This window comes from Dinoponera quadriceps, unplaced genomic scaffold (assembly GCF_001313825.1).
Source record: "Dinoponera quadriceps isolate SergipeBrazil2010 unplaced genomic scaffold, ASM131382v1 scaffold1270, whole genome shotgun sequence".
NCBI lineage: Eukaryota > Metazoa > Arthropoda > Insecta > Hymenoptera > Formicidae > Dinoponera > Dinoponera quadriceps.
Genome location: NW_014555716.1, coordinates 719,294 through 834,139, shown reverse-complemented (window position 1 = coordinate 834,139; position 114,846 = coordinate 719,294). Strand labels below are relative to the sequence as shown.

The 114,846-nt window shown below is 45.4% G+C and overlaps 9 protein-coding genes across 15 annotated transcripts; 5 read left to right on the top strand and 4 right to left on the bottom strand.

Annotated features, from left to right (window-relative positions):
* Positions 1–4,598: 4,598 nt before the first annotated feature.
* On the top strand, positions 4,599–8,431 carry LOC106745195. The gene is made up of 3 exons (XM_014620555.1): positions 4,599–4,738; positions 4,844–5,129; positions 8,357–8,431. Exons 1-3 carry the CDS (start codon positions 4,599–4,601, stop codon positions 8,429–8,431), a joined length of 501 nt encoding a protein of 166 aa, XP_014476041.1.
* Positions 8,432–28,604: 20,173 nt separating this feature from the next.
* On the bottom strand, positions 28,605–34,886 carry LOC106745193. The gene is made up of 5 exons (XM_014620554.1): positions 34,836–34,886; positions 30,872–31,114; positions 29,754–29,777; positions 29,515–29,679; positions 28,605–28,691 (listed from the first exon to the last, which is right to left on the bottom strand). Exons 2-5 carry the CDS (start codon positions 31,049–31,051, stop codon positions 28,605–28,607), a joined length of 456 nt encoding a protein of 151 aa, XP_014476040.1. The 5' UTR covers positions 31,052–31,114; positions 34,836–34,886.
* A 4,890-nt stretch (positions 34,887–39,776) lies between these two features.
* On the bottom strand, positions 39,777–42,632 carry LOC106745202 (soluble calcium-activated nucleotidase 1). Its single transcript, XM_014620566.1, has 4 exons — positions 41,865–42,632; positions 41,562–41,765; positions 41,340–41,497; positions 39,777–41,244 (listed from the first exon to the last, which is right to left on the bottom strand). The coding sequence occupies exons 1-4, from the start codon at positions 42,472–42,474 to the stop codon at positions 41,032–41,034; spliced, it is 1,185 nt and encodes a 394-aa protein (XP_014476052.1). The 5' UTR covers positions 42,475–42,632; the 3' UTR covers positions 39,777–41,031.
* A 1,897-nt stretch (positions 42,633–44,529) lies between these two features.
* On the top strand, positions 44,530–52,648 carry LOC106745256 (tetratricopeptide repeat protein 39C-like). Its single transcript, XM_014620706.1, has 10 exons — positions 44,530–45,686; positions 46,034–46,171; positions 47,328–47,529; positions 48,152–48,353; positions 49,861–50,061; positions 50,518–50,686; positions 50,804–51,002; positions 51,074–51,328; positions 51,813–52,021; positions 52,369–52,648. The coding sequence occupies exons 1-10, from the start codon at positions 45,399–45,401 to the stop codon at positions 52,480–52,482; spliced, it is 1,977 nt and encodes a 658-aa protein (XP_014476192.1). The 5' UTR covers positions 44,530–45,398; the 3' UTR covers positions 52,483–52,648.
* Positions 52,649–54,549: 1,901 nt separating this feature from the next.
* On the top strand, positions 54,550–56,355 carry LOC106745232 (solute carrier family 35 member E3-like). Its single transcript, XM_014620646.1, has 5 exons — positions 54,550–55,442; positions 55,514–55,666; positions 55,785–55,867; positions 55,938–56,076; positions 56,157–56,355. The coding sequence occupies exons 1-5, from the start codon at positions 54,951–54,953 to the stop codon at positions 56,223–56,225; spliced, it is 936 nt and encodes a 311-aa protein (XP_014476132.1). The 5' UTR covers positions 54,550–54,950; the 3' UTR covers positions 56,226–56,355.
* Positions 56,356–57,358: 1,003 nt separating this feature from the next.
* Positions 57,359–59,567, top strand: LOC106745230 (ruvB-like 1). Its single transcript, XM_014620637.1, has 3 exons — positions 57,359–57,642; positions 57,890–58,565; positions 58,688–59,567. Exons 1-3 carry the CDS (start codon positions 57,502–57,504, stop codon positions 59,239–59,241), a joined length of 1,371 nt encoding a protein of 456 aa, XP_014476123.1. The 5' UTR covers positions 57,359–57,501; the 3' UTR covers positions 59,242–59,567.
* Positions 59,568–59,802: 235 nt separating this feature from the next.
* Positions 59,803–64,942, top strand: LOC106745228 (glycine dehydrogenase (decarboxylating), mitochondrial). Its single transcript, XM_014620636.1, has 10 exons — positions 59,803–60,269; positions 60,359–60,437; positions 61,307–61,442; positions 61,518–61,908; positions 62,343–62,863; positions 62,971–63,256; positions 63,331–63,980; positions 64,066–64,532; positions 64,630–64,775; positions 64,835–64,942. Exons 1-10 carry the CDS (start codon positions 60,063–60,065, stop codon positions 64,940–64,942), a joined length of 2,991 nt encoding a protein of 996 aa, XP_014476122.1. The 5' UTR covers positions 59,803–60,062.
* A 49-nt stretch (positions 64,943–64,991) lies between these two features.
* Positions 64,992–67,849, bottom strand: LOC106745231 (HMG box-containing protein 4). Of its 7 annotated transcripts, none has more exons than XM_014620640.1 (6): positions 67,721–67,800; positions 66,516–66,950; positions 66,397–66,428; positions 66,262–66,337; positions 65,993–66,178; positions 64,992–65,721 (listed from the first exon to the last, which is right to left on the bottom strand). In XM_014620640.1, exons 1-6 carry the CDS (start codon positions 67,758–67,760, stop codon positions 65,309–65,311), a joined length of 1,182 nt encoding a protein of 393 aa, XP_014476126.1. In that variant the 5' UTR covers positions 67,761–67,800; the 3' UTR covers positions 64,992–65,308. The 7 variants fall into 7 exon arrangements, with proteins under 7 accessions (XP_014476126.1, XP_014476130.1, XP_014476129.1 ...); XM_014620644.1 differs by adding an exon at positions 67,023–67,221 and having other exon boundaries at positions 66,397–66,944; positions 67,721–67,781; XM_014620643.1 differs by lacking the exon at positions 67,721–67,800 and adding exons at positions 67,023–67,221; positions 67,403–67,714 and having other exon boundaries at positions 66,397–66,944.
* Positions 67,850–68,665: 816 nt separating this feature from the next.
* LOC106745204 (U3 small nucleolar ribonucleoprotein protein IMP4) lies at positions 68,666–69,784 on the bottom strand. Its single transcript, XM_014620569.1, has one exon. It carries the CDS (start codon positions 69,713–69,715, stop codon positions 68,780–68,782), a length of 936 nt encoding a protein of 311 aa, XP_014476055.1. The 5' UTR covers positions 69,716–69,784; the 3' UTR covers positions 68,666–68,779.
* Between the last annotated feature and the right edge of the window lie 45,062 nt (positions 69,785–114,846).

Here is a 114,846-nt window from a genome sequence, read left to right as displayed (position 1 = left end):
GGGGGGGGGGGGGGGGGGGGGGGGGGGATTTCGTTCCAATGAAGAAGTCATCGAAACTGTTCAAGAGTGGGTGCGTCTGTGGCCAGAAGAATTGTTTTCTCAAGGGATACGGAAGCTACCGGAAAGATGACGTCAGTGGCTTGAAAAAGATGGAGATTATATTGGAAAATGGCAGTATGTAAATTACTTCTTCTACGTTGCTTTTTGCATAAATAATAAATTATAATACTGCATACCGAGCCGTCTCCTTCGCACCGACGAGGGAAACGATGAAAATCAACTTTCCGCCGGCAAGCTGAACCGGCATATTGCAGCTATCGAGGAAATCGTGTCTAAAATCGTATCTAATATCGAACGAGTACTCGTCGATCTTCGCGATTCTTTTTCTCCGCTGAACTTTCTCTGTCTCTCTCGCCGGTTGCTCTCTTCGCTTCGTCTTCTTCTTCTTCGTCCCGTCGCCTTCCCCTCGTCCCCGCCCTTTCGAATTTATATCGGCGCTGTAGAATGCCTGCGGCCACAGGTCAGATTATACATTATGGAGCACGTGCCTGCACGCGACATGTTGCACACGATGAGACCCGATCTCCGAAGATGGACGAAATGCGCGAGGGGAGAGCTGACGGCTCGCAGACGTTTCTTGGCTCTGGAAAGCGAAAAGAAAGAGAGAGAGAGAGAGAGAGAGAGAGGAAAAGGGGGAGAGACGGGGAAAAGGGAGAGAATTGACCTTCCTTGAGAGGCGTGCGTCTCGCACGGTTTTCTGAGAAAGAGGTATCGATCGAATTCGACCCAAAAGAACCCCGGGTGCTAAATTTGATGAAAAATTTGATGAAAAGGCGGGAGGAAAAGTATGCGCTTCAAATGGTTAAATTAATCTCTCTGTTCTTTACCACTCACGTTAGAATAATTGACTAATCGTATCATTCAAAATTTTTGAAAATTTAACTCAGTTTGTCACATTCATTTATCCATTTCTATTGAAATCTTTCAATTAAGAACCGCTTCAACGTTCTTATACGTTCGATATGTCGAACTCGATGTCGCTTCTCCGTTCGTATCTACGATGGATAAGAGCAAGATAATGCCTCTCTTTCTTTTGCCGGATTTCGAACAAATCGGATTCGATACAATTATAAGAAACCGTCACGCTGACACGCGTATGTATGAAAACGGCGAAATACGGTCGTATGTAAATCAGACAGATGTGCGCATTATGTTAACGCGATATATCCGCGCATAAATAAAACGGCGCACGCGGAAACGCCCGTGAATCGAATAATCGGGAGTTGCAAATCTGCATGTCGTGTCGGAACAGTTCGCGGCCGATCGGTTCGCGTCGTCATTACCGAATCGGGACGCGATTCCGCGGAATTCATCCGGCGAATACGAGGGACGCTCGTGAATCTGCGATCTCGCGAACGCGAAGTGCGGTGCCGCCGCCGCCGTACGTTCGGAGAAAAATAGCCCCGAAAATAGGAAATTCAGGGCGAAAGGGTGGAGCGGTCGGGCATTTCTCGATCGAGTTGCGGTCGAGGGCAATTCTGATTCTGATCGATCGTGCCAGACGCAGTTGGAACGTGAAGCGAAACGCCCCTGCAAAAAACGGGCCGGGGGAAAAGAAACGAGAGGAGACTGCCGTGTGTGAGAGATAGAAAGGAAAGGGAAGCAGAGAAGGAAGGACGACGCACCCTCCGAATCGCCGAAAGTCTAAGAGGTAATAACGAATGAATGAGCGAGCGAGCGAGCGGGCTTCTCTCGACCGCAGCGTTTCGCGCGATCAGATCAACCTGGACCAAATTAAAAACTAATCGTTTTTCCGCGCCCTGCTGGCACACGCCTCACCTCCGCCTCGGCCTCTTCGAGCCACGTGGGCGGGTGAGTATACTAAAAAAAAAAAAAGGGGGAAACAAAAAAGAGGAAAGAGTGCTGGCCGCGAACGTTCACGTGACGTGATCAGTTTACACGAGTGAACGCACAGGAATCGAGCGACTGTTGGCCCGATTCTAAGAGAGTGGTTTCCCAACACGTGGCAAGCAAATTGTTTTCCCTCCTGGTCGGAGCCCGCGCTCTCGTCTGATCGAAATCCGATAAGAAACGGGAGAACGGCGAGAACGGGCGAAGGCGCTGAGGATGCCGATAACGCCATCGAAAAATTCCATCTTCGAATTGTCTGCGCGAAAATTAATCGAGCTGCTGAACCGCCGGGAGACTCGTGTCTTTCGTGTGCGTACACACGAAAGAAGGATTCGGTGATGTATAACAAAATTTAGTGACAGTTACTAAATAATTCAGTGAAATATTGCGGACCAAACGTTCAGCGATAATTACGAAATAATTTGATTGGATGAAGTAAATATATAGTTTTAAGAATCAAGATTTAGTTGCTCGAACTAGACATTTAGATCATTAAACTAAACTTTGGCGATCGATAGCAAATCTTGATAACAAAAAATGAGATATATTTCATAACTATTACTAAATATATAGTCCGTAAGAAAAATCATTTCAGGTAATTATCGTCATTTTATTAAAAACATTTTTTCGTTCTACGTAAATTATCTTAAAATAACTTGACATTCCCACTTCATTCTGATGTACATTTTCACTTCGTATGTGAAGAAATTCCCCGTAACTTCAACCTCGTTGTGGTCAACCCAATCCAACTACTGACGGCGAGCCGTGCTGTTTTATTTCAGTGATCAGACATACCAACTGGTAAACTGACAAATTCTACAAGTTCTCGTCATGTCTTTATATCTTGTGTTTATGTGTCCTGTGTATGGAGAAAGAGAAAGAGAATAAAGAGTGAATGAGTGAAAGAAAGAGAGAGAGAGGAGTCATAAATATTTACTAATAAAATAGTTACTATAGACTAAATGAACTAGTCCACTTTTCTCAATCAGCTTTAACAAAACACCGAATGGAGACTGGACACTCCGAACAATACGACAAGGCTACTGTATTGGCTCCGTCACAAGGCTATTTCGCCGGAAAACCATCATGAAGGCCTGGAAATTTTGAAACATCTCAATCGAAACAAGGGTGTGCATGTGAACCCTATTTGGCATATTGCCCTTCCGGTTTTTTAATTGATCAGCTGATCAATAAAAAACACGCTGAATGGCTGGAACCAACCCGTCCTTTCCCCCCTACCCTCCATTCAAGGACAAAAGAATATATCAGGACAACCAATATCCAAGAAGGCTCAATATCAGAACCCGAAGCTCTGATGATACAAATTATAATGTTTGCGAAACGTTGGCAGAACGCTGATTTAAGACGCGGCATACCTTCGAAAGCAACGCAATTGGATTGTACCGATGGCCGTGAAAGCCTCAAAACTGGTAATATAATTTCAAGTTAAAGAAATTGTAATTCTTGATTCGAAGATATCGTTCTTACATTCTTTACTTTCCACTCGAGAAAATTACTCTTGAATAACGAGAATATTATATTTTTAGTGTAACTATATATGGAGTGTCTTCGTGTAAGCAAGTTTTATCTATCCAACACTAACATAATCTTATTTGAGCATGTACACGTTGCGAATCGCTCCGACACGGGTCACTTCAAAATAAGAATATTCATCTTATCCGTGTAGAAATTCCACGAAGTCGTAGAATCGTGCGACTTTTAAGTAAGAATCTATCGTACGTCGTATCTAAGCCTTCGATTCGTCGACTTTTACCGAGAAAGCGCGATCACCGCTCGCGCGCGCGGCTGCCGAATGGTGTTTGAAGTTACGGTAACCCCGTGACTGACGGTCCACCCTGTGAACGCAAACCGTATCCGCATCGTTCGGAAGTATCACGTGTGTGCAATAACGTTAAAAGCGTCCCGTCGTGAATGCGAGCGCGAGACGCGATTCCGCTGAATTGGACCGTGTCGGTAAGCGCGCACAATGAAAACGAGCAGACAGATACGCACGCAAGCATGCACGCGTGCATCCAGTCGCGTAACTTCATGCGCTTGTTGCGACCGGTTAATTATGGCAATCGATATTGTTTGTATCGTGGGAGGCGCGCCTGCGCCTCCGACGCTGCGTCGCGAAATGAGAGGAAGACAAGCGGACAGGAAGGACGACGACGAAACGTATTTGCAATATTGTTTACGTGTGTGTATGTGTGTGTGTGTATGTGTGTAGCTAATATACGCAACGTAACGCGGTTCCACGTCGCTCGGGAAATCCGATCGGATCGCAAAGTCAATTAAACCGCATTCGTTTAATTAATTTCATTCGAACGAGCAAACACGGCGCTGCTTAAACAGCTATCGTCGCTCGCGTGTGGTTAACGATATAAATGAAATAATTATTGCAATTTCTCGTACCGGCAGAGCGTGTATCCCTCGTGACGGTTCGCGTCGGAGCCGGTTTTAAATCCGGCAAATTTCGATTCTTCTCGTCTGGCCAAACTTCAAAGAGCACAGCCGATAATTTCCATTTAACAAGCCTGTCGATTTACAGGGTGACCATTAGGAAGTTGCTGAACGTAAATATTTGTAACTTTCTTCTATCCGTCCGACGAAGATTAATACAGATGTAATCGTGTACTCGTCAGTTCTGTTTCAGCCGTTATAGAAAGCAGATTAGGAAGAGAAACATGAGCGACCTCACCATCGAAGAAAAGGTATATCTCATCGAGTGCTTTTATGGAAGAGGAAAGATTTACGCAAATGCATATCGCGGATTCTGTATCAAGTGTGGATCGAAAGGAGTTGCAAGTGAGAACACACTGAAAAGGTTAGATTTTTACTGTTTTATGTGGCGCGTGAATATTACGCCTCTGTCGTAATGCGTTGCGTTGATCGTCCAAAGTGTTCTCGATTTCTTGATACCTTTGCGCAGGATTATTGATAATTTTGTCACATGTGGTACATTACATGACCGAAAGCACGATTTACCTGGACCCCCGTGTGCCGTAACGACAGAAGAAACTATTGAAGACATCGCGAAATATTTCGAAACGAATCCCAATTCTTTCATTCGGAAAGCTGCTCACGTTCTCGGGTTAAAAAGGGAAAATTTATGGAAAATCGTAGAAAATATGATAAAGCTACACCTATACAAATTAACAATGTATCAATTGTTAAATCCAACAGCTATGGGAAAGCGAATACAATTTTGCAACACAGTGACCGAAATATTTGAAAACGGGGGGATCTTAAAAACAAATAATTTTTACAGACGATACCAATGGAGATCTCGAACGACCACCCTACCTCGCCAGATTTAAATTCTTGCCATTTTTTTCTTCGGGGATATGTGGAAAGAAAATTATTATGCCCGAACACCGCAAACTCGAATTCCACTTTCTATTTTCATGTTATGGAAAACATCCTGCAATAAGATTGAAAATTCTTCTATATTCCTCACGCGGAAATATTTCCGAAAACCAATCGAATAACCAGCCGCAGTGAAGGCGTGCAAATGATACACGTGTCGCCATCTGCCGGCAGCCAACCGCTGTTACCTCACCCCTAGCAGTATCATCAACAGCAACAATCCAAAGTACCGAGAAGATCGTCCACGCTGTCGCTCGCCGATACTCGCACACTTTTCGCCTTCATATAACGTCGCATTTATAGTTTCGAAGGGACAAGTGTTCTCCTCCTCTCCTTTTCTCTCTCGGTATCCGAAGTACTTCTGCGCCAACTGTCTTCTCTCCATCTCCGTTTGTCCCAAACAACTTCCACTTTTCCCCTACTTCATCCCGCCATTTGAACGTGAAACATCGTCAAGTTCTCGCGCATTCTCGAGTATTCTCGCTAATTCCACGTTTAAATATAGTACTTCTCGTGTTTCTCCCATGCGAATTAAAACAACGTGCTTATCGCGAAGACGTCCCGACGTCGCCCGCTACGCCGTATTTCCACACATGTTGATGGAACAACTTCGAGGAGCGCCGACACGCTGGTTATCATCGCGTCACAGACTACTTCAGTCGTGTAAACACACTTTGGACACGGTTTCGTGAAGACTAACCGCTGCTTCCCGTCCCGATACACGTAGTAATTAAACGACCTTACCGAAATTAAGACCCTCCAGGCGTATTAGCTTAATTAACTTTCATAAGTAGCAAACGTCTTGAGACTCGCATTGATTTCAATGAAACCTGCGAATTTGACGCGACGATCAACGAGGGCTCTCGACGAGAAACAAAACGCAGCCTCCTCGGCATACTCGTTCTCCTTTTGTTTCACTTTCGCATAGTTCACCCCTCTCTCCCTCTCTCTCTCTCTGTCGACTATGCAAATTCAAAATATCACGAAGGCATGAAAGACGATCTCCTTCGAGCACAATGGGTCGGCAGGACGCTCGAAGGAACCACGTGGACGAACGGGATCACGGGGGACAGTCAGTCGACGATGTAGAATAATGCGTGGGTCGGCGGAACGGAAAAAGGAGGTGGGAGGAGAAGAAGAAGAAGTGGCAGACAGGAAGCAGCTGGACTTCGGAGTCGCGTGCCGCGCAGGAAATGCAAGCCGCTCTTGCGTGAGTCAGGGAAGGGGGAGAGGGAGGGGAATGGAGCGAAAGGGCACAAAGGGGAAAGAGCAAGAAGGAGAGAGACGCACGCATACTTCCTCTCCCTCCTTCATCCTCCTCCTCTCTCGTCGCGACTCGCAGGCTGCACCGCTTGCCTTGCCGACGGCTGTGTCGGAGGAGAGAAACGCAGGATCGAGTGGCTCGACAAGCGAGAGAGGGAAAGAGAAGCCGAAATCTAAGAGGGCTTTTATTGCCGGGAGGATGTTCTGACACGTGCTCCGGGCATATCGTCGTTAAACGTTTGCCAACGGGACCCTTAATGGCACGCGACGACATCCTCCAGGTGGGACCACGTCGGGTCGTGGTGTGTGCATAGGCGTTCGCCTATCTGACGTACGTACCGATAGAGAGAGAGAGAGAGAGAGATGTATGCGCATAAACACGGATGCAGCTCGATCGACGCCGAGTCACTCACAGAGGAGGGCAAGGAGGAGCGAGCACGAGTCGTGACTTTTTGATAAAATGTCACGTACGGAAATTTGAACGTCCTGACGGCATTTGACTTTGATCGTACTTGCAAGAATATACGCCCTGTACACTATATATCTCTCAAACACTACCATATTCTATTCTAATAATTGAGCTATTGTTTGATTGAGTCAGTCGTCAAAATAAGTCTCTATTCTAGAGGTCTTCTATAAGAATAAGCGTAAACTACCCTTAAGATCGTTAAGGTAGCATCCAAATTTTGATTCGGGGAGTAACGCGAGCCGAGCTGGGAACGCGGGCTCTCACTTTCGAAAAACGCGCGTATCGATCACTGGCGTGAAATAACCGATCGGCGTGTCGGAAAGCTCACGATATTGGATATAACAGGTGTCTAATCAGCCGGACGGAAATCTTCTGGCGAGCACACCGCGATCCGAAGCGACCTCTCGATCTCATAGTTGATTTGCGATCGAATTATTGAATGCAATGAAATAATAACAGCGAGCGGAATGCCGAACTCTCACCTATTACTCTTGCGGAAGGAAACGAGAAAGGAAAAGAGAGAGGGAAAGAGAGAGAGAGAGAGAGAGGGGAGGAGGAAGCGCGGCACGTGTTCGGATGGCTATCCGATGAAATAAGAGACCGGAAGCATCTGGAGAGAAGCCGCATTGTTTGTTCGGGCGCTTTATTCGACGGAGCCGCTCGCAGTTCCGCTCGTCTACGAGGTGACTCGGGCGAAATAAATGAGCGGCACGATCCAGCATCTCGACGAGAGACGTGATACCCAACAATCTCGTTTGACTCCCTTATCTTCTTTCTCTTTATTTACCTGTCGTTTTGTTTCTGATAAAACAAAGGTCCCGTCGCGCGTTCCTTCGCCTCCTCCTTCACTCGTATATTCGCTCTTCTAATTGCCTCTACGCGAGAACCGGAAGGTTATTCGATAAATCTTTCGTCCGTTTATCGCATCTTTACGCGACACTTCGACGCAGGCATTCAGTAATATTGCCGTTATATTATAGAAACGATAAATATATTTTATAGGCAGTGTTTGCCTCAGATGATTTCAGATTCATCTAGATGAAGATGAGATGAAAATCCGAAAATTTCATCTTAGGTGAGATGATGATTCTGCTTTTAGTTTATCTAGATGAAAGATAAGTAACGTTATTTATCCAGATATTTTTTAGATGATGTTTTCATGAAAGACTTTATAAAAATTTGTAATAAAAATTACGTAGATTATAAAATTGCACAACGGTTAAGTAATTCGTCAATATAATCGTTCTAAATTTAAGGATTTAACGAAAGAGACCAATAATCATCGACTGCTCACTAAACGTTGTGTTTTCTGAACGCAATCATTATTTCAATCTTTTTTTATAGAGCCCATATCAAACTACTGTGAAGACCGATCTGACTGGCGATTATGACTGTCGACTCTTATTAAAGGGCCTATAATAGTGAAACGTCATGTAACTATTGTAATTGGTCCATTAAGAGTCGGCAAACAGACTATATCACGTTCCATACAGTCATAGACAATAAGATTGCTGGTCGTTTCACTGTAATTTTCAGCAAAAAGCATCACATTTCGAAAGAGGGGAAGCGTTAATGCGCTGAGGGAAGCACAGTGACTTGTCATGAAAAGAGGCAAATGACGTGAATAAAACCTGACGTGTCAAATAAGTGAAATGTCATAACGAACCGCAACCCGCATGATGAATGAAATTTGATGCGTTCCGAAACTCACTAAAACCAAAATGACCAGACAACTTTATTGTCCATGACTGTAGAATACAGGCCTGCAAGGAATGTCTTTAAGACGTCCTGAAGACGGCCAGAGAAGTCTCACATTTAAAAACGTCCTTTGGAAGATTGTGCTATTTAGAAAGAAATACAAAATAACAGATGAAAAAATAATAAATAGATACTTGCTTTTTTTCATGATAAGAGCAATATAATAATGTTATGCAATAATAATATAGTATTAAATTCCTTAATTTTTTCTTAAATCTTGTTTTTAATTTGTTAGTAATTTAATTACGATGTTTCGGTTAAAACCTAAATTGCTAACAAATTAATTCAAATTTCAATTAAAAGATAACACTAGTATATCTATCTACTTAAAAAAATTAAATAAATGTAAGTAGGTAATACAGGTACCCTGTTTACCAGGCAACTGAATGTAACTAATTGGATCCAAAGAATCCTAAGGTTTGTTTTTTTATTCCTGGACTAAACGGACTAAAAATGTACATGTTTAGAACATTATATATTATATACAACGCGATTACCAAGCTATTAGGTATTCCGGTTAGTTTTGAAGGCTCACTATAGATGGCGGTAGCAACAAATCTACTAGAAATATTTTGAAAGTTGATACGTCATTTCAACACTTGGACATTTCCACGAATAATTGGACACGTCATGCGTGTAATATAATGCCCCCACTTCGCGGGGGTGTAGGACTCATTGAATTAAAGAAAAAAGTTCTATACTATTTTACAAATAACACACAAAATTTCGAGCTATCAATGATTGAAAATGGTCCTATACAGAAGCTTCTTTAATTAATAACTTCCAAATGTGCGTGTTATTTGCAAAATGGTGAAGAAATTTTTTGTCCAACTCAATGAGTTCTACACACCCACGAACCCGGGGTATTCAGCTCTGTATATCTCATGCGAGCGTCAAGTGCTCACACAAAATGTAAATGTAAATGTTAACACAAGTGGTGAGTTGTTTTAATTTAATACCGTTGGCAATATTTTTTTGGTAGACTGTAACAACAAGATAGAATTACGCAGTCCGTTCGACAAAGTCACGCACCAACACGTGTGCGTGTTGCCCTTCCGCATCGTAACGAATGATGGAGAGGTATGTATTTCGGGCAGGATGTCCTCGCGAAAGGCTCTCCTGGCTTTCCGTTTGTAAATGCTAAATGCAGACTTCACTATCCTTCGTTCGGAACTAAAACGAGAGGAACAGCTGGCGTCAGTGTCAAACTGAGAGCAGGTTGCTTATAGCCAGCCTGTGGTATCTACTCTTTCCTCCCACCTCCCCGTCGCGTTTTTCTCTCTGAGTATCCTCTCGTGCCTCCCCCGTTTTCTCTTCCGACCACCCCTCATATCTTGTTACCGACAACCATGAACCCACCTGGATTCGTAAGGGTTACGCGCGGCAGCGGCAGCAGCAGCCACCACTTCATACGTGGGCAAAAACTTGTATAAAAACCGTCGTTGCCCGCAACACATTCACAATGACTGAGCGTGCGAGACGCTGAACTTATACAAAGAAAAAAAGAAGGACAATGCTTCTTTTGAAATTCGATGCCGAGTCCGCTTATATCAGAACGTTGTTGATATAATGATATAAAGAAAATATATAATACATTAGGAGGATACATTATAATAAATTTTTCTCAATCTCATATTTTCTAATAGTGTACAAGTAAACTAAACGATAAAAAAAATATTGCGCATCAGGATACGCCGACAACAGTTTGGAATATGAGATCACAGTAATGCGTTAAAATATTGTCTGCTACGAACACACAACACGAAACCATACACTGTCAACGATTTATAGTTTCAAAGTTGAACAAAACAATGGTATAATTCATGTGTAATTAAATAGCCATGTACGTGCATTCGTAGATGAACCGACACAGAGAATTGGAAACTGTTGTCAACAAATGTTTACGAAACACGGATATCACATTACTCGTCGATACTAGAAGGTTGTTTGGAACGAGTGTACGAGCGAATGTCGTACGCAAATACGTTATGTGATGCATACTCAAAACGAACGGAAGACGGAACCTTTGTTGTAATTAGATTTACGTTTTATTTTTACAGCAAAAAATACTTTATAAAAACTCGGAAACAAATAGTTTTTAGTACTTTTGCGGTACCGCTCATTAAGACTTGAGTTTGTTTCGACGAGTGCTGCATATTGCTCTAACATTTGTATATGTGCAAAATATATTTATGTGAATATTTCTTATGTTCTTATATCCTATGAATATTGCATTTTTTGACGAGTCGATATCATCTGTCCCTTATTCGCAGCGATAACATTTCGGTTTATTAATCCCCCGTTTCGCCAATTGACACACGCTCTACTGTCGAAGTACACGAAATGATACTCGTTCTCGTTAGAGGAATCCCTTGTCGTTAAACCTTGGCATTTTCCGAGAGGGGGAGGGGGGCAAATACGACGAAAAGGACGGCTCGCCTGCCCGATACGGGGTATGATCCTCGCCGACATCGAAGCGCGCGCGCGGTGGAACCACGAAAAACAAAGGAGTAAATTCGCGTCGATATTCCGATACGCTCCGGCTATCGTGCGTCAGTTGGGAATTTATGACAACAGTGTCGTGACTGACCGTCGCGTGGAAACGAGCGAGACTCGCGGTGTGAGTGCGCAGAGAGGAGAGAGCCACGACGGCGCACAGTGGTGCTATAACAACACATGTCTGCGGGAAACATTGAATGACTTTTTATATACAGGGTGCCTCAAACTAATCTCGGTTTCCCGCGGCGTGCAAGCAGAACGGGTGAAGACTGAAGGGAAAAGTCCTATGCCGTTTCGCAAATAACACGCAAAATTTCGAGTTGTCGATGATTGAAAATGGTCATATATAGAGGGTTCTTTAATTAATAATTAAAAAATTTGCCTGTTATTTGCAAAATGGTAAAAAGAATTTTTTGTTCAGAGTGGCCCGGTCTACGACGGACATATGATAATTGTTATAACTAACTACAGACATCATATATTGAACCTTGAATCTTGTCGTTAGGTACAATAGCTGTCATATACTTGTAGATAAGACTATTCGGAACAAGAAAGTCTCTCACCCATTTCGCAAATAACACGCAAATTGTTAAGTTATTAATTAAAGGATGTGAGTTTAATCTTAACTATCTATATGCTATCCACATTAGAAACTTCTTAATATTTATACATTAATCTATCATGCGGTACACAGACAAAACGAAAAATGATTATGAGCATCTTGTACCATCAAACAACACTTTTCTAATGAAATTGTTTGAAAAAGTCGTACTTCAGGAACTGAATTTTTTCCGACTCGGCACCATTGTGCGCTGTGTATCCAATGTATCCGTGGAGAGTCGTACAGCCGTTTTCGTGGCGTGCGGCGAAGGTAAAAAAAAAAAGATCGAAAAACTACGCCGGCAGATCCGCGGCAATATACCAATATGGCAATAAAGCGAATCCTCCTTCCCCCCTACCCCCCCTCCTTCCCCCCTCTCTCACGCTTTCCCTTTCTTTCTCCGTCACTTTCTTCCGCCGCCTATCCTTCCTTCTCTCTCTCACTCTATCTTGCACGGTCTGTCGATATAAACAGACGCACAATGTTGGCGCAAAAATGCCGACAGATGGGATTCTCGTCCCCCTCGCCACGTCGCCCCCGCATCGTCTCTTACCCATCCCAGGCCCCTCACGAAACCACCCACAATGCTCGCTTTCATAGGCTTTCATCGTTTTCCCGTCGGTTTCCCGATCCGTGCGTGATCCACGTGCGAGCACAGGACCGCACGTTTAGGCGCGCATGAAAGCGGCCAATAAAGCCGCCGCCGCCGCCGCCGTCTGCAATAAACGACGGCCGCATGAGAAAGGAACGTTCTGTCGTGTGTTCATTCTATATTCATTAAAGTGCTCGCATTAATGCTTCGTATTCGGCGCTTTTTTGCGCGCGACATAACGCGAATTACCCCGTTGTACGCTGTGCGTCGATTTATCGTCGCCCCGTGCTCGCCATTTTTGGGGATTCGTTCGTACGCTGAAAAAAAACGGTAACAATGACCAAACATTTGGTGGAATCGTTTCAACCAAATGAATCGGTTACAGTAACCAAATCATTTAGTTGGGTGATACGCGTAACTAAATGATTTCGTTGACGTACGACTATCGATCGTTCCGCGCGCGAAGCGGAGCAGCGGCTGGTGAAAAGAAAGTAGACGAGTGGGAAGGAACCGTCGCGGAATTTATCCGGACCACGTTCTCGAGGACCACATGAATGCGGGCCATGACCAAAATCCTATCTCGATGCTTGGCCGTTATTGAAGTGGCATTCGCAGCTGTTTATTCCGGCGTGCATGCAGCGCGTCGTCGACAAAAGGGTTCCGACTGCGAATTTTCGGGAGAGAACGGGGGCGTCGGGAAAGGTGAGGGACAGAGGACGGGGAGAGAGGGAAGGGAGCTTACAAACCCGCACTATTTTCCGGACACACGCGTGCACACGCGACTTTATTCGTGAGACACAAATGGCTTTGTGGCTGCCGAAGGCTGCGGCTAAACAAGAAAAGGCTTCATTCGCTCGACGGCATGCGCCGATGTTCCCGACAATTCTTAATATCACGCGCGCATCAGACACCCAGATCTTCATACTTGACATCTTGACGTATGGCAAATAAATTAAGAGGAGAACAACGAATAGAATTGTTTAAATTCTGTTCGGACTGGTCAGTTGGCTTAACGTGGAATTTTGGAACTTTCCGCCGCGAACTATAAGGAGTACGGCGGAGAGGACGGTGTCTCTCGAAATGCAATATAAACGAGCGAAAGGCACACAAGCTCTGACGAACATCGACAAGTAATCGACGCGTCCCCGTGCTTCTGGAGCAGCTGAAAACGAGGCCGGTTCTTGCGGATTCTCCGCAAGGCGCTGCTCGTATCCCCAAGTAATCCTTGGAAGCATGCGCCGGGCACGCACGACATTCTGGCAATTCTCACGATTTCCTCGTCCACGGTCGACGTCCCATGGACACCCCTCCCCCTCCCCTTCTTCCCCCGTCCCCTTATAAACAACCATCTATCCATCCCGAACTCACAGAGCCAGCGGTCAGCGTCTATGTTCGCGCGGATAGACCTTCCCGCGTCATTCCTCTGACTTATCGTTCAGGTGCACCGCACGAAAACTCTTTCCTTGCTTTCTCGTACACGTCTGCTGACATTTTAGCTTTAGCGGGGTGAGGAAGAGTAGGAGGGGAGAAAAGATACATACGGGACTGCAAACGACCAATGGACGATCGGCGGTAAGCTTCTAAGGGTATCTCCGAGACTAGTGCTGCAATTTCGAGCCCGCGCACGCTAGCGTTTTTCTCTTCCACTACACGCACAAAGACGCTCTGTCTATCCATGTGACAATACGGAAAATAATTTAGTATCAATTCAAGACTTGTATATTCTAATAGACGCAATTATTGTTTCATATATAAGCAAGAATATATTCTTACACAAATTTAATATTCTTGAATTTCAACAATATCATAATGTTAATGCAAGATTACGATAGTCCACTATAAATCACAATATAATTATTCAGAAAATAATAAATCTTGTCGTAACATTTAAAATAATTATATCAAAAAGATAAATATGTTGTTTTGAATAACTATATATTTGAATCAAATGTACGGTAATCTTCTTGCAACAATATGAACCTTTTCACTTCAAAATATACATCTGGTCTTATATTTAAGACCGTCTTAGGTTAGGTCATCTTCAGATACTTTGTAGCCAATGAAGCCGTATAGTATCTGAAGATACTCTTAAAGTGATCTTAAATATGAAACCTGGCTCTTACAAAAATCGGAGAAAATCCGGAAGCCGGAGTTGCTGGAAGAATTCGAACTCGGGACTTTTTACTTACGAATGTCTGCTCTTACCACTGAGTTGTCCAGGCATCTACTTCAATTGACTCTTTTTCGTCCTGTTATTGCCTCCATTTTGAAATAAAATAAAGAAATTGTTACTATAAAAACTTCCAATAATTCAATTTAATATTATAAACTGCTTTCTCTAAGAATAAGATATATTCAAATAAGGATAATGTAATTTCAAGTTGAAAAAATTGTAATTCTTGGTTTAAAGATATCTTTCTTTTCTGTGCAATATTCTTCACTTTCAATTCAAGAAAATTACTCTTGAATAACGAGAATATGATATTCCTAATGGAACTGCATGGAATTTCTTCGTGTAAACAAGTTTCATCTGTCCAACGCTAATATAATCTTATTTGAGCATGTATATGTTAAGAATACGGATCTTCTCAAAATAAGAATATTCTTTTTTTCCGTGGATGCACACTTTTACGCGTGTTACACCAATAGACGGAGCGTTTCTGTATGTGTAATGGAGGGGAAAGAACGTACGTGCACTCAAAATCGCAGCACATAGCGCTTTCGATGACACGTTACCGTCACTCGATGGCTATTCGACGCGCCGTTAAAAACATAAATTTACAAATCCACCCCGCAAATGCGATTGTGTCGTCATTAAATGGTTAGCTCGGTTTGCCTATAGGCCCGGTAATGGCTGATACGTGATACGGAATAAGTTAAAATGATTCCGTTCGCCCGTGAATATGGCTACTACAATAGCGCGATAATGACTACGTTTACGTGGCAACGTTAATCTGGTTTAGCAACCGTAGTTAGTGAACTCCTGCATGTGATTGGTACATCCTTTTTCGAACTAAAAGAATATACTTCAATTAAATGCAAGAGTTCGCTAATTACGATAGTTACTCGATAGATCGGATTAACCGTTGCCGTGTAAACAAAGTCAATGACCGTCGTCGGCCGAAAGGTGGTGACGAGTGGTGGTAGTTGGTTGTGTTTCTCTCTCCACTATTCGCACTATCCGTCGCAGGCCCTACGTCTCACTTTTTCACTCGTCCGTCCCGCGAACAGAGCGCATTCACGCAAATTCGCATCTTCGTTCACCGGCGTGGATAAGATTAAGATAACGCTCAAGTATGTCGAAAGTTGTTTGATTTCTCCCCGAGACTATGAAACGAGATCTCGTCGGATGACAAAAACCGATGTGATCTCCGCATGTCGACGTCTCGAAAAGGTAAACATACTATGACTGGACGATTGTGTGAAATGTATCGTATGGCGGCGAATACATAAAGCGGTGCTTTATTTTATCTTGTTTATTATGTTTTTCGTACATTACTGTTCGTTACAGTAAAGGTATACATAATATACGTGTGTTTATTTTGATTTAAGTATATTATTATTACTATTGCTGTTGTTGTCATTATTATTGTTATTATTATTGTTACTGTCAATGTTAATATTTTATGCATTCGATAGGATTTATGCATACAAAAAGTATAAGAGAGATGAAATGTAAAGTATAAAATATAAAGTATAAAGGAAAACTATAAATAACTGATAAATATGGATTGTTTATAATAAAATAATCGCAACGGTCAGTTTAATAGTTTAATATTAGTTCAGTTATTTAATATTAACTGAAAGTTATTTAATATTAACTTATTTAATATTAACTTATTTAATATTAACTTATTTAATATTAACTTATTTAATATTAACTGAAGTTATTTAATAGTTTAATATTAGTTCAGTTATTTAATAGTTTAATAGTTTAATAGTTTAATACTTTTCGATTTAATGACTTGATGAAAAGGAATAATGGCGCGGGGACAAAAGATTTTCATGAAAGAAGTACAAAACTCGAGAAATCGTGACGACGAGAATACAACCTGAAAGGTGCGCGAGATACGTGAGCGGGCATTCGATTGATGCGATTTGTTAAAAAAGGAAACAGGAAAAAGGGAAAAAGGTCGAAAGCCATTTTTCTCGCGTCAATAGCGCATGAATAAAGATTTAAATTTCCTGATATTTCTTATACAAATACTAAACCTTTTCTCCACAGATCCTCCTATTTAAAAGAATGCCGAATTAAATATCCGCACACTGAGAAAAATGTCAATCGGATAAACCGATCAAATGATGCATCCGATTATTATTTTTATTATCCGATCAATGGACACCTTTATCCGATGAAGTCACCAATGAACTTATCGACGAAACCTAATCGGAAAATTAGTCGCCTTTCGTATATCCGTAATTTTCATCGTATAAAGACACGACTTGATCGGACATATAAAAGATTATATTAAAATATAACACATTAAAATATATAAGTCTTGAATTGATGCTTGATTTCCTTTTCCGCGCGGGAGTGAATTTTCGTCCGCGGCATTAAGATAACTGGAGCTTGACCGGGAAAGAACGTCACGCCTTGTTTCGGCTACGAAACTACATCTCGGACATTGTCCTGGTTGGCGGTAGTGTGCGCGGCACACAAAAGAGAAGAGAAGCGCGGCAGAAGCTGCGGCCTGTGCGACGTAAATAGAGACACCGGGGCGAGAGAAGGCCGGTATATAGGCAACCTTGCGTTAGTGGTGGTAGGTCGTCTCGCAGCTACTCGTCCTGGAGCTTAACGATAGTAGGCGTGGCGGCAGCGGGCCGCCTTTGTCCTCCGCGGCGGTCCAAATTATGTCGAGCGGCATCGAAATCAGCCCCGACCCCGTAATTGGCAAGCTGTTTGTTTTGTCGCGCATCCGCGCCGACAACAGATGGCCGCGCGTTCAAGTTTCTCGGCCGATCGTCCTTCCATTACGGACCTGCTACGATCGGCCGACCGACGAAAAATAATTGATCGTCCTTCGAGTCCCGGAATGTCTTCGACGCGGCCGAAAGCGCGAACGCGCACGACGCTCCGACGAAATATCCAGCTGCGCCACGGATTGTTAAGTCATCACTGACGATTCGTCGCAGCTCACTCGTCGGTAACCGCGACGAGTCGAAGACGTCGCGCGATCGTTCATTCGGAGGCGTCGCGCGACCTCGACAGACGATGATCGAAGAGTCTCAGTCGTCTGAGCGTAATAACGCGAAGATCAATTAGCGAGTTCAGAACGAGCAACAAACCAGTTACGATCGAATTTTTTCACCGATAATCTTTCGAACGCCAAGATGCAAAATACAGAAATACCGTGTGCGTTAATCCGGAAGGGTAAAAAAGTTTATCACTTATACAGCGAAAGTCAAGCACCTGTGCTATCCTGTACGATAAGGTGAGGTCCTAAGATTGGAGCTGAGCCACAAGCTGCGGACAGAAGAGGACCGATCTCTCTCTCTCTCTCTCTCTCTCTGTCGAGTGATCCATCCTGGCCTACGTCAGTTGGCGACACCGTGCAGTCCTCGACGCCTACAAACACCCTACAACAGGTGGCAGCATTCGCCGGACGTGCATCGGCTTGGAAAAAAGATTTTTGCCTCCTAAGGGCAAAATTAACCATCATCCAACAGCGAACTCGACCGCAATCAACGTCGCACTTTATTAACGCACTTTAGAACGGCTGGTAGTTTACAGTTATTTAGTGAAATAGTTTCCCAAATTGTAAACCGCATGCGAAACGAAACACGAAAAATTATTACCCATCCAGGATGGATCTTTGCTCTCTTGAATATTAATTTATATTTGATAAATACAAAATTTAAGATTATAAGAAGTATCACTATTAAGGACACACGGAAAAAAAGGAACTAGCATATGTTACAACTGAAGTTTATATAATACAATTGATCATACAACAATATATATAATATATACAATACAACTGAAATTTAGTTACCAGACCTTAGTTTTTAGCTGTGGAAACCGGAGACCAGATACAGGGAGGAAGAATTAGCTGAATTAATTAAATTTCAGTTGTATTATATAGACAGCTTTTGTTTGCAAGGCTTAATTTTTAACTGTGAGAATCAGTTCTTAGCTATGAAAGCTAATTCTATTTTTCCGTGCAATAGTCGGCATTGCGCTAGGGATATCGCGTATTGTTAAAATATTGTCTTGTTTTACATTGAACAAAAGTATGTCTGTAATATTATTAATATATATAATAACACAATTAATATAAATAATAACACACAATTTTAACCGCAAATAAAATCACTCGAAAACAATTTTACTGTCTGAACAGCATCGATCTGCGGAAAATGTAACTTTACTCTGGCGGATGTCAATGTGTTAATTATCAATTACGAGAAAACATTGCAAAATTAAAAAGACTTTATATGCATAGAAAGAAGCTTATATATATATAATATTCACATATAATTATATATAATATATCCTTTTCGTATATTAGTCTTTACAAATCCTTTCGGTTTTTTTTCATTTTGAAAAGACACCAAGGTTTTTAAGGTGAAAATTACTTTTTGCAACAAAATTAATCAATAATAAATGACATTGAAAGATAATTGTTTTTTACTCACATATATGTAGTACAATATTTACTTTAATGTTAGGACAATATAAATAATTATCGACTGCTAACAACACTCTCATAAATTCTGATGACAACGTAACACATACACGCGATTCCCGAAGCCGGCGTTCCTGACGGTGCAAGATGGACGCGTGCGACTTCTGAATCTAACGTATTGCGTCGCAAGAAAGCTCACACAGTTTCAACAACCGGCGTATCGGTGTCCGGGAAGATAACGGTTGCAAACAAGTTCTTTTATCTGTATTCTCACTGTCGTGAGCGGCATGTCTCGTGAGAAAAAAAAAAGGGAAGGAAACAAGGAGATCCCGGAGCAGCAAGAGCAGCACCCTCGATCTATCTTGGCTGGCAGCCCACAAGGCGAGAGCGGCCAATACCCGCGATAGTAATTAAGCGAACGACTTGTCCACCTCGCGGCTTATTTCTCGAATGGGGCACCGTGTTGTGGGATCGAGAGAAAGATAATATACCGGCGACACACGTCAGCTTGTCAGTTGTGAAATACTCCGCGACCGAGAAAGCGAAAAGCGCCAATTAATTCGTCGCTTCACAATGCGTCCTCCGCATTGCTCTCCGCGTACGTGCATGCACGGGAATATCGACGAAGTTGGGTGCGTGAATGTTACAAGAATGAGAAAGAGAGAGAGAGAGAGAGAGAAGCAATAATTTTCGACAAGCGAACTTCGCCTTCGATCCATCAACAGCGAATCACACAACAAGAACAGGAAGACGCTATCGCGCGTATACGTCGATAAAACGCGTGCGACGATGGTAGCGGCAACGTGACTGAAAAACGACGTGAAAAAAAAAGAAGAACGCGAAACGAACAAAAAAGGGTAGGAGAAAAGATACAACGCGAGACAAAGGGTGAATACGGGAGAAACTCCGATATTTTCGCCCGCTAAATAAAGGACGCAACACGGCGCGCGCGGGGGGTGTCGGACGACGATGTAGCGCCACAATAGAATATCAATATCAGTGTCCGTAAAAAGAGAAGTGGGGAAATCGTATCTCCAGGTAACGCGGCCCTCGTCGGCCGGTCAGTACTCGAGGTGGTGGTATGCGACTCGCCGGGTCCTGTGTAACTTATCTCAAGTGTTGCCGAGAGATTGGGCATGTTTTGTTTCGACTGTCCCCCTAATTAGAAGCCGTTTAGACTTTCAGGTCGGCCGGAATGAAGTGTGGTCAAGTGTGAGATCAGGCGGACCGATACCGGGCGGAGATCCAGGCTCCGAGAGAGGAGGGAAGACGTAACGACGGCGACGATGGCGACGGGATCACGGGATGCAGCAATGAGAGGGGAGGGGAATACGTCCTTTTAATTCTACGATCCTGACGATGTCGCACCGTGGCTACGTAACGAAACGAATGTTCCGGCGGGAAAGCAGACACACGCACACACACTGTTGCTCGGGCGGTCCGTAATGACATCGCGCCAACCGCATCCTCGCGCGCTCGGCGAGAGAGAGAGAGAGAGGATGAGAAGGTATGCAAGTGGAGGAGGAGAGTCGTTGACCATGATCTACGTAGATAAGCTCGCATATTTAAGAATGCTTTTAACGGGTCGGTGCGAGCCAATTGCCCCTAATAGAGGAACCTTGTCGTCGCCGTTAGGACCCGGTACTGCCGGTGCGCTCCGATGCCCTCTTCTCACCGTCCCAAATGCCCCCGATCGCGCACTGGCTGGATAAGTATATACGGACAATTAGTATCGAGTGACTAAATCTACGTCTTTCGTTGGTCGTAAAGTCGAAGGCACATGACATACCGCACAAGGATCGGTCACAACGTCGTTCGTATCTTTTCGCACGTCCAATTAGATATTGAATCCGCGTGAGAGGTATTTTGTACGGCAGGTCTGACTCGACATTGCATTTTCTTTGAGTTGACTCTAAGGAACGACATTTTATTTGTCAATCAATTTTGAGCGAACATTAGTGAAGTATATTACAACTGATGCATTTCACTAATATTCATAACTAACAGTTTATATCGTTGTCAAATCGTGTACTAACAATCGTTGTGCATTAAAATAGAACAACCGTTAGAACTATTAGAATAACTGCAACATTGTAACGTGTTATAATGTGTCATAATTAAATATGAAAACTAAACGATAAATTATGTAGTACGGCAAAATATTAAACATCATATGTGTTCTTTGATTTTATAGTAAACATAAAACATCATAACTATTAAGAATTTATATTAAAACTTATAAACTTTTATAATTTTTATGTCAGCGTTGTTAATTATAATTTCATAATACACAACACTGACATTATGAAAATTATAAAAGGTTATAGTATAAATTCTTAAATTTACTACCAGAAACGCTATTACTTTTAAGAATTTTTTTAACTGTGTAAGAAAGACCAAGATAGGTCAAGAGAATCTCTATGTGTTTACTGCGAGGGAAACAATGGAAAGAGAATGGCGAAATATTCTTTTCAGAACATAAGAAAAGTACTTGTTCCTTTTTCAATGTTTCTCTCGTAAAAAATATATAAACAAAATATTTGGTGAACTTGTCCCGGTTTTTTCTAACATTCAAAAGAGGATCCGAGAAATATTTGCGATGGAATCGCTGAGTTTTTCACGTCCGTTCGTTGTATACGTCGTTGTACAGTTGTCTTTGAACTACAAATAGTAAAAGCAATGTAACCGAAATGAGACATGTAAAAACGCGAAAAGAGCTAAAGAGAGCTAAAAAGATAGAGAGAGAGGGAGAGAGAGAGAGAGAGAGAGAGACGAAAGTGGCGAATTTGCGAGCCGGGGACAACCGCGGAAGAGAAACTTCAAAGTTCGTAATTACGTCTTTAATAGGAGGCGTGCATTTCAAAGGCTTAATAGCGTGACATCCCCGCATATGTTTAGAGCGCGTACGGGGACAGGAACAACGAGGGATAGTCGTCGCTTAAATTACCTTCGGATACAACGTATTTACATGCGTGCAAAACGAAAAATTCCAGGGTCGTTGTCAGAGAGGGCATAGAAGAGGCTCAAAGGGATCGAGGCGCGCCCGAGAATGGAGATTTAAAGGACCGACGTGGGTGTGGGTGGCTGCAGGGTTCCTCCCTGATGGCGTCGTTCTCGTAGTCGTCCTCGTCGTCGTCGTTGTGGCGTCGTCCACAGTGTGTCGTCGGTGCATTCGCCGCCAACGTGACGCCCCTACGCTTGTTCCAGCAGGACGCTCATGTATATACGGCCCTTCTACGTGGCGTTTACATTATTCGGTCTCTCCCGACTCTCGAATCTAATATTATGAATCACACGTCCTGTCTGGGCCGTGTATAATGGGGTCGTAGGTCGGACCGACTCGCACGGAATTCTTCGTCTTTCTGCACGAGAGAGCGGAGAAGCAGGACAAAAAGACGGGCGAGAGGGGAGTCTCGCACCACCATCGCTATCACTGAAAGATATCGAGGACGCATTCTCGTACATAGGTCATTGAAGGACATAAATACACTGTGTGAGCGGAATATCTTATCAATTAAAATATTCGAAGCGGCGAATTAATATTAATGAATGGGACGCGAGTGTCCCACGGAGAGAACCCTTCTTTCTCTCTCTCTCTCTCTCTCTCTCTTACTCTTTCTCTCTCCCTCTCGATGTTCTCGCGCTTACCTGCTTGGGAACGCGAGAAGAGCCCAATTACGCATCGCGTACAGGCAGAGCCGAACGCCTCGGTCGAGGAAGGATTCAAAAGCGGGCGACGAAAGCGAAACGGCGTCGGAGGATACCGACTGTTGCGCGATTTATTGACGGAACAAAGAGGAGTAAGAGGAGGGCGGCTGGATCGAAGCGAGAGGGCTGTAACGAGACGCTCGGGGCTTCGAAGAGAAAAGAGAGAGAGAGAGAAAAAGGGAGTGAGGCAGAGGGGAAGGAGGAATTTTCTTAAATTGCACTTTGTAGCTCCTGAGAGACCTTATACGGGGATTTCAACGCCCACGGCGAGGGATAACGAGGAGGCAAGCACTGAGCGAGGCCCCCCTTCGTGGAGGTGAGAGGCGCACACCGGTGGGTCCAACGTTGCAACGTGCGGCCCACGGGGACATAATTGATATCCGGGAAGAGCAAAAGGGCGGCGAGCAGTGGCGCGGTGGCGTGCGGGAAGAGCGAGGAAAAAATTGCCTCGGAAAGCAGGGGAGGAAGACACGAAAAGAAAAAGGACGAAGGACCACCGCGATCGTCGACTTGCCGAAACTCTAGCAAAAGCCATCTAAGCACCGACAGAGTGCGTCTCTTTCTCTCCCCGTCTTTCTCTCTTTCTCTCCCTCCCCCCATAAACCCCTTCTCTCCCTCCGCCTCTCTGTCTTTCCTGCTCTCTTTCCCTCTGATATCAATTCTCTTCGTCACTAACCATCCCCCCCCCCTCTCTCTCTCTCTCTCTCGCTCTCTAATCCTCTTCTAATCTCCCTTCATCTCTTCCTCGCTAATCATCGGTTCTGCGCCCGCTGTGCAAACATCGAGTGACCACTTCCGTCCAGATTAATTGCTAATCGCAACTTCGACACGAACACTACATCCATTATCGCCGATAATTTCCCTTTTGCTCTTTGAAAAATCCCGCCTTCCACCGTGTACGCGCTCCCGAAATACGCGCCGAAGTTCAAATAGCCGGCCACTTAACGAGGTATAACGGGAGAAACGACGGGCGCATCGCGGGATAATTCTTCGATTTTACTGTGTGCCGAGTGTGAGGCGCCTGGGGAATCGATCGACCAGCCGGATCGTTAAAAACCGAGAGACTGTATGTATTTGTGTGTGTGCGTATGTATGGGTGTGTGTGTGTGTGTGACAAAGTGAGCCGGCACTCTGTGAAAATAGTCCGCGGTCCGCGCTGCTTGCCGAGAGAAATAATACCATCGTGGGATCTCTTGTCGCGAAAGAGGAATAAATATTTTCAACAGCTAAACACGCACGATTCTGTTGATATCGGTAATTCTAAAAAATGACCCTTACCCATATAGCACCGATTGTCGCAGAAAGCTTTCAGAAATGTTCTCAAAATTATTACAACCCTTCATATTTCATGCGCGACATTTCATGAAAGAATTCTGCAATATGTCATTTGAAGTGTTGCAACAGGAATGTTTCTGAAACCCTGTTCGTTTGATTTCTTAACATATTCATTTTTATTTGTCTTTAATTTATACTTTATGTTAAATTAGCGCAGAAATTTCGGTGGACCGTTTGAGACATGCGTGAACTGTATTAAAAGTTTAAAACATAAGATATATTTAACATAAGATATTAAAAATTTTTTTAATTTAATTTAAAATTGTTTACTATTTACAAACGAAACTTTACGAGCTATTCCGCGCGTAAAAGTGACGTTAGATGTCCATATTTAATACCGAGCTTTTGAGAATGCTAGTTTCGTAATGCGCAAATCTGCATTTGCGTGTGCGATGTCTGAGCCGCTTATTCACGTCATAGCTACATCGCAGTTTGCCGGCGCACACCCGTAATGCTACTTTTAGACGCTTTAGGATGAATTTTCGCGTCCGCACGAATGACAAATGAAATTATCACGCGATCGTGTGTGGAATAAGCATACGCGAGCTGTACAACGCAATATACGGTGCATGCGAGGAAATCCCAGTTACTGCCATTCGGCAACGCCGGCTGTAAATTATAACGGCGCACCGAAGATATTTGCGATTTCTCGCTTCTGAATAATTGCTGTTGCCTGCAACTACCTGCAAGTGTAATCCTACTGTAATATATTACATTCCGGCGGCAAATGAAGCCAAGATTTGAACGATTGGCAGCGTGTGAATGGTCCCGTGAGATATACTTGAGTTTATAAAAGTACATTTTAAAGTGAACGGGAATGGAGTAACGGGAGCAATTTCGAAAGTACAGTTCGATCAAATGTAATCAACGGTGTCGAAGAGGCTTAATAATAATTCTCCCAGACTACGGGCATACTACTGGATATTTCTATACCTAAGTATCCATTCCCCTAGCTACTTAACTCGAAATTTTGCGTGTTATTTGCAAAATGGTATAGGACGGGAATCAGGATTACTTTGGGACACCCTGCATATATAATTCTGATATCAAAGTTAAACATAGAATGCTTTAAAGAAATAAAAAAGATAAATAAGTAATAAAGAATAAGAATATATAACTACGGGTACTACAGTATCTGCGTAACACCCGAAAAAAATTGAGTATTTAAGTAATATCCGAGATATTCAAGTATTCAGACTTAGAATGATGGAACCAATTAATAATATAGCAATGGATATTTCCCGGACAACGGGACGAAAATATAGCTGGCTGATATCTAGACGAATCGAAAGATCCGACCGGCTGAAAGAATTATTAGGGCGTGAGCATTGGAAATTCCCGGTAGACCTCTTTTCAGGTCGAAGTATTTACAAATCGAGGATCAGTCGGTAATCTTCAAGCGAATTTTGTCAATATGAAGCAGGTAAGCCACGGAAACCAGATAAACGGATCAGCCTTTGACGAAGAGGAGGAATCTCTCTGGATTTCGTGGTATATATAATAGGAACTGGCGAAAGCGCGAGAATGCGTAACAGAATAGCTTCCAGCGATTCTTTCATTGCAATCTGTCAATCTCGCAGGAGTTTGCCCTTACATTCAAGAGGTCCGAATTTATAGATTCTTTGCGCCCCGAAAGAGAGCGATAATTGACGTGAACGACTTTAACTTACTTGTGTCGTTAGGAAATTTGAAAAGTATGTCTACATCGTTCAATCGTTTTTCTTCAGATCAACATTAAACGTCAATCCTTAAGTCTATTACGTTCACGTCACACGAGAAACGGATTGAAAAGGAAGAATCAAAAGGTTTGTTTTTTGTCCTTGCGTTGTCTGAATTAGTTCAGAAAGTGTGCACTGGAGCGTTTTCAGTTCCAGAACTGACGTCAATGAAGCTGTTTTCTATTCCAGTGCGGCAGAACTCGGTGCACGAGTTTACTGAACTGGCTACATTAGGTCAGTGTAGACAGTAAACAGTGCAAGAGTGCAAAAGTGCAAAAAGTGCGAGAGTAACAAATAGTGTGATAGGAATAGTATGTACGGGATGTGGTATTTTCTCTTAAAAAATCTGAAAGAGCATTTAATTTTACGTAAAAAAGTGCTAGGATATTTTTGGCCTAAACTCATTATGTAAGAAGATATTTCATGGAAAAAAACAAACAAAAACCCTCTATTGAACAATGTATACGTGCATATCTTCTAAATCTAAGACTACAGACGAAGAAGTGGGGGAACAGCCGTCCCGCGCGCGCACCCAGAGTTCATGACCCTGCGGTTCGTCACTTCCACAGTATTTTAAGACTCTAAACCCTCTCTGGCGTTTGTAAAATCTTAATTTAATGATTGTTCAATATCGGTACTCTTAACCTCATGACATAATCTAATTCGCCGACGGAAATGTTCTTCTAATGACGATAAAGCATTGCGTTTGAACGCTACGGCAAGCATCTCTTATTCCTCTTTTCGTATCATCTTTGACCGTTGGTGGATTTTGATAAACTATATGTTTAATATAGCTCCGTTAATTTGACGTCACTTTGCCATTTGGAAAGTGTCATGTACGAAAGGAAGTCGGAAGTGTCGATTTTATTTAATAACGGGATGTTATTTAACATGAACTGTCGCCATTAATCGAGAATCGCTAAATATATATACACGAGTACTTATGTATATGAGATACACAAGGGGAAAGCCTTGTGTTTTCTAAATAAAAGTACCGTGAGCTCACAAAGACGACACCTCCGATCGTTTCGCTTTCTTTTTTCCTAACCTCGTGCCAATATACCGGGAGGAAAGTATTCGCCATCAGCGAGCGATTCGAACCGTCGTTACCATTTAGAAATTAATACCGCGAACTTGGTGATACTACACGATACGCATGGTCGGCAATATAGTTTATGAGAAGAAGCGATGGTCTCGAAAGCGCGAGACATCTGCGAAACTTATTCCCACGCCAGGGGGTGTAGAAGGGAGCGGCGACGAATTTTTATAAGGGAGTACAGCTTCGCTTCGCTTCAATTTCCGACAAGTGGCCCGGACGAATCGTCCGGCCGCGCAGCAACGCGGGCACAGAAGTATCCGGGAACGTCCGTTCGCATTTGGCATAATGTTATCAACATTACACGGAGATCAGCTCGGATACGATTGTTATCTCGTTGGAGGGACGCGTACAGGAGCGGCGTTTGCTATCGAGACGCTCGGCAAGTTAGTCACCGACGAGGTCCCACGGTTTATTTCGTCCGATCTCGTCGGGGGACTCCCCTCACGCGTCGTTTAACCCGTGCGTGCCCGCTGGCTCGCTGCGATTTGTACACGGACAATTTTCCGCCTCTCCACGTCGGAACCGTTTAGGATCCGCGCCGGATCACCGGGGCGAAGGAGAGTAAGGGTGGAAAAGCATCGGAAACTTGTCAGCGCGAGTTTAAGCGCGCGCGCGAACAAAGGACCATCGGTCGGCGCACCGTGCCTCTAAACGTCGAGATTATCATTGTGCCGATATTTATCTGCCAGTTTCTAACCGCGATTCCGCCCGGGCCCCGGTCATTGTCGTGCGGCAGGATACCGGCGAATTCTGTGGCCCGCGTTTCCCCGAGTTGACAAATGGACGGACAATGAGACATTCCAGCGCGGATAGAATAACTCCATTTAACTACCGTAAATCTTCCTCCCTTCCCGTTGACCGTTCTCCAGTGATCGCGATCCGAGACGCTCCTGCGGAAAACCAATGGGAATCGAGCGTGTTCCTACGTAAATTCCGATGCGCGCCCTCTTAAACCGATTATATCACGGCGCGAGTTTCCCACCGTCGTATTTCCGGCGACGGGAATAAGTATAGCGCGTACAATGCAGATAAGGAGAATTCGTGAAAGAAAAATTGTGTTAGCCGCGGACTGTCGATACATATCAGGGTGAAACGGGGGTAACAGCGGCCACTTGAGCGAAAACTCTTGTAAATCTGATAAGAAACCCTGATAGAAATCTGTGCAGTTTTACTGGACACTCAATCAGTTACTGTCCAGTATTACTGCATTCTCATTAATTGTATCAATACTGCGTGTAGGAAATGGACAAAATACTTGATAGAGTTTTGTTCAGTACCTGAAACAGTTTTCTTGGTAAAAATATGTATATTAATAATACGGAATTGCGTTGTGACAAAAACGCATCGGACTGTCTTAGAAACGCACCTTAGATTTCTTGTACAATTTTGGACATAAAGGTTATCCGACTTTTTGCAATAAGTTTAGCAACCTAAAAATGATCCGATGAGAGAATAGTTCCTAAGAAATAAGTTCCCTATTGGTATATTCAGTTATGTTTTGAAATTTATTACAAAAAATCAGATAACTTTTATGTCTACGACTGTACTACGATATTTATTATCCTTAAAATTGTACAATAAGCAAGTATGCACACAATATCCATTATTACCAGCACAAAACTGCCCATTTTATGAGCATAAAAGCTTGCTTATCAATCAATTGAATAGTCTCTTTATCCAATTATTGCTCAGTTTTCGGTTAGTAAATAAATTCAGATTTTGTGCATCTTTCATGCCCACTAACTGCAAACAAAATGTTACGTCTTGATCAAGATCCCAATATTTTTGTCAAAGAGCAATATTAACTCGGTTAAGATAACCGAGTACAATTGCCCGAGCAGCGGAAACATATTATAGAAATTTTTCTGTTTCTACAATCGGGTTTCCATTTAGTCCCTGGATAACAAAAAATTTCGGTTGTCGTGACCGAAATTCAGTTACACGAACTGAATTTGTTTTTTTCCGTGTAAATGAGAAAGAAATGCTTCAGGAGGGAAAATGTTTACACACTTTCGATCATTTGATTTCAATAAAGTATTTATCATATAAACACGATTATAGTGCAACATTCTACGACGATATTAATGCGATTTATATTTCCTACGTTTGTATTTAAATGAGAAAAAAAATGTTGGGGAGATGTTATGTGCAACTCCAAACGAACGATTTTATCCTGCCCTTCTCTATCGAGCGAGTGACGTGAGTTTCACCGTCGAGCAGACAGTGTACTGTAGAACCGTCCACTCCCCAAGAGAGAACATATTTATCCGTTAAAAGCAGATGCTAGGAAAGTTTGCCGTCAGTACATAAATCAGATACCCGACGATATCGTGCATAGTTATAAATAAGTATTTCAATAGAACAAAAGAGATGTCGAGACCTCGGTATCATTTGAGTAAATTTTATTTTCAATATTAGAAGCTTGAAGAAATGTACTTTTTATACTAGCTGTTATATCTTGTTACAAATAATCATTTTAGCGCACGTATACAGCGATGAAATTACACTAGACACTTCCGATCTGCATAATACAGTGAAAAATATGCATATGCAATTACAGACTCACCACATTGACGAAATCCTGGAAAGTCACTGCCTGGACACGCGACTCCTTTGCTCTGGTGAGAAGTATGTCACGTTTGTTGGTCGGTATCTCCGCCTTCCATTCGGGACTCCTCAGAGCTACCAAGAAGTCCTCCAACGGTATCTCTCCGAAACCCTCCGGATCAAACTAGAGCGAAAGAAGCAAAATCAGCAAATCTGATTTACTGGAAGCAAATAAATTATCGCTAAAAGTGTACTCACCTTGTCGAAGAGCATTCGCCATTTCTGTAACATAGTAAAAGAAAAAGGATCCGTATTAGCCATAACATTTGGAATAATTCATATAAAAGGGCGTTTTTTATTTGCAAACGAAACTAATCAACTATATCTTAATTTAAAGAATTTAGATTTGACTTTCAAATCTCGTTTAATAATTCTCAAAAGCCACCAAAGTCAAGAAATGTCAACAAATAGCAATCATGTAAAAGCGTCATGTGAATTCGTTAGACAATTAACGAATGAACGGATGTTCCATTAGCGAGTAATAATACTCAGTTGTTGATCCAAACGATTAATCACTATTCGATCGGTCGATCATTCCAACAATTCATTGCAGACGGCTCACTGATCCTCATGATCGGTCCGTGTTTATTAAAGTAAGCTCAAGGTAACGGATTTCCTATGACTATATTAAGGAAGCCTCATAAATTTACCGTTTATTGAATGAAAATACTTTCCCATAAATTTAACTATGCAATAAATATGTGGATTTGAAGCGAAGTTGAAATAAATATATGTACACAATATCACTTTAATACTTTAATATAATATGGAAATATTAATTATTTTTCTCTCCTTCTTTCTCTCTTATTAATGTTGTGTTTATGCGTTGATTGATCTAATGGAAATGTACAGATAATAGATAAAAGCATATAAATATTTAAAACGGTGTACATGTGTGTATATATATATACTTCAAATATTACCAAAAGAATATAAACTTGCCATTGTTGTATTTCCAGAACAAGATGATCAATAATTCTAAATTCTCTTACATAATATCTCTACATTAGTCTTTAATATCACAATAATGTTTTATTACAATGTTACGTATAATTTAGAAGTAATTAAAAATAAAATACTAATCTGAAGGAAAGTATATACGTATATATAAAAAGATATTAGCCTCAGATGCAAATATCCATATAAACGCTTATTCAGCTTCCGGCTCATCTATATATATGTCAATTCGTTTTTGATTTACAAGAATTTTCCGATGAATTACACAAAACGATATTCGTATGTAGTGCAGGTGAGTCGCTAAGAAATTCATTTCAGAAGACGAACTACCTTAACGACATCGGAATAAGAATACTCACATCATTAAGTAGCTCCCGCCTGTACTCGGACTCGTCGATATCGATCTCCGAGGCGAGATCAGTGTGATCGGTAATGTATCCATCGTAATGCGCGCTGTTCGCCTCGCTACGTACGTACTCTTCCTCCTCGACAGTGCCGGCGATGGTCGGTATCGAGGCGATACCGCTTGCCAGTAGCATTACCGCGCGTGGCACCGAGGTCACCGGGTGAATCTCCTCATTCCTTTCTTTTCCGCGTGCTCACTGAAACACGAGGGGTCCACTGTCTGCCAAACCGTTCCACCTTCATAAAACGATCAATTTTATCGTCAGCAGCGGCGTAATATCCTACGATAGATGGTTTTCACCCATTAATTTCAGGTTTCTCTGATACTTCAAGTAAAAATAAACCGAATAACTAAATAAAAGGCTGATAAGAATTGGTGATATTACAGTACAATAATATGAAGTATATAAACGCGACAGAAGAAAGTACTCAATTTGCGACGAGGCACTTTGACAGGTCCTTGTATATTGTATTTGACAAGCCTTCCTCCCGCCAACTCGTCGTTAGCGCAATCGTTATGTGATTATCTACGTGAGAAGGTATTATCCAAAGGGAAATAAGGGTGCAGGAATATTGATCGTCCTTGCACCCCTTTAAGGCGCGTTAGTGCCCTTGAAACTAGCGACCTGTCTTTCTAGAGCGCAACGTGGAGATGTGGCACAGCATGCCCGCACGATGGTACCGTTTCCATGGCGATGCATCGACGATAGGTTTGAGGAAGTGCGCCCGATCATTCGCCATGCTCCACAGGACGCATTCGGGAATGTGTCAACGCGTGCGTTTTATTTGCACGCGCGTGTGACATTTCAGGCGTGACTCTTTGCGGTTTGAATTTCTTGGACTTTTCTATTCAACCATCTCATATAAATTTATTGCAAAATATTACTGGCTGTGATAAATTGGCCAGTGATAAACTTTGTTGCTCAGTAGTTTTGTTCTTCGTACGAATAATAAAATTACAGAGCAACAGGCTCTATATTATCATTGGCCATTTTATCACAGCGAATAGTACTTTTCTGTTAAGGTATCTCATTGAAGTTGCTTTTATTTTAATATTTTAAATCATCCCACACAGTTTTATCTGAGAGACGTCTTACAGACATCATTTTGGAATATTGCAGTACCCATAAGATATAATATTATATATATATTTTGTTTTTCCCATTTAGATAAAGATAAAAATGACCTATTTATTTATCTGGATCATTTAGATAATTTTATTTAGATACCGGCAAACATTGCTGATGTCTGTCGTTAGGCATAACAACTGTCATGTATTTGTAGATTAGGCTATTCTGAAGAAAAGTCCTGTGTTACTTTGCAAATAACACGTAAATTTATTAGATTTATTTATTTAAAAAATCTCTATGGCCATTTTCATTAATTAATAACTCGAAACTTTCCATAGTTTTTTGCAAAATAGTAGATAATTTTTTTGCTTAGTTTAACACATTCTATCCACACACAAGCGGCGTGCTAAGAATTACCGGATACCCTGTCTATCGCGTTAAAAAATCTTTATGAAAGTAGATTGTGAATCCGTTATTTTGCAAACTACGCTCTCCTATTATATATTTTAATTAGTTAAAATGTAAAACATATAAAAGAGCAAAAAGTATATAAGAGTAAATTGGATCGTTCCATAATATCTCTAATAAATTAAACCATGCTACAAGCTGTGTTAAGTTAATTAACATAACATTGTGTAACATAAGTATATAATGAGAACAATTAAGTGTGAATATTTTGCTTAAATTTCAACCTTCCACATTTTCTCCTCATTATTTCTCTTTCTCTCTCCAAAAGGCGAAAATTTGCCTTTTACAAATTATCTCCCCGTTATTTTCAGCTTTGGAAATTTGCCCCAGCATCCTCTTACATCCCCCTTGTTTCAAAGTAATTCCAATATAATCTCGGTTGCGCACCCTTGCACGCGACACACAATGTATGTGCAGTCTAGCAATTTTCGTTGCACTATCGCGAAGTTCTATCGACGTAAAACTATAACCATAGCGCATCCCAAGCCTCGGCCAAACACGCCAACCAATCTCTCACCACCTTCAACCCGCCATCCCTTCCGACTGCGCGCACCCTAGCGCGTGTGTCTTTCTTTCGACGCTCACACGAGCTACCCTCCGTTTCGAGCGAATATCAAAGCCCCTTCGGAGTCGTCTCGGCTCCTGCAAAGCCACCACGCATCCCCAATGTTCGTTCTCTCTTCCCCTTATCTGGTCTTCCTCGTGCGTTGTGCTGCGACGATGTCTCATTATTACGTGGATGTGTCGTGCAAAACTCAAAGACTGTCAGCTCGAAACAAGTAAGGTCGTCGACCTTGATAAATGATCTACAAAGTACATAGGCTTCTTATTCAGATGGAAGAGACACCAGAGATTTTCTTTAGCTCGAAATTTCGTAATTCCAGGATATAAGTTTTCTTTGCAAGATGTGCGTACATGAATTTTGAAATTTTATTTTTCAAAAACTCTGCGGCTTCTTTCCCTCCGTGTCAGCTAAAATATTTAATTAATACATATTTCATTTATTATATTAATTTATGTTTCTACCGTTTAAATGATTTGATGAGTCTATTTTTCTTTTGCGCCGGAATTTAACACGATCGTTGCCACCGTTTACCTGGGAAAGTAACTGCTACAGATCATAATATTTTTTCTCTTTTCTTAATATATATAACATATAATTATACACACACAACAATACTCGAGGATGATCCTCGGAGAGTGGAAGGTGAAAATTCACCCATGACCTATGCCTCTCCGTAGGCAAGCGAGAACTCCTTTGGACCCTTTCAGAACACAATCGCTAAACTGAGAACACCCCGTATAAGGAATCGTAGACAAAGACCATGCGTGCCACAAGGGCACGGAATAAGTACGGCTAACGTATGCCGCGACCGAGACAAACTGACACTCTGAAACACTAGAGAAGACCGTAAGGAAGAAAAAGCGGTCTACGAAAGTCGGGCGTCCGTAGATATAGTCTCGCGGGAGTAAACCTCGCGAGCGAGCTGGTGAGCTCGTCGCCGCGTCGCGGCGTCCGCGGCCACTGCTGCAGGGCAGCCGAACTCATTCGCGAGAGAGGTTCGCGTTGCCGCTGGCGAGAAAGCGCTCGCCTGAAGATTAGGCAACCAACCACGCGGTGCTGGAGGAAGGCCGTTAGCCGGATCTTCAGGAGGTTGAATCCGCAACGGTAAGAAACATTAGTAGGCATAAAAAACGTGTTTTATTAGAGTGCACAAACACGCAACATGTCGCGCCAAAAAGAGACTTGATCGATTTCATAAACAAAATGGCGTCGAATAAGTGAAAATATTGGATGGCAAATAAATAAAGAAGAAACAACGAATATGTTAAAAAGGAAAGAAGTTAATCAATATATTAAAGAAAATACGGATGTGTAAATGTGTAAATACGGATGCGTAAGTGTGTCGTATTGAGACAGCTCTTTTTCTATATATATAATTTTTTAATATGAAACATATTTTTATACAAAATCCTGTCGACTTTATTTTACTTTAACTTGGTATTGCAATATATTTGAAATAAAAAACCTACTATTATATATATTATATATACACGTAGAGTTGAATATTTAAAAAATATATAATATTACAATAACATTAAATAATATTATTTTTTAAATATAAGAGTGGATATATAATCATCTATTAATATTTCAGAAATATTACTTAATATTAAATAATATTGTGCGCGGTAACGGAGTTATTTAAAAAATATGACTTTAATAACCTAACCAATTTATTACACATTAAGTACAAATATCGCAAAAAAAAAAATGTAACTGAAAAGAGCAGCTTTTTCGTCTCAAAGTTTCATGATTCACTCGTGTTACATCGATTACGCATTTTATCTGCGTGCTATTCGCCGAAGATCATCTTACCTCTCGCAAAATCGGTCGGTAACACCGCCGCTGTCGGGACGATCCAGGGCGTGCAGGTGAGACACAGCGACCTCGAACGCGATGTCATAACCTTCGCCGGTGGTGCATTTCGAAAGTGCGCGCGGTCACGACGATGTGCGAACGGAACTCGACGTTGCGTTCACGCACGCGACACGAAACATCCACCAACTTGAAGTATTAACTCGCGGGAGATCGATCGTCACGCACGATGAAGGATATACGAGCAAAAGTCACAAAAAGTCACAAGAAGTCACAAAAAGACGTGAAGAGAACGTAATCGGGAAACCAGTCCACTGGCACGCGACGGCTTTGTAAATTGCGGAGTCACGTGATAACGTTCGAGATATTCGCGCCAATGGTCACGTGACACGTCGTGAGGATCGGAATTGAAAGTGCAACCTCCAAAGCGAAGCTGCATTTGATCTTCTGCTTACAGTCTTCCGGGTGTTTCACTATTTCCCAAGGTGTAACTGTTTATCACACGAAGCTACTTGTACACTCGTCACACAACCGTACGATTGGGCAGCGCGTTGGCCAATGCGAGTTGCCGTCTCGTATTGAGACGGGGAGCGTCGCGACGTGTACACTGAGAGTAATCTCAATAAATTATAATTAATTTCACCCTCAACTATATACATATATATATTTTTTCTTCTGATTTTAATCTAAAAAATTGTAGTGACAATAATCACGTAAGGTTATTATTACTGACACTATACAACACTTACCAGAGAAATGATCTTATTCTGATCTACAATTCTTACAATCAGTGTTGCCACTTTTCTAATGATTTCTCATTCATCCAGACACTAGACTGAAAAAGAAGAGTTCTCAGGCTTTTGTGTGCGTGTGTGTGTGTATGTGTGTGTATGTGTGTGTCCTGTTTATTATTTTATGCATTATAATAATAATTACATAATAGTAATACATTTAAATAATATATATAAAACGTGCAATAATAAACAAGAAAAAAAAAATATATATATATAAAATATATAATGCCAATATTCAATATTCTGCTAATACTGTAGATTTCCAATTTATGTAACGTATATTATATATTTGTACGAGCAATAAATATCGGAACGTAACCGCATTGAACGTTTAATGATTATCACTCTCCATTAGTATATTTTCCTGGATCTGTCAAGGATCTCAAAAAAAAAAATATTCCAATCACAGACAATAATTACTAAGCGTCTACTGAGCTGCTTTCGCTGGCGAGCGCAACCATTCTTTCAGTACTCCAAGAAAATAAATTTAGTTATATATTTGTTACATAGGAAAATTTACTTTTCAATTTTTTAATTTCCAATTTTTTAATTTCGGCAAAATCTGACAAAACCGACAGATAAAATCAAGCAGAACGGGACAAACGTTCAGAAAAGCAAAAAGTGGCAACACTGCTTACAATTGTAGCTTCAAATTCAAAAAAACTTCTTCAATTTTACTTTCGTGAGTACGATCGACAAAATCCGAAAGAGAGAGAGAGAGAGGTACTCGACAATCGCGAGCACCCGCGATTGCCGAAAAGCGCATTATCGAGGCAAAATCGGCGAACGACTCTCGTTCGGAAGCTCGCGACCAATTAACGATCGCAATCCGATGGATGAATTATCGTTGTGACGTGAAACGATGCATCTTCGATCGAGCGATCATCACGTGGCCGCGGCGTCGTTCCCGCAGAGGCCGCATTCAAATTGAACGTAAGAATCGCGGCGACATGGAATCGCTCGGACCGCTTCGAGCACAGACGCGTGCTCGACGAACGACGAACAGTTAAACCCACGCGCTGATCCGTGCTTAGATTCACACCGTGCCGATTCACCGGTCAGCCGCAGCCACCGCCAGACGGGATCGGCCGGCGTAAATTATTCGACGCTGTTTTGCCGTCGCGATTGGCTTAACGCGCCATGCGGAACTGCGGCACGCGCGATCGATAATACAGGTTGTCGCGTGACAGCGGCGGTGTTGGAAGAGGCGGAGGAGGCGGCGGGGGCGGCGGGGCCGATCGCGTCCGACGACAGTCGAGCGCGCGCGAGCCGGCCACGTGTTTTGCAACACGGAAACGCGGAAAAGCCGCGGGAAAGCCGCGCAGCCCGTTTGCGAAAATCGTGAAGTAGAAATCGGGGCCGGCCTTCCGCGCAGCGTCGCAACGTCGTCGTCGTCGTCGTCGACGTTGCCGTCGGAAAACGCGTCACGCGACTGACGCGATAGGGACTTGCCACCCTCGCCGATTCACCCCGGCGTCTCCCCCGACACCCTATCCACCGGCGCTCGCCCCCTTCGATTCATTTCGCTGCCGGAGTTGTTCGTTCGTTCAACCCCGACCATACCGAGGCTGCGAATGTGCATGTTTCGTCTTCATAGTCATCGGTAAGACGCGAATCAACAGACCCCGGCGATACATCTTCGCCGAAATTGCGACGATCTGACTCGTCCGGCAAGGATTCAGAAACTTCCAAAAACGAACCACGACATCGCGATTGTTACTCTTTAAATTCGTTCGTAAATAAATGTTTTTTTAGGAATCTTTTCAAATTTTAACGACACGTTAAGACCTCGAAGGTTAAAATAATTTTTCTAATTAGAAATATATCTTTTTGTTTGCGTGATTTTATAGTTAACATTGAGAGGAGTTCAGCGACAACGTGAATATAGAAAATTACGTATGTTTGAGAGGAAAGATTTCCGGAACACTGAATGGGAAGAGGAGAACACGTTTATTGGCCTGCGTGTCCTCTTGATTTAAATCCCCTAGACTTTTTTGTGGAGAATGTCGAGAAACATTGTTTATAACGACAGCTATACAGGAGAACGTGAGAGGACGTATTTTTGGTGCATATGCGAGTATAAAAACTTCAGAAATGATAAGATAACAGTATTATTTATGTATTGTATTCAAAAATGCATTGAAGTCGGAGGACATTATTTTTAACATCTCCTTAAATAAGTTTTTATCTTGAAGAGTATAAATATTTGATGATTTTCCGTGTTCAAGATTATTTAAAGTCATGTTGTCTTAGGTCGCTGAGTTCCTTTCAATGTTAACTGTAAAATCGCGCAAACCAAAGTATGCACTTCTGTTCAAAAAATTGTTTTGACTTTCAAATCACTTTGTCTCTTAGTGACAAAAATATCATTTGACGTGGAGATCGAGTTTAGCGTATACCGGAAGCATACATGATAACACATAGCACAGAACGTGTTAAGGGGTGTCAAAGTTGATGACGGACATGATAAACGTCGATAATGTAGAGAAAAAAAATGACCTTGAGGAAAAACTTTTTCGTCACGATAATTATTCTCTCGAACGGTGCGATTTTTCCCTTATACATTTTTTCGCATCATCAAAAACAAGTGAAATATTTAAGATGTTCGATATAAGTATACTACAGGACCACCCTGTATACTAAATGCGGAAGTCTATTATATATATTCTGCGTGCATTAGATTTACTCTTTGATTTGGAGCGAAAATATTCATTCCACATGACTCGTGTAAATCCTTACTCTATAAGAGTGAGAAATCGCTTGAATTCGTGTTACCCGCTTTCGACCTACTTATCGAATGAATCTCATTTCAAGAAATTCAAAGTAATTGGTACGTAATATTACTGTTAGAAACATAACAGTTAATACAGGATGACCATTAGGATTGTGTCTAAAGTAAATAGTTATATTTCCCCTCTTCAATTTCGGTGGTAATTTAACTAATTAGATTCCGGTAGGTCTTGAGACCTGTCAATTTTATTTGAGCCGTTTTCCACGCCGGCTTACCAGTGTTAGAAAGAACGCTCTAAGCAAAATGTGTTTCTTATTGATTGCTCCTACAATAAAGGCAAAAACCATACTGAGGCGTAACGCAGATTTCGTATTAAATATGAATCTAAAAAAGTTTCAAACTATCGTTTACACTTATACACACGAAGGTGTCCAAGTGATAACCAAAATGCGTCAAATGCTAAGCAAACGATTAAATTATACTATAAGATGTAATAGACGTGGTGCGCTTTTAAAGTAAATAGCGAACGTTAATAACCCATTTGTCGGTTATATATTTCATGATGAAGTCCGGGAATAGTTTCTTTCACAAAAATAGTCTATATTTTCGTATCACGAGCGTTTATCGCGCTGCGTAAGTATTATAAATCTCGCTATATTAACTGATTAACGTAACTCCGAGCATTTTCATAACCATAAATACATCGTTGGCGTTCGTGACGGAAATTGCTAAAAGTCGGTCGTGCGATAATGGTTTTGCATATATACACTATGCGAATTGGATTTACAGCGAATCGCGTACAACAGTCTCAATTCTAGAAGAGTCGTACAATGAAAATAAATCAGGTGAAGGAGATGCGGCTTATTATTTGTTCATACAATCCTCGCGTGTAGGAGCACCAATAGTCTACTTGTCACGAAAAGATCAATATTTCAAAATGTAATTTTATATATATCCAGATAGGAATATGTATATTCTATGAATATTCATTACAAATATTTGTATATTCATATAATATATTAAAAAGTAACGGGTTTTATGGTTCATTGTGTTGGTACAGCCCTAAAGTTGGCAGCAAAAATTTTCCGCTTAAATAAGTGTTACAATTGATTTAATATTAGAGCTGAGAATTAATTTACACCTAATAAATACGTTCTATACAAATTTTAAATGGCTTATCTATTATAATGTAAATGGGCNCTATTATAATGTAAATGGGCCAGGGGGGAGGGGGGGGGGGAAGAGGGGACTATGTAATCAAAATGATAAATATTGAAAGCTAGATTGACGGAATATAAAACCTGGCAGACTTTCATCTTACATAATAACGACTATATATATAAATATTTTATAACCAGTTTTAAAAAAGTTATAAAGATGCCACTATAAGACTAATTCTATATAAAGAACATGTTATAATTTTTTTTTTATATAAATGAATTTTAATTTTATTATGTCTTTTAGTAGTACAGCGATAGAAATATACGAAATTCTTTCAGCTCGTTTCTCTTCCAAAAGAAGTGAATTAAAATGTTCACGAAATATCGGAAACAAATCTAAAAAGAACGCGACATTAAGGGAATCAAATTGAGCAGTTTTCCACAACGCGAAATATCAGGTCTCATTTATTCTTCTTATTTCCGCAATAAAGTGGCAATCGTCTACATTTGGTTGCAAAATAATTTCGACACAATAAAATTGAGACCGCAGCAAACTGTCGCAATTGAGAGTTATTGCCGATGAGCTTGTGAAATAATCAAGAAGCAGTGGAAGTATACATAAAATATAAGATTTTATAATTCTCCGAGCACCAATATTGCAACGATGAAATTTAGGATACTTTTGAATGTACTATGTTATCGTGTTATTTTCATCAAAATTTTCTGTATCATCACTTTGGCTCTTGTCATCGATAGTCAATTATGAGAATTTATTGTGCTTTCAACTTGTAATTTTCTATCTAGGGAATGGTATATATAGTATACATGACTAACGGTATTGTTTATCCTCAGACAACTCTTGTTATCTTTGTAACTTATAACCCATTTTCAATAGTGTGGTGCACAAGTTGCCAGCTTGTCATATGTTTTCTATTGTTACGTGAGATGTAAAAACCCAGATAAGCTTAATAATTTATTATTTGTAATAATTATAAGTATATATTTATTTGTTTATTATATCAATTGTAACATCTATCTATCCATCTATCAGGTTAGTCAGAAAGTCTTTTCGTATTTTATGCAAAAAGGAAAAAATTGTTTTCACGAGAAGCGTTATTTTAATCGTCAATATGATCTGCCTCGTCTAATGACCTCCTCCCATCGATCTACAAACTTGAAAATTTCGTCTTTGAAAAAGGCACTAGCCCTGGGACTCAAGAAAAGATCCAACTCCCTTTTTGGACTTTGTCCATGTATATGTATTTACAATTGCCGTTAGTTCAGCATGCATTTACATAGCGAACAAATTCGCCATTCCTGATCAGTGAGAATAAAACTTATATTCCAATGCTTCGAACATAAAAATGCTTATCGCTGAAGGAAATAACTTTGAGTTATTTACACTGGTAAATTTTCTAGAAGTCGGGCTTGTAAAAACTTAAGTCTATGCAAATTCTGTACATCTATTTACAAGTTTGTTAAATAATTGACAACTATTTCTATGCGGAACGTCATATAAATTCTAGTCCTTCGAATTTCTTATCCATCACTTTGCTTTCAGCCATTATCACAGTTCCTTCCGTCGTGAAAGCCATAATGTAAGTAGCTGTCCGCCCTTGGTATTCTTCGGTCTTCAACGCTATAACGATAGAATCCTGCGAACCAGGGAGGAACTTGAAACTAGAAAAACCTCTGGTAGAAATGAATTCCCCGACATAAGTAACCTGAAACAAATTCCCAGCATTTTGCTCATCTTTTTCTCCTTTAGAACTCTGTCATTGTATTGATTTGTAATTACATATTGTATTAATCCACGTACTTTGATATCGACAAAATTTTCATCCGCGGTCAACATGACATTACAACTCATGATTTCGTCTCTGGTCTCATTGTAACGTTCATGGGAGCATCTTCTAGGTAAGAAGAACCAGCTCTTGTGTATGTCGCTCCAGGCACCAGATTCATGTATCATATAACCTGTGCAAAGTGTAAATATAATTAAATTATAATATGATTACAGCAGATTATTTAATTCACATACCTGGATACTCGATGTTAATCGCTTGCCTTAATCGTTTGTAATAAGAAATCCAATTGAGAGAATGTGTCTCCCCACGTGGTGACACCACTTTTATCCACAATGGATTGTTGTGCTCGAATTCTCCAGACGGTGTGGTCCATTCTTTTCCCATACTGCCAACATACAATTGCTCATCTTTGATGGTTGCCCACTCTGATTTAAATCCTACAAATACGTAATTAAAACTCGAATGAAAGAAAAGAATATTCCGTAAGAATAATAATACGAGCAACAGTAATATCGATTCGACACTGTATGGTTTACCTTTATGATTTCTACCGTTTCCATCCATTAAGATCACCCATGGATAAGCCTGATCGCCTTCGAGGAAGTATATCATTCCTGTGCGATCATCGAAGGACAATAAACGACCGTCAAACGTCACCAGTTCTGACAGTTCCATACCGCGTCCTTTCATAGACAATGATGAGGATAATGTAATAGTCGTGTCATCCCAGATAACAGAGAGAAAATTTGTGTTAGGATTCCAATAGAGACTGCCGGTTTTCATGAGACTGTGCCATGTATCCTTCTTATCCGGAAGCTTGGAATCGTGGTCGAGGTCACTTACTATCGCTATCCTGTACGTGATACCCATGGAAGTTCTGATGGGTGTCGAGGTGGGATAAGTTTTGTTATACTTGTAATAATGACACTGCGTAACAGTTGACGTGCTCGGTGGCGAGCACATGACGGTGTGCAGCAGCGGATACGCGAGGAAGAAAATCGGCACGCTCAGGACGAGGAGAATCAGCAAAATGCACTGGCTCTGCACGCGGAACGTGCTGTTCGCCACCCGATAGACGTGGGGTGCGCGCAACGCTTGTCGCCAGTCGCGCAGATAAGACATTGTTTCTTTGTTACTGTTCCTCATTCGTCTCACCCGTACGTCACCAACCGTGCGATCAGGTACGCGAAGCAGTGGCTCCACGTCAAACTCCAATAAGCATGTTCCCGGCTTGTCAACGCTGGACGTGCCTAACCTAACTTTTTCTATTTCTTCTAGGGCCTTGTGTCTACAGGCAGGTTCCGCTTAACGCTCCCAACGATTGAGAGCATCGTTCTGTCCTTGTTTAACATCCAAGAGAAACAAGGATAGGTTGGCCGCGTTCAGCAGAACCGTTCACTTTGCCGTTCGAAGTTTTCTGTGCTAAGATTGGATTATTCTTTTAGATCTAGAAGAATAATCCAATCTCAGGACAGAAAACTTGCAACAGTGTGAAATAAACGTTCCGCTGAACGCTGCCATTGGTTGCTTTCAGAAAACACAACAATTGTACAACGGTTGAATAATTCGTCAATATAATTGGTCTAAATTTAGGGATCTAACAGTAAAGACCAATAATCATTGACCGCTCGCTGATCGTGATTGCGTTTTCTGAACGCAGTCAGTAATGCTCGTGATCGTTGCGAGCGTAAGTGGAACGCATCCTACGATGCTAGGTCTCGGACCGAGATTTAGTATTTATGTTGGTAGATGCTTGAAAAATATTATGGCTGCGTTCGGAAACGCACACTATGTGCACACAACTAGACACTAGCCGTTTGGAAACGTTGAAGTTGCGTTCGGAGACACACATTACGTGCACACCACTAGACATTAGCCGTTTGGAAACACTGAAAGCTACTTGTGGCTTTTGCCCAGGACGCGAAAATGATTGTCGCGCGGCAAGAAGCGACACGACAGCCAATAAACTTTTAGTTCTTATGGAAAAACGGCACGTTGATTGGCTACCGACGGCAAGCGCTGCCGCGTCCTATGGGCAGAAGCCATTACACCAAACTCCGATTAAAGTTGCGTTCGGAAATCCACACTAAGTGCACACCACTGGACACCGATTGTTCATAGTTCACCAGTCACCCACCTGGTGGGTGACTATCGGATAGGTCGGTGATGGGCGGAGTTTAAGTTCCCGAGGGTATGGAAAATGCACTCTTGGAAGTGGAGGAATAATACTAATAACATGACTCCCTGCACTAGAATGATTAACAAGAAATTTTTTATTTAATAAAAAAAACGATTCAAAAAATGAACAAATTATTTAAAATTGTATAAAAATCTAAATATTCTGGACTTTATTATAATTAAAATTAATTAATTTCGTAAATCTGTCTTGTTTCTACTGTATTAAGGATCATCAGAAAAGCATTAGCTACAATAAACCATATTTATTTTATTTTATATATGTATATATGTGTGTGTGTGTATGTATGTGTTAAAATAGTCATAATAACAATTTCATAAAATTAGAAATTAATCAATTGCAGTTTGATTTGTAAATGCTATCTCTTTATAAATATAATTGTAAATCCGCGAAGTATGTAACTCATGAAAAAACGATATTTTAACCATACGTCATAATTAATTAATTTCAAATCGTATGGAGAAATTTGAGACATAATCAGAAATTTCGAACGTAAAGTGTTCAAAAGAAATATTCGAAAATATTCAGAAATATTCCGAATTTTTCAATTTTTTGTCTAAGTTTTTTTTTGAAAAACATTCCAATCCGTATGAAAGATCCGAAACATTCTGAGAAAGTCTGACAATTTTCATTCTGAGAAATAATATAAAAGATGAGATATTTTTCACAAGGGAAATATTCTGACAGACGTATGTTTTCAGATCCGTAACGGATCTTGAAGAATATACCCGTGAGCGACGATGAGCGCTCATATAATCGTTACGTCTTCTAAACGCAGATTTTCACCGGTCGCGCGGTCGGCTAGGCGTTAACATTCGTTACGAACTTACATTGTTAAAATAAAGCAAGAATGTCACGCGAGCGCTTCCTTCCTCCTGTAATACCGTGCGCGCTCAGGGTCACGATACTTCTAGGCCAAAATCAATAGTAAGTGTATACACGACGACTGGAGAGGTGGTGGTAGCAACATCGCCTGCCGTCGACAGGGTTTAGTCAACCCGATGCACCGCGAGAACGCGGCTCGCGATAGGACGGCGCGTGTTGCGCCGCGATCAGCTTGCATTCGTGCAGCGCACGAATTGACGGTCTTCCTCCGAAAAGTAACGAACTGATATTACAATAATACACCAGTATTCGTTGATCGTCGAATTTTCGCAAGAAACGAGAACAACATTGAGATATTTCACACCGCATTCAGCTAGTCGCTAATTCATCATTTGCATCCGCATTTTCCGTTTTCGAATAACCGAAGGATAATTACGGAAATCGCTCTTAGTCCGATGTATTTACTCAACAGACACGAGATATTCAACTAATTCCGGCTTTTATCGTATCTCTCTGTACGCGTGTTGCGAGGAAACACCTTCGACAATATTTTATACACAGAGTAATTATATATATGACTGCGGAAAGTTATATAACACATAACGACCGCGACGCGAGCGTGTCGAATTTCTTCATCGCATCGGGCACATCATCTCCGTAATATCGCGTTATATCGTCGAACAAATCCGTCCTGGGTCAGCGTTGGCGTCCGGTCGCGGTTGCCGATCCGGAAAATCGCGTAACCGTTTCACCGCCGAGTGACATTTCATCCTTGAATATGGAGAACGCGTTTAAAATAACTCTCCCTGCTGCGCGATCGGTGCGAGGAAGAGAAAACGCAGTGACCGCAAGCACAAAGCTCGTTACATCTTTGACAGTCGCGATAGCGCGACGACGATGACGATGCTGCTGGCGCGCTCGTGACGCAAATGCATGAGTGATTCCGTAAAATGTTCATTGCCGAACGTCGGCTTCTTCGAGACGGGCAAATAAACAAGCGGAAGCTTCGAACGGATCACAGCGGTGATCGGTACGCTCGTACGAACAAATGACGTTTCTGATCGACGATCGTACGCATTGGCAAGATACTTTCCACTTGATGAGCACGTGGAGGCTCGACGGGTTTCGGAGAGTGCTATTATTGTCCGAATATTTCCCACGAAGTCGTATCTCCGCGACAATGGCGACAAGGGAAGGAGCGACGAAGGATTGGAGCATCGCCAGGACCGGCATATCCTTGTTGTTGAATAACAAAACCGAGGAGGCAGAGGCATTGTTTACCGGCCATCCTTATAGCTTCCACGTCAAAACCGGCCGTTGCTTTGTTCTCTTCATGGTACGTAATCGCGCGATACAGAGCGTATATCGATCCCGGTGTGCTCCAACGAAGTATACTTAACGTATCCAAGGTCGCGAAACGGATATTGTTGCCTAATCGGTTTTAATAATAAACGTGACACACGTAGCTGGAAAATATCAAATCGATACCGATGCCCCTTTGTTTCGTTATAATAGGCGTATTAAATAAAGATTATCTTCAATCATGCACGAAATGAATCATACGATGCACGAAACGAACTCACGAGAGAAGGAAGCGCGCTTCGTCCTGTGACAGGCAGACTTAAATTCTTCATTTTCCGAGATATTAATAATTTTTAACGTGATTTAATCAACCACACGCAGAATGCCCTGATGACCTACGAGCACGACAAGCTTCAGCAAGCCATGTTATTGCTGAAAGACATGGAGCGGGAATGTGCGGGCGACATCGGGTGGCTAAAATCCGTGAAAAGCAAAGTGTTCAAGACGGAAGAGACCGGGGTAAGTTTCCGATTGGTGCAATTCCGTTCGGTTTGAGTATTTCTCATGAGACACGACCATGAATCCTAAGGCTGGAAGCTGAAATCACAATTTTAAGTACAACTTACGTATGCAAGCGTCATATTAGAAATAGAATTCAAAATTGCGTCGATTTTAACCCCTTTACATTTCAAAAGCGCTGTAGCAAAGTCCGAAAAATGCTGGGTCGAAAGCACCCATCGAATTGCAAATCCGCATATAAGTCTGACTTTTTAAATCTAAATCTAGCTATCGCTAGTTATGTTAGATGATGTTAAATGATTTAGAGCCCGAAAGACACGCCGCTGCAACGTTTTCCGAGTTTTATCGGAAATTTTGACTACTGCACCTTTTGGAGCATTAGGAATTCAATTTTGAATTCTTTTATTGGCAAGTACCGCGTTACTCATAACTACAAGCTACATCTTTTGCAATAACGACTTAGTAACAGTGTTATTATTTTTTTCATTATTAACGGAAACAGTGATGTATTTTTTAGATAACAGTAACAAATTCGCTTATAAATAAATTTATATACTATGTGATGACCCTCTAGAAATTATGCAATTTTTGTACGGAACAATTTCTCATTCCCATGGGAATATGGCAAAAATGCAAGGATTTCTAAAAGTTTTTTTTTATTAAATATAAAAAGTAAATATTTCGTATTTCCAATTTATTTCATAATAGTAGACAATATATAGTCATTATTTGCATAGTTCATTTGCCTTAAACATAACAAATAATACTTGATAAATTAAGTTTTCTTTAAATGTGACGTATATAACGGAGTTACTCTCAATAAAGAATATATTTTTAAAAAATATCTTGTCCAACCTTGATTAATTATAACGCCACAAATTGCAACAAAATTAAATTACACTTTTCATATATAAGTTCGACACTGGGAATCGAATTTAACGAATTTACGTTAAATTGAAACTTGAATTTTCAATAAAAGTTCATTACGGAAATTTATTCCTTCGGCAAATTGATTCTATTGCGGGCGTATGACACGGTGACGAAATGTTCGCGATTGTGCTAACTTAGGTACATATTTAGATACGCAAGGTGGCACTTTAGATATAAGACACGATAGATATGAGGAAGATTAATCACGAAACTAAACTAATTGCAGAAGGACTATGTGAACAAGCTGGAGCGTCAGATCGTTTTAGCGGATTCGCAAGTATGCTCAGCGATATTAACGCTTCTCCAGCAAGAATTAACCGGATACGTTCGCGGTGGTTGGATGCTTCGCAAGGCTTGGCGGGTTTATCAACACGCACACACACAAATCTTACAACTTTATTATCGCACCTTCGGTACAAATCCGACCGGTGCGTTATCATGTAATGTAACGTAGTAAACCGCGACGGAGATATTACAAACTTAACCGATTCATTGTAAATGCAAGTCTAAGATTTAACATTTTATTCGTTATACTAGAATAACGTTCATTTAACTAGTAAGCGATCTTTATTATTATTTTCGGTAATTATTTACATCAAGAGACACCTTTACCTTACACCTTTTCACAATGATTTCAACTTGCATATAGACTGTAAAAATCATAATTCTGAATAATCATCAAAAAAGTTTTAATCAGTAATCATTATTTACCAAAAATTATTAGCAAAAGTAATTTAATGAAAAAAGACTTAATCTTTTCTCCATACATGTATGTTAAAAAAAAAGTTGATTTCGATCATTTAAATTTCAATAAGTACGAACTTTATATTATTTCTGTATTTAGGCATACGTCATCTGCAAAATCATCTTTTTCTTATTTATAATCTTTTTTTATCAAGTATATATATATAAAGTATCGTACATATTAATGTTTGATAATACTTAATAATGACTAGGTTAATACTCTTTGAATACAACAAAATAATATATCTCGCTAAGATAATTGGAGTATTTTCATGGAGTATTCTTGATAACATAGTTTTCTTGTAGGACTCAGTCCATGCTATGATACTTCCATGAGCAACGGATCTTCCCTGCAGAGCCCTCAAAGCCCGGGATCTTCGGAATGGTCAATACCTTCCTGCAACGGTTATACGAACAATGTGACACCTGTTCCATCCCCATCAGGTCTGCGAAGCTCTCTATCAATGTTGTTCTCGCTCACTGGCATCACGTCCGAACAACAGACACCGTAATTGCTGTTTCTTCTTACAAAATTTCCCCCTCCGTCTTTTTCGCTCGCCAGCAGGAAATAAACCGTCGAATTGATATCAAAACTGTCGAAATTCCATAGAATTTAAATAATGTTCAGAATTTAAAGCATTTCGAAGCTCATTTCAAAGTCTGCTTTGTATATTTCTTAAAGGAACAGATCATTTGTGACATGTATTTATTTGCGAAGTACTTAAACATGGCAAAAAAATATTTTCTATTAGATCATCAATATTGCATCACTTCGATATCGAATCGGTGCTATTTTAATTCACTTTTTATATATAATAATTTCAGCCATTATATAAATTATTATTATTTTGAACAAAATTATTACTATTTCGAACATTGTGGCCTTCATAAAACTTTGGGATCAATCGCCCCACATATTACTCCTTGTCTTTAACGTAAAATTTCCTCCTCTATCGATTTCCGCCGTCAAAAATAGGTAATTCCATTAAGAAAAAAATTGAAATTAACTTTCATTTGATCTTGAACAATGACATCTACATAAATGTCACTATCGGATCCATCTCCAAAACCAAAAACTTTTTTAGAGAATATTTTTCCATCTGACCATTTCCTACGAAGTTAACAGGGATGGTTAATTAAAGTGGGACATCCTGTATAGAGTATATCCCATTTTAACATAGACATTAAAATATCTCGAAAACAATACATTTTAGAAAAAAAAATATTTCAAATAAAAGTTGTATGGTTTGAAGAGAACTATTAGATGAGCTATTTAGATTACGAGGCTCACTTTGTGCTCAATGAGGCCTAGGTTGATTTCTTTCGATGGAAACATCTGTTTTATTGCAGATTCGTATTCTATGGAAAAAATAAGGAAATTTTGTTCCTGGTTCATTTTTCGCTAAACCTCCTCCAACCGGCACAAAATAGCAAAGTTCTTATCGAACTCAAAGTTCTTATTTTGAAACACATTCCGGCCAATGAAGGTAAGATCGGAGACAATCAACCTGAATATGTCCTTAGGGGTTGAATCGTCTTGCCTTCATTGGCCGGAATATATTTCAAAATAACTTTGAGCGCTATTTTGCGCCTGTCGGAGAAGTAGCAAAAATTGCCTAGAATAAAATGTCTTTATTTTTTTCCATACAATACGAATCTGCAATAAAACATGGGCATTTCCATCGAAAAAATCAACCTGGCCTTCATTGGGTCCAAAGTGGGTTCCGGATTCAAAATGTAAGTAGTTCATCCGATAGCCTTCTTCAAACAACTTTTATCTGAAACATTTTTTTTTCAAAAATGCATTATTTTCGAGATATTTGATGTCTAAAATGAAAATGGGACACTCTATATATATATACTAAATATTTAAAAGAATATCGAATAATAAACAATAAACTATCATTAACACGATAACAACTATCATTCCGGAACACACCGAGAATTTGTGGAACTCACACGTGAATTCAACGATATTAAATTCAACGATAACTGAAGCGAAATGTACTTTGCAGCTTCGTGGAGCCAACGGAGGTATCCCGTCTGATGTCGGCTGTCAGTTTCGGCTATGGAATATACCAATTGTGTGTGAGCCTTCTGCCGCCTTCCTTATTGAAGGTAATCCACTTCTTGGGCTTCGAAGGCGACAGACAGGCTGGTCTCACTGCTCTTATGTACGCACGACTCAGCGAAGATATGCGTGCACCGCTCGCCACGTGAGTATGATTTAAATTTCCATTTTTGCAACAAAATGCGTCATTCTTCCATATATATTATTATAATGTAATATGTAGGTTCCGCAGTAGACGTCCCTTACAAAAATGTATTACCGCTAAGCCAGTAATTAATTACTTATTTTGAATATTTAAAACATTGTTGTTGGTAATTCATAATGATTAAATTATAGAGCGCGCAGCGATATCAAATATTCCAGTACTTAGGGTTGCAGTGATTAAATACGAGCTTATCATTAATGTGAATACCATTAATATGAATACTTTAAACACTAATGTTTAATAGCGCAGTAGTGATAAAATATACCTTTACAGAAATTCGATACTGAGAATTACTGAATTCGCAATGATTAAATATTGAGAAAGCAGTGGAAATATACAGTAGATAGTGAGAAATATGAATCAATCAAGATATTGAATCAATATATTGTGTCATAGATTATCTCTACTTTGGTATCACACAATAGTACGTCCATTTTTTGCACTCGACGGATCTAACGTGAAGGCAGGTGTCGCGGTGGCAAAACAACTAATCGCTGAGTGTCATACCGAATTCCATGATTCCGCTCTCTTTCTTTTCTTCGCTGGAAGAGTGGAGCGTCTGGAGGTAATGTTATAAAATAAATTAAGTGCACATATGCTAATTAATCGAGGATTGGGAAATGACGTCACTCGTAATACCCTTACTGTTACAAGTTATTTTTTTTTTCATGTTATTTTGCAGTCAAACGTCAACGGAGCTCTTGAGGCTTACGGCAAAGCTGTCGAGACTTCGACTCAGCGAGAAGTCAGATTGCTGTGCTTGCACGAGGTTGCTTGGTGCCATTTGATACGCTTGAGCTACGAGGAAGCGTATCGGTCTTTATTGCAGCTGCAACATCAGTCCAGGTGGTCCAAGAGCTTCTACGCGTACTTAGCCATGGGTAACTTCAACATGGCCTTGACGTTTGAGTAAAACGGATGCGGATTTCTTTACTACGATTTATGTTTGCAGTATGTTGCGGCGCAAACGGCAAATTCGATGTTCTCCTGACAACCTACGATAAGATAATCCACTGGTTCCACGAAATGAACGGAGAGACGCAACTTGGTGCTTTCATCTTGCGCAGAGTGCCAAAACTCGTCGACAAAGACACAGGAGGGAATCCTTACACAGTCCTGTATTATAGATTACTCGTGTACGAGTTGTTGTACTTGTGGAACGCCATGCCATCCTGCTCCGTTGAATCCTTGCAAGGAATATTATTGGGTAATATATATTGCGCACATACAGGGCGTATAAAAAGTAGCGGAATCCCAGAATATCTTCTATCGTAAAATGTTCCGCCCTATTATCCATTTCTGGAGTTAAAAATCAGAGTTCCCATTGAAAAATTTCAAGTTGGCCTTGAAATGATCTATGAATTTGACCTTTACGCCGGCACCAAAGTCATCATCATATGCCCCTTTTTAAATCCTGCAAATTTCGTATATGAAACTTTCTTCTTTGTTCGTTACCTCCCGAGATATTTCGGGGTTCCGGTACTTTTTATACACCCTGCATATCCGATTGCTATTCTGTATTCTGCATATTGATAGCCGAGATTCCAAACGGACAGAGAAGTCCAGTGGAACGTTTGAGTAATCGAGATCTACTCGAATATTATAACGATTTTTCTCTTTTACAAGGTCATTTTCGCATCAAAGTCTCTTCATTCCTTATTAAATTCCATACAATTTTATTTTATCGGCAGAATGTAAAGGAAACCGAACCGAAGAGCCAATGGTGGGTTTAACAGACCTCGTCGAGGGTGCAGCGTGCTCTTACTTAGGAGACACGGAGGCGGCCATTAAGTGTTATCGAAATTGTCTGAAACGGCGATATCCGTCCAAGGACGAGTACGACCAACATGTGAGCGCATTTGCTCTTTACGAATTAGGTAGCAGCCTTTGTAACAATAACGTAAGTATATGTAATATACAAGGTGTGTCACTGTGACAACCCGAACCAACATTTTTATACGACAATTGGCGATAACACAATAGCAACTCCACAGATATTTGGCTATCCGGGCACGAATGAAAACATTTTAACCTACTTTAACCTACTTTAACGACTTATTTTTTCATATGAAACCACTCCTTTTTAAATTGTACCACTAGATTGGTGACACTTTTTTCTATATATTGGATGTAATCTACTTGATAAATTCATAAATCGATGATTGATTATGCTGGTAGCGTCAAGGAATAAATGACTTTATCATTTAATTTCATTTTCTCTGTGCAGTTTTACATTCTCTGTTTCAGAATTCCGACGAAGGCAGAAGTTTTTTAACGAAAGCACAATCTCAATACAGAGATTACGATTTCGAAAGTCGTCTCAACGTGCGTATACATTCCGCCCTGAAGAATGTACAGTGACATCAATTCAAAATCGTCCGATATTACTATGTGAAACAACTTTGACATTAAAAACAAAAAAAAATGTATCCGCATATAGTCATGTATACAGTAATATATATAGTAGTCATTTCTTATTGTAAGTACTGATGATTCACGTGAAACAATACCGAAGTATTGGACTCAATGACTAGTATAGGTTTTGACCTTTTGAAACACACATTTGTCCTCCCGCTTATTTTTCATCAAATTTGGTATCCCGAGGATTTTGGAATCGCCCATCACAAATCTGAGGTCAAAATTGAAAAGTTTAAAAAATCTAAGATAATGGATTCAATATGGAGGGCCGAAATTGCAACTAATCAACCAAATCACTTCAAATTTAAGTTATTCTAGAGTTTTTGGGAACGCTGATTACAAATCTTAAGTCAAAATAGAAAATTTGTCACAATTCAAAATCCAATCCAATATGGCCGACTATAATTGCAGAAAATTTAGAAAATTAATTCAAATTTCGGAATTTTTGAGGTTGATAACGAATCAAAGGTTTTGAGATTGATAACGAATAAAATTGGGAAATTTCGAAGGATCTATTTTTCATCTCGGAAGCTTTGAAAGTTATAGACATTGAGTTTTTGCATGTTTGATCTACTATTTTATATTCCACATTTCGAATTTTATAATTTTTCAATTTCGACCCCACAATTCGTAATCAGCGATCCGAAAATCCTCTGAATACCACATTTGAAGAGAATTGCTTGCTTTGCTGCAATTTCGGTCCGCCATATTGGACCGACACCTTTGATCTTGAAAATCTTTTAATTCTGACATCAGATTCGTAATCAGCAACCTCAAAATAACCTATATATAAATTTTAACACCTAAATTTTGGAAAAATCGCTGGAAAATGTATTTTCTCTGAAGAAACATTTTTCTTAATGTGGTTATTTATAATACTTTTGCAATTAATGAAATATGTATTTGGATGATTTTTTTACATTCATCTATTCCTAAGATACTACAAAAATTAAAAAAAAAAAACAGTCCAAATATAGCAATGAAAATTTTATCGACAAAAATCTGAAAAAAGAAAAGTAGAAAATATACTTCCCACCGTGCTTCTAAGGATTACTCACTGGTGCTATGTTACTCACAGGTGCAGTATTTCACATGCGTAATTAATTCTTGAGAGACTTGGCACTAGTGATTTATTACTAGAATTATTTAGTAGACTAGTGATTATTGCTGCCGTTATTATCACTTGATTACTTTACATTATTAGTACCTCTGTAATTTGAGTACTCAAAATCATTAAGCACTAGTAATAAAAATTACTGAATTATAGTAATTTATTACTGACCAGCCAATAATCCATTTTGCAAGAGCTCTGTATATAAAAAGGAACATAAATGCTTATTTATCTATTAACAATATCGTTGCACGATAATCTGTGAATGTTGATTAAAGAAAATAGTTACAAAAATCAAAATTCGCGCCCGCAGTAAATAGCGTTTTCGTCGTGGTAGTGTGGAGGTTGGAAGGGATAGCCCGGGAAGAATCTAGGCATGTGCCCACTGAGTACTCGACACGGAGAATAAGAAAGACTCTTTTATTACGTAGAGAAACACTAGAACGATGCAGCTCTAACGGCGGGCTAGTCTCCACTGTGCTACTGCCATACAGCGACAAAAGACTAGCCGTGCAGAGACAAAAGAATAGCTCGCCGGCGTGTGGTGGGGGGCGAGCTCGTATGCAAGCGAGATAGAGTATAGCCGCCACAGTAGCTAAGCCGTCTTATACACCCGGCTCCACCGCTGAGTTCGAAAGATGTGTCCAATAGTAACGTGGTCGATCGGTACCCGCCCCACCACGATTATCCGACGTCGAGATATCGATATAGAGTTCGCGATATAGAACGTTCAAAATTAGCCAATCACCGTACCGTGAGAACACTCGCTTCGCCGACAGCTCGCAAGTGGGACGCCGCGATTGGCCGAATTCAAACGTTCTCGAATATCATCGCCGACGTCTCGATAACTTTTCTTCTGTTCGAACTTCCACCACCTGTCATTCGTCCGGGACACCCCGTAGAAAACTGCGAGCCGACGTATACTACGCGCGTACGCGTTTATCGAGACAAGTCACGTGGGTAAGCCGTTCGTGACGGCGCGTGGGTGGTGCGTCAAAATGTTGAACGGATGTCGGTGAACTGAATATTTCGCGGTGCTACGAACACATGGCGTATCATTCGAGGGACACGAGTGAACCGGCGATCGCGAAGACGGAAGGATGAATGAAACCGAGGAGCGATGGAGCGGTCGCAGTTTTATCGTTAACGATTCACCGCCGTCAGGATTCGACATTAAACGTCGATATTAAACGTTATCGCAGTTGAAGACACGAGAGAAGGAAGGGCGAGAGCGTTAACGTCGCTGTCGTCGAAATTATTAACTGCGATAACGAGAGCGAGAACAAATTGAATCTCGAGCATGAATCAGAAGGTGGTCACCGCGTTTTACCTGTTGTTAAACATAGTCTTCTCGATCGCGATCGTACTGCTGAACAAATTGCTCTACGTAAACACCGGTTTCCCGAACATCACGTTGTCGATGATACACTTCATCATGACATTCGTCGGCTTGATCGTCTGCGAGAAGCTGGACGTATTTTCCGTCAAGGATGTCGACATCAAGGGGATGATACTGATCGCCATGACCTTCTGCGGATTCGTCGTCCTGACAAATCTGAGCTTAGCTCATAACACAATCGGCACGTATCAAGTAGCAAAGATGTTGACGACACCCTGTGTGATAGTGATGCAGATGATATTTTATAGGCAGCGATTCAGCACACCTATTAAGCTGACGTTGATACCAATCACATTAGGAGTCGTAATTAATTTTTACTACGATATACAGTTCAACGTCATTGGAACTGTTTATGCAGTACTGGGAGTGGTTGTAACGTCTCTGTATCAAGTGGTAAGTTACATCCTGGTATGATGTATTTTTAACATGTAAAAAGAAGTCTTTTCTCTCTCTCTCTCTTATAGATGGTGAACAGGAAACAGAGGGAATTTCAAATGGATCCGATGCAATTATTATTTTATCAGGCACCATTGTCTGCTATCATGCTCTTCGTTGTTATTCCAGTTTTGGAGCCGGTTGGACAAACATTCACTCATAACTGGTCGCTATTGGACATGGTATATATCTCCTAGAATATTTTTTGCTTCCATCAAGCTGCATAAATATATTTTTATACCATTGATTAAGGCTGTGTGAATATATTTTTTATACCATTGTTTCTTCTTGTGTCCGCAGATCATGGTGGTATTGTCCGGAGTGGTTGCATTTTTCGTGAATTTAACTTCCTACTGGATCATAGGCAAGACCTCGCCTTTGACGTATCCTTGTGTAAAATTGTCTCGAGAAATGCCCAAACTTGCACGTTAAAACGCTTTAACAAATATACAGATACAACATGGTTGGGCATTCCAAATTCTGCCTGCTCCTGTTGGGCGGTGCGATACTCTTTCGCGAAACGTTAGCGCTTAATCAGTTGATCGGTATAATATTGACGTTAATAGGGATCATGCTGTATGCTCACGTCAACGTAAGTCCAGCTTCTGCGTTAAATCTGTGGATCTCTCCGTCGGTATTGCCCGTTTTTAATCTGTTCGTTCTGCTTTGCAGATGAAAGATAACCATACCGTAGCGCCGGAGTTCGAGGCAAGGGAGACAAAGCCGCTGCACAAAGTGTGATTCCGCTTCCGGGGAGACCAGCCGATCGGGTGAACTCGAAATTGGAGGAAGTTTATCAGCCAGTACTTAAAAGTCTATATGTTTTCCTAAGTCTTAAAAATCTGTGTTACAATAAAAGTTTAATACGCCATCCGAACTAGTTTCTGAAGCCTCCGAGAGTCCCGATATCGAAATACCGTGAGCATGTTATTGATTAAATGGTTCCTCGTACTATTCCATGTAAACGAATACCATCGAATACTTGGATAGGGAAGAACAAGTTCTCTCGATCGTCGATTGCAAACGTTTCTCTCTTTTAAAATACTGTAAGCATGTATTGATTGAATGGTTTCTCGTACCATTCCGTGTAAACGAATACCATCGAATACTTGGATGGGAAAGAACAAGTTCTCTCCGATCGTCGATTACAACCGTTCCTCTTTTCCTAGAAAAAGAATGCAGGAACAAATGTCTCACATATGCATTCAACAAGTCAATTAACGTCGGTGAACGAAACTAAAAAACCTGTACTTACGTTTAGGTGACAAGCGGGACCGCGACGGGCGGATAAAGCAAAATAAAACACTCGCCGGAACTTCGCCGATGAAGCATTAGTCCAGTCTGCAGGGCAAAAGGGTCGCCGTCACACCTAGGGTTTGTAGTGGTTGCAACTTAACGGAACGTCAACTCATGCAGATTCGTCATTAGTTTTACCCAGGTGCATCGGACCCGGTGGTAACCTTTCCACAGGGCCTTTATATACGGACCGGCCGGTACTTACAGTACCTTCGCGAAACCGTCGTCGTCTGATGAGACATCTAGATTTCAAAAAATGAATTAAGGGCTGCTCGCGCGTATTTTTTGAGCGGAGTTGTCGCTTGCGAAGGTATTCGGGATTGTCCTCTCGGTGCGAGTGTGTCGCGGCCGTTCGCGATTTATACGTCGCGCCTTCTCACGCACGAGAGAAATAAGCCTCTCGTTGCATCGCAGATAACAGGACTCGCTTTTTACAGGAGACGTCGGCTGACCGGCGATCGGATCGATACGTGCTTGAGCTTACGAACGTGGCGCGCAATTAGCGGAAAGCTCCCCTTTTGAATTCCGCCAATGGCCGGAGCGCCGTGTGCTTTCAACTCGATGGCGACTCCCCAACGACGAAAGGGGGCAGCAGCGTTGACGGGAAGCCGCGAGGGAGTCGATACGAACGGTTTTATCAACCAAACAACGCAGTTAGCAACGTGTTTTCGCGCGCCTCCTTCGCGTCGAGCGTCTTTCCGATTTGCGAAGAGCCGCAGCGATGAAGATCGAGGAAGTGAAGAGCACCGCCAAGACGCAGAGGATCTCCGCGCACACGCACATCAAAGGCCTAGGCCTCGACGAGAATGGAGTCGCGATCCAAAACGCAGCCGGCCTCGTGGGTCAGGAATTGGCGCGAGAGGTTAGTTTCTCAAGATCGGCTTTCCTCGCGTCAAAATCTTGCGTTATCGCGCGAATTTACACGGTTTTCCCGGTTGTAATAAAAGTGGTATCCTTCCAAGCCAGAATCCACGCACTTCTTCGCGCGATTTCTCCGTACTCGTCGTATGTTTTCCCGTGCCGACGATGAAGGAAACGATACACATTAATTAATACCGTCGTTAAAGTGATTCAACAATGAATTGTAACGCCGATAATTGTACTTACAGGCAGCTGGAGTTGTTGTCGATATGATTAAGTCAAAGAAGATGGCGGGACGCGCTGTATTATTGGCCGGTCCCCCGGGCACAGGCAAGACCGCCATAGCTCTCGCCATTGCTCAGGAACTCGGTAACAAGGTGCCCTTTTGTCCTATGGTGGGTTCGGAGGTTTACAGTTCCGAGATCAAGAAAACGGAGGTTCTCATGGAGAACTTCAGAAGAGCCATCGGCTTGAGAATCAAGGAGACCAAGGAAGTATACGAGGGCGAAGTGACAGAGTTGACACCGGTGGAAACGGAGAATCCCATGGGGGGCTACGGCAAAACTGTCTCACATGTGGTCATTGGATTGAAGACGGCTAAGGGTACGAAGCAGTTGAAACTGGATCCTTCCATATACGAGTCTCTGCAGAAAGAGAAGGTAGAGACGGGCGATGTGATCTACATCGAGGCGAACAGCGGTGCTGTGAAGAGGCAAGGCCGAAGCGACAATTTCGCCACGGAATTCGACCTGGAGGCGGAGGAATACGTCCCTTTGCCGAAGGGCGATGTACATAAGAAGAAGGAAGTTATCCAGGATGTGACACTCCACGACCTGGATGTAGCTAATGCCAAGCCTCAGGGTGGTCAGGACATAATGTCTATGATGGGGCAGTTGATGAAACCTAAGAAGACTGAAATTACGGGTAAAAAAGTTGCATCTGTGCATTATTTATATTTAGGTGAACATAAATCACTCGCGTTCCGACGCAGGTGTAACATACGTTTGTATCTGGGGGTGATGATGCTTAGTTATATGTTATTTCAGACAAGCTTCGGAAAGAGATCAACAAGGTGGTGAACAAGTATATCGACCAGGGTATCGCCGAGCTGGTGCCGGGAGTATTGTTCATCGACGAGGTTCACATGCTCGACATAGAGACTTTCACCTACCTTCATCGCGCTCTGGAGAGCGCGATTGCGCCGATCGTTATTTTCGCTACGAATCGTGGCCGCTGCATCATTCGGGGCACCGAGGACATCGTCTCTCCGCACGGCATACCTCTCGACCTGCTGGACCGTCTGCTCATCATCAGGACTCTACCGTACTCGAGGCAGGAAATTGAACAGATCGTGAAGCTGAGAGCCGTCACGGAGGGCCTGCAAATCGAAGACGAGGGTCTGTCCGCTCTAGCGGAGCTCGGCACGAAAACCACCCTACGATATGCGGTACAGCTTTTAACGCCCGCGTCCTTGGCGGCGAAGGTCAATGAAAGAACCAGCGTAAAGAAGGAAGACGTCGACGAAGTTAGCTCGCTTTTCTTAGACGCTAAGTCATCCGCCAAAATACTGACGCAAAATCAAGATAAGTTTATGAAATAAAAGTTAGCATTACGATAGTTATATCGCCCTGTGAAATTGCTCCCCCTCATCTTCCAGAATCCCCGGGCCGAGATACTTATTAATTTGACTGATTATTATTTTCTTTCTTGTCTGTCTTCACTCGGTCAGTTATGTTTCCATTGGAGTAATACTTGCCTGAATTGTACATATAGTATGGCAATGTAAGCGTAACGCTATGTTCAATAAGTGAGAAGCAATCTCGTATATGCTGGACATTTTTCATACAAACTGATCTTACGTATGAATACATCGTTTGTATCAATGATACAGATTGCACGAATAAAAAAATTTATGAAAAACGTAAAGCGCATATGTATCTACGCACACAACATACACGTACCTGAAATATCCGATATAATTGTATCTTTGGCATGAATTTGAAAAGTATATCCCGTAGAATATACGATAATATTTGAGAAATAAGGCTTGTGCGGAAATCAATGTCACGCGTAATCTTCCATGTATTGTATAACATTCGCGAAAAACAAAGTGGCAGAGTTACACTAGAGTCACATTAGATCAAGCATAAATATCACGAGATACACGATAATAATTGCAAAATATCAAAATATTGTCCTAGACGTCTTACAGAGCTCAGGGTTCAAGCAAAGCCGCGTAATCAGAAGTTGTGACATCGGCGTACGCGATGTAGTGGATATAAAATCTCCGTCAAGAGTTAAACGTTTCTTAGTTTAGTGTGAACTCGCGGGCGATAACGTTGGAATAACGTGAGCCACACGACGCGACCATCCTTCTCGACAGTCTGTGCCGTGCGCGTTATTTTATTACCAGAAATCACGATGCTGTACGCTCTGAAGATGGAAAGGTGTTGCAGATTACTTAACAAGCGCAATATCGTGACTAGATACGCGCGCGGATTGCAATCGGGCAGCTCTCAGAGGGAGAAACTCGAAGGATTGCTTCCGCAAAAGGAAGAATTCCAAGTCAGGCATATCGGGCCGAGGGAACACGAACAGATGAAAATGCTGCGAACCATCGGATATCAGGTAATTCGTTCGATACGGATTCGTACAACGAGAGGAAATCTCACTTGCGTCGTGACTAAATGAATTTCACCGATGACTCGGTATTTCAGAGCCTTAATGAACTGACGGAAGCGGCTGTCCCGGCTAAAATTCTTCACAAGAAAGACTTGAGCATCGACGAGCCCCTCAGTGAGTGATATATTTTTTTCATTCTCAATACGCGTATGTATGTAATACTTTCACATTTTTTGTAAAATTAGTTTCATCATTTCGACGATAGGTCGTTCGGTCTTTATTCCGTTAACCCGTAGAATCAGGCAGGGGGTCTCTCGAAACATACAAACATATAATCCGTATCTTGAAAAGAGAAATCAATCTCTATCTCGGAAGGAGAAAAAAAATCAATACGTATTTTTCCAGCTTGCAAGACACAGAAATAGTAGTAACTGCGCTTGTTTTTTTTTTCCTCGAGATACGCGATAATCACGGGTCTCGGATAGAAACGTGACGAGTCACGCGACTTTCCGTCTCGAGCTGCCCCGCAAGTGATAACCCTTGGTTATCGGTAACGCATTTCACTGAACACATGATTCTCCCTATTGCACATTTATAATATATAATATATAAATATATTGATTGCATATATATATATATATAATTATAATACGATGTTAATAATTAATATAATTACATCACGTACTTCTATCAACTAGACATACATTTTATAACGTAATCATTTTTCGGGATATGTGCAGTGCGTGCGGTAAGTTGGAGAAATTATAGTGCTTTCGATCGAGGGGTCACACAGTTCAATCTCGTGCGTTCGTCCGCTCGGCTTCACGTGATTTCCTCGATTGTCGTCAGAGATTTGTAAACTCGCATATCTTATCGTGACGTTACATACATATATCATAATATTGCTACGATATTACGATCTTACCGAACCGTATGTTCGACGCTTTTTTCTACGACGAGATATCATTTTGAACACGAGCATCGATTAACACGAAGTAACTTTTACATTAATACGAAATACCAATGCGGACCTTTCTTTCCAGCCGAATACGAGTTGATGAAGCGAATCACGAAAATTTCCGAAGAAAACGACGTGTGGCGCTCTTACATAGGCATGGGCTACAACAATTGCTGCGTGCCGCACACGATAATGCGCAATATGTTCGAAAATCCGGGATGGTAAATAACTAGAAACCCGAACAAAACGGGCGAATAATCGCGAGATTCTTGTCAAACGAAAATCTTTTGCCGCAGGACGACGCAGTATACTCCTTATCAGCCGGAGATCTCGCAGGGGAGGCTGGAGGGCCTGCTGAACTACCAAACCATGATATGCGACTTGACGGGGATGGAAGTGGCGAACGCTTCCCTCTTGGACGAAGGAACGGCGGCAGCGGAAGCTTTGACTCTCGCCTGCAGGTACAACAGGCGAAAGAAGTTGTTCGTCTCCGACAAGGCGCATCCGCAGACCATCAGCGTGGTCGGGACGCGCGCCGCTTCCTTGGGCCTCACCCTGGAAATCGGAGATGTCTTCAGAGTGGACACGAGCGCGAAGGACATCGCCGGCATCCTTATACAATATCCCGACACAAACGGCTGCATACACGATTTCACGGACATCGTCCAGAAAGCGCACGCCAATGGAGTACGTATATTAAGGATGCCTTTCGCCAAATTCTGATTAAAAGCTGAACCGATAAATAATAAGAATTGCCGCCCCCCCCCCCGATTTCCAGTTCTACAACTTGTCGCTCAACGATAATCGAAGAATCAATCATTTCTGTCTGTGTTTAGCAAGATAGAGCAGATGAGCGCTTGAGGCTGACGGTAATTTTGAATCGTCGATTAATCGGGTTTCGCTCGAAAGTCACCCTAAACATGGTAAAATAAACGCAGAAACGCGGATATTTCTGCGTGAGATACAACGTGCGATCCATCTTATAAATTTCCGAATGTCTTCTACGCGTCGGATTAATGACGCCGTTATGCGGCTAAAACGCTTGGAAAGCGTCTAACGGCTTCTTCATTTTCTGGTAGTTACATGCGACAGTTTAACGATGTGCCTTGTATTCGCATCAGACGCTCGTGTGCTCCGCCACCGATTTGCTGGCGATGGCCGTGCTCCAACCGCCGAGCGAGTTCGGGGTCGACATATGCGTGGGCACCAGTCAACGTTTCGGGGTCCCTCTCGGGTACGGCGGTCCCCACGCCGGGTTCTTCGCGTGCCGGCAGAAGCTGGTGCGCTTGATGCCCGGTAGGATGATAGGCGTGACGAGAGACTCCGGCGGGCGAGAGGCTTACCGGCTGGCCCTTCAGACGCGCGAGCAACACATTAGAAGGGACAAGGCCACCAGTAATATCTGCACCGCGCAAGCTCTGTTGGCTAACATGTCCGCGATGTACGCGGTGTACCACGGACCTCGGGGTATACGAGACATCGCTACCCGAGTTCACAATTTAACGCTGGTTCTCGTGAACGGCTTGGAAGCAGCGGGCAACACCGTCAAGAACATATACTTCTTCGACACCATCCGAGTGCTGCCGAAGATGCCCGTGCAGACGGTGAAGGAGAACGCGAGGGAAGCTAAGATCAACTTAAGGTGCGTATCTGTCGTTGCACGCTTCGTAACGCTATGTTAATTGAGAACTAGAGAGAACGGTTCGTTGCGATGTTATGAATAATAATTGCGAGGGTGGAAACTGGCAGGTATCATAACGATGGTACTGTTGGGATATCCCTCGACGAGACCACGACGATAGAGGACGTGAACGATCTCTTCAGGATATTCTCGGCGGACACCACGGTGAACAGCATCGTCAGGAACGAGAGTTACCTCGCGAGAAGTTTGGATAAAACGGACGACTTTCACCGTACCATTCCGTACTTGCAGCACCCCGTCTTCAACAGCTACCATTCCGAGACGAGGATAGTCCGATACATGAAGTCTTTGGAGAACAAGGATGTGTCTCTCGTGCACAGCATGATCCCATTGGTAAGCGTAATCTCGCAGACGAATAGGCGCTTCCTCAGCACTCGGATCTCTTCTGTACGGTTCTCGTTCGTCAGGGTTCTTGCACGATGAAACTGAACTCGACGACGGAGATGATGCCCTGCAGCTTGAAAGGCTTCACCGACATACATCCTTTCGCTCCGGTCGAGCAGGCCAAGGGCTACCAGCGACTGTTCGCCGAACTGGAGGAAGATCTGTGCGCGATCACCGGCTACGACGCCGTCAGTTTCCAACCGAACAGCGGGGCGCAGGGTGAATACGCGGGCCTGAGGGCGATACAGTGTTATCACGAGTCCAGGGGCGACAAGTGCAGGCAGGTGTGCCTGATCCCGACGTCGGCCCACGGCACGAATCCCGCGTCCGCCCAGATGGCGGGTATGCAGGTGGAGCCGATTTTCGTGCGCAAGGACGGTTCCGTCGACATGGCGCACTTGACGGAGATGGTCGACAAGTACCGGCAAACGTTGTCGTGCTTGATGATAACGTATCCGTCGACGAACGGCGTGTTCGAGGAGACGATCGGCGACATCTGCGACATGGTGCACAGCGCCGGCGGGCAGGTGTACCTGGACGGCGCTAACATGAACGCTCAGGTCGGCCTGTGTCGGCCCGGCGATTACGGCAGCGACGTGTCGCATCTCAACCTGCACAAAACCTTCTGCATTCCACACGGAGGCGGTGGGCCCGGTATGGGCCCTATCGGGGTGTAAGTGAACGTTTCCTCCGATCCTAGAGTTTACAATCGAGGATTACGCGACTTTTAACTTGAAATTTCCACGTGCAACTTACAGAAAGAAACACCTTATACCTTTCCTGCCGAGTCATCCGGTGATCAGTTGTTCGGGCAACGGTAACGGCAACGACATCAGGAACTTAGGTGCTGTGTCGGCCGCGCCTTTCGGATCGTCCGCTATCTTACCGATCTCGTGGGCCTACATCAAGATGATGGGCCCGAAAGGCTTGCGCAAAGCTACGCAGGTGGCTATTCTCAATGCCAATTACATGAGCAAGAGACTGGAGGGGCACTACAAAACGCTGTACAAGGGCGAGACCGGACTGGTCGCGCACGAGTTTATCCTGGACGTGAGAGATTTGAAGAAGACCGCCAATATCGAAGCCGTTGACGTCGCGAAGAGATTGATGGACTACGGTTTCCACGCGCCGACCATGAGCTGGCCCGTGGCTGGGACCTTAATGGTCGAACCGACTGAATCCGAGGATAAGACTGAGCTGGACAGATTCTGCGATTCTCTGATTTGTAAGTTTCAGAAACGATCAGACACGCTACTCGAGATATCTCGGATGTTAAACGTTAATACCCATCGTCGCTTGCTCACGTTTACATTATTTGGCAGCTATAAGGAAAGAGATTGCCGACATCGAAGGGGGGAAGTTAGATATCGTGCAGAATCCCCTGAAAATGGCACCTCACACGCAGGAACAGGTGATCACGAGCGAATGGAATCGGCTGTATTCGCGAGAATTGGCGGCTTTTCCTGCTGTGAGTAATATCTCTTCGTCAGACATTTTCATTGAATTGATCGAATCGCGCTATTCCAGCCGTTCGTGCGAAGAAACAAGATCTGGCCGAGCGTCGGACGGATAGATGACATCTACGGCGACAAGAACCTATTCTGTACGTGCCCGCCTATCTTGCCGGAGCAATAGCTGCGACGTCACTGCACGCTACACATGTACAGTTAGCTTTTACAATAACTAGAACTAATTAAATATTTATTATCACTTTCATACAAATATATTATTTATATAAAACATACTCTGACACGAGCAGTTAAAATATAACGAGGATCTCTGTTTCTATTGATTTGAACTCGTAGCGCGAGCGAATCATTCAGGTCATCAATTTGATCTTCACGCTCTTGCGAATGACATCTCAAAAAGTCTCTCATTACTGTCATCATCTTTCTATTCTTCACGTCTCTATTTTCAGTATCTCTATTTACATTGCTCTAAGTAACTTTGTATATTTTAGTTAACTTGTGTCGTATATTTTACACATACTTTGTACATATATTATAGACCGGGCATTAAATAAGCGATGTTGTCGAGCATTTGGGAGAGCGTTTCGGGTTTAGCTCCGTTAGTCCCCGGCACTTGTTGAGTCAAACAAACTAACGGACCTAAGGCACAGAGCAACGAGTCCAATAACACTGAGAGGCTTCCGGAGACCGCAATCTGACCGTCGTGTTCCTTCAAGCGTTCCCCGATAATAGTCAGGCTCTCACCAAGCAGTTTCAGATGAGCCGCGACATCAATCGGTTGCGTCCCGATAACTTTGTACATGCCAGTGCCGATCACTGGCTCATTGACCAGATCTTTGCTGGCGCGATTAGCCGGCGGCGAGACAGGAACGTTACCCACGACGGACGGCACGCCGAGCTGAATCGTCTTTTTCGTAGAAGCAGGTTTCGCCTCTTTGCCGTTACCTGAAATCCAATGCACAGAAGAATGACTCGGTTAATGTCGCACTGAATATTTGTCTTAAACGAGACACATGCGCGCATAAGACAAACGAAGATGTAACAGCTACGAGGAAAAAACTAGAGACAGATATGTCCGGTCCGGTAAGTATTCTCCGCTGATGCACGCATGCACGAGAGGGGAAGATATATAAATGTACACATAACTACCGCATAACAAGGTAACATACAAATTGTAAACCGCCTATTTACATATTACAAGAACCAATAAACCCACCAATTTTATTAATGAATTTTTTTCGCGAGGCGGGCGGTGGCATTTTCCAGATAGGCTCGTCTTTATTTGCCGGCAAAGAATGAGGCTTTGCTGCTAAGCGTTTTGCACGCCTGCGCCAATTATATTTTTCCAGATGTGGTACTGTAGCCCATAGCTCTCCTAATCGCTTAGAAATTGCCGCAAAATCTACAAAAAGCAACAATCATGTAAAACAACATCGAAGTAGCATGCGCCTTTGCTAAAGAAAAAAATAAATACAGCTTAGATACCCATGTAAGGAGATTGCTCTAACAGTTCTTGCCTAATTTTTTTTGCCCATAGCATGTAAGCGGTAAACCTCGTCTTCTAAAAATATCAAAAGATTAAGGCCACCGTTCGGCATTCACTCATCACTTAGTACATACCCCTTTATCTTTGCGCTGAGCCTTTGTCTTGCCTATAATTTTCCCATCTTTAATAATTAACTTTTTCTTACACTTTTCAAGCATATATAAACTATTTGCTTGAGATGGTGTTTCCTGACCTGCTGGTGGTTCTAGTTTCCTGAACCCCGTTTCTCTGTCATCTATCATAAGAGGATCAACTTCATTGTCGCTCCCAGAATCCATGCTATATCTCTCGTCTTCGTTTAACCCAGAGGGATCGTCAGAATCCGATGCTGACGACTGTCCCTCATTGTCAGACATGGATGATTCTGGCTTGATTCTTTGCTGTAACTGATTGGAACCGGAATTCTTTCTTTGTCGCCCACCGCTATTCGGCTGACCCGATTGGGTGGGTGATATTTGTTGATGCGGCTGTACTTCATACTGATCCAACAGTTGCTGATGGGCTTGCTGTGCCTTTATTTGTCGTTTATGCTTATTTTCTGCTAGATCATCAGGCGACTCGAAGTCGACAAGTTTGGAGGATTTCTTCCTTACCCGGCCACTGCGCGATATACCCGTGACCTCTAGATCTGAAAGATAAAGCAGACTGCACCTTGCCAAAAAAAAGAAAGAGTCTGATATACTTTGCAATAGCTAACTACCAAGCTGAGACATCTATAGATTCAGGATAGACACAATACAGAGAGAGAGAGAGAGAGAGATAGAGAGAGACAAGGTCTACTTCTACACGCAGGCTACAAGATATCAGCTATTAAAGATGTTGGGCAGCCAGTCGCAGTACAACTCTCAGTTTCTCTCTTTGCTTCTAAATTCTTTTCTATGAAAATTACGTTGTATATTCTGTGCATATAAAAATCAATCATTCAATTAATTAAATATTCTATTATAGAGAACAATAGAGATGAGTAAATATGGAAAGGAAGATGCGTTCAACAATGCTTATTGTATATTTTGTCGAACAATGTTCACTTGTTATAGGGGACCAATCGCACAAAATTCAAGCAACGAAGAAAATTATTACCGTCGTTAGACTCGCAATTACAAGTACCGGCACATTTGACGTTAGTTTTTCAGACAGGATTTTCAACAGTCTACTAACAAATAGAGAACCGTGTGTATATCGGTTAGTACGGCGATTACCCGCCGTGTACGCCGAAGCGCTAGCACCTTGAAAACGCCAGAAATCACAACTGAAGAATATCGCACAAAGAGAACTCCGGGATTTCCTACGGATGCGCGCAAGATCATGCGATATCACTGCAAGCGATACCAGCGAGGGCAAGCAAACGATCTAACTAGCCGATCGGGACGAAAACGCCACTACGAAAACCGATCTCACCATCGTTCTTCTGTCGTTTTGGTGAGCCGAACATATCCATAGCGTCCTTCCGCTGATCTGCGTGTTTGCCGCGCTGTGGCGTCCTGTCGGGCTTCGCGGGCTTACAAACGTACTTAAACATGACGACGACGTTAAACGACCGAGTAGCCGCAAACCTCCAGCGACGGTGTCTCTCATCGATTCCTACGTGCGACTGCGATCCTCCCCGCACCGGTTCATTGACTAAACGAGGCTCTGTTTATTCACGCGATCTTTTAGAAAAACAATCGCTGCTCGCCTCGCGTGCTTTCAAAGTGCTGCGGGCGCAGCGCGCATGCGCGGCGCAATATTACGAACTTCGAATTTCGAGCTCACTTCAGTCGGTACGACGTTCTCGCGAATTTGCAACGATCGGCTCGTCAAGTTTTCTACCGCGTCGCGAATCGCGTGTAATAACGAGAATCAAGAGGAGAGGACGGAAGATCTTCGAGGACGAAGTAGAACCGAAGGCGTCGTTTGGCGTATCGATGTGCGATATATCTGCTCACCTCGTAGCGGGCGCATACTTTCCACTCGCAACTGTGGCGACCAAACGATCGTCCGGTAATTATGATGCACATTAGTACTTCATATCTCCTTCTGTAGCCAAATCTATGTTTCATTCGCGTATATTCGTAATGCGTGTCGTATTTATCGTACTACGAGACGTGGATATATATTTGTGAAAGTAGAATTTTACGTATGAATCGTTAGTCACGGAAAGGTGTCGCAGTTCGAAAGAGAAAGCAACAAAAGTGGCCGGCTTCGAGGCATTTATAGCTAGCTGGATCGCATTTATAAAAATATATCAACCCATGATCACGTCATATCACGTATTATTTTTATCGAAATCATGGGGCATTTAATACATATATGGATATAATAGATATTTACATTATGTATTAAATGCGTACATAGTATCACAAGTACTTGTAATATGTATATTACATATTGGAATACATTTTTCCTATGTAAAGATACTGATTCACGTGACATTAGAGAAATATGTTTATAAAAGCTCAATTAACTAATAGAATAGGATTAAATGCTATCTTCTTGCTGCCAGCCATCCTTGTCAGATAGATATCTTCGTTTGTGACTCGTGTTCATGTATGGCCTCAAGACCCATTCTGATTCAGCTGTCGCAGCAGTGTCCAGAGTACTCAGTTTGATCTCATACAGCTTCATCTGGAAACGTGGTCCTACTTCGATCAATTCAACCTCCTTGCCTTGTCCTTTCTTATACATATGATGTCTGAAGCATATGTAGTCGTCGTGATTGGCAAAACTGATCACTCTTTTGCTGTCCTCCTTTGGTACAGGAAACAGGTACTTCAGGATGTTCACCGTTCGTTGTCCCAGTTTAGTTTTGAAGTTGTGGAAGATCAGATGTGGATACTGTTCGGACATTGTGCCAATGTCAGGTATATCGTGCCTCATTATGACATCGGATAATGTGAAATAGGCAGTGGGTCCGTATGGCAAATGGCATATCACCAGGTTGTCAGGTACGCCACGGTGTTCGTGCACTATGATGAAATCTGTCACCTCGTTTGCTCGGCAAGCGTGTATCAGCTGCTTCATTTCGTAGTTACCACGGTTCATCCGCTGTGAATTGGGAAAGATCAGGCGCAGCTCCTTGACGAACATCTTCAACCGGGAGCTAGGATCGCGCGACGTCGTGATGACGATCTTGGGATCTTCCACACCAGCCCAACGGTACTCGTCGTCCTCGTGGTTGCCCACGGTGCCACCCATCTCCGTTCCCATGGCCACTGCCATCTCCGGTCCCGCATCTTCCCATTCTATTTTCTTCTGCACGTGTAGAGCATCCTTACGTAGGCCCGAGTGAATAGGTGTGTTCTCCTCCAGGTTGCGTCTCAGCTTATCCTTCTTCTCCTGGATTCCTTTCACCTTCTCCTGCACGGACTTCCTGTAGAGATATTCTCTACGTAATCGTGCTTGCCGTCGCAACATTTTCGTTGTTTATGATCGCGCTCTGGATTGCTAGGTTATGAAAGCGTTTACCATGCGCTAACTCTGAAAACCTAATGGCGCTGTACAACGTTAAACTGTGAAAACAGTGTGTTCACTCTCATGGCTCTAATGCCAGATTCACACTGCGCGACATCAGATGTACAACGTGCGATATCCAATAGGAGGATACGTCTTTTGGAGACAAAATGTCGGTAGCTAGGAACTCTAAAAAGCGGAACCTTTTATTGGATATCGGATCATTGTCGGATATAATGTGAATCCTGCATTATTAGCTGCGTAATCATTGCCAGTGTTGAAAATCTATAGTATATACGTAACATAAACTATAGATTTTTACTGCTGACAGTGAATTTTAGGGCACGGCCGTTGTAGGGTCTGTAAAGTGCTCTTGGAGTTTGTGCGCCATCTTTCGTCGGCGACGAGCAACCTCCTGGTAGTTTAAAGTCGGTTGATTAAATAGGGATCTGTTATAGCTTTTTAGTGTGTATTCTTAAGTGTCGGTCTACAACAGGTATTTTAAGCCTTAAGAAATTGACCAATCATAGTCGAATGTGAAGAGAATAATTAACTGTGATTGGTCAATTTCTTAAAGCTTAAGGCTTAAAATACTTATTGTAGAAACCGACACTAATGTGAGAAGAAAAATAAAAGTAGATATATATTTTACTTTTGGGAACAGAACTAATGAAGAAACAAATTGTAGAACATGGATCGAATAGATTTACAGTTTATACTGATTGAAATTTTTTTATAATCGCACAAAATCAATAATTAACTATTTATATTTTCCTATATAAATTATCTCTCCTATCTCAAGATACGAAATGTCAAATTATCTTTATTGGAATCGCTAAATTGTTTCAAGTGGATTATAAGAAAATTAACGTAGACAAATTAATCGAAATTTTATTTTTTAGTTATTTTTTTCTATTAAAAAAAAATTTGTAAAAATGTCGAGAAATCATTAATTTTCGTTTACGAGGCAGTTTGGTCATTAAACTTTCGAGCATTCGTCGTCGTACATATTTCGAGCCTCCTCGTATTGTTTGTATGATCTGCCACGTACGTCGTAACGCGCACTTTATATAAGAAATCGCAACACACAGAGCGGGACCCGCCTGTTTGAGAGGATCAGCCTGCTTCCCCACACGCCGCGGCTCATGGCGTTTCGACTTGGATGTGTTATTTTGTGCAACCATCTGAGAGCGAGGCCAATCACGCATGAAAGTAACAATGAATAGCATCGAAATAGGCGGATAGGAGGCCAGACCGGTGATTTTGTCCGGTGCGTTCGAGGCACCTGTGTGTGCGTGTACACTTGCGCATGTGCACGTGCGTTTACATCTACACACGTGCGCACGTGTTGCGTGGCTGTGTGTACACGTATGTCTCCTCCGTGTGTGTAGAAACGTGTGTGGTTCAGCGGACTCCACGCCTTGGGCATCCTCTTCCGCATTTCACATCGTCGGAAGAGGAAAAATTCCGCGGAACGATCTGTCGGTTATATACCCGGGGTGAAGAACGTTCCGCTAAATACTTCGCAAATTATTTCTCGCTCTCCGGGAACACGCGATTGCAACAATTCATTCTTTTCTACCGTGTATCGTACGACCACCGTATCGTCGCGCACTCCTTCTCGGCACCGGTTTTCGGCAGGAATTATCAAATCGTTCCACCCGCGTCGGATAACTGAGGAAGAAATGAAAAATCGGCAAGACCGAGGATCGTAGGTAAAATCAATCGGGCGTTTCGGAAAAGTGCAGTGTCTCTACTCGCAGCGGTTATTCCGGGTATGTCGAACTCTTCGTCGCGCGCCAGCGGGAGGGCTACGTTTTCCGCAACACAACGTGTATATAACGACGCCGGCGCGTCGAGCGATGCCCTTCCCCAGTCCGTATTATAGCAATTCAATAATAAATTGTAGAACGGCTCGGTCGCCGCATTATGCGCCGGTAATCACAGTAATAAGCAGTTCTAAAAGTAACGTAAGTACGTTGTAGGTAGTAACGAGTGAGCCGTAATCTCGGGGGATGCCCCTTCGTCCGTGGCAACGAAGGAGGAGAGAAATCGCGGACGAGACTGGCGAGCGGGGGGATAAGGGGGGGCTTGGGGAGGCAAGGAGGTGAGATAGAGAGAGAAAGAGAGCCCATGGGCGTCATCCGCGATACGTTCTTGAATCGGCATAATTTACAGCCCCGTTCGAGCAAATTGAGTACGTTTATGCAAAAGGGGCGACATAAAGTACATCAACGGTGACGACGATCGGCAGAACCGGACTCGTGCCGCTTCTCCTTCCGGCGAAGGAAGCGTCTTATTCTCCAGGACGCGACACGTACGTATCGCCGACGATTTCGACCCGTTCAAAGGGTCATGTGATAATAACGAGGAGTCTCGGCGACCCTCATTCGCGATCTCGCGCGTTGCTATCGCTCACTGCGTCGTCGACGAAATCCAATTGGTATGTGTTACTTCAGGCTGGGCCGTCCGGCTCGGATCTTCTCCTTATTTTTACCACGTTTTATTAAGAGACGAAACTCCCATCTCTGTCGCTCTCTAAATCGCTCTCGTAATCCGCAATATTTCCGCACATACTTTCGGTACATAGAGCACGCCCACGCTTAGAGACAAGTTCGCGTGCGGCGTACCTCGTGGATACACGCAATGCGCCTGTGATTTACGCGATTTTTATTCCTTCCTACGCACGCATCAAAACGCGCAGCCAGTTAGCGGGGAATTGTGATTGTTTTATCTTAATTGCTCACGACGACCGACGTTGCTTTGAGCGAGCGCCCGCAAGCGAGACTCACCACGGTTCGCGAATATTTTTTCGCGCAAAGACGCGAGCGAAATTCTTGATCGGTTAGACCGAAGGGTGAAGACGTTCAATCGCCGAGCGGTTCTCGTTTATTCGCGAATTCGACGGGGCGAGGTGCGCGAATCGAGAAAGATTCGTCGGACGGGAGCGAGGGCGAGCCGCGTGTATGTACGCCTATGAAACGGGTATGCGGGGACTACGCTGTACGTACCCGTTAAGCCAACATCTAATTCGATAACTGGCGAAAATAATAACGTAGCGATCTGTTGCGTTCGTGGCGCGCAATCATCCGCGGTTATCGTACCGGGTGTCCGCGGAGAACAGTAAGATCGAGGCGTTCCTACCTAGGGTGTTTTCGTTGTGCTCGTGTGCGAGCGAGTAATAATCGCTACCACCTGCTGTATACAAAATATGTACACAGAATAGAAAAATATTCCCTCGGTCATTGAGCTTTCGTTCACGCATCTGAAGAGCGTCGGGAGAGCTCAACGTTCCTAAAGAGGACAAGTCGCGTTTTATTCGACGCGTTCGAAAATGCTACCCGGGCGTTTCAGATCTCTGCGATTCTTACTTCGTAATAATACTTGCTTTCCATTTCTCGGAGTGGGAACTCACTCGGAACAAGTGAAAAATGTATCTTCGCTCGAAACGACAGTGAAGACAGCGAAACTGCCGCTCGAATTCGCAAGAATGAACGTTTCAAGCTTCGAGTGGATTCTAACTCCATACGAGTTGCCGGTGCGTGATTTCCTTTATTGAAAATCATATAGAAAACTCAATGAATTAGCGTTAAAGTGTGTGAACGATGCCCGGCGTGTACGTGCAAAATATACGAGCGTTCCGTTAGTTTTCCGGTCTCGAGTCGCGCCCGCGCATTCAGGTAGCCGCGTCCGGCCGTTTAAATGAATCAGATCTCATTTTTCGGACACGCGTTCAAAGGACGAACGGCAGCGATTCATAACGAGACGCTTTCTCTCTCTCTGTCGCTCCAGATTGCCTCGGTAGCAGGTAGACGACACTTATTAAAGGTTTCGGCCCGGGCTGGGCGCATCGATCTTCCTCCGCCGCAGCACGCTCCCTCGTGCAACCTTCGCTCTACTCCTACAACGAGGAGACCGCCGCGACACCAGCTCTCATTGCACGTCCACGAGAAATACCGAACAGTTTAATAAGCAAGCCGAGGTCGGGCCGAGATACCGCGATACAAGATACCGGCCGTACCATCCATCATGCGACGCGAATCGCTACTACGCTCTCTTCCTTGGGCGGTTTCGTCCTGTCGCGAGCTTTCAGCCGGAGCTTCCGTTCGGCAGACGCTCGTCGTTCCTCGCGAATCCTCTCGACGGCCGAGGATCTTTCGAATCCTCGTTCGATTTCTCCGTGATCCCTATCGAATATCGTCGAGTCGCGGGTCGCTTGGCTGGCCGATCGCGCCGTTCACGGATAGATCCGGGGGGGAAGAAAAGAGAAGGGAGAAAAAAGGGACCGCGTTAAATTCCCTCGTCGCGGCTGGTTTAATGCGCCGGCGATAATGGAAGCTTAGGTCGGTGCTCGCCATCGACCCGCCGTCATCCTGCCGAGGTCGCGTGCAAAAAATACGTTAATTCCGCGTAGCTTGCATGACCGTGCAAATAAATAAAACGGCAAACACACGCACACATTTGCATACACATATACGCACACACACATACATAGATCGGATAGGCCGCGGTACCGTATTTTATATTTTATCCGGTTCGAATGATTGATTGCGCTCCGCTACCGGGGGCTGAGTCCCGGGCCCGATAGCATCTCGCGAAATGCCCCCGGTCGACCGACTGTACTTGTCGTTTCACGCATTGTTTATTATTGTCCGATGGTTTTATCACGATCGTCGGGCATAGGGGAGCCCGGACCGGACAAGCGGGAAAAGCGGGGGATAACGATTCCTTCAGCGAGACGCTCTCGGGATGCGAGAGGCCGAAAATAGGCGCGACCACGATTATTTCGCGATCGTCTCGCCTTTCTTCTGCCTTTTGACGAATCGTCGAAACGTCCGAGTAATGTTCGACGCATGGACGCTCTCTCGAGCCTGTCGCTTCGCGATATCATTTCTCGATATTTCCGTGGCGAAGAGCAAGACGACGATGGATATCGTCGAGGAGAAAACGGAACTCGCGCGACCATTGCGCGATGCGGGACGAAAGTTCCCGGTTTTTTCGCATGAACCGGAGTAAAAGAGGCAACGATGCTGTATACGTGAGGAAGATAGTAATTACAGAAGCGGGACTGAAAACGCGGGGCTCCATCAGACCCTGCGAGGCACGATCCTCGATAAGTATAGTTGTTTCAGGATCGCGCCGATGCCTCCTCTACTCCCGCTATCTCATTTTATTGGTACAGGTTATGTGAAAAATTTATTGGCGTCCGACAAGCGGACGCGCGCAGCCGGGACGCGAATATTTTTGCCCGCTCGATTCGCCACGTCGTAAATTTCACTCGGCGCTCCCTTATTCGCGAGTTCGAGTGAATTCGCACAAAAATATCCTGATGTCGCGCGCGCGCGCGCGCGTGTGATTCATCGGGGTCGAGCGTTGGCTGCACATTAGACCCGATTGAGCCCGAGACGGGATCGGAATCGCAATTTCGCATCGAGCCCGCGAGCCAGAAGATTTCGACGGGGTTTCCGCGTCGCAACATTTTTTTCCAATACTCTCTAGACTCTTCTTTCATTTATCGATATACCGCGCAGATTTTTTTCTCAAATATCAAGTAGTCGATCTAACGCGTCCATCCATCAAATGTTACTTAATTATAATCACGGCCGGCGCAGGTAATTATCGTTTCTAGGGAAGGTTCCTGCTTAACGGTGGGATACAGATGCGCGAACGAAAGAGAGAGAGAGAGAGAGTGAGAGGGTGGGAGGGAGAGAGAGAGAGAGAGAGAAAAAAAGCAGAAATAAGTTATTGCCTAGAGATTTTTTACGACGCATCATCAAACTGCATCTAGCTGGTGTCTCGGTTGCATCGTGCTCTTCCATTTCTCCGGTGAACGGACCCGATCACCGCGTATACACGGCTACCCCGTTATTATCTTCCGATACAGTTTTGCCTCATTTTTCCCATCCATCCCCCCGCCCGCCTCTTTCTGCCCCTCTTTTTCTGTTATTTCATGCTTACCCCTTCTTTGTTTCTGCTCGCCGCGAGAGATCTCCGTTTATACGTACTCCCGAGACTCTCCCACGAGACGGCCGAGACGCCCGTTTCGGGATGATTTTTTCAGGGACGAGAACTCTCGCGCCTTCCCGCCGAGAAATCGGAGTGCGATTCTCTCTCGCTTCCCTTTCCACCGTCATCGGTCGGTCGTCGATTTTCGTCGGCGGTAAATTCCGCACGGTAACACGACGCGCACAATATTATCCGCGATGCGAGATCGTCCCGGCCGATCGCCACGCTCGATTTCCGCCGCGCTGTGCCCAACGCGGTAATACAGCCAATTAATGCCCCGCGGGACAAACGCCGCAAGTTTCTTACGAACTGTCCCGCAAATTGCCGCGACAAACGCTCCCCGGCGCTACCGGAAGGCGTTTTCATCCTCGAACGTATCGTCCTCGCCCGTTTCCGTCGCGGAGAACGCGGCTGGCATCTCTGTTTTTAAAACTCGTCGTCCAGAGCCGCACGCGTGCATCAACGGAGAGCCGATGAAACGAGGTAAAAGATGCGTACGCGCTCTAATTACATTTCTTCACGCGTCCAATCGTGTCGACCGACGCGGATGTAACCACGCGCGTTTCCGCGCTACTCAACGGACGCGGATCTTGGGGAAATCCGGCTCGCAAATAAGAAAATCGGAAGGGTCTTTTCCTCATCCCGAGAAAAATCCCACTGAAATTACAGTCATTTTCGGCTTCGGTTAGATCTCCTTCTAATTTTCATCGAAAAGTTAGTATAGTACAGCAATATGCAATATAATTATTAATATGGACACTGCGGTAACACTAGAAAAATGCTTGTTCTGCCGACGGGCATAACTCTTTCACTCATGCGATATTATAGTTACAATGTCAGAAATATTGATCTCAGTGCGTGTGTGCGATTGTCGGTGACATCGACGAGTGTTAAGGATCAGTATCTCGAGTGTTTGACGCTCAAGCTCGAAGGTCGGAGGGACGCGCGAGACAAAGTCAGACACGAGTCTCCAAATTTCGCAAACGGTGACGCACGGGGTTGGACGAAAGGCGAGGCGGGCGCTGTGAGAAGACGCATTCTCCCGGGGTGCAACGGCGGCTGTAATAACGATCGCGGTGCATATCGCGTCGCGAGTACGCGAGCCATTATTATCGGGTAATGCGCGGGTTCCGCGGCCGCGGAGTGGAAGTATTGATGTCCTGGCAAAACCGTTTCAGCCACTTCCTAGGCGTTGTGCTACCCTGACCCGGAGCCTGCCAGGAATCAATGACAAATCCAACGAGCTCCGCGCTACGCCCGCCGCTTTTAATTTATTCGGGTCGATGAGCGCGTGCTGACGGCTCGGCCAGCTTTTCAAAAAATTCTAGTCTCCCGGCATTAGAGTTAGTTCCCGGTTAGCGGTCGTTGATCGGTCCCCGCTTAAATTCACATCGGGACTGGCGTGCGCTTATCTTATCGGCGTGTTTGAATTTCGGCGACAGACCGGATCGGTGAACGCTTCATCAATAATAGCATCGCCGTTCGATTGTTTTTCGAACGAGCCGAGGCACCGATGTATTCTATGCTAATGTCTAGCCGCGCTTCTGCAGCTTGCACGTGTCCTCGACAGATGACTCTAGCTGTACGTCCGCCGAGGTTGTGTCACGCGGACGTCTGGCCGGCTCTATCCTTGCAAATATGTTCCATCCAAAATGCGATACGATGTGTTATCGATTACACGGAATTTTTCGCAAATGGATCCCTGATCAAATTATTCCCCGCGCAATTATCGTATTTCTCCCGTATATTTTGCTCTATGTATAAACTTATATTTACATTGACATTTTATTCCAACTATATCTAACTGCTACTACTGAATTCCAAGGTTTGATTTAATTTCAATATCAACCGCGGGAAAGAGTTAAGAAATCTTCATCTTACGTTAGACAGAAACTATGAACACATTCATGTCGCAATAGACGTACACCCCCCTCTCTCTCTCTCTATGACGAGCGGCGATTCAACAACGATCTCGAGAGGCGTTGAAGGATCGCTCCTTCGCTCGCAGAGAGCCTGCGAAGTAATGAAGGCAACTCCGGCGCGCAGCCGGGGCATCATCGCCCGGATGGTCGGGCGCGATCGTAAAAATGGCGATGCCGAGACTTTTTTGACGGATCGGCGCGCACAGCGCGCGGCGTGGTCGATCCGTCGTTATCCGCCGCTTCGTATAACTCGAGGCAGATTCTAGTTGAGCCGCAGATTTATTAGCGATAGAGCAGTTCGATAGCCGCTCTCTCCGTGCACCACCACGCCCACCCCGCGCGGCGACGGAGCGCGCGGGCACACGCAGCCCCGATGCGCCCGGCGATGCAACGGCGATGCGAGCAACAACGAACGATGTGCGGAACACTCCCGGCCGAAGGCTCTCTCGCGAGCGAGCGAGCAAACGCGCAAAACGTTAACCCGCCGTCGAAGGGGGGCTCTTTAATGTTATGCTGCGGCCTCGCTCGATCGAGCACCGCGCCCGCGCCCGCCACGGAGGATTTCTCTCGCGCCCTTAGGGCGAGGATGTACGAGCGAGCCTTCGAAGCTTCTGCAATTTCTCGCCAGGCACAAAGTACACTCCGAGACCCGCCCGAGAAGAGAGAGAGAGAGAGAGACTCTGCTCGAGAGCTCGCTCGAAAAATCTCACCGTTTGAGAATGCGTGTCAGAAAGAGAGAAAAGATCCTTTGTTGCCGGTCGTCTCTTTCGAACGCCAAATTTCGAAGGAAAGAGTAAGGAAGAGAAGAGAGAGGGGGAGGCGTTTTAACGAGGAAACGTAGAGTGCTACACAGCGGAAGCTCGCATTTTTCTGTAGAAACATATTTCCTCCCCTTCTCCCCCCCCCCCTCCGAGATTAGAATCTCGGACGTACAAGAGGTTCGTACGATAGATTTTCTTCAGCACTATTAGTCGACAATGAATACAGGCGAAACGGTTGGCAAGGGTAACCGTGCTATAAACGTTGGAAAAAAGGGAGGAAGGGGGGAGGGGGCGAGAAGGTGTGTGTTGGCGTACGTAATCACTGTGTTTAAAAGATTTAAATTGCGCTCGTGATCGTCGCGTTTTATCGTTCGACCTTATTCCTCTCCCGTAATTACAGTCCGCTACTTCCACATTGTAACTCTAAATCCCCGCTCGCAATATTCTAACGAAACGCAATTTGCAAAATATGAAAATAGCCGTCGCGGCGGCGATATATATACATATATATATATATATATATATATATGTGATAGGGATTAGACCAACATATCATTTGGCTGGGGGGCAGAACGAGAGCGATCTCCCAGCGCATCCACATCGGGCGCGTTCTCCTCCTTTGCAATCTTCAGTCGACTGCGATTAGGACGGTATCGGTCGTTTAGCTCGCCGTCAGAAAAATAAATATCTGAAACTCCGCCGTCTCCGTCGCTCCTCCTTTTCTCCTCCCTTCTTTTCCGTTAATCCGCGCTTACGCGCGGCCGGAACGCGCGCTATTTGTATTTCCGTGTAATCATCATCGGGCGAGTCGGACGCGAATATCTCGCTACCGCTATCGACGTGGCCGTGCGGCGGGATATTTGAGGAAAGCGATAATTATAAGGAAACGATTCGACGAGTGCGAAACGAACGAGTTATCGGGCGAAATCGGCGATGCCACTACCGAGAGCGGCCGGGCCGGCAGATAAAGAGGTAGAGAATCTGTGTCAGAGGTTGGTTATGCCTCGGATTTATGGCTTTGATTACCGTCGTGTACGCGCGCGAGCGAGCGCGCGCACGGTGCGATTTTGTATGGGTAAATCGTGATCCTCCACGCCTCCTCTCTCTCTCTCTCTCTCTCTCTGTGTTTCTCTCTCTTTCTCTTTTTCTCTCTGTCTTTCCCTCCACTTCCTCTCTTCCTCTTCACTTCCTCGCCCCTCCGCCGCACGATCGCGTATAGAGTTATCGCATTCTCGGGTCGTAAGTGTCCATTGTCTACTTTCAAGCCCGCATTATGCCCGTGCTTACGTCTCGATCCCCTTCGACTTACCGGCTCTCGGTGTAATTTCACTTTTACAACATCGCGTCGGATTCACCACCGATAGTCTTCGCCTCTTCCAGACTCTTCTCGCCGTGCTCGCAACTGCGCTCTTTGCGTAATTACGCAAAGCTAAACGAACGTGTTTGTATTTTTTTCTTTTTTACGTCCAGTCGAAGAAGGGTGTAAACTGCGAGCACGGATTTGAGAAGGAAAAACATCCCGTTTCTCGCCACGCTACTTCTTCGATCCTCCGTGTTATCCGCGCAATAACGAAACACGATGAAGGCTATTTGCTTTGTCTCCTCGCGCGAGAGAAGCCGTCAGAAGCGTGTCGGCATTCGAGCGTGTGGGTGACGACGCTCACCCTCGTCTTCCCATTTGATTACTCCCGATAAGAGTCGTCCGTATAACGCCGACTTTAACCACGACGGAACCAATTTCGCCGTTCTCGTCTACCGCTGCGACGTCAAGGTGCGGACTCGCCTCACGCTTGCACTTTGCGCTCGGACTCGTTGCCTGGAAATTCGTTTCGTGAAGAACGATTGTCAGTGGAACTGCGCCGCAAGCCGCAGCACGTGACGTGCCTGTGAAAGGTATTGACTAACGGTAGATATTAATTTAAGAGTTCTCTACGGGTCGTATATATATTAATCTTGCGCCGATGTGGCACGGAGACCCCAGGTGGTTCACGAAACGAGCGGGCAGTAGGTCGACTTACGATCGAAAGAATTTCTCACCCGACGCGCGGCTGTGCGTGTGCGTTGTTCGTGTGGCGTGCCGTCACGCTGGAAATTTCAATATGCCCGAGCGTCAAATATCGGGATACTCGCGAGATGTGCGCGCAATTCTATCCTTCCGACGGTGACCATGTGACGATGTGCGTCAGTGGCCGAAAGATTGTCACATTTTTAGCTCGGTGAACCTCAGAACGCATCCGATATACGGTGGAAAAATATGTCCCTTGAGAATGATTAAAAAAGAAGCAACTTTCTCACTGGACACGGGTGCGTTGCAAAACTTATTGAAAGAAAAAAATCTGCAACCTTTGTACCACTGACTGTGTATGTGTGTGTGTGTATGCACGTGCTTCTCGCATCGCGCGTTCGACGACGTTAATAGATTGTTACTCTAAATCGCCACTCTCCCGCTTCTCACGTTGGTTCGTCGATCATTCGGCCGATTCTTACGACACTACACATCCCCATTGACTGCGTAAAACTCGATCTTCGTCGAGCACCTCGCACGATGGTAGCCATGGTGGCGATTCATTGATTTCGCAACAAGCAGCAGACCACGAACGCTCTCTCGCGTCTCTTCGCCCGAGGAGAGCCGCTCGGTGACGTCCGCTCGTTTCGGGGTGGCGAGAGACCGACGCCCCACGTCGCGTCCGAGTGAGAAGATGAGAAACGTCGCGGGAGGTCCCGTCCTTAGCGCGGCCAGGATTGATGGACATCCTCACCTACTCGCGTGATTATTCGTCGGTCCGTCGCCGCGTGCGTTACCCGCGCGCGGGCGTGCGCGTGAACCGTGCGTGCGCGCGTGGTAATCACTGGTCGTTAGCGCCTCATTCACGCCGGATGTTACGGACGTCACGGAGCTGCCTCATTTCGAGCCACGATATCGATACCACCTCGCACGATCGATCGGTTTATGTCGGGGCTTCCCCCTAAAGACCGATGCAGGCCCTTTTGCCCCTCTCTCGCGATAACGTTGCCTCGATACTTGTCAGGTTGTGAGCACTCTTAGTGTCACCTTCGTATCCCGCCTTACCTGATGACTCCTCGGCTCTGATTTGCTTTCCGATTTACGACCGTGTGAGATCAGAAACGCATGTTCGGACACACGAAATCGGTTTTTGTCGCTACTTTGTCGCCTCGACGCGGGACAAAACGTCGCACAAACACGTAGATAACATCAAAAGACAGAGAGAAATCGACGATTACTTGTAATAACACGTTGGCGTTATCATTAGGAATTATTCGTACTTATTCATAATGATTAACCTGTAGACGAGTGAGGATCAAACTGACCTACAGACGCACGAACAAATGAATGTTTCTTCGTTTCGTTTCTAGTCTTCGACATTGGCACTTTCGGTAAATCGCCTCCAAGATTTGCTCTTGGATTTAGCGAAGTAGCGCCAATAACACTCGAGAATCTTAGCTATAATCAGCGATCGTTTTGTTCCTCAAGAAGTCACGCGTCCACTTACGGGATTAAGCGTGTAACTTTGGACGATTGAAGATAACCGCGAACGGCAAGCCGATTGACACGTCGTTTATCGCTAGCTATCCACGAGATACTTAATCGATCTCGCCTCGCGTTTCAGATAACTTATGCAGATGATTTTCCCGCGTGTATACGAGTACGACGTCGGGATCTGCGGAATGCAATTTGAAGGCGCGAGTGCTTCTGGGTAGGAAGGCAACCCGAGGTAACCGAGGCGTTACGTCGAAAGTGGAGTAATGAGAATCTCAACAACCCTCCCCGGAGGAGAGACCGGCCTTCTCAACACCTCATCTCCGCCAAGCGTGCGTTGATGATCTCTGAAACTGGTTACCTCATTAGTATGTGAAGGGTAGGTGCCACCTACTGGGCGGGGCAGCGGGTCATTGAAACAATGGTGTTGTGACTAGACATCATCGACCTCGTCGGGAGAGCTCGCGGAGTAGCCGATTGATTTCAGCGATGATCGATAGACCATTGTCCCTCCGCGTGGCTTCTTCGATCTCCTTCGAAAAATCCTCCGCTCCGGTCGAATCTCCGATTCGTGTCTCCGATGACTTTCGTTACTTCGCGAACTCGGCCCGGCTCTCTCGGTGCCACCACCGCTCGGCGAAATACATCACGTTCCGCTAAATATATTCACATGTGACCAGATACGAAGTGGGAATTAGTTGCGAACGCAACGCGGGGTCGAATCGCAATTATTCAAGCCGATCGCGAGCTCGAGCCTGAGTGACGAGTGAGGGCGCGACTGACGGTTATTAATCTAACGACGCACATCTCGGCGCGATAATAACAATAACAAACGATTGTTCGTGATTTTCCAGCGCGGTGCAAGTACGAATGCCGGAGCGGTATCGCGGTCACGACCCACGTGACCGCTTTAAAGGATCGCCAGCAGCACCATCAATCAAATCGACGGAGAACGGATTCTCTCGCTGCGCACGGTCCATTAATTATCGCGCAATGCGCCCGGGAGGAGAAGGAGAAGCAGAAGGAGGAAGAGGAGCTGCAGGCGGAGGAGGAGGGTGCGCATTTTTTGTCGCCGTGAAACAACGGGGACCGTGCTTGGCGCAGGAACGTCGTGCCAGCGGAGTGCAGGTAAGCACCGATGGCATTCTAACTGGAGACGCTGCTCGTGGTCCTAGTCTCCTCTCACTCCCCTCTCTCTCTCTCTCTTTCACTCTCTCTTCCTCATCCTCCTCCCTCGAAAAAGGGTAGAGAGTGCCAGTCATATATTAGAGAACTGTTGGGGACACCTAACAAGCTGGCGGAACACGTTTCCCAGAATCGGGGGTACCTGGCCGGGCTCTCGAGCAACCCTCTGGATCCGTTTCCATCTCGCTCCCGCCAACCGCCTCCACCTTTCTCGCCGCGTCCTTTCACTGCCGCGTCTTTTTATCGTCCTCTTTGTCTCCGTTTTATTATTCCTTTTTTTTCAACGATTCTCTCTCTCTCTCTCTCTCTCTCTCTCTTTCCCTCGTGCCTCGCCTTTCCACGGCGGCAATAATCCACGGTGTATTTCATGTCCAAGAGGCGCGGATGGATATTGTTTCGCGCGCTGACGCTCGTCCGTGTTTTTCTGCGCTCCGTCACCGCGCGAGATGGCGCGATGAATTCCGCGCGGGGTTCCTCTTTCTTTCCTTTCACTTTTTTCAAAATGCGGTCGTCGAGTCGTCTCCGGCAGAAAAATCCCCTCGAACGGTTCTCGCGCGCTTGCATTATCGCCGGCTCTCTCTCACGTCTCTCACCATTGACTAACCTTTTCGCCTCGTTGACGATCGAGTGCGACGACCGCGAGCTGTTCGCGCGGACGACGATGTAGACGACGGGAATCGCGCGAGGAACGGGTCTCTCTCTATCTAAACGTGCGCAAAACGCAGCAGCAATTTTTTCCCCGCACTTGACAAGTCGTCTTTCACGCGTGTGACTTGATATTCCCGACATTCTGCCAACCATCATCGCCGCTGACGCGCCTTATCCCGCCTCGTCGTTTTTCACGTATAATAATCCGGGCGAGAGGCGGGGGATAATTGCGGCACCGAGTTAAATTAATTATCCATGGCTCTTAGTGGGACTGAATCTCTCTCTCGAAGTGCACGCTTCTTACAACGGTACGCGACAATTATACTCTTTACGAGGTCGTTCGGCAGTCTCGTTGCGATCTAGAGAAACGCACGCGGAGCTATTCCCCAGGAGGCACGCCGGCGATTATTAATCCAATAGTTCTTCTTTATGTGCGCCGTCGTAACCGCCGTAACCTGTTCCGCTCGCACTCTAGAATTATTATTAAGAAGAAATAACGCGCTCCGGGCGCGCCGCTCGTCTTAACCGCGCAGTGGGCATTAAACGTTAAATAAAAGCGACACGCCGCTATTATTGCGGCAGTATTTCTCGGAGCTGAACGCGCGCGCGCGCGACGCGTCGCGCAAAACACGAGGAGCGCAAACAGGAAATCGTTTCACCTGCGAATCCGTGGGACGCGCCGTCGCAATCAGATACAGCGCTGTCAATTTCAGCTACCCGGGCACACGCGTTTTTCGACATCACTCGGGTAACTGAGCGTGAGGTCAATTTCTTCAGACGTTGGCAAATGATTCATTTTTCGGACGTAACCAATTATCAATTAATTAATTAATTGATAATTTGATGGCTGATAATTAGTTAATAGTTTTGGTAATCGGGGGTTTTGTCAATATTAACAATTGAGGTACGGATTTGACGTGGAAAGTAGATTCTCCGCGTACGTTTGAAAATTTGACGGACTAATCGGTGCGTGCGTTCATACTGTCAAAAATCTTTCTTTCCTCTCGCATAACATTTATTCGCGCTTCTTACGTTTCCGGTAAGAAGTATTTACTACGCACAAGTTATTGAAATAATTAAATCGATCGAAATATTGCTCGATTTAAGAGACCGAAAGAGACAGATAATTACGTAGACTTGGTTCTAGCACTCTTTCTTCTATGTGGAAGAAAATTTTTCACGCGTTCACTCTCCCTCGTTTTTTCTCTCGGCAACTTCTAAATTCGTAATTTTACACGTTACGTGGCTGAATCGCGCATCCCGAAATATAGTCGTTCGGTTTTGCCGATAAAACGACCGCGACAAATCGTCGGGGGCGGACTGCAGTTCACTTTGACCTGCGTTTAAATTTCACGCGGTCGCGATCATTGCGCGATCGCGTTTCGTCACGCGCGATCACGACGTTAGCTCGCGATTTTCCACATTGTTGAATTAGCGCGTGTGTTTCGCGACGTAAAGTGCGGCGCGACGACTGCTCCGGCGTTAGGCAAGCCGATAAATTAATCGAACGTGGCCCGAGCGAGGTAAACCGCCGGGTAGAACGCTTCCTAAAATACCCGAACGAGTTTACCAGAAATAAAAACAAGACTTAATTAAATGAAACGGCCGCCGTGGTATCGCGCGAGCGCGCTCAGCCCCGGTCAGTAGTTTTACTCTCGCCCGTTTGGGATTTCGAATTTAGTAGGTTTGCGTAAATACAAAGAAGGAGAGGATAGGAGGGAAAGAGAGAGAGAGAGAAGAAGAAAGACTCGGAGTTCTCTCCTGTACAGTCACACGCTCGTACGTAGAGAAATCTGCGAACTGTGAGCGACAATTTGAGCGAGGCGTAAACGATGCGAATTACTCTCCGCGTTTTGCTTCGCGTGAAAAACGAAATAAGGTAAAAGAACGACACCCCGAGAGGTAGAAATTTAGAGTGCACATATAAGTACGTAATGAATCATTGATGAAAATTATCTTTACGGTGAAAATATAACGTAAGACGATATTTGTGTTGTCTTTTTGCGTACATAGCGTGTGTAATTTTAGCGTACGCAATTGTTCACGCTGAGCAGAGAGATCGTTCTCGCTTCTCGTTTGTTCGAAATGGTGCGTCGTTCGAACACTTCTCTCGGTGCTTTGGCTCAGGTAGCTCGGTCCTGGTATCAGAAACACATCGTGTCCTACACGAGCGGCGTCTGATAACACTATTACCCGAAACGATTCACACGGATCTCCCTTGGCCTTAGAGCTTGCTTTACTAACTGTACCGACCTGCATCGGGAATTCTTTTCTGCTGGGCGCGCGGATAATGAGTTCAGGATTTATTACTTCGTCCCGATCTCTTATCTTACGGTGTTCCTGGTATATTTTGTCACTCGTATGTGCACGCGCGTTCTCGTCGGTAACGATAACGTCCCGGTGAGATTCGAGGTTCGCCCGTTACGAAGAAGAAATATCCGACGTTAACTTCTTCGCTCTCCTCGGAGACACAAATGACGAAAGTTTAGTAGACTATTTATGTGAAACTCTTTACGGCGCGTCATTAAACGAGTCGATTGAATTAATTCTGGCGAAAACGGCGAAAGTCGATGACCACGATAATGCACGACGAGTGAAATTGATTAACGATTACGACGCAACGTCTCGATGTATCACAGCCGTTACGCGTAAAAATCATTTCGACTTCCAAGGCTTCGCGTTAATGCGACACAACGTAGCGCGGAACGATGCATCACGGCGGGGCCGTTGACTTGACGGACGTACGAAAAGATTTCAATTCTCCCGCTGTCAGCTGTGATAATTCCTCGTGCGTAATCGCACGGACATTACGCTTCTGCGTCGTCGAATCATTCTAAAACTTCGCCCGCGTCTATACGCGCGAGTAATATGTACGTCGCGTTAAGAGGAACGCGTGTATTTCCGCGAGGCTACTGTTACATTTAATGTTTCGTGCCACCGATAAAAAGAAGAAAGAAAGAAAAGAAATGATCGTATAAAATGAATGATCGTGTCCGAAGATGGGGGAACAACACCGTGGCAATGAAATAATCAATACGAGATGATAAAATTCATTTAATGTGGACGTGACATTTTATCGTACCGGTGTAAAGAAAATTGAAACACAATCCGTATCTCCCTCATCTTTCTTATGTCCCTAAGTAATTTTCTCTTTTTATTATTCTTTTAAAATTCTTCGGGTGTCCCTAAGTGACAAGCTATTCTATAATTTGGGAAACGCATTACGGGTCGCGCGCGCATCGCAACATCGGTGTATGTTTCAAATCGGACGTATCGGATACTCGTCATTAATTCCGGCATGCCTCGACGAGCGTTAAGAATTCTGGAGGAAATTCCCTCGATGACAGGGTGAGTTCGTGAGAGGATCGGTGAAAGGAAGGGGACGTGGAGGAGCGGGATGGGGGTCAAGGGTAATGCATTCCGTGAGTTGACACTCGTGGCTGGTCCGAATGTTTCGAATGGTTTTCTCTCCTCCTCCTCTCTCGACCTTTCGTCTTCCAGCCGATGTATCCCCTCGTTCTGCCGCGGGTTCCAGCTGGATCCAGCGCGGCGTGTTATGGGCCTCGGCGAACGAACGAACGAACAGGAGAAGAGGCCCATGCTGTACTACGGTTCGTGTTCTCGGTTCCTGGAATCGCTAATTAGTGTCCTCCTTGTTTTATTCCCATGCCGCTCGTCGCCGGTGCTTGAAAATCGGTGTCCGCGTCGTGGCCGCGACATTGCTCCCCGCTCGTAAGAAGCCCACTCCATTGGAAACAGATTGACGCCTGATTGACGATGACGATTTCATTTTCTTATGATCACACGGTCATGTCATTTATTTCTTTTGCTCGTAAGTAATCTCGATTACGCTTAGAACGCTTCTCTCACGATGTAACCGACAAATATAGTCGATAATAAAATGTCATGAGTGAGATAAAGGCAGCTTCACATGTTATTCAGCGGATTGAGCATACAGGGGCAAATAATTTTCTTTTTTGTTTTTTACATATGATTGTACGCTTTCAACGATAATGCCAGTCAAATCGCGCGTCTTTAGGACGCGAGATTTGGTTTTCTCAATCGAGTAGGATTTTAATTGGCGACTTCCGCACACGCAGATGTTACGATATATGACAAATAAATGTTGTGAGAAATTTGCCGGCGCGAAAGCACCGACGGGGAATGCACTTACCGGGTCGGTGCACGTTTTATCGGTTTCTTCGATGAATTTCTCGAATGCCTCGCACTTCTTTTCGTCCTTTCGCACCTTCGAAAAGCCTATCTTCTTCTGGCTACTTGATCCACGCGGGAGATCCACGCCGGTGAAACGACCTCGATTCTTGGAATCACTAATTAGTGTCCGTCTCGTTTGCTTCTTTTCCGATCGGTAGCGAAAGAAACCAGTCGATGAGTCCGATTGGCAGACGCTTGTACCTCGAACGACGTCAATCTGTCACCTCGGGTGACAAATCGGTGTATGAACGCACTTTTAACCGTGCGTCACGCGAGTAACAGAATTCGGCCGCATTTTCGAGTTGTCATTTCGGACGTCTCGGGTGTCTGATAATTTTCAGAAATAGAAGAAAAATCTCGATGTGAAAAATCAACGAGGAACATTTCACGATATTTTAGGAGAAAGATTTTGAAATTTTCACCACATCTTATCCATGCTTTATCCTTTCACGGTAAAATGATATAAGATGATAGTCCCCTCGAAATTTCTCGAAATAAATCCCCGCTTCTTTTGACTGAGATTTTATTCCGAGAGATTTCAAGAGTTCCATCGCGAAGTTCCGAGTTGAGGGGTTTACGTTGAGGGAAGCGTTCTTTCGATCGTCCTCGGGGCGTGGGCCAGCTCGTAGCAGAACGGACGGACGCGTGTGTGTCCTGCGACGACGGTCGGATGTCTGCACGTCCTTCGGCAGCGACGCAAACGACGGCGAAATAAAGCGGGAACGTGACCGGCGCTCCTCGCAATTTACGTCAAACGCGGCGTCGGCGGAATCCCGCATACCGAATAACGACGTCGCCGAGAATAATGTCCCCTATGTAGATCCGATCCCGATAGGAAAATACCGCGCGCCTGTCTCTCCGGGATCCCACGCAGAAAAAAGGAAATGGGCCCGAGCACAGGATACACACCCCTCCCTCCCTCGCCGGTCGTCGCGAGTAGTCGTCCTGCCGAGAGTGACACAATCATTTATCCGGATATCCAAAGCGATCGTCCAACGAATTCCTCCGGCCGTCCATTTTTTACAGACTCAAAATTCCCTGCGCTTTCGCCTTTCACCCCCTCCCCCTCATTCATTCGCTCGTTCATTCACTCTTGAGAAGTGTCACAGCAAATACGAGGAATTCTACGCCGATATGTTATTCGGAACGCGATCTATTTGACGCTTGCCAGTCTTTGTTTTTTTTTATGTTCAATATTAACGACGCCATTAGACAATTAGAGCACTTGGAACGTCTAATGAGCCCCGTCTCCCCCGAGTCAAGAGACGCACGTGACGTCCACTTCCTCGGGCCGAAAGACGTAACGAATCCGCGTTTTCGATGAGCGTCGTGTGACATTCCCACGTGGTCTCCGCGCGCGTAATCGCCGTTGAGAGAGTTTTACCTTACCTCCGCGAGACCGAGAGTGCCGCCGTCGTTCGTCGAGAAGAGGAGCCATCGAGGGGGAGGGAAAGGAAGCCGAAGCTGCGATCGTTCGGCGAACGCTCACCGGCGCGTGATAGATAATGACAATTTCGTGTCAGCGGACCCGCGGACAGTTCTAACGAGCGGCCTTTACCTCTTGCACCGAGCTGGAGGTCCGCACGAATGGACGGCGGGCAGGCAGGCCTTCCAAAGGGATCGGGGCGGATCGCGGCACAATGCACCGGCATGGGATCGGATGCGTCCCGCCAGCGGATAGCAGTTTTTTGCCCAATTGAATTGAATGTAAAACACGGCCTTACATCAATCTGAGCCGCGAGGCTGAGTGACCGGAGTGATTTAAGTATCGGCTTCAGCGCGGTCTTTAGGGGCCCCGCGTACGTGTACCGGCTTTACGGGTCGGCAAGCGCGTAGGGGAATCGACGCGTTCCCGATCGACGTAAAGGAGATGCGCGACGGAGACGGTGTATCGCGAAGGGGGAGGAAGCAGAAAGGCCAACATCAGCGCGCGGCACCCCCGGAGAATTCAAGCTGCGACTCCCGCGGGAGTTTCGATCACTTGGCGGATCGCCTCGAGCGCGTTTAGCCTCGTGAATTCTCCTCTTCCGAGCAGGAAAACGAACCTGCGCGAGCCTCCGTCCTCCCGGCCGCGATTAATTGCTCAATTAAGCGGAAATTTGATAACGAGCGATCATCGAGACATATCGATCGCGAGCGTAGATCAGAATTCACGGTTCGTTTAAGGTATCGATGCGCATTTTCAAGTGCCGTGCGGGCGAGAGACAAGCGTAATTGTGTCAGCGATCGATCAATAGCGCGTAACGTATCGGAGATCGGATCGATGGCGGGTGAAATTTCGTTGGCTCGATAGAGCGGCGAGGGCGTTACAAATTACGCTCTGTTATGCCCGGGCCCGGCGGAGTTTTTCTAAGACGTCAATAATTTTTTTCCCAAGCGCGCGGGGACCACCGTGTTCGTTAACACGGCGCACCGAGTCAATCCATCAGCTCGATCGAATCGCTCCCCGTCTGATCACCTAAAACCCGTGTTCTTCCACCGGAGGAATCAGGAATAAAGTCCGTCCCCGACAGGGACGTATCGTTTGGACGCACGCTGAATTTATGGTCCCTTGACTCAAGAGAGAGAGAGAGAGAGAGAGTCGGTATAGCGGCCCAGCATCTGGGGCGTTTTATGATAATTGGATGTGTGGCATGTCGGCACCACGTCTCGCCGCCGTATGATGGATTTTTTGCCGCGTCCGGCGAAAACGGAGGGAATCCTGTCGGAAGAAACCCGCCGCGAATGCCAACTGCCGCGGCTCTCTCGGTACAACTTCTCTGCCGGGACTAGAATCGCTCCGCCTCGTCCGTTTTTAGCACCGCTCGATTTTGCCGCGATCAATTTACGTCCGTGGCTCGAAGCACTCGTCGGTGAACATTTCATTGATAGCGACGGTTAATCGAAGATGGGGAAGATGAGCGGCGAGTCGGCGCGGTTAATTACTCGTTGCGGGACGTGTATATTATTAGCGGTGGTATCTGAGACGGAATAAAATAAAATCGATTTTATCGCGCTCCAGAAAAAATCCTGCGAGAGCAGCAATTACACGATAAAAATATATGGTCAGTCATAAAAAGTTTGCGATCCTTTACTTGGTAAATTTCGGAACACGTTTTGCGCCCAATAGGAGAATTTGTTTTTAGTAATTGTCAAGAGATGCATTTTGCTATTATTAGACGCGAGATACGTTGTGAAACGCGTCCGGAAAAACGTGCTGCGATCGTTTTTCGCGACTGACCGTAAGTCGGTGCACGAAAGAAAAGAAAAATATGTACAAGAGAAGTAAGAGAAAATGTACAATGATACGTCGCGATATAATGATGCTATAATAATAATAGTAATGAGGAATTTCAAACGCAGAATGAGATGAGAATGATATTAACTCTGGCAAGAAAAAAGATAGGAGTCCCTGCATAACCTCAACGAGATGTTTATTTATATTATTATAATATTTTTGAAAAATATTCTCTCGCTTATTATCCATATATGATTTTTGTTTCTTTGTTTTAATCAAATAGATGCATATTCACATATTTGGGTCACTTCGCCTCCTCCCTTTCTGTTTCGTTTCTGTTCCTGCTGTTCCACCTTTTCTGACGAGGGTTAAGGAACTTGCGCTTTGCAGGCTAAAAGAGCGATTATAAAAAGACACGGATTTAAAAGGACACAGGATATATGTAACCATATGTAAGCGCGTAAGGTCGTCTCGCAAGTCGAACGGTGCATTTACGTCGCGCTATTTTTGTACAATTCGCCCCGCGCGCTGCATGAAGGTTTTTATTTTGACAGTCAGTCTCGGTTGCCGTTCGGCGAGGATCAGTCGTGCGAACGTAATTATACAAGGTGTATGCAAGTTTTTTATATCCGTAATTTGAATCTCCGTATTTCTGTACGACCTCGCGCGACTGTATTTCAGATTTGTTACGGTTCGCGATGTCGAATTGAAGAGTCGTGTTGAGAAGGCGCGGGAATTTCGTCGAAGGCGCCGATGGCGCACTGTTGATTCCGCGCGCGATCCCGCCGATTCCCCGTAGTAAATCACCCTGCGGACTCGGAGCGCACAGTCTCGTGGCAAATGTGGCACGTAAAACTCGAGCTGACCGCCGCTTCTATTTCAGGCGGCCTTAATGGTATAACGTAGCGTTCCACGGTGACAAACTCCGCGGGCGAACAACATTCCGCCCGCCTTCGATTCTTCTTTTTCGCGTTATCCGCCGCGTCGTCGTGCCGGTGCGACGAGGGGTGTCCCCTTTTGTTTCACGCGTGTCCCCCCCGTGCCCCGTCGCCTTCTTCAATTATGCGCAGTCTCTCCTCCTCGACGACGATCTTCTCCCCGGTCTCTCACATTCGTCTCTTTTTTATCGTGTATAAATTCGCTTCTCGCAAATTCGATACTCGCTATAAAGGTTTATTATATGTACATTAATTTATACGCTGTATTTTGCAATAGCCTTTACGGTGAGTAAAATACCGTAAATGTATGGTTGTAACTCCGTAAAACACGGGCGTAAACGCTCGTTTCGCGGTGAATCGCAGTATATCGTAAGTATATTGAATTATTCTCATCTCTTACGACTTTACGTCGATCAATTAAAGTAGCACATTAAATCTCTAATCTTCCTCCTGATCGGCGCCGCATATGTTTCGCTGTAAACTACCGTAGACAGCACCGTTTTAGGAACATGAAATTTTACAACCTTCGGCTAAATGTTACCGACTTACAACCATACTGTTACGACCATTGTAGAATAGCCTTAATCGTGACATTAGCTGCGCTCATGTTCGGAATCCAAATTGTTTGTGTAGCTTTCACAAGAACGCTTCTCCGCGTCTCGTCGAGTACATTTTGGAAGAAGAGATACCGGCCGTCTTCAGCTCCGGGATTACGCAACTCCGTCCGAGAAGGGCTCGTACAAGGGCCCCGATCCGGCGGAGAGCGACAATTAAATAAACTACGAACGGCGTGGTCCAGGCCCAGGTGCGGTTGCAACGAGTTCCACCGTGTCTCCTCCGGCCAGCACATGCAAGCAGGTAGGTGCATACACTGCTCACAGGAGAGAGGAGGGGGAGGGGGGAGCGATATACTCACATCGGCACGCACACGCCGGTCGCCGAGTGTCTCAGGGTGGAGTGGGTGCGAGCGAAGGTGGGGTACGGGACACGAGGATATTCAGGTATACCAAAGATATACCAAACCGTTGTCTTAAGGCTACTATATATTACGTCTCATGCCGTGGGGTCCCAGGGTAGTCCTCGTCCCACTTGCGTGCGTCCAGATCGAGCCCTCCCTCTCGCTGCTCGTCGCCGAGCTCGCTCCTCCAAGATAGACGGGGTGGGTGACGGGGAGAAGGGCTGCCTCCGAGAGAGGTCCCACAGGCCCCGTGTCGTCGCGGGCATTCCTGGAGCTGATTTTATTTGTAGGATGTCAACCAGTCGGAGGCGAGGTGGGCCCCGGGAAGGGGACGCAGAATGCGAGGTTGGAACCCGGCGATCGAAAGAGCGGGGAAAAGAAAGAGAGAGACAGACGTGAGGGTGGGAGGAAGGGAGGGGGAGCAAGAGACAGCGGGAAAGAGAGAGAGAGAGATGCATGGGACAGGACCGAACGGCAATTAATTCCCCTCCAGATTTATCGTGTCTAACCCCGGCGAGATCGGGGATCCGCGGATACTATTACCCTCGCGGTACCGATAATTTTTCGGGGGTCCGCGCAACGCCGCGCGACGTGCCAATCATTTCGTCGCTTCGCGACCGATCGCCTCCCCCGATCTTTCGCCTTCCCGTTAGCGTTCAGGGCTATTCCCGCGCTCTCCGTCGCTCTACCGAGACATTTTTCACCGATACACCGTGAGCAAAAAATTGAAGTATCAACAAGTGAGCGGCGAGCGTCGTTAAACGAGACGCTAATGGCCTCAACGGGGGTTACGTTTTAATTTTACGCGATGTTAATAAATCACACGATATATTGTACACGATGGCGCGATCATCGCGGCATTGTTACACGCGTCGCTAACACCGGGTGATTTATGAGGCGCATTATAAATTTTAACATATACGGTGATAATCCACGCGCACACGCGTGTGCGGCTTCCTGCCCGACAAAATTAGCCGTCGTGGACGCGAACGACGCGGCCACAATCGCACGACAACAATAACATCGTACGGCGCGCGCGCGTCGTCACGAATTTCGCGGTTTCCTTAAACGGCGCGCGGCCGCGTTTTTTTTCTCGCGGCGGCGCATCTGGGACGAAACGAGGAAGCCCGGGACAATGACGATGCGATAACACGCTTGCTTTATGGGGTATATCCATTCCCAGGTACGTGGGTTGAATCCTCGCGCGGTCTCGTCACCGACCGCGACGGCGATCCCCTTCTCGCCCTCCTCTCACGCTCTGCCTCTCGTCGTTCGTATCGGAGGCCGTAAGTTTCTAGTTATCCGTTCTCGATATATCTTCGGAAACGCGCAAGGTCGATCTCTCAGGAGGTAGGAGGAGGAGAAGAAGTTACGGCATTGGCACGTGCGATTATGAACGATGCCATGCGCCGTTTCCAGCATCCCCCGGCTCCGCGATCTTCGATTCGGCCGTTTTTTCTCTTTCTCTCTTTCTCCCCGTCACTTTTTTCCCCCTCTTTTCTCTTTCCGCGCGAAACCCGGTCAGCGATCCCACGTGTGCTGGCTACCGTCTTTGATTATCGAGGCGGGACCATTTTTCTTGCCGCTCATGGCAGATGCGGCCTCGCAGATAAGGATGACCGAGGGTGGCTGTCGAGACTCGACGTTATGCCGACTAAATATCGCCCCCGCTTTTAATCCCATTAAATTTATGCGCGCTCGTAAAGCACGCGAGTGATCCGCGTTCTCACGGTGGTTGTGCACCGTCTCTCGATGCGAGAGTGAGAGAGAGAGAGAGTAGTAATAGATCTTCGATCGCGCGAGGGAGCGTTTTACTGTCGCGACAGTGAATTGACTTTTCTTGACAACTGTTCGGCGTCGAGGCCGATTCGACGATTTTCTCACTCGCGGATTTAATCACGATCAACGCGAGTACGAAACGGATCCCTCCGTTTCGTGAGAATCCGCCGGCTAACTAGAGAAAAATCACTCGCCATTAGTCGGCCGCACGGCGATCCCAGGGAGAAACCACGCCGGGCGGATTTACATGAAATATAACTTAAAATTAAAGAAAGGGAGGAAGGAGGGGTGGAGGGGGGGGGGGTAATAAAGAGCTTCTGCACGGATAATGTAGTTCAATTAAATAAATTAATACGTATAATTTGCCCACGAATATTTTAGACAAGTGCACGAATATCATTCACGCTAAATTAGTGATGCCGGTCATTTAATATTTATTTTTCGTAAAACTTAAAAATTCGGTATATTACAAACCGCGCGTATTTTTTATGAACGGAACGGGCGACGAGCGACGAACGATATCCAACGAGAGCTCTTCTTTTCAAAAGGATCAAAGTCCTCGTTGAATATCGCTCATCGCTCCAATGTGCGGGGTTTATTACTTGGCGTCGAACCGGGAAGGGTATTTTCGGAGATTCGCCGAAATATTCCTCCCGTCGGGTCTTCTCCTTTCCTCTCGCGGCCAGAAATGAATCTCGAAGCGCGTACGTCCATCGGCTTGTAATGGTCCGTGGATTCTCGTCACGACCATAGATCCTTGGGTGCCGTGGTAGCTGGGACTGCCCGCTGGGCGTCCCAACACTATCGGTCCCGCATCAGCCACGGATTTCAGAAGCTACCAACTTACATATATATACATAACGGCGTGGTTTATGCGGCTCTGTGCCTCTGCACCGGTGCGCGGCAGGGTCTTTACGGACTCCCCGCTGCAGTAGCAGCGGCCAGCGACGGTCGTTGCGCCGTTGGCCAATCACGAGAAGAAAAAGAGACTTGAGTGCAACGTTATCGCGAGTGATGATATCCACGGAGACGGAAGGCGCAAGGCCCAGCCCGGCCCGACTCAGTTCGGATCCGGTTGCGCCGACAGTTTCGATTAACGGACTTTTTACGCTCGATTTATTCTCTTTTTTTTTTCCTTGTAAATCCGCCGTCTTGGGAAAAAATTGCGGTGTCGAGTATTCGTGCTTCATGGCACGAGGTTGATCGTATTGTTTTTGTTTTGCATGTTGCAGAAGCTGCAGCGACAGTCGCCCTCGGGAGCTTCCTTTTATCGACTCTTCTTCTCATCGACACACCTCTTCGTCCGGTGAGCGAATTTGATCAAAATTGACTTACTTAATTCGGCCACTTTAATCCCTGCTTGAAACGTCGAAATCGATCGAAAATCTGTAAAAGAAATGTCTCTTTCCCTCAACTGGGCCCATCGCTAAACTAGGCTTGAAATTTGAGCGAGCATGTATAAACGAATGCATATATATAAACGAAACATATACACAACGTGGCTTCTCGCTAAACACGTTACGAACGCGTGGTTATCTCACGTCGCAACTGCGCAATTCTAATTACACAACGGTGCGTTTATATAATCGATCAGTTATTATCTCGAGAGAAGTGTGTTTTTCTGAAACGGCCGGTAGATTGCCTTTTCGCGTGACGTCGCGTTAAAATGACGAGCCACGCTGCCGTGCCATTCAATAGGATAATGCACGTCCTTTTTAACGGTCTTCCGATCGCAACGCACGACCTATATCGTCCAGCTGAATCTCTAATTAATCAATATTGCATAAGCGTTATGCGCTAAAAATTATCTCCCCGATAGCCTTTACGACACCTGTCAGATCTCCGTTCGCAATCGTTATGATGCTTTTAAATCTGCAAACTTACCGCAGAATATAAAATATTATCATTCTCGCTCTTTGTCATTTTTATTCGACTTTACCATTCTTTGGAATTGTCAAATCGACGATAGTCGTTTAATCAGGCGGGATTATAACTCGCCTCGAGAACAGCCTTTCTACAGCCTTTACAGGACAACTTCGTTAGTAACTGAATTTTCTGTTACCTGGACGACCAGACGAAAACTCGATTATAGGAGCCGAAAGATTCCCGCAGGAGGTCTCTATTCAGTCAATTGCACTCAGTTGTCAACTCAATCGAGTTTTAAGATAATTGAACCGCAGACTACCGGCTCTTCAGTGGCGATATTAAAGAGATTCTTGATTAGTTTATTATTTACTGAAAAAAAAACTTTCCTATGACTTTGTTTAATTATCCAAGTAATAAATATTAAATGAACGAAATCAAGGCAAACATATACGCAATATTATCAAACACGGAGATATTTATTTTTTTATTTTTCTTGTTAATTTTTACACGTTAATTGAGCCAATAGAAAGGCACACATAACAGAAAGTGGTATGTAAATATTTAAATATGCGCATATGTATCACGGACGTAATTATCAATTATAAATTTCTTATAGTTATATCTTCGAAACAAAATGGGGAAAAATTTTGAAATTTCTTATTAGTCCTTAATATCACAATAGTTTTTCATTAAAATCCTAAATGTGGTTTAGAAGAAGTTAAAAATGGAAATTAAAAGTAGGACATTAATCTCAAAGAACATGTATAAAAAGTGTCATCCTTAGTTGCGAATATCTCAGTTTCCGAACATTAATCGTTTTTTAACAGACGTGCAGATAGTGTTTCTATCAATGCGCAGTTAAAATGTGAAAGGATTCCTAAGAAAATGGTTTAATGGATAAACTATCTTAACACGGCCGAATGTTTACACGAATGTTCTCAGTCGCGGTCAGTAATAGAGATAAACATTTCTTGCCATCGAATTTCCACCTGATTCACATTCAGTTGCAGCAACTGAGATTTTTTTTCCGTCCACCCTCAGGTGGCGCTCTGTAAGGAGGCTCCGTCACTTTGCCCTCGTAATTGCCGTTTCCAGCGACGTCCTTTCCTTTTCACTCTCTCGTGGGTTCCTTTCCATCCGCGCGCGCCGAAGGTGCCCCCGCGTCCTCCGTGAGTCTCGCCTCCTCCCTCGCGATCTATCGACCCATCGAGGGCCCGAAACGAGGCGTATGCGAGCGACGTGGCCGTGGTCGGCGAGAGAGGTCCACGCGGTCATTTATCATACAGGAAACAATAGGAACTGGCAAAACACGTGCTTCGCGCGCGCTCCGCAAAACCAGCCGGAGGATCGCGATGCGGGGAGGGGGCGAGAGGGAGGGAAAGAGAGGTGGCGAAGGAGGAGATCGGGGTGGCTGGGAGGAGCGGGTCCCCAGATACATAATACAGCGAGGATGCCGCGGGCGAACGGGAGGGGGGAAAAAAGGAGAACGGCCGCTTACTTCGTCCTGGCAGAGCGGCTTCTCTCTTTCCTTCCCTCTCTCCCTTTCTCTCTCTCTCCCCCTTCATTTGTTAAAACAATATAACAATTCATTTTTGTCACATCCACTGTCGAAGAGCTTTTATTGTGACGGACCCTCGGGCTCTTCGAGCACGCCAAACGGTCTCGCCGCTGGCCAAACTATTGTCAACCGCCGTCGTCGTCGTCGATGCCACCACGGTTCTCTTCGGATCGAGAGTCGAGTGTAGAAATTGTCTCGAGCTGTTTCCACTGTTACCTTCGAATCGTACTGCTTTGTGACTTCGGACGGTGTCGGTGAATTTGGGAGAAAGTAAATTGGGATAGTTTCGATCGTGCGAATGTGGAATACGTTATTTCGTCGCGAAATTATCGGGGTATCAATTCGTTTGAAGCGAAGGCTGGGGATGCGATAAGGTGCTCTTTATAGTATTTAACGGTGCGCTTTCATTGGCTAAAAGTCCGATCGAAACCCGTGTCGAGCCTAAGAACAGGTCAGGGCCGGACAGTGGTGCTTGCGAACGACGTCACGCGAGTCGGCCGCTCACACGCGAGACTTGGAGTTTTACCGGCTTATCAGTCACGTTCGATGGGAAAAATGTCGGACGGAACGAGGATATCGTCGCTGCCCTGATTTTCGCGAAACGCCACGTCAAACTTAAAAGTCTCTTCTGACGGCACGTCGCTCGCTCGCCGGGGACCCTCTCTGATCGATATCGCCGCCGGAAGCGATAAGTCGAACGCGATAACGCTGAGTCGTTAAAAACAGAAACTGAATTGCGAACTGGAAACGTTAAAACACGTCGAAATGAGAAACATCCCGATCGCCCGCGACGAGTCTCAATTTGTACGATAGAAAGTAGCGGGGAGATAGAATCCGTTCGAGAACGTATCTCGAAGTACTCTTGAAAGGCACCGATATTAATGCGTGGAACCCCGTGAAGATCGTCGGGTATCAGCCGGATGAGGTACTAAGTGGCTCGGGACGTTTATTGCCGGAGAGCGCAACTCGTGTGTACACACGCTCAGGCGAGCTTAAAACGTGACGATAGATTCGCAGCAAGGAACACCATTATGGATGACCAAACCGAGGCCGGTCTTCCTGGTCCCTGCCATAAGTTAGCCGCCACCGGTTGGTCCCGACCGCATGAGAAATACTCGCGGCAGCGCATTATTTACATATTTATATATTAAACGTTCGCTCCCGCCGCCGTTCGGAACCGCGCGCCGAGGAAGAGGGAGAAAGACAGAGAGTGTTCTCTCGTCGCAGACTCTTGTACGTGGCTCGCGTATATTCCGCTATAGGGAGGAATTTGCCGAAAGTCTGGAAGGGAAAACGAGCGCAGTTCAGTTATCTCGAGTCGAAATTTTGGTCTTTCGTCAAACCTTCAATTCTGCGACACCATAGAAGAGAGTAGATAGTAAAATAATCTCAATTTCAGTTCTAACGATATAATTTGCTCCTATTTTGATCCTAATGATATCTGAAATTTCGGTTTTTGCTATTTTATCAGCAAAAGAAATTGCTCCGGACAGCATTCCGATACTATAATCTGTAGAATTAAAAAATTCATGAGAGAAGTTAATTATGTATGCACCTCTATTAACTCAACTGACGTATAAAAAAGACGTTAATAAGAGAAATCAAACAAATTATAATATTTATCTATTTATTTGCCGGGAAAGATCCTCTTTCTTGCAGGAAATAAAAATAAAGCGTATTTAATGTGTGCATTTTAATATCTCCCTTTTGTAATATTGTGCGTACATATTTCTCTCAATTTCCCTCAAAAGCATTTGTAACACAGATAGTGAAATATAACTATGGGAAAATATTCTATTCAGTAAATAATGAACTTACGTGAAGGTCCTTGAATGTCGCTGCTGAAAATCCATCATTCACCGTTACCGCAACCTTAATAGCGTCAAAACAGCATCAAAATTTCGTCTCGGGATGCCGTAATCGCACGTTGTTCCCCTTTCAGCTGTGCGGCGCGCATTTAAATTTCTGCGCGCATCGCTGCACGTAAGTCTTCGGAGTAACGTGATAGGGCAAGGGCATGAGCGCGCGTTGCGTCGCATTATTAAATTACTGCGAAGGGTCCTACCTTGCGCGTGGGCACTCGCGCGGCGGACATACGCGGTTTTCCCTGGTTTTTTTTCTCTCTTTTTTTACTTCTCGAGAGTGCCGCAACTCGCGCGAATTTACTCCTCTCGGCGGGTCTTCGCTCGTCGATTTACGACGTGCCGACAAATCACGGCGTCTTTCTCGCTGTATATCGATAGGTCGCCACGATAAAAAGAGATCAGCGAAGCGGCACGTCGGACGTTTGTCGTGTAACGTTGGTCTTTTCCCCCTCGGCTTCCGCGATATTCGCCGAAAGTCCTCTCGCCGGCACGATATTGCAGCGCGCGAAAGTTCAGCGGTGATTCGTTTTCTCGATTAAAACAAGGCCGGCGTGAGCTTTCCTCTCAGCCGACCGATTCGTGAGAGCTGTCTCGCGTAAGGCGCAACGTATCCGATAATGATCCGCTAGGCCAAAATAAAAGGGGGTGGGAGGCGCGGTGGGGCAACCTTTATATTAAATAAAAACGTTCGCGCGCGCGATATAACGAAGGCCGAAAGGGCGACACGCGATGTCGTGCGTCGTCCTCGTGTTTGTTCGCCGAACGAAATGAAGTTATTACTAATGTACTATCGATCAGTCTCGCCGGACAGACGTGCCGCATAATCCTATCGTCTATTTTTTTCTCCGCACTCCTCCCAGTTCCCTTCGAACCTCTCTCTCTCTCTCTCTCTCACTCTCTATCTCTCTTTCTTCACCGACTCCGCGCCGTTTCGCGAATGTGCCGTGCCGAAGCGCGAGCCCGCGAGCGTGAGCTTGCGATATTCGCGGCGAAAGAAAAGCGTTTCCGACATATTTCATGCGGCGAAGATAACGCTTACGGCCACGTGAAACGTGTCAGAAGGAACTATGAAGATTTATCGCGCCCGCCATCGGCCGCTCCAACGCCGTGGTGGTCGCGCGCGGGATCGATAATTCCTTCCTCGTTTGCTTGCGGAGCCGCGCGAGCTTGCAGGCCCCGGCTATAACGCGATAAAGTCGTTAGCGCGCGCATTATCGCGCGCTGGGCCAAGCGTTTCCCAAGGCCACGTGAATAATACACGCGCCTTTTACGGATCGATCTCCGTCCTCTCACGAAGGGACCCTCTCCCGATCACGTTCCAATGATCACCGTCGCGGAATTCTCCAATCTGTCGATCGCTGTCGCGATTCTCCGCTTTTCCATTTCGACTATCACCGCCGGGGAGACCTCCGTCTGTCAGCACCGAAATTTATCATGTTCGTCATGTATTTCTTTTCATATTATTTGCACGTAACGCTTTCTGATCGCCGAATAGATCTCACTTCTGCGCACCATATGAAACGAACAATTCTGCTGGTGTAACCGTACGGAGAAAAAGATTCGCCGACGTGAAACGAGCCAAACGCGGCATTGGCTGGAGGAAACAGAATTTGCGTCTCTTACGAGTCCAAATTCGGCTCTCAAGAGCCAGGAATTCTGTTTCCTTCGACGAAGATGCACTTGGTTCGTCGCGTCAATTCAACCAATCACCTTCCCCGCGTGAATTTTCCATCCCCCCTCCCCCGGAGATCAGCCAAAAATTCAGTTGTAAGAACAGAAAGACCTCCGTGGGTTTCCCACTGAGTCGATTTTGCTCTCAGCTGTCTCGGGTTGCGGGTGTTAATACAGCCGAATGTCCTCAGTCGCGGTAACAAAGCTATCGGCTTCTCGCCGAGTTTTCACAGTCCCTATCTAGTTGAAACTGATTTTCTCTCTTATTTTTTCGTAAGATATTTCTGCCGGCGGTGTCCGTTAAAAGAACTCGCGCAAGCTGAGATAGAGATTCGCCATAGGGCGGATTAGTCGAAGCCATTAGCTGCACAGCGCAGTTAGTTGCTGAATGTTTTGCCGGGTTTCGAGCCTGAGGTCGGACCGGTTGCGAAACGGTCGCAGCGGACCGCCTTACCGAGAAGACGCACGGACGGGATGACGGAAATTGATGTCTAACGAGGTAGCCGAAAGTGACGCATAATTTACATGGTCGCCGAGACCCGTCGCGGGCCGAGCGATAAAACTCAGCCACCTCTCTCCGGGCCCGGACACTTGATTTCGTATGCGATCCGCGGGGGCCCGTCAAAACGCGCCGACTATGTCGCGGGGGCTCCCCCAATAAAACACGAAGAAGCCGCAGGAAGGGAGAACGCGTATGAGCCAGCAGCCTTCTATGAGTAGCTTTTCGACGCTGGAATTCCACACGGGACACCACAAAGGGGCCGCAGTATCTCGCGGTTAAGGTTGCCGAGGCGGTCGCCAAGACGCTCGCCATTTTCGTGAACCGCTTTATAACGTCGGAGGCCTCATCGCCTGGTGTCGCCGGGCGTTTCCGAAACGATCGTGGCTCGCCTTCGCGGCCGAAAACGACGCTCGTCGCTATTTTCGCGCGGGAGGAATGCGACTGGAACGACGACACGCGGTGAGAAAAAAGAAAAAGGGGGAGGGAATGTGAAGGGAGAAATTTGAGTTTGTGCCTCGCGTAGGCGCTATAAATTCACGTCCGTCTTCGCCGGGTCTCGCTTCGCGTTTACGTGCAAAAAGATTTCGATGGAAAGTCGCGGTCTTCGCGATCGAGGCTGAAAAAAATCGCACGCGGGGAAGAATCTTCTTTCGACCGGCGGCGAATTTCGCGCTTGGCGACACGCGATATCGACGTATTCGTATCCGGCATAATTATGCGAGGATCGCGGTTGGTCCCCCCTCCGAATGCCGAATCGGGCCCGGGATCGGTGCGGGGGTGTGGTGGTGGGGTTCGTTCGGATTCGAATCGGCCGCGATCAAAACACCGCGGACGGGCCGGACAAATTGTCGGATTTATGGATCGCTGATGGGGCGAACGAGTCCGCCAGGATCCACCCCGTTATCGTCAAAATCTCGGTAGCTTCCGAGAAGGAGAGAGAGAGAGAGAGAGAGAGGAGGAGGAGGAGTAGAAGTGGGTGTGGAAGAAAGAGGAGAGACAAAAGGAACAGGAAGAACGCGGCGTACGCACGAATATAAAATGTCCACGTTCCTCTGGATCGTGGAAGAGTAACCCCGATGACGCGGATGACCGAGTTGTCTGTCCTCTTCCGACCTTGCTTGCGAGGAAGAGGACACGCAGAATAAAACGGACGTATATAATTACACATTGTATACAATTAATTCTACAGACTGTTGTTTCTTCCAGATGTGTTTTGCAATATAATCTCGTACATTCCACAAATAGATTCCACTATGGAATCCACGTCGCGTGAATACACTCAAACATTCGTTCTTCTTTGCGACTTATTAAATGCAGAGTTTTCTTGAAAAGAAAATTACCTTGAGATTATCGTTGAAATTACCTTCGAATTATCATCATTACGAGGAGAAATCCGATTAGAAGTCGCCAGAGCGAAAAGCTTAAAAGCAACTGAAAAGAATGGTATCAGCGCAATTTGAGGAACATCCCGTATCGGAACGTATCGGAATCGGAAGTGTCCGGTGGAAGAAGTTTTCTCAAAGCCGTGAAACGACGCGACCTGGACGGAGGCATCGAAGGAATGGGGGCTTCCATGCCGGTTAACGTAACCGCATGTCGTCGTCGATTCCGTGAGTCGGCTACGTGAGTCATGTCCTGGACGTTGCGGACGTCTCGGAGGATCTACGACGTAGCCGCGGGAAGACGTGCGCGAGACGCAAACGCGCGACGCAGCGCGGCGAAATACGAGCGAAGGTCGGCCGCCGATGGGTGCTTCGGCGAAAACTGGGCCCCGATGAGGCCCCGAGAGAGCAACGGCTAGATCTTTATTCGCGATTAACCTCGTACGATGCGCGCATACGCGTCCTACGTGACGGGAATATCTTGAAGGCGCGGCGGGGCCCGCGTATCGTATCGAGTTTCCGGACCTCGATGGCACCCTTTGTTACCCCGATCTTACCCTCGACATTTGGCGATCGACGAGAGTCCCAGGAATACGCTCAAGGCGTCCCTTGGAGTCTTCGAGCTCGCTGCCTTTCGCCCTGCTTTTCGCGTGTTCCCAGCCGTTCGTCCATCGTACGTTCTTCCGACCTGCTATCCGCCTAGAAAATTCGCGACGATTGATATCCTGAAACGACGCGAACTAGAAGACAATTCCAATCGGAGGTATAGCGATTTAATTCGCGCGGAATGGAATCGCAACGATCGCCACTCGTTCGTTAGATCGGTCGGTCGGCCGCGTCGTACTTCTCCTTTTTTGCGATATCTTCAATAAGAGGCGGTCACGTAGGAACAATGGTAATTACAAGGTGGGCCATTAGGGCAATGCGTTTCTCCGCATGGGGCAGGTGTCTTTAGTCCATTCTCCCACACGCGGAATTAGCGATGGCTACGAATGACGATCAAGGACGCTCAAAACCGCGGTCAACCTGCGCGAAACATCGATTATCAACGAGTCGGAAATCGTCCCTCCAACATGAAATACTGAACTTTGAACTTGAAACGAAAGATTCAGTCTCTCCCGCGTCTCTCGAATAACTGCCGTTAAAGTAACCCCGGAAAATCGCCAATGGATTTCGTCCAAATTCGCTTCGAATTCCTCGAATAACGGACCGCCGCGTGCATTGGTGCTTTCGAAATTTCTTGGGGGTGAAATTTCCACTCCGAACGCGTGAAAGTTCATTCGAAGCGATGGTAAAAACACCACCCCTCGGAATCACAGGAGCGAATGCTTAAACCAAAATTCAAGTAGATTCCTAATTCGTATGAATAAACATTTTCATCGGTCAGAGTGAATTGATTTCTGTGACGACGTGGGATATATCAGATGCATTCCTCAATTTCGAACGGAAATATTCCCTCGATAATTCAGAACGGAGAATCCGTTTTGTACGAATTCGAGTTAGAGGGCTGTTCGAATGGAGAATTTCATTGGGCGAAATTTCGCGAGAATAAATAGGGCCGATCGCGAAGGACGCGACTCATTAAATTCGCATGCTGTCCACGGCTATTCGCGCGCGTCGCTATCGGGATTCGCCGGGCGAGCTTCGGAGTTTCGCTACGATCTCACCTGAGCTCGCCGGGCTCCGCCGATGGCTCGCTCCGGGCCGCTTCTACACATTGCTACACCCGCGAGACGCATCTCGCACGGTATCCAGAAGGGTGATTCAGCGAATAGCCGACGAGTTTCGGAGGAGAGGAGCGCACGCCGTAGTCGGCGGCTTGTAAGTCTTACGGGGCCTTAAGGGCCGTTTCTCGCGCATTGTTTCAGACCCCCGCAGGGCCGTAGCCTCGCGAGTCATCCGGGAGAATTAGTTCGTCCACGGGGGGTTCCTTGTTACGAAGGAGGCGCCCTCCTCCTTCATCTCCTCCTTTTCTTCCTTCCTCATCTCGTCCCCCTCTACGCACAACCGGGAGAGGAATCCCGATACGTGCGACACGTGAGAAACTCATATGTGGGCCCCGTCTCCGCGTCGGATCGATGGATCGTGGATACTTCTCGGCGCGGAACAGTCACCGACCTCGCGCGCGCGTCGGGACAATGTCGCTGCTTTGTCGGTCTGCGTTAGGTCATATCATAGGTTGCTTCGCTTCGAGTTTTATCTCATGCTTGTGGCGTGATCATTGTCAGCCGGATCGTGAGGATTACTTGCTCATTTTTCGTCACCCTAGTCGAAATTATTTTGATACCACGCGGAAAAACAACTCCGTCGGTGTGAACTGAATTTTCTGTTGCTTGAGGACCGATGGAAACTTGGTTGTAGAAACAGAAAGATTCCTGTGGAAGATATTATTTTCATCAATCGTTTAATGAGAGAAGTGATCGGTGAAAATCGTGAAGTTTCAGAACCCTATCTTTTACACGAAAAATAGGCGATTAATCTAAAAAATAGAAACAGAATTGGCCGTTTGATATTTCTAGTATTAAGGACGATTTGCTCTAACTTTAACGGCCTATAGTCCGATAAAAACCTGCTTCGACAATATTTACACTAATTGCTTTCTTGGACCTTTAATTCTACAGATTTCACTTTAACATTGCCTCGAATAACCTATTTTGATTCTAAAATAACAAGGACGGAAATTTGAGTCATTACTGATATCATAGTAACAGTAAATTATATTATTAGAACTGAAATCGCACCTACTTTGCCACCTTACTGCTGTGTTATAGAATTAAAGGTTCAACATAGATCCAAAATTTCAACCCGGGGGGGAGGGAGGGGGGGATTCTGTTCGATCGAGTTGGAAATATTGCAGCGAAAGTAGAAAGACAAAACTACAGCTTTGCCCTCGATGAGACGTCGTCTTCGTCGCGAGTATCTCAACTAGAGCTTTCGCTCGAACGTGAAATCGTTCCTCTCAAGGACTTGAATTCCTCGAGTTTAACTGTCGTGCTAATCGTCGCTCTACCGTGACGTCTCGTCGCGCTGTGTGCACGTCGATGGTGAAAAATCGTGCGCTTGAGCGCACCGCGAGCTTGCGCTTTTTTTCCCTCCTCACGAAGCCGAGTTATGCACCGTCTCGTTTTGCCTCTCACGATTGAGGTACGATCCCCCGGGTAGCAGTTTCGGACGACGGTGACGTTTTTATTTCGTGGGACACTTCGGGAGAAGACGTGTCCCACCTATCTCTGAGAACGGTCCTCCGCGTGGGATTTCTCTCGGCGTCATCTAAATTTATCTAAGAGAGAATGTTCATTCCCCGCGGCATATATCAATTCCTTAAATTATACGCCGATAAATCCTTCGACGGTCGCGCCGATGTGGACGCGCTCTTTCTTGTGATTCACGCGCAAACGTAATGCGCGCCAAAATTCAGGATTCCACGTCGCGCATTTAATGTTACCACACACCCGCCCACATATTCACACGCTCGATCCGCGTGTTAATTAATTCAACTTTCAACCTTAGGACACGTCGTTCCTTTCCTTTCTCCGGTTATGCCGATCCGAAAAGACGGAAAGACCGTCGGCTCGTCGCGTATCGTTTTCAAATTTCCTCCCGCGCGCGATTGACTCGTCGTGCGTGTCTCGTCGGCGAGAAGGCCACCCTCCGCGGAGGGCCGGAAAAATATAAACGAGCGACGCGGGCAATAAAGTGCCCTCGCCGGGAGAAAGTTTATACCTATTACACGAAAGTCGTCTCCTCTCTGTCCCGCTCGTAGAAGCCTAGAGAGGATACCGTGATCGAGAGGAGCCTCGCGCGGCTCGGTACAGTCTCGAGAACTTGTCCGAGTTGTAATTTGACCGTTTAGGCGCCGTCCCCCGCGGGGTAAGATGAGATTCGACATATTCCAAAGTCATTCTTGTAAGAATGTCCGTATAAGCGAGCCAGACATCGCTGTTATGTAATTCGGACGACCGACGAGCCGTACCGAATCGTCGTACTCTCTCTCTCTCTCTCTTTTTCTCTCTCTCTCTCGCTGATTCTCGTTTACACACGTCGGAGGAGTCGATAGTCGCTCGACCGGATATCTGAAACGAAGCGTACGCGCTTGAAACGCTTCGCCCACGCGCGTTGCGTCCCGTGAAGCGTCTCGTGCAACCGTCCTTAATGCGGTGCATAGGTAATAAGTTCGCGCTCTTGGTTTAATTTCGCGCGAGGAGGCTGCCGTGCCCCCCCCCCNCCCCCCCCCCTCGCAAGCACGCTCACGTCACTCCCGCGTACCCCGTGTATCTCGTGAATAATTTATGCTTACCGTGTGGAACGTCACTTTTTGACACTTGACTCGCTTCTCGACCTTGACTGCGTCAGGCCGTCGGTGTGATTCGTTCGTTCAGCAGCGCGGCGACGCGGCCGAGGGGAACGTCGGGATCAAGGACCGGCGAACTCGGGAATCGAATGGAACTCCCGCGACATTTGTTTCGTCGCCCCGACGGCGAGAGGGTAGGTCGCGAATGAGAGAGAGAATCTCGCGCGTGTACACGCGACGTGTCGTAATTACGATTGAAAATCGCATTTGGAAGGCCGCGCGAGGCGTGAACGACACGGATGGGGCGTTGATTTGACGACACTCCCATCGGCCGCGCTCGAGAAAAGCCAGGGCGCACGCATGCATAATGCATCGCATGCAACGGTGTTAATGCATTGTTCTCCGCAAGAGGAGAGGTCGTTCTCTCTTTCCCTCTTGGTCGATCGAACTGGGCGTCAGGAGTTGGAAGGACGTGTAACGTAAGACGCGCAAAGGTCGGACGAATTCTTTCACCTCTTCCCTCCGGCGGCGGCGGCTTAGAGCGCGCACAGAGCCTTCGCGGAGACATTGTGTCTAACTGAGGGCTCGCGCGATTTGCAAGTTATTTCATCGAACGTGCATAACAGTGCCTCGTTCTTCCGAAAGCCCGCACTGAGAAATGAGTCTGCTCGAGTCCGCCGGACAATGGACAAACGAACGCGTCTCGGTTGAAAGAAGGATTTCTAGTTTTCGCAAATCAGTTTTAGTTCTCACAACTAGAAATTTGGCTTCCTTCAACCGAAACGCATTCGCTCGTTCATCGTCAGGTAGATCCAATTGTACTGATTTTTCCGCTTCTGTGTTAAACTTGTGATACTACAGCACGCGGTAGAAGCTAAGATAGCAAAATGGTTCAATTATAATGATATCATTTTCTAGAACTTTGACCATGATGACGTCTCAAATTTCCGTTTTAGCGTCAGAATATGGTGGTTTTTAATACCCCCGTGAATTTAATAATCGAAGTATCGAGTCCGTATTTATAGCTTCGAAGTAGCATTAAAATTGAAATCTGCAGAGTTACAGGTTCAAATGGGAAAGTTAACACACGTGAGACCGTCGAAATGGGTTTTCACTAAACTATAGACCGTCTATCTACAAGCAGGTGAAAACTGTCCCCGAGAGTCGAAGTAGTATCGAAATTTCGACTCCGGATCACGCTCGATGACGGAAACTTCCGCGGGCACGTCGGTATCAGCATAGGGTCTGATTCGCTGAAACCGTGCTGTTGGTAAAATCGATCTCGAGGCGAATTGGATGAAGAATTTGACATCTAACGTACACGAATTTATTAGTCGACGATAAGTCTCCTTACGTCCGTAAAAATGGGGAAAAGAGAAAGAAAGATATCGACAACGAACAGAATCCCCTCTCTCTCTCTCTCTCGTGATTCCTCCTCGCGTCGGCGTTTCGGGTTCCCGCGTGACCGAGCATCGTACGGCCGGCTGAAATTTCTATCCTCCACTTCGGCGCATGCAAGTTCGCCGGGTGATCGATCACTCCTCGGATCCCCGATCCGCCCGGCATTTCTTTTCTTCGGACTTCGGCGCGTCTCGGAGACGTCGCTGGAAGTTTTCGAAGTCGTCGGGGATACGGTATGTACGGAAGAAGAAAAGATGTCGGAGGAGGAGGAGGAGGATTAGGTACGCGCGGTTCGCCATAGGTCGCGCGTTTCGACTCTCTCTCTCGCCGAGAATCGTTATACACCGTCGGCTGGTGGCCGTGACAGCGGCTTAATATCGAACCTGCCACCTCGCGCCGGTGTATTCCCACATATACTCTCTCTCTCTCTCTCTCTCTCTCGGGATCTTCCAGCACCGGCCGATCCATCACTGTACTCCTTGGCAGCGACAACACGGTAGGCAGGGTACTCGATCGTGCCGGAATCGAAATATGTCACTTCGGCTACCGGTGCCATCATTATACGGCGTCGAATTTACCAAGGGACTGGGACCGAGGGGGGGATGCGGACAAGACGGGAAGCCGTGATTTATAACGCGCGGCTGATTAATTATCGCGAGCGTCGCGCGGCCCGCGGCGGATAATTATACGTATTATTACAACGCGGATCGCGCGCGCCGATTAATCGCACGGTCGATTCGGACGCGCGCGCGCGCGCTCCTCGGAGAATGAAACGTCCGCCTTGATCAAATCTGGCACCTTCTTATTTCGCACGTGGCCGAAATTGCGCGTTCGCGTCGTCGCTGTACGGGCCGCCGTCGATGTATTAATTAACAGCTTCTTCTCGTGTCGCATCGTCTAATAGATCAACCGAATATCTCCCTCGCGATGTGGTGGAATACGGGCGACAATTTCGCACGGTGATCGTCTCTCACGATTTGTGTGTGTCTCTCTCTCTCTCTCTCTCTCTCTCTTTACCTCCCATTCTCTTCGCGACGTTCTCCTGTCAACGATCGAGCCGAAGCACGATGAAAAGACGAGCGACTCGGGAAACGAGCCTCGGCAGTTATTCGGGGAACGCGCGCCTCTCGATTTGATTCGTTGCCGGTGCTTTATCGATAGAATGTAAGCAATCGGAGCAATCAATCGGTGTGGTAGCGATGGTGGACGCTGTGCTCACCCACCAGAACATCCCTACCGGCTACCGGCTCCTTCCTACGGCAGATACGCCATCTTCTCTTCGGGGTCTCTCGTCGAAGCCGGACTCGATCTGATATCTCGAACCGCCTCCATCGGCTATCATTCTCTCTCTTACTCTCTCTCTCTCTCTCTTCCGCCCCGTCTCTCCCCCTCGCGCCCATGTCCTCTGGCCATTTCTCTCTGTCCCACCACGGGCCGTTCCGTACGTTCCGTCCGAGTTATTCCGGGGTCAAACTCCAGCCGGAGTCACGCGGTGATCTTCGAGGCATCGAGTCCGAATCGAAAATCGTTGTTCGTGCGCCGCGGCAGAAACGAATACGGCGCGCTCGCCATGGCGAAGAGCCTCGAAGAGCCTCCGAGCCGTCGGACTTCCGAACGCGCTCTTCTCCCGAGATTTATGCAATTCGCGAGATCTCGCATCGCGCACGCGCGACGTCCCGTTTTTCCTCCAACGGAATTAACGACGTCGATCGAGCTACTGATCGTAGCTCGGAAAGTAACACAATATGAGTGACCAAATATCAGCTACTATGAGCTATCTTGGCCTTTTAATAACCTTTTTCCCCAACGATGTTTCCAATGTTGAACGATTGTAACACTCGGTAATTATTAATCGAACGGTATCGACATATTAATCAATCGTCTCGCCAGTGAAACACGCGTCCTTGAGGTTCCGCTCTCGGCGCCGCAAGCGGAAACGGGGTATTTCGGGCGTCCCTTAGTCAGGGGGTCGAGAAAAGAGAGAAGGGGTGGTCCAAAAAGTGGAATTTTCTCGAGACGCATCGAAGTCCGAAGAGAGGGGAGTTCGGGCTCTCTGGTTCGAGCCATCCATCGTTCGGGTGTCCGCTCGGCTCGTTAGCGATTCCGCATGAGTTGTCCCCGTTGGCCGATCTCTTGTCTTTTTTACTGGCAGTGGTCCTCGACCGAGGACCTGGCCCTCTTCTCTCGGACGAACACTCGTGACGCGGGGACCACCCCGTGAACCCGACAGGTATCCCCGTCCTTCACGTGACCCATCACGTTCCCGCGGTACCGTAAGACCCGCTACCCGCGGGTTGTAGCCGCATCCTGCAGGCGCTAACCGCACATAATTTTTTTCCTTCAAATGTGGGAAAAAATACACGACGCTACGGCTCGGCGTCGACCGGTCGTAAATCAGCAACGTGTACCGGGAATTCGGCGGTGCGTCTGTCAAACGCGCGACCGTCCTCCCGCGCCGGAAACGAAGTTCGCTATTTTCGCAACGATTTCGCCTGTAAATTGCCGTGGAGTGAACTGTGATGAACCGGCGAAAACATTTGGTAGCTGATTGGAGCTGAAATTCCGGGCTCTATGGTGTACGATTCCACGGAGCGACCGACCGACTGCCATGCGATGCGACTACACATCGCTCACACACATCCCGGTGATATGGCCGAGGATCTTCCCCCGACGCTTTCAGAAAATTCGATTTCCCATATTTCTTCGCGGACCAGCGACCTCGCCGTAGCTCGCTGGAAATAACAGCAAAATAAATTTGATTTCGTCCCGGCGCGGTAGTACGTTACACGTGTTGGATCCGCCCGATACCATCTTCGTCCGGTATCGATTTCACAAAAGGTCCTCCTCTTCGCTCGCTGCGCCTCTCTCGTATCCTCTCCGAGGGAGGGAGGGTGGGCCNNNGAGGGAGGGAGGGTGGGCCTCGTCCTTTCCTTCCTGTCGACGAACCACCGAATTACCGACCTCTCCATCGATAACGATTTCGCGATCCTCAGCCGGGATATCGAAACACGCTATCGGGCAGATCGCGGGGGATATTTTATCTCAGCGGGAGAAAAGCACGATTGCACGAGGTAGAAATAGAACTATTTTCTCTTACGCTGTCCGTGGGAAATTACTGTTATTATAAAAAAAGACTCGAAGATCGGTCGGAAGTCGCAGGGAAGTTCTGCCTCGGCGAAGTGTCGAGAGAACAGTCGCCTCCTTGATATCGATTAGCGAGCAGAAGCATCGTATTCCTCTTATCCACAGGTATACTCGCACGTTTTCACGTCCCGCTCGACCGGGCCGAAGCGTCGAAGCGTAGGTAGGCGGTAATAAGGGTCACCCTGACGATAGTTGGCACTGCCGGCGGCAGTCTCGTGGGTAGTTCGCGGCCTCGAAAGAAAGGAGCAGCCCTTGCCGGAACGCATGTCCCGCGGTTGTTCGACCATTTGCTCGCATCCCGTGTGGTCCGTCGATGTCCCCATTGTTTCTGGACCTGGTCGGCCGTATTCAAATTCGCTCGTTTCGAATTGGGTACCTCCCCCAACCCAGGGGTATGCCGGAGGACCGGCGGGGTCCGGGGCGTCCGTATTACGAGGAAGGGGTCTGAGCGTGTTGTCTTGAGGAGGAGAAGAAGAAGGAGGAAGAGAAGACGACGAAGAAGAAGAAGCGTGGTGCACGGGTGTAACACCGCTCGGCGGTACCGAGAGGGTTCCACCGGGAGAAATCTGGTAGAAGGAAGAGAAAGGAGGAGGAAGAGAAGAGGTGACGGAAGGGACGAGTGGAAGAGAGAAAGACGAAGAGAAAGAGAGAGACGAAGAAAGACAACGACTGGAATAAAATATTCACAGCCGCAGCCGGAGCGGGGCCTTAATTGCGATCAGACGCGATCTCGGATTCCAACGGCCGGTGGGCCCACGAACCGAAGCTAAGTCCCTTGATCCTCTCATCTCTTTTTCTCTCTCTCTCTCTCTCTCTCTCTTCCTTCTCCACCCGTTGGTTCCTCCTCTTCCTCCAGCTTCGTTCAGCTTACCTCGTCGTCGTCGTCGCTCCTCGAGCCACCGCCGTGTCCCAACTCCTGTTTATCCTGTTACAATGAGATGTATCGACCTGTTCCTACCGTCTACGAGCCGCGACCGCGTCCAGGAGGATTATTTAATTAGCTAGTCGATAGATCGAAGCCATCTCGGGATTTCGGCGGGGCGAGAGGAACGTGCGCGCGCGCGCTCACGATGTTCGGTGTCTCCTCCGAGGGTATCTCGACGTGTTTGCGCGAATAACCGCGGGGGACCGTTTTAAATTAATACTTAATGACGCGTGGGCGCGTAAACGAATGCGTATGGGACTCGAGCGATATACCGTCGATAAGTCCTATCTCTTCTTCCCTCTTTTCTCCCGGAGAAGCTCCTCGCGCGGCTGCTTTTCAGCGTTAAGTGTACCGGAAATATCGCGCGCGATCCAGTTGTCGATTTCGATTAACGGTGACCGGAAGAACGGTCGTGGGAACGTGGCGCGCGCACCAACGCCCGTGTTGCGGGGAATTAGCGCGGGCGGAGGAGAATGAGGGAAGATTACGGTTACGAATGATCACGTTGCATGTTGTTGACAGTAATGCGACGTAAGACGACACACGCGCCAGCCCGTAAATCCGTCGACTTAGTCGCCGTGTTACTTTTTGCGCGCGGGCGCTTCGGAAACCGATACGATCTGCGCTGGATTTAGCGGTCTGGAGAGAGAGAGAGAGAAGGAGGGAATTACGTTGCACATAGTTGCATAAGATTTCCTAGCGGCGCGGCCGTACCCGCGGATACTCTACGAAACGTACGAGCCAGCCGGCAGGAGCAGCCCCGTCCGGCTCGTTTCCTGGTTGCCCGCGCGGTATCGCGCAACGCGAATCTGAAATATTTGTATGACATAATTTGAATAATGCATCGAGTAGCTATTTGTTACTGTCAACTTGTCGCTTTTGCTAAGTATCGTGCGAGCCAGGCCACAACGGCCACCCAACCGCCGGCTTACTTAGGCGTTAGTCACACTGGAATAACTAGACTCGCGGGTACTTTAATTATAATCTCGTAGCCGCGAAGGGAGCGCGCGTGTTGGTGGTGATGGCGTCGCCGGAGCGGAGAACACTGCTGTATCTCGGACCATCTGGTGTATCCCGCGTTATCTTTACACCTCGTCGTATCTCCGCGCTCCTCTTTTTCGTGGCTCCAGTGCGTATCCGCTCCCATCCGACGAACCGTTCCCCCTTCTTTTTCAATAACCGGACCGTCGGTATCATCCGATCGTCGCCGGTGGATCCAGGATGCTGCAGCTAGAACAATACATCCTCACGTACGACGAACGCCGGGAACCAGCATAGGCGTTTCCCTCCGCGGAGCTCCCGCTACCTCTCGCGAGATAGTCGGCAGCTACCGACGTTTTCTCGACTTCGTAGTTCCCCCCC

What these genes read in the sequence shown, in the direction of transcription:
- LOC106745195 (XM_014620555.1), top strand. Translation starts at nt 4,599, where the DNA reads ATGAGCGACCTCACCATCGAAGAAAAGGTATATCTCATCGAGTGCTTT. An exon ending in AGTGAGAACACACTGAAAAG is followed by an intron (nt 4,739 to 4,843) that starts GTTAGATTTTTA and finishes ACCTTTGCGCAG; the next exon opens with GATTATTGATAATTTTGTCA. An exon ending in GAATACAATTTTGCAACACA is followed by an intron (nt 5,130 to 8,356) that starts GTGACCGAAATA and finishes CTTTTTTTATAG; the next exon opens with AGCCCATATCAAACTACTGT.
- LOC106745193 (XM_014620554.1), bottom strand. Translation starts at nt 31,051, where the DNA reads ATGCTACTGGCAAGCGGTATCGCCTCGATACCGACCATCGCCGGCACT. An exon ending in GGCGAATGCTCTTCGACAAG is followed by an intron (nt 29,680 to 29,753) that starts GTGAGTACACTT and finishes CTTTCGCTCTAG; the next exon opens with TTTGATCCGGAGGGTTTCGG. An exon ending in TCCAGGATTTCGTCAATGTG is followed by an intron (nt 28,692 to 29,514) that starts GTGAGTCTGTAA and finishes TTTTGTTTGCAG; the next exon opens with TTAGTGGGCATGAAAGATGC.
- LOC106745202 (XM_014620566.1), bottom strand. Translation starts at nt 42,474, where the DNA reads ATGAGGAACAGTAACAAAGAAACAATGTCTTATCTGCGCGACTGGCGA. An exon ending in AAACGGTAGAAATCATAAAG is followed by an intron (nt 41,766 to 41,864) that starts GTAAACCATACA and finishes ACGTATTTGTAG; the next exon opens with GATTTAAATCAGAGTGGGCA. An exon ending in GATTAACATCGAGTATCCAG is followed by an intron (nt 41,498 to 41,561) that starts GTATGTGAATTA and finishes CACTTTGCACAG; the next exon opens with GTTATATGATACATGAATCT.
- LOC106745256 (XM_014620706.1), top strand. Translation starts at nt 45,399, where the DNA reads ATGACGTTTCTGATCGACGATCGTACGCATTGGCAAGATACTTTCCAC. An exon ending in TCAAGACGGAAGAGACCGGG is followed by an intron (nt 46,172 to 47,327) that starts GTAAGTTTCCGA and finishes AACTAATTGCAG; the next exon opens with AAGGACTATGTGAACAAGCT. An exon ending in GCAGCCTTTGTAACAATAAC is followed by an intron (nt 52,022 to 52,368) that starts GTAAGTATATGT and finishes TCTCTGTTTCAG; the next exon opens with AATTCCGACGAAGGCAGAAG.
- LOC106745232 (XM_014620646.1), top strand. Translation starts at nt 54,951, where the DNA reads ATGAATCAGAAGGTGGTCACCGCGTTTTACCTGTTGTTAAACATAGTC. An exon ending in GGCAAGACCTCGCCTTTGAC is followed by an intron (nt 55,868 to 55,937) that starts GTATCCTTGTGT and finishes ACAAATATACAG; the next exon opens with ATACAACATGGTTGGGCATT. An exon ending in TGCTGTATGCTCACGTCAAC is followed by an intron (nt 56,077 to 56,156) that starts GTAAGTCCAGCT and finishes TCTGCTTTGCAG; the next exon opens with ATGAAAGATAACCATACCGT.
- LOC106745230 (XM_014620637.1), top strand. Translation starts at nt 57,502, where the DNA reads ATGAAGATCGAGGAAGTGAAGAGCACCGCCAAGACGCAGAGGATCTCC. An exon ending in GTCAGGAATTGGCGCGAGAG is followed by an intron (nt 57,643 to 57,889) that starts GTTAGTTTCTCA and finishes TTGTACTTACAG; the next exon opens with GCAGCTGGAGTTGTTGTCGA. An exon ending in TAAGAAGACTGAAATTACGG is followed by an intron (nt 58,566 to 58,687) that starts GTAAAAAAGTTG and finishes ATGTTATTTCAG; the next exon opens with ACAAGCTTCGGAAAGAGATC.
- LOC106745228 (XM_014620636.1), top strand. Translation starts at nt 60,063, where the DNA reads ATGCTGTACGCTCTGAAGATGGAAAGGTGTTGCAGATTACTTAACAAG. An exon ending in GAGCATCGACGAGCCCCTCA is followed by an intron (nt 60,438 to 61,306) that starts GTGAGTGATATA and finishes CTTTCTTTCCAG; the next exon opens with CCGAATACGAGTTGATGAAG. An exon ending in ATTCTGCGATTCTCTGATTT is followed by an intron (nt 64,533 to 64,629) that starts GTAAGTTTCAGA and finishes ATTATTTGGCAG; the next exon opens with CTATAAGGAAAGAGATTGCC.
- LOC106745231 (XM_014620638.1), bottom strand. Translation starts at nt 67,841, where the DNA reads ATGTTTAAGTACGTTTGTAAGCCCGCGAAGCCCGACAGGACGCCACAG. An exon ending in AAAACGACAGAAGAACGATG is followed by an intron (nt 66,951 to 67,720) that starts GTGAGATCGGTT and finishes TTTATCTTTCAG; the next exon opens with ATCTAGAGGTCACGGGTATA. An exon ending in AAAATTCATTAATAAAATTG is followed by an intron (nt 65,722 to 65,992) that starts GTGGGTTTATTG and finishes ATTGGATTTCAG; the next exon opens with GTAACGGCAAAGAGGCGAAA.
- LOC106745204 (XM_014620569.1), bottom strand. Translation starts at nt 69,715, where the DNA reads ATGTTGCGACGGCAAGCACGATTACGTAGAGAATATCTCTACAGGAAG.